The sequence below is a fragment of the Vicugna pacos genome, chromosome 18 (assembly GCF_048564905.1).
Source record: "Vicugna pacos chromosome 18, VicPac4, whole genome shotgun sequence".
NCBI classification, from domain to species: Eukaryota; Metazoa; Chordata; class Mammalia; order Artiodactyla; family Camelidae; genus Vicugna; species Vicugna pacos.
In genome coordinates, this window is record NC_133004.1 from 29,275,291 (window position 1) to 29,416,697 (window position 141,407).

The window sequence follows — 141,407 nt, forward strand, 5'->3', positions numbered from 1 at the left end:
CCATTACTTTAGAAAGAGATCCTTAGGACAGGAATGGGAAATTAGTCTCACACACTGGTGTCAGCTCATACATGGGATAATCAATAAACCAATGCAGGCACAAAATTTTTTGAGGCAAAAAGCCCTTTTATCACTAATACATTCATTCCTCATACTGAAGGTAATGGGAGACAAACTTATTTCAAGTACCCTGCTGAAAAAGTTACATTTTTGATATGCATGATACCAATGGCAAATCAGACAAATCTTTAAAAATACTAAGCAATGTCAATATAAAAGCACTTTACAGACATAATTTAAAAAACAAGACGGCAGAACTGTTGGTTTTATAGATTTATTTTCAAAGGGCAAAAACACTTAAGACAACTTAAATACAAGTCTGAACAGAACCCCTCTGTCCAAATCAGCAGTGCTGCACAAATGCGTTCTCACTTGCAGACGCTTGCCAGCATCTTCCGAGTCTTCTCTCAGGAATGAAAAGGGCTCTGGCAAAGACAAGACAAGTTCAGTGTTTCTCTCCACTGTTACTGCCTTTAACTGATGATCTCTGAGGTGCTAAGTCCAGGGTAACTAGAGTTACAGACACTAATACAACGTTTTATCTTAAAAGTCTGACCACCTACTTACTCTGCCACCTAGGGAACAGCTCCACTACATCAAGCACTGAACTGAGTGACTCTCACACACTATTCAATTTTACCTTCACAAAAGCCCCAGGCTTGTCCTCTCATCCCCATTTTACACACGAGGAAACTGAGGCTTACAGAGGCTCAGCAGCCTGCCCAAGATCACCAGGCTTGCAGAACGTGGCAGAGCCGAGAATCAACTCAGGTGTCTGGTGCCGGAGTCCATCTTCTTACCCATGAGGCCTCTCCTGCCTAATTAAGGGCCAGGCCATCTCAGCCTCCTGGACAGCAGGCGGGGCAGGCCTTGGGTGGGTAACTTGGGGAGGCAGAGGTCTCTGCGTCTGGGTTACCCTGCTCAGTTTTTGTGCAAGGAGGGCTGACAAGAGTCCTGTCCAGGAATGAACTGCTGTCAACAGCTCTGGAGGAGAAAGGTGATCACTAGGGCTGGCCCCCGTGGAGTGGCAGATACCCAGAAGGTGCCTGCATCTTATAACCAGTGAAAATCTGTCAGGTACTTCCATTTTTCAATTTCTCCCCAAGACTTTCTTTATCAAAGACAGATAAATTCTATGGGAGAACATAATTGCGTAAGTCAAATTATTTACCTGTTATTTTATTCGTATACATCTTTCTTATCTGCAATGTAATCTACAATTTCTTGTGGGCACATTAACTTCTCCGCATCTATATCAGGAATTTCAAACCCTAAAAATAAAATTTATGACAATGTGTGAGTGTAGAAAAAGCAAATCCTTTAGAACTGAAAGCATCTAACACTTTGGCAACACCTACAAGCACAGCAAAAATTTCCAGCAATCTTGACCCTCATTTAAGTCGTGAGCATGTTCCCGACAATGTATTTTTTAGATATAATTCACATAATAGAAAATTCCCCCCATTTAAAGTGCAAAATTCAGTGGTTTTTAGTATATTGACAAGGTTGTGCAACCATCATCGTGATCTAATTCTAAAGCATTTTCACTACCCCAAAAAGAAACCCTGTACCCATCCTACCCCTAATCGACACCCTCCCTCTTGTTAGCAGGGTCCCCGAGGAATTTTAACTAAATTCTGCTCTGTAGGATGGAACAGAAGTCCCTTGGCTTCCACTTAGGCAATTCATCCCCAGAATGAGCCGTGGGACCTTATAAAGGTCTCACTTACACAACTAACCGTCCCAGACAAGGGTAACTAGGAGCGTGCACGGGAGACGCTGCAGGGAACCAGGGTGTGTGTACAAGTGTGTGCAGGCGCGCATCCTGCCCTCGGCACGCCCAGCACTTCTCCAGCGCCGACATTTGGGCCTAGCTCATGGGGGCACCAAGGTGTCTTCAGCTTCGCCACAGGTGAGGCTCTGCCCGTCATCTCAGAGCCCCACCCTGAGAACCTCAGTCCACACCCTCCTAGGCCTTTCCTGGTCACTCAGCCCAGGTGCCACACCGGGTGTTCTGCCAGACCCGCAGTAAGCGCTTTCCGAGTAAGTGCCCTGTGCCTAATACTCACTTCACCTGATGGTAAGCAGGTGTGTGTGTGGGGGGTCACTACTATTTCAAACCCCAATTCAGACTCCCAGCATTTCTTTGCATTTAAATCAAGAACCACAATATGCATATCCAAGCCTCTGCCTGGGTGTGTTACCAAATTCGTCCTCCATGGCCATGATAATCTCCACTTGGTCCAAACTGTCTAAGCCCAGGTCTTTCATAAAATGGGAATTTACCGAGAGCTGCAAGGAAAGAACATTAAAGAAAATTCAGTCCATGAGAGCATTTGCTTCTCAAAATAACTGAATGGTACACTATCACTTAATAATTATATAGAAGATCTTTTTTAAATATAAAGAAGCCATATTTTATTTTATTTTATTTATTTAATTTTTTTAATTTGAAGAGTTTATTTGAGTGAAGGTCAGCTGGAATTGGGGAGAGCCAACCCAGGAGCCTAAAGAAGCCATATTTTAAACATAAAGAGCCATAACTAACATACATTTAACCTGTGCCAGGATATATTGTGGGGTGCTTCTGTGTTAACTTATTCAACCTGATTTTGAACTGGTTAACAATATACATAAAGCTAATGATGGATTCACCATATATTTCACAAAGACCTTTGATCACTGTTCTGAATGACATCTGAGAGTCTGTGCGGCTCTTCTTGCTGCCTGACCGACAGCTAGGATACCACACCTCAGAAGTGACATACCCTCCCCCAAGAATAGCGCACAGTGTCTGTTATCACTCTGGCTTTAATTCAGACCTCCAGATCACCAGGAAGAATTTTCCAAAAACCACATCAGAATCTAACCTACCAACACCACAGATTCAGGTATTAAAGGAGTTTTTTAAGGTACCACTGTGAGAAAAACTCCAAGAGTGAAGTTAAAGCAGAACAGTGTTTACAGTATGCTACCACTCGTGTTTCTTAAAAACCGTGGGAGATTGGGGGGAGGGGGTATAGCTCCGCGCTAGAGCATGTGCTTAGCATGCACGAGGTCCTGGGTTCAATCCCCAGTCCCTCCATTAAAAAAGGGATGGGGGTGGTGGGAGATACAGGTCACAGTACATATAATATACATACACTGAGAATCTCTGGAAAGATACAAAGCCAGGTCCGCTGGCACCTCCCAGAAGGGGAAATGGGAGCCTGGGACCAGGGGTGACTGTTTACTGATTTTGTACCATATGATTAAATACTCATTTAAAGAAAAAACATTTAAGCCACATCAATTACCTTTTCTGGGTCAATCTTGTCATAAAGTTTCAAGACGTAAAGAACACGGTCCTTGATTCCCTCTAGTGTCAAAGGGGGTGCGTCGCTATACTGGCGGCACAGTTGCGTCACTCCACCTGGAACCTAGAGCGAGGGCAGGAGGGAGGCATCACTGTTGAGCCCAAAATGCCTCGAAATAAAGGCACTGGCCTATAGACATCTTTTACAGAGCTTTCAGGGATTTAGCGAACCCACCTCATCTGATTCTAACTGGCCTTTAGAACGCACCGAAGCCTAATGCTGGGTAGTGTCAGAAGCCCGAGCAGTTCAACAGCATAAAAATGGACTTCCTTCCCCACTGAGCCACGAGTGGCCCCTTCTCGCCTCTAATCAGCCCTCAGGCTTTGGACATTTGTCCTGCTCAGTGAAACTGCCACTAAAATCATTGAGGGTCTGCAGGAGAGCCCAAGGCTTGTCATGGCATCTCGAGCAGCCTGCTGCCTCTCTAAGGCACTGCCACCTTTAATACCTGAATCAAAATCACCCATGCAAAGAGCCGTCAGACTAAACGAGCAACTCACATGGAGAACCATCCACCGGAAGGGTCTAATCTGGCCCCAGCAGTCATTACCCTGACTCTGGCCAGGACAAACGAAGCCAGCTACCAACCCACAGAGGATGAGGGCGCCCGATAGCCATTACATTCTGATCTACTTCCCTTCCAAGTGGGCTTGCCTTGTTGCCACCAACTAAATCTTTGCCGCAATGGAGTAATACCTCAAATCTCTCTGCTCTTAGCCCCCTGGGTATTCAACTAGGTATTAGGGTCTTGCCTAGATTCCTTCACTGAATGTGCAAGGGGCGCCGAGTCACAGTCAGCGGACTGAGCGCTGTGGAAGGCACCACGCACAAGAGGAGATAACGAGACCGCTGTCTGGCACTTCTGCTCACTGTGAAGTCCCCAGCCTGAACTGGTTTGTTCACCTTCTAAAGTTGATTTCGAGCCTGAAGTTTGGAGTTCTTAGGGCATTTCCCCATAGAAACTGGGTTTTTTTGTTGGGGTTGAGGCCCCTGAGAGTCACAATGGTTTATGAAAAATCATAGTAAGAAACACTGCCAAATGAACCACGTCAGTATACACCATGTGTAAGAAATGTTTGTCTTGCAAAAAAATTCAGGTATTGAAATCAGGTTTAACTAGCAGGCTAAAGAGATTAGATGAATATTCTAAAGAGTATGTCTGGGGACTTTCAGAGCTTGGAGCACTTGTTCTTTTTTGCCTAAACTTATGGTCTCCCTTCCCTTGTGACAACAGCATGGGTTAGGGAGACTTCTGCTCTGGGAACATCACCAGGCCTACTTATCAACAAGGACCAGGAGACGTTTCCAAGGCACAAATAAAAGTGAAGCAGCAGAAAGGACTAAAGAGATAGAGCGAGAAGACATGAGTTACCAGTGGTAACAGAAAAGAAATCTGAGGTGGGAGGATCTGACAGAGGCCACTGTGTGCGTATCAAGAAGTGGTAGGGAAGTGGAATTATTGCTGAGAACTGGGTGAGAGAAAGGGGAGGCTGCCATGTACATGGCGCCCAAGGGAGAGGAAGAGGCTGGTGAGGGCATGTCCGTAGGTAGCTATGCAAGTGGCCCACTAGGTCCCAGCACAGTCCCCTCAGCAGCACTGCAATGTGACTATAGGAGGTGGGCACGCGGTGACTGAATGAGATTAAAGGGGCTCCACCTGGAGACCACATGCCGGTCTAAATGGGAGGCTGTGGCAGGCTCAGCAGGAGGCAGGAAGGTGCAGCTGATGAGCACTCAGACCCTGGAAACAAGTACCCTGGCACTAGCTTTCTTACTAGCTGTCTGGCCTTCAGCAAGTTATTTAACCTTTTTATTTCTCAGTTTCCTCATCTGTAAAATGGGCACAAACAACAGTACTAAGCTTACAGGACTGATGTGAGGCATCAATGAGATAACATAAGGGGCTCAGAACACTGCCTGGCACAGACTCGGTAAGTGCTGTTTCGGGCTCTCTGGTAGGATCAGGATGGCAATGACCTGCGAGTTTGACAGTCTGGCAGTGGTGTAGCCCCAAAGTACTTGATCTGACTCCTCCCCTCTCATGCCTTCACTTCCGGGCTCTTTACTGGTTTCTCATTATGTCAGGCTATAATACTGCCCCAAGCACTTCACAGATGCCATCTCCTTTAGAGCTAATAAGAAGCCCATTTTACAGATAAAGAAACTGAGAACGGTTAGGTATCTCACACCAGGTCTCCCAGAATGGCTTCCTGGAAGGTCTTACTGCCTCCCTCCTACAGGATCTCAGCCATTAAAAAAAAAAAAAAAGATAAGAGTATGGACAAGCACTTGTGATAAGTACCCACAACAGCCAACATTGTTTGTTTATTGTTTTTCTTCAACATCTACACTTGACAATTATATGCAACATAAATCACCTCCCACAGATTTCAGAGAAGGCACCGTTTGCAGGACTAGTAGAAATAAACCTGACACATTTCCATCAACATCCATCTTACTTCCACTGGGGTTCACCTCTGACTAAGGGAAACTCAGAGGAGCCTAGGTGGGTTTAAAGACCATCCCTACAAACTGCTACCTGGACAGCTCCACCAGGTAGCAGACATCTCAGCCTCACTTTGGAAATAAATTCCTCCAAATCACTTGCTCCATTCCTTCTCCAGCTCTAGCTGGAAACCTCAGAGCCAGCCTCCACTCTTCCTATTCCCTCACCATCATGTTTATTGGGTCAGCCAGCCTGGCTGACTGAGAGGAAAGGTCTCAAATATTCCTTCAGCAAATCTCATTTAATGTTCACTCCCTGTGACCCAGGCAGAGAACATCCACATTCCACAGTGGGGCACAATGCACCCTTCACCATATGCCTGCCGTCTTCCCGCCTCAACTCAGATCTCTCCCTTCCAAAGGCACCCTGAGGGTCAGTCAACCCTAAGAGTCGGGCTCCTCCCAGCCTCTGCATGTACCATTACATCCAGCCACGACTGCTTGAGCAACTGCTGCCTTCAACACTGGGGGGGTTAGTTAAGTCCTCTTTTTGCTTCTGCACTGTCCACGCACCTGTCCTCACAGTGTCTTTCTCTATTACGTGCCTGTCTCAGCAGCCTTCGAACTTCACCTTCTGTACCAAGCACTGTGCAGTGGGGCTGGAACCACAAAGATAAATAAGACATGACTCTCTACCCTCAGAGAAGCCTATGGTCCAGCAGAAAAGACCAATCCAAACAGATCGTTTCAGTTGTAATAAAAATGTGGCAAAAGCCATGTCAGAGGGATTTGTAGGCTGGTTCACTAACAAAAGTTGTCATTTGATCCTTGAGAGGCAGGGAAGGTGGAGCTACCAGACTTGCATTTAGCCAGGAAAGAGACAGGGACAGATTTTTCCACGAGGGAAGGACAGGCCAAGAAAAGGGAACGAGATGTAAGTGTAGTGTGTTGTGTGGGAAGAAATCAGTCCATGGTGCAGATTAAAGGCCAAGGTGGTGGAACACCGACATGGGCTCTGAGTCTGCAGATTTGTAGATTTGTCTTACTGGGGACTGAATGATGTGGACAGATCACAGCTCCAAATCCATCACCACTATGCATGTCAGTCTGGTTCCAGTCCCAGGAACAGGTGAGCTTTCCCTGCACAAATGCTTTGTCTTCATCTGGGTGCTGTGCCCCACCGAACTCTGGGAATTCTTTTTGTGCTCTGGCTCCCAGACAGTTTATAGAGTCACGGCTGTCTGGGTCAAGTATAAGACTTCACGTCTTCATTTTAGGCCACTCCCTTGTTTTTCATACCCTCTATTTTATATTGTTATATTTTATACTCAGGAAAGCTGCCTTAGCTCTAGAGACTAGTAACCCAACTTTAAGGTTCAGACTGACGCTTAGCGAGATTACAAGACTTGTCCAAAGTTTCGCTAAGTGGCAGCCAGCATTCGAACCCAGGCATGTTTAACTGGAAGGTCTGTGCTCTTGCTCGTCATCACCAGGTCACCCAGGTCCCGGCAGGGGTCAACCGAGCACCGTTGCGCGATGGGATGGGGAGCGAGCAGGTGTCCCCGTTCACCCCTGCCCACAGTGGCCGCGACCTCGCTGCCTGGCCCCTCCCCCTCCCCCCGAGTGGGCCCGCCGCCTGACCCCTGCCAAACCCCAACAAAGTCACCGCGAGTCACCTGCGCGAACACCAAGGCCGGCTGCGGAGCCCCAGGCCTGGTCCGGGACCCCGCGGGGAACAGGCTGGTGCTGAGCGCCCGGGCGGCGGCCAGCGTAGGAAGTCTGGGCAGTGGCGCGAAGGCCGCGGGCAATCGGCGGACACAGGCGCAAAGGACACGAGCCGCCATGGCTACGCCGACCCAGGATGCACTGCGCAGAGCCCACCGGTCCAGTATCCGCTCGAGCTCGGCGCCCGCGACGCACAGAGCGGCGCTGCCAGGTGCTGCCGGCGGTGGCGGCCCCTGGCGGCTCCTGGAGGCGCTGCGTCTTCGGGGTGCGCGGTCCAGCTATCCACATCCGTAGGCAAATAGCTGCTTAGATCCAGAGCTAAAATGGCATAGATACTCTCTTTTCCTAAACACCAATCGCTGACACAAGAAAGGAACTTATTTTTATTTACTGCCTCACTGTTCAAACCCTTCAACAGCCCCTTCATGTGCAGAATGAAGTCCAGGTTTGTTAACATGCCTCACCAGCTCCCTGACTTCTGGCTTCCTGATTCCATTCCCTTTGGCATAATTATCTTGTAATACTGAGTTGACTGTAGCTCACACCATCCTGTCCCTGCGGCCTGGAATACCCCTTGCCTCTGCTCTGCCCTGTTTACCCTGCAAGACTCAGCTACGTTGCTATTTTTCAAGCAGCTTTCCCTGCACCCCGCGTTGTGCTTGTCCATGGAGCTTCCATAGCAGCACTCTGAACACACCCTTTAAGTTTAAAACGCAGTATTTAAATTGAATTAAATCAGTAACCTGTGCACTCTTGCAGGAAGGGGGCCTCCCAGCAATCATTTTCACATCTACTATGTCAAGGATGTGCTCAGTGTTTGTTCTACTGTTACTGACTTAGCTCTACTCAGTTTTCTTAACTATTAAAATCAAGACAACATGTTTCTCAGGGTTCCTGAGTAAATTAAGTCTTTATGAAAAGCTCTCTATTATCTATGATGTGCCAGCAATGTATTCTTTCACTTGAAGTTAGAGAAAGTGAGGACAGAATTAGTATAGGAGAGAAACCTTTTATGCAGACGAATCAAAGGGCAGTAATGAAGTTAGCAAAAACCACCATAGTAATATCATAAAAGGTATCTTTAAAAGAGAAGTAATAGTGCAAATAGTTATATAGATCATGAATACATACTCTCAGTATACTCAAGATAGGCCAATAAATACTTGTAAACTGGGATAAAACTTCCAATGATACCAGCAGATTAGGACTTTAAAAACTGCTGTCTCTCAAGCCACTTAGGCAAAGATGAAGATGATATACTCAGTACAGCTGTGTTGCTGACCCAACATGACTCTGGTAATAATGTTGGCACTGGTATCAAAAATGCACGTGAGAATGAAAAAGAATAACAGCATTTCTAAATTAGGATTTTTAATAGGCTTTGAATTGCTTTTAGGAGGTATGTGAAAATAAAGTATTACCAGCAACATAAAAGGTATACTGCGTATTAGTATACTAAGTCAACTGAAATCTACTCTGCAAGCGTCATGGACTAAGTATTCTAGATGTAAATTAGTTCTTGTTTCTGAAAATGATCTTTATAGGATAGGAAAAAAATATGCCAAGCAGGATGTATCAAAATAAATATTTATTAACATTTGAAGCTTTCTGTACACTTTTAAAAGCAAATGTGAGGAATTACAAAAATCAATCCCAAACCCCTTTCCCCCAAAGTAAGTATAAACATTCAAGATCAGTAGTGCCCCCACCATCGGACTTTTCAGTCTGAATGAATACAAGTAATTATTTTAAATACCTTTCAGACAGTCTTCTTTAGAGTTACAACTCCAAGAAGCACAAAGAGGCCAAAAATATCCAGAACACCGTGTTTCCACCTTACCCTATCTTATTAGTAGCGGTACACAAATATATTTCCATCTTTTTGTCCAGCTAGCAAATGAGAATCTGTACCTGACCATTTAACAAAGGACCAATTTTGGTCAGAGACAGGGGGAAGGAGAGCAGTGCAATGACCCAGAAGTAAGTCCCAAATGGCAATTGTTCCAGAAGTAAGTACTGCTGCGGCAAAATGATCTTTCACGTCACCTTCCAGGAACCTAACATCAAGCAGAGACGAGACAAATCACATATCAAAAAAAAAAAAAGGTCAAAACCATGCTCCCCAAAGCAACAAGAACAACAAAAATACTTGGAAATATCAATGCTTATATTTGCAATCCTAGGACGGCTGGCCATGATCAGTGCAGGCCCTGGCTATCTCTGATGCCCCCTGGTACCTTTGCACACCAGCTCCCAGTGGCCTTCCTTCCACTCTTCAACCAGCCAAACTTAGTTTTGCTCTTGCTCTTCCCTCTCCTTGGCAGGCTCACCCCAGATCTTAGCCTGGCTAGGTTCTGGCCATCGTTCCGGCCTGTCGCCTCCATAGAAAGGGGCCACCTAATCAGCAATCTCGAGAGTGCACACGCGCATACGCTCTGCTCCCTATCACGTCACCTCTTTTATCTTCACAGCGCTTTCCACTGTGTGAGTTTATCCTACTTCCACATTTGGTGGCTGTCTGTCCCAGAAAAATGGAAACATGATAAAGCAAAAATCTGGTTGCCTTTTTAGGACCGGGCTCTGCAGTCAGCTACCTGGGTTTGAATTCTAACAGAGTAAGACATGTGTGACCCTGGCAAGTTATTTAACTTCATCAGTAGAACAGGGATGTGATTATATGAGGACCCACTCAATAGGATTACTGTGAAGTTTAATGAAATAGGTACTGCACTGAGCTTTTTATGCAACTAACAGACAGGAAGTGCTTAGTAAAAATTAACTGTTAGTCCTCACTGCCATATTACCAGCACCTTGCAGAGAGCCTGGCACATACTCAGTCTTCAGTGAATATTTGAGTGAACTGAATGATATTTTTTATCCCTGGTTCATACCCAACTTTCGTGGAGCTGAATCCTAGCTCATCTTTTGAAACTCCATCAAGTTTTCCTTGACAGTCTCTATCCATCCTCTTCTGCCAGTTAAGGTGCCCCTCCATCCTTTGTGTTTCCAGACAGTGCCAGCCTCACGGCATTCTGTGCACTGAACAGCGGTCGCTGGTTTTCTCTTCTAACCTCCATTAGATTAGACACAGCAGTGCTTCCTACAGGACTGGCACCAAACAGGCTTTCCAGATTCGCTAAACACATGGGTTTGAAAAATGACAAAGGAAATGTCTGACCAAGCAGTTATTTGTATCCTCGATTTCTAGGCCAATGACTACGGTCCTCTCTTCGTATCCAAGAAAACAAGTTCTATGCAAGCAAATGTTACAGATGTTAGTTCCGAGGTTCTTGCTGGGCTAAGAACATTTGCAGACAAGTACACAGAGAGAGAGACTTTTAGAACACGCATCTTCCAGCAAGCTCTGCACAAGACTCACAGAAACACAGAAATACACATTGTAACTAGCAAGGTTCCTTATCCTATTAAAGCTAAACCTTGTGATCTTGATTTACTAGGTCTGTTTTCAAACATGAATAAAGGTAGGCTTTGGGAATGACAAGGTTCAGATGTTGCTTGGTTGGCCTGTAAGATGAGCACAAACTCTACATAGCTCAGAAAACTGCTGGGATGCCAATAACTGTGTCACTGATAAACAGACCTTCTCACCAGTCAGTAGATATTTATCAGCAGATATATATCAACTGCCTACACGACGGAGGCTCAGTCAGATTTCAAAGTAAAGATACCTCCCTAAGTACATTTAAAACTTCCTTCAAATTTTTGTTTGTTTGCTTGTGGAGAATATTAATTACTTTGTATTTGAAATGTTTTCGTTATGGGAAAAAAACAGGGTTTGAATACACATAACACATCTATCCAGTGCCATACTGGCGGGGCTCCGGATGTAGGGGATCTGAGGTTTGGTTCAGATCTACTAAACTTCACGCTTCCCCTTACTTCTTAACATTCTCTACCACTATCTGTAGTATTTCATCTTTCTGTTCATGTCCGTGACACAGAAAAATCTGGTTTTTTTATTTGCACAAGTGCCTTTCAAAATGTCACACTCACTGAACGGCAGCCACACACTTGCCTTCCAGCCTGCCCTTGAGGAAGACAGTAGAGCATCACGCCCACACTCAGGGTCGTCTTTGGGTTAATCACAATCAGCTGAAACACGGGGCTGCCCAACAGCTCGCTCTCTTTGGCACAAGGATGACTCAGAACAACAAACAGGAGCCCCTAATTTAGGAGAAAAATTAATAACCAGATAAATCATCAAGAGTATGCTGGGAAAAAGAAAGTGATGGCAGAGACAAAACTGAAGAATTTCAGGAATGATTAACAGGCTCTTAAGTACCCAGGATTTAATCACTGGCTCACATTTTTCCAGGCAGAACTTGGAGGCTATCACTGAGCTGGACTTCTGGCTTCTTCAGCACAGGGCTCCCAGGGACTTTTCAGCCAGTCTTTGCAGGCATGAGTCTCCTGACTTATCAGCTTCCTCCACTTTAGATACTGCTAACATCTCATGCCATCCATTTGGGGAAATGCTGGCATAAGAAAAGAGGACATAGAAACACACGTAGCGAGTCCTCAAACTAGAAATGTTCACCTGTAAGCTGGTTTTTGAAAGTTCAGAATAGATTTTCCCATAAAAACAATCTTGTAAGTGGTGACTGGATTTTCAGGCTAGTTTGCAATAGCCTATTTATTTATAGAGTAAAACAACAACAACAACAAAAAGACACCATCCCCTATAGTTGCTTCTCAGAAAATGAGTTACAGATCTCTCCCAGCTTTAAAATTACATGTTCTAATATTATTGTGTGTGAAGATGTATGTCATGCATACATGTACATATACACATGAAAGTAATTGTCTTTGGAGGTAAAATGGGAAAAATTGATTATAGGGACATCTTAGGATTAATAACATTCATTTCTAATTCATACATTTCTAGAACAACTGAATTCTTATAATGAGAATAAATTACCTTTATAATTAAAAAACAACTGAGAGTCAAAAAGAATGTTAAATACCAAACACTCAGCTAGGCGGTTGGCAAACTATGGCCCACAGGTCAAATCCGGCTCAGTGCTTATTTTTGTATGGCTTGTGAACTAAGAATAGGTTTTGCACTCTGAAATGGTTGCAAAAAAGAGGAAGAACGTTTTGTGACACGTCAAAATTAAATGAAATCCAAGTTTCAGAACGGCTCCTCGGAACATAGCCCCATGCATTTGTTTACATATCATCTCTGGCTGCCTGGGGGCTGCAGTGGCAGAGCAGAGTACCTGCAGCAGAGACCCCGTGGCCTGCAAAGCTGACGATATTTACTCTCTGGCTCTTTGCCGAAAGAGTTTGCCGATTCCTGCACCGAATTATTAACTATTATTTCTGGAGGTCGGCTTCATGAGGGACTTTTACTTTCTACTTATACATTTCTGCATTAAATGTTTTAATATCAAATAGGTATGCGGGGGGACGGCTATAGCTCAAGTGAGCAGAGCACATGCTTAGCATGCACGAGGTCCTGGGTTCAATGCCCAGTACCTACATTAAAAATAAATAAATAAATAACTAGTTACCTCCCCTCTCCCCCCAAAATCAAATAAGTATTAATGTTGTAATAACAATAATGTAAAACTACTTAAATGCCTGGTAGGTAAATTTAATCATTCCAGAGATGAATTCAACCCTCTTATTTTAGGAGGAGAAAAGTTAGTCCCAAGACAATGTGATAGATTATCTAAGACACGCAAGTTTTGAGTTCACATCCAAGGTGCTGCTAGGCTAGGGAAAGATGCATCCCCTGCACCCAGGGCCTCTGGGTGCTGGTGCCTGCAGGGCTGCCGCTGAGTCTGGGCAAGTCAGCCTCCACATGGTGCTCAACTGGCTGCGACTGCCTCTGCTCCTGGCTCCACGGTGGACGCTCCAGCAGTTAGATACCCCTGACCCCTAAACAAGTACCTCCAACCTGTGCACATGTTAAAACTGGACTGTAAGCCAAGTCTATTAACATAATGGCTAAGAAGCTGCATTTGTTTCTATACGAGAACACCAGAGCCTAAGAGGAAAACGTGTCTAGGACCATTTAGTCATCCTCCCCAAGGGTATTCATCCACATCATAAATCATTTATGGCCATGTGGTTGGGAGCCAAGTCTGATCACAGGCATACCGTTTCTAGGTACAGACTCACAGCTGGAAATAAACGTTTGCCCTTCAGTCATACAGCCAGAAATTTTACCCAATCATGTTGTACCACCACTTATTCTCCCTCATAAATCTCAAGAAAGGATAAAAACTGCTATCCAATTAAAAAAAAAAGACATCAGGGAGCATTGATTAATTACCACTTAATAAGTGATGGCTCTTATTCAGTGAGACCAACAGTAACACACAAAGCAGACACAAAGTGGTCCCAGCAGATCATTACTTACCATTTCAGAATAGGCTCTGTGACAGACTGAAGCTTGGTAGGAGTCACCAATGTGTATCTTCTTCAGGAGCTGACCAGTTCTTAAATTCCTTGGACACCAAAAATAAATAAGCTCATAATGTTCCTCCAGCAAATTGGCTTTCACATAGTATTCTCTTATTTATCACAGAATCCTTTAGGAGGTGACCAAGGGAAAAACTAAAGGACACAGTACCTTAGTTTTGTTTAGTCACAGATTTAGCTAAATCAGAATCATAGTTTAACTTTGCCAATAGCATAACTTGATAGTTTAGCCTTAGATCGAAAAATCTGCTATGCCACTAGGGATAAATCTCTCCAAACTCAGTGAGAAAAGTTTTCCATTATCTCATTTCACTTGTACTGAAATCAGGTATGTCTAAATGTAAGGCCTAAATTTTCCATGGAACACAATGGTCAGGAAACCAAATTTGGTTAGGTGAGAAACTACACCTAAAACAGATTTATAATTATGTTTATATAATATATCTTTATACTAGAGCTCAACCAAGATAATGAAGAAAGAAGGGATGACTGAGATGGGGTGACAAATGGAAGAAGGAAGAGAGGGGAGGGTGCAGATAAAGAAAAAGAAAGTTTGTTGGAACCACTCTTTAGCTTCATTGAGGATCTGTGACACTGATAACTGTTCTACCATGTGACTCTGCTGATGAGAAACTTTCCGGTGGCTCCCCACTAGCCATAAGGTAAAGCCCAAGTTTTTTTCATGGTACTTATAACCCTCATGAATTGAGTGCTGCACTATCACTCACTGCTCTCGTACTTGAAATCGTCTCACTGCCCACGCAGCGTATCATGCACAATCCTGGGTCTATACCCCTTCCAATGCACTCCCCGTTACTGACGCATTCTCATCCCTATTACTGACAATGCCCATCCATTCCTCTAAAGCCTAGATTATGTCCCACCTCCTCCCAGTTGTGTGAGCTCCGTTTACTCTATCACTCCTCCCCTTCTGCACCAGTCTACACGAATCTCCTCTCCTCCAGCTCCCAATAGTACTGTCCATATGCCTCATTTTTAATTTAATATATACTGTAATAGGGTATAATGTATTCACTCCACAAACACTACTGAACTTTCTATGGACCAGGTGCTGTGTATAACAATTAAAGAAGGAAAATGAAATTCTTATGTACACACACATGGTCTTCCTCATATAAGGGACACGAGAATAGGTTTATCCCTTACAGAAGTTAGTATACATGCTGTATTTAGTAAATGTGCTTTCCCCAAATCCCAAAGTGCTTTGTTTAAACCTCTACCACTCTGACCTTCTGTGAGTTGTCAACGAATTATATACTTTGAAATGCAGAGCAATCTTATTTCCCTACTAGATTTTAGGGGCCTTGAGACTAAGATGCATAGCTGACTCGTATCTGCATCTCTCTCAGAGGATGGTACATAAGTAAGAGACTCGGTTATCCATAAATGATTGAAAGACAGGTGCTCAGTTAATACAGCTTGATCAAGAATAAATATTTAGACCTTCAGCAATAGTTTCAAAAAGGGCCACTGACCCTTGAGTATATAACATGAATCACTTCAGACATCTAACAAATCAGGAGTTCAACAGGAAAGGTGAACAACTTCCATGTGTAAATATAAAGCTATATACAGTCCAAAAGGTAAATGATAGCTTTTGACAGACCACCTTTGAATAACTAAGCAAGGAGCTAAGACAGGCACTGAGAATGGACACAAGATACAGTACCTGCCTTCAAGGACTTTCATAACACGAAGTAGCATATGCTAAGCGAAAAGTAAGGGCAAGATGAACTTCCAGAGGGAAACATCAGTGAGGGCTGGTGTAACAGAACTTAAGGCAACTGTGGGGCTGAAGATACCCCTTAAACTAAGAACTTAAACTGACACTTAAAAGCCAAGTATAGAGGTCCCTTCCCAACCTCAAAGTCCACTGTGATCCGTTATCTATGAAATGCCAGAAGACCACAATTAGAAGAAGTGGGGAACTGAAGGGTGGAATGAAAAAAGAAAGTGAAGGAGTAGGGAAGGGCTGGAGAGGAATTTTTTTTTTAAGTGGAGGTACTGGGGATTGAACCCAGAACCTCGTGCATGCTAAGCACACACTCTACCACTGAGCTATACCCACCCCCAGTGGAGGGGAATTTCTGTAATGAAGTATTAGGGAAACGGAAGCTGAAGAAAGCAAATATGGGCCCCACTGAAGGTTTCATTTCGGGGGGGTGGGGGTGGATGGGGAGGAAGAGTATTCATAAAGTAATAGTATGAAAGATGATCTGGAGGTTTAATATTGATTGATGGCAAGGAGACCAATTAATTACTAGATTACAGTAATAGTTTAGGAGCCAAATAATGAAGGTTCAGACTGTAGAAACAGCAGAAAGAATAGAAAAGAAAATTTTGTAAAGAACATTGTCCTCAAGTAAGACCTATGTGCAGAAACCCTGAGGAAGGTGCCTGAAGTGGAAATCTGCTGTAGACAGTAGGACATCTGAAAATGGCTCTCCTGGCAGAATAGATCATGGTCAAATTCCAGAGGCTCCCTGGTGGGGAGGGGACTAAGTTTCTCTCAGGGGCCATGCTTTCCTAGTTTATCCCTAGAGGGTTAGGGGTGGACAGTGCAGAACAGGGAGGAAGCAGTGACAATAATATTGTAACTTTCTCTTACCAAGACCCATTTTGGCCCCAAGGAAAGTTAATGGAGGCGTTTGAGAAAAAAAAAAAATTAATCTATTCTCCTACTGCAAATTAACCTTGCAGGTGCCTGCGGCCAGGTGTGGTTCCCGCCATGGTCAGGAAAGAGAGGTGGCTGGGGACTTTTCAACTTCAGTGTCCCTATCACAGATCTGCTCATGTGAATCCTGTAATCAAGCATGTTTTGTATATCTAGTAATTTCGGATTGTATTCTAGCCATTATGAATGACATATCACATAAACTCTGCATTCTGTTAGGTTCCTCTGAAGAATAGTGATTTCTAGCCCCCGCCCCCACCTAGTAAACAGTTAAACTGGCTAAACTTATGTTCCAAAAGCTGAGAACCCAGTTCCGTTCCTTTTGCTTTACCTGGGCCGCCCCAAGTCCGTCCTGCATGTGTGCAGCCAGACGTTTAGGCAGAGTTTAGGGCTCCTTCTCCAGCTCTACTTTCGGGATTTCTCTCCCTCACTTTCCTGCTGCTGTGCTCACCCTGAACTCTGTCCTTCTGTCCGTTAAGCCAGCAAGACAGGAAGTTTTTCTGTCAGGCTTTAAATCACCAAGTGTGCAGACTGGGGCTGGCCCTCTGAATGGCAAACTCGCCTGGTGACACTTCCTTCTTCTAAGTACTGAATTTCCTCTAGTATACTTCTTTTTTTTTTTTTTGTCTCGCTCACTAGTGCTTTCAGACAGTTGTTTTTCATATTTTATGCAGAATTTATAGATATTTGAGGTAGGAGAATCAGTCTGAGAAAGCTACTCAGCCATTAACCAGAAGCAGTATATTTCTGACAACAATAAAATTTCATTTATTTTAAAATAGTCTGAACTTGGGCTGTTTGAATTAATAGGATGTTCTTGTCAAGACAAGTATGTAGCATCTGACAGTGAACAAACAAAAACATATTTACAGAGTCTTTCACGTAATCTTAACAGTCCTGTAAAATTAGAGGTACACCCTTCTATTACAGATGAGGAAACTGAGGCCCTTGAGGGAATGCTTACCAAATAACCATGTTGTTCATTACAGTGGTACCCAGCAGAGCTTCCTGCATCCCTTGAACCTCAGCAAAAGTCAGTATAGTCTCTTCAGGGGGCATCAAAAACTGTTTTTCTTTGCTTCTGTATTTAAAATAGTAATAAAAATCAGCATTTTGTACCAAAACAGTTTCTAAGCAGCTCTTCTCATATTATTGAACTATACATAATAAACACTGACATAATACCAGAAAAAAAATTTCATCCAGAAAATATGTGTATTCTAAGCTTTCCACAGTGACTATATATTACTTTCATATTATCTACCTGGATATATATGGCAAGCACCTCAAATTCAACATATCCAAAATTAAACTCACCAGCTCTCCCTTTAAACCATGTGTTTCTGCATTGCTATCTCAACTAACTGTAATACCACCTACCAAGGTGGCCAGCCCAGAAACCTGCACAGTATCCTTCTCTCTCTTTCCTTTCTATCTACTCAGTCACCAAGTCCTAATGATTTTATCATCTCATTTCTCTCAAATCTGTCTGCTTCTCCCCATCTCCAGGAACACTTTCCTAATTTAAGCAAACAATTACTTATCTCCTGCCCAGATTACTGCAACAGGTCATGAATAAATAAGACAAATGAGGTCCATGCCCTCTGTTAGGAAAGACAGATAAATAATCACAATAAAGTGTAACGAGCATACGACAGACACAGAGGATGCTCGGAGCTCCTTTTCCAGCATGTTGAATTTGAGGTATCCACAAGATGTCTAATAAATAGGCATGCAGGTCTAGAGGTTGAGAAAGAGCCGAATCAGAAATACATGTTTGCATGTAGCCAGCATTCAGACGGTAAGTGAAGCGATGGAAACCACGTATGTGGAATCAGAAAAGGGTATAGGATCTTGAGATATTTGTGATACTCAAGGGACACACTGAGATGTCAAAGAAGACTGAACAAAGCACCCTTGCTGAGCCTCTCTACTCCACTGCGTCCTTCCCTGCCATGTCCCCACCTCTCTAAGCTGCTTCTATGTTATAGCCCAGTGTCGAGGCAGAACCTTCCATACTACACCTATAGCGTAGAAAAACAAGATGTTAATGATCTGACTTTCTCTGAAACCCTGTGTCAAAAACCATCCTTTATCTAACAGTTAAAATCAACCAATGCTTTTCTTACCCTCCATCTTCTGCAAACGTCATGATTTCTACCTGCTGATCACAAAGGGTCCCACTGCTACTGACTAGCCTCCTTTTTGTCAGGCCAAGCACAGTTTTTATATTTCCAGAGCTCAGTAGTACTTGCTTTCCACTTTTACCATCTGAGGAACAAAGTAATGCCCTAAACCAAACATAAGACAAATGCAGAGAAGTCAGGAGTAAGCTTTTAATATTAAAGAACTAGGTTCAAACTTTAAAAGAAAACTTTAGTAAGGGATGTCATTCTATTGATGCACATTTTTTTAAACAAATCTCTTTGGAGCTAAATTTAGATTCTTTCAAGACTCAAGCCTTGGTTATAACTTGCACTCAAAACAAAATGGCAGAGAGGTGATCACGTACCCTGCAACCCTCCTCCCTTACCTGGCCTTTAAATATGCTTTGCTGAAACTCTTCGGGGAGTTTGGGGTTTTCTTGGGCATAAGCCACCCCATCCTCCTTGCTCAGCCTTGCAATAAACCTTTCTCTGCTCCAAAAAAAAAAAAAAAAAAAAAAGACAGAGACAAAGATGGAGGGAAATAAAACTACTCCTTGAGAATTACATACCTGATTTCTCTGATTTCCAAATTTCCCAAAGCCACACACACAAGATTACAAACATCAGGCATTAGAATTATCTGCAGTACTGGAACCTAAATAAAACAAAGCAGCCAAAAATTACATTTGGTTGTTTCATCTTTAATTAATCTAAAATTTCCAAAATTTGTCACATTCCTTTCCTATTCTCACTGTACCAGGACAGTTTCTAACATCTGAATAAATGTGAAAAGATTCAGCAAACATCCTCTTTTATAAGCTGTAAATCCAAATAAGCTATATGCATAACAGTGTTTACTGCGGCATTTAACACAACCTATGCTTCTAGCAATGGGAGAATAATTAAATAGACTCTGGCGTGTGGACGAATGCAACAGTACACAGCCATTCAAAACAAGTTAATTCCCTCAGAAATATTTCTTGAGCACCACTCCACAAAACAGAGTGTGAGAAGATGTAGGTACAGTGGAGAACAAGAACGAGATCTGCTAAGATGGTAGATCTTAAGTATTCTCGCCAAGAGAACAAAAAAAAGGAAACTGAGGTGATGGATGTGTTGATTAATTTGAACTCTTTCACAATGTGTATGGACATCAAACCATCACACTGCACACTTTAAATATGTTATAATTTCATTTATCAATTATACCTCAGTAAAGCTGGGAAAAATAAAATTCAAAATAAGCAAGTAAGTATGGAAAATATGTAAAACCATGAAACATGTTTATATGGTAAGAACAGGCAGGCTTAACAACTTTAGGCACACTAAGATTGCAACTGTATAAGATATGTATGGAGGTGGACAAGGACAGAAGAAAGGCCACACAGAAAAAAAGCAGAATATCTGAGCATGAAATTCCAAGCTCCTCCAGCAGGTCTCTTATAAAAATCCATCTCTGGATAAGCATATGACACAGCAAATAAAAATGTTAACTGTACAGTCTGGCTGGTGGGTATATGGGCGGTCCCTGTACCACTTTTCTGTATGTTTGAAATTTTCCATAATAAAATGTTGGGGAAAAAACCCTTCTCTGCTGTCTTGCATAGTCACAGAGCCCACATTTTTGGTAAGCTGCCCATCTGTATTACCATGCAAATGATTGCAAAGATCTCCAGCTATGAGATTCTGACTTACCTCTACAAAGTGCCAGGAATAAATTTTTTCCCACTGCCAAGCATCCAGAGGTTTCCAAAGAGAAACTACATATTCACAGGCGGTTATGATACATGGCTCTTTGAAACCAGCTGTGTCCCACCACATGGCACTCACGTCCACAGAGCAGGAACCTGAAGGATCCTGACACAGAACGGCAACAACAGCTATGTTAAAGGGGTATTGGGGGGGGTGTGTCACAAAAAGAAGAAAGATGAAAAGTGATGGATTACAAGGATTAGGTAAAATAAAAGTAAATGTAATTAAAATTTTATGCAGGTCAAAAGAAAGAGCTTTGTGGGCCTTATGTAACTGTAAAAATTGCCCAAACACACTTATGATAGGTTTAAAAACATGTTGCTCCAGACTAGAATAGATTCAGATTTAACCACAAAAAATAGCCCATAAGAACGAATTGGAACCTTAGTTCCATTAAGACCCTTTGGAAATGAAACATTCTGACAAAGCACACATGGGCTGAAAAGGGAATAAAACTGAAACAACATACTATTTCTAAATGAACAACAAAGACAGCCCTGTGAGTCTAAACATGCCAAAAGTGGTGGCCAAAGTAGGATTTCAAAAAAAAAAAAATTATAATTATAAAGGTACTCATCAAAAATTAAGAAAGATAATAATGTAAGCAAACAGCTCAAGAAGTTAGTAAAAGAACAATGAAATAAGCACAATGAAAGAACAGAAGGGAGGAACTGTTAAGGATACAAACAGAAAAAAATTAAACAGGAAACCAAAAAACTCAAATTAACAATCAACACAACCAAAAACTAGTTTTTTTTTAGAAGACCTACAGAATGGCCAAATCTCGTAAGTCTGATGTAGGGAAAAAATACTTTTAAAATGGGGAGTGAGGAGAGAGAGGCTTAACTGCATATTCATGGACCAAAAAAACTATACGAATAATAAGTAACCTTTTACCTACAAATTTAAAAATACAAATGAAATGACTGATTCCTTAAGAAATTAAGTTACTAAAATTGATTCAAGAATAGCTTTGAAACATAGATATTTCCATGTCTCTTTTATAGAAAAAGAATCTGGGGCTCAGAGGCTAAATGATTTGCCCCAGGTCACGGTCAGTGACTGGCAGAAACAGTTTCTGTGGATTTAAAGCTCTTTCTTCTCCAGTTGTTTTCAACTGGGGGAGATTCTGCAACCCTCTGCAGGGAACACTTAGCAATATATGGAGACGTTGTTGTTATCACAACTGGGGACGGGGGTGCTACTGGAAAAGATCAGAGCTATTGCTAAATACTGTACAGGGCACAGGCCACTCCCCTACAGCAGAGAATGATCTCACCCCAAATGTCAACAGTACTGAGATTGAAAACCCCTGCTCGACACCAGGCTACTTCAAGTATAAAAAGTTAACCAGGACATGGGCCCTATCCACTTCTCAAGATTTACTAAAATATCATTAACAGTATTTTATAATTTATATTTCTCAGAACCATGTATAGCATATGAAAATTAACCATTCACTATATCATAATCTAGAACAGCTACCCATTTTCTTATTTACCATAAGTGATTCTTCTAGAAATATCACACCAGTTGGGTAGGAGAGTCATGAATGACTCCTCTGTGTGTGTGTCAAAATGCCTGATTCAAATTTAGATACAAAGCTGAGTTACTTAGCTTAAGTTGCTCTTGGCAATAGCTTGACATATAAATTTCTTCAGATCTCAAAATATATAGGCAGGTAAATACTGCGAAAAACAAAGAATTTAAATCTGTTTTTCTGAGTCTCTTTTATCAAATTTTTTTAATGATCAAATTCTTCCGAATTTTCCTATCAATTCATTACATTTTTCACATGTAAGATACAAAACAAATTGTTAAGTTAACAGTCTTCTGACCTTTAACTTTGAAACCAATTGTAGAGTGCCTGGGTTTAAGTTGTCACAAGCAGGGATGTCTGCTATTTCAATCTGTGGAAATAAAAGTCACACTATTAATTTATACTCTATGTATGATACCTGCCTCCATTACTCACTCAACAAAATGCCTACTTTCTGTATTTTATTTTCTATGGTAGCAGGGACAAAGCTCCACATGCAGCTGCTTTATTGCATTTGGAGAACAAAGAGAAGAGGATCCCTGATATTTTTTAAAAAAATATTTTAATTAACTGTAATTTTCTCAGAATGAACTTAGTGTTTACAGTGAAGTCATATCAAAGAAACATGCTAAAAAAATTTTTTAAACACTGAAGAACTGATGTGTGAGGAAGTCACGTTGTCCATATTCACTAAGATATTTCATTCTTTTGGAGAAAATTTCACAAAGGAAGCGGACTGTACCTGTTCGATGGAATGTTTCCAGGTTTCCTGACACGAATTTTCACTTGGCTGATTTTCTTTGTAGGTGAGTGACGGAGTGGGTAGAGGTGTTGCTTGGGGACCAGAATCCTGGTCGCAGGAAGGCCATCCTTTCCTTCCGGCCACATGCAGGCTGCTGTCTAATTTTGGTGGGCTGGTCCAACTGCTGCATTGCTTATGATCGCTAGAGAGGCTGACTGTGGCTTTTAAGTGAGAAAGCTGGGGTGCTGAGCAAGTGTGTCCAACCACCTCTGCAGACATCTTTTCACATCGGGCTGGAGAGCCAAAAGCTGGAGTAGTGCCCAAGATGGGGAAAGCAGGTGAACACACATCTGCCGTTGCTCTGTCATTATCATCAGATTCAACAGTATTTAAAGGAGTGAAAAGTAAAATGGATGAAGAAAGGCCCTTCTCCTGAGGCTGGCTTTTTACTGGCATTTTAGGATGTGCTTTTCCTGGTAGAAAAATCAGTTCCTCTTCCAAGTCTTCCTTTTCTATATTGGTTGGTTTAGGAGCCAGTTCCTCCACAGCAATACAACATCTCTCTTTAAGATGCCCCTCTCCACATATTTTCGACCCAAAAGGCTCAATCGGCTTTTCGGAGCCGGACTTCAGTTTTTCAAGCTTAAGAGGGCCAAAGTCTTCATCAGGTAATTGAAAGTCTATGGTTTTGAGAAAAGGTGACAGGTGCTTTAAACTGAGCATGTCATTCTTATGAAATGGAGCACTGAAAGCAACATCATCCAAAGATAAATAAGCATAATTATTGTAAAAAAGCGAGTCCTCTTTTTGACAGTGACCTTCCTTCCCTAAAACAGAAAGCAACAACAATAACAAATACCCAACATTAATGCCCAACAAAGACTGAGCTTCTGAACTCCAACACGGTGCGGTGCTCACTACTTTTCCCACCCGTGACTCTGAAATCTCAGTGAACAGTTCATCAGACACAGGTTAGTGGCTAACTAGCAGCTCCCCTTCTGCAGTACCAAAAACAGCACAGTACTGATAGCGCTAGCTGGGTAAGGGAGACAGGGATCTAGTCCCAATTCTGTCACTGATCTGCTGTGTTACTTTGGGCAAGTCAATTCACTTCATTTTCCCTTGTCCCTCATAAGGGAACTGGCTAAGAATCTCTGAAGTCCTTTCTTTTCCAAAACTGTGATTCCAACAGGCTAGCAGAGCACACACTACAAAATGCCGGCTCTCCTCACAGAACACTTAGTCCCCTTTTCAAGCAAAGAGTAATTTACTAGACTTAAAGCGACAGGAATGCTGTACCGTTCAAAATGTAGCCACATCCAACACCTAATTAATGGATATGCAAACTGTATTACATATACACAATGGAATATTATTCAACTATAAAAAAGAGTGAAGCACTGAGGCATGCTACAGTGTGGACGTATCTTGAAAACTAACTAAGGAAAGCAGCCAGACATAAAAGGTCACATATTATATAATTCCACTAATATGTAATACCCATAGGAAGTAAATCCATAGAGACAGAATACAGATTGGTGGTTGCCAGGGGCTAGAGGGGGAGGAAATGGGGAGCAACTGCTTAAAGGGTATGGGGTTTCTTTTTAGGGTGATGGAAATATTTTGGAGCTAGAGAGGGGTCATGGTGACACAACACAGTGAATGTACTAAATGCCACTGACTTGTTCACTTAATTTAAACAGGTTAATTTTATGTTATGTGAAGATCACCTCAAGAAAAAAAAATGTTTTAACATACCTGCAGGTTACTGAAATCACAGCGGATTATTTCAAAGTATACAAAAGAATGGTTCAAGTTTCTTACTAGATAGCCCTACTTTCTGATTTCTTTGTTTTCTTTTTGGCCTAAAAGATGTTTAAAAAAGTCATAATGACATAGAATAGAAACTTGCAGTTGCCAAGGGGGTGGGGGTGGGAAGGGACAGGATGGGATTTCAAAATTTGTAGATACAGACTGGCATATGTAGAATAGATAAACAAGATCATACTGTATAATACAGGGAAATATATACAAGATCTTGTGGTAGCTCACAGCGAAAAAAAATGTGACAATGAATATGTGTATGTTCATGTATAACTGAAAAATTGTGCTCTACGCTGGAATTTGACACAACATTGTAAAATGACTGTAACTCAAAAAAAAAAGTTAGTAAATAAATAAACAAAAAAGTCATGATGATTATTATTTTTAAAATAATTAATGAATTGTAGCTCATAGACCAAAGTGTGCATCCAATGGTAGAGTAGCTGGCTGCCTGCTTTTGTAAATAAAGTTTTATTGGCACAGTCACATGCACATATTGTCTATGGTTACTTTCACACTATACTTGAGTGGCGGTGACAGAGCACAGAGACTGTATTTCCTATCTGGCTTCTTACAGAAAGTTTGCTGATCTCCCACACGGAACGAGAGTGAATTATCTAGTTTGTATACTCAAGTCAGCAGATATTAAGTCCTGAGTAAATGAACACAAAAGTTTAAATTAGAACATGTCACTTGCTATCCTCCAAAATCTTGTGTCCCTTACACCTCAGCGAGACTGTATTAGATATTTTATCCAAAAAGAGTGGCTCAGACCTATTACATTCCATTACATGATTATTCCTAAGAGAGTTTGTCACTAGACTGTTACTCTGACACAGATTTCATTTTACTTTAGAAACACTTTCTATATTAGTTACATCTCACCATGGGTAAATACTATATTGTACGTAAATAAATATTAATTTTAGGTAAACATCCAATGTATTTTCCTTCTCAGTGTCCACTTTTCCAACCATATTTGTGAACTCTGGCACCACACAGCCAGGTTTGAATCCTGGCTCTATCACTTTAAAGACACTTTGATCTTCTTGCCTTAGTTTCCTTATCTGTTAAGTGAGGATAAGAACAGATTCTACCTCATGTAGGGTTGTTGGGATGACTCAGTGAGTGAGTATCTGTACATTTAGAGTGCCAGGTGCACAGTGTTAGCCGCCGCCGCCGCCGCCACCGCCGCCACCGCCACCACCACCACCACCACCCACACCTCGATTTACCTTTGACTCTCTTCTCAAGAAAAATTGCTTTTTCATTCTGATCTTTGTGCAAGGCAACTTCTTCCTGGGACCTATTAACACCTGATGTGAAAGAAGTTGGCAAAGGTAGCTCATGATGATCTAACACAGGGGTGCAGACTGACTTTCTTTTTCCTCTGCGTTTTCTACCAGATGTCTGGGTAACCGTCTTAGTGGGGCCAGTGGGACAGCTGACTTTAGTTAATGAGAGAAGTTTCTGAGGACTTCTTGAACTTGGTTGTTCTGTGTATGTGTTGGACATCTTAATTTCACATTGGTTAGTTTCTTCATTGGCGAGGTTTAACTTTTTAGCAGATTGCTTATTTTTAAAACCTTTTTTTCTGACACCCAAATGACTGTGAATTACCGCCTCCAGTGCTACTTTCCTCTGGCAGCTGGACATGCGTCGTGTTGTTCTGACATAATATTCTGCTGGAAAGAGAAGGCCTTCAAGCATCGTGCAAGACTGTGTTTGATTTTCAGTAGAAACAGAAGAAATTACTTCTAGGCTAAGACGCTTTGATTGACCTAGAACTTCATTTTCCAGAAGACTTTGATTTCTACCATCAAGAACATTATTAGGAGATTTAAAAGACATCTCTGGGTGATCTTGTTCTTTTAAGTTTTGGTTTTCATTCACCAATAAGTTATCGTACGTGAGTTCATTTACAGAGTATGAGTTATCTGCCTCTGAGTCAGGACTCCTGGGCAGCTGACCACTTGCACTTACAGTTTTGTTCACCTCTGGGTTATCTGTAAACACAATCATATTTTTGCTTTGTGCCTCTAAGCTTGAAGCAAGGCTGATGTTTTTTAAACCATGAGTAGTCAGTTCACGGTTACTTTTAGGAGGCTTATCTTCGAGGTGCTGACCCCTACCGCTGTCTGATGGACTATGCAAAGGAAGTGTAGTCGCCCCGGGGAAATTATCTCCACTTAAGAGTGTATCCGCATCTTTCTGCAGTTTGGCATTCGGCAAAAGTAACACACTCCCTACATTAGTTTCTGAAACTGGTGCTGGAGAATCAGGAATGTCAGACTTAGGACTTGAAAGGTAAGTTCTTATTTCAGCGACAGGTGTCCTAGGGTTTTCTCTATTGATTTCTTCCTGCTCCTTTAGTCTTTTTCTAGAGAGTATGAGCGAATCAGTGTCAAAGAAAGATTCTCTCTCCAGTGAAATAAATGTTCTCTCCTGTGTCTTTCTTCTACCAAGCAGTTTACTCTGACTTTTCTTACCATCGGGGCCATCAACCCTGCAGGGCAAATGTTCTTGGGTATCATCTGATCTTTGTATGCATAATCCTTCCACTGGGCTACGTCCAGGGCTGCAGGACTCAGTCTCAAAGTCAAGTGTGATAGATGTCTTTTCTCCAGTTTCTTCATCAACATTAGTGTTGCTTTGTAATGAGTCACAAGGAGATACATTATTTTTAGGTTCTGAGGAGAAAAAAATTATATAGTTAATATTTTCCTTTTAAGATGAACCAAAAAATATTCCATATTTGTTTTTAAATATTTTATATAAATACCACCAAACATTTATTTTAAAAGGAGTCAATGGTATTTCACTCAGGCAGATCAAAATTCAAGTTTTTAATAATCTAATAAATTATAATAATATTAAGTAAATGTAAAACAATGGAATCGTGCTAGAAAAACGATTTTTAAACTAAAAGATTATCTATTTTTATTGTAATCATCTTTTCTCTTAGTTTTTTTTCCCCTAGTTTTATTGAGGTACAGTTGACAAAGAAAAATTGTATATATTTAATGTGATGTTTTGATGTATGTATATATTATGAGACTACAATCAAGTAACTAACACATCCATTATTTCACATAGGATCAGTGCTCTTAGCAAATTTCAAGTATACAGTTCAGTATTATTAACTATTGTCACCGTGCTCTACATTAGATCTCCAAAATTTATTCATTCTGTGTAACTGAAACTCTATATACTCTGATCAACACCTTCCCATTTCCCTGTATCTCACCTAATTTTTTATTTCACATCTTTTTTGGGGCTCAACTGATTTTTATACTTTTCTATTTCATTAGCCTCCAATTTTATTTATAAATTACATGACTTCTAACATAAGAAATGACCATTGTTTTTTAGATTGTTCCCAGCCAGACTTTTTCATCTTTGCGTATAATTTAAAAAAATCATCTTTCCAATATTTAAACAATAAATATATTTTCTCAAAGTTGAAAGAGGAAAAGAGAAACTAAATAAACAATCCAACTGAAGCAGAATTTATCGCTTCACATCTACCAGAGTGGCTTTAATTTAATAAATGGAAAATTGCAAATATTAGCAAGGATGTGGAGAAACTGGAACCCTTGTGCACTGTGGTGGGAATATAAAATGGTACAGCCACTATAGAAAAGTTTGGCAGTTCCTCAAAAAGTTAAACACAGAATCACCATATCACTCAGAAATTCCACTTTTAAGTATATACCCAAAAGAAATGAAAATGTAAGTCCACACAAACACTTGTAAATGAGCGTTCCTAGCAGCATAATGGCCAAAATTCATTAATAGCCAAAAAGTAGGAACAACCTAAATGTCCATTAACTAGTGAATGGATATACAAATTATGGTACATCTATACAATGGAATATTACTCAGCTGTAAAAAGGAATGAAGTACTGATGCATGCTTAGATTTATGTGCAATGGATGACTGTTGAAAACATTATGCTAAGTGAAAGGAGCCAGTCACAGAAAGCCACTTATTATATGGTTCCATTTATCTGAAATGTCCAGAACAGGAAAATCCACAGGGACAAAAAGTAGATTAGTAGTCACCCAGGGGTTAAGGTTTCTTTCTGGAGTGGTGAAAATTCTGGAATTAGATAGTAATGATGGTTATACAATCTTGTGAATAGACAAAGAACCACTGAATTGTACACTTAAAAAAGTCTACTGCTAGTCCTTATCTTCCAACTGTGAGAAAAAGAATCACAGCCAAGTTTACCTGGGAAATGAATAAAAAAGCAAACACAGGTGAATGGGCTAACTTTACCTGAGTGGTTTAGCTGTGTTGAAACTTCCTGCTGGATGAAGGAATCGTGTTCTTCCACTGTTCTCTTAACAAAATTCTTAATCTTCTCAGCTCTTTGAGCACGCTAGAGGAAACAGAAGCAGCTCAAGAAACAACTTTATGAAAAAGAAGGAAGTTTTTGTTAAAAGCCTTATTAACTGAAGAGCTGTTTTTATATAGTTTGTACCACACACCAACTTGAGAGAATAAGATTCACTTACCTGAAGGCGGGCCAGGGTCTTGCTGTATTCTCTTTTCAAGAATGCTAATTTTTCCTTCAACTGGAAGAAGAAAAAATACCAAACAATACTGAGCAGGTAGAACGGAGTCAGAGAGAAGGGGTACAGTGCCTATGAGACATGAGTGTGCAGCACTCAGCAGATCCCTGAGCTAGAGGCGGAGGAGGAAGTGGCATGGGCTCACACTACTCTCAGTTCTCACAAACACCAACCTAAAATCTCAGCATCTTTGCATAGATTGTTCCTATCACCTGGAGCATCTCCTCCCCAACTCACTTTGCTAATTCCTACTGATTCCTCAAGGCTCAGCTTAGATTTCTTTCCCTGGGGTAAACTTCTAGGTCCTTCTCCAAATCCAAGTTAGGCGTTCCACCTCTCCTCTGTGCTTCCTTTATCACAGTTCTTATTATACATGTTGTCTGTTTACTTTTCTGTTTCCCCCCATCTCACTGTGAGATCCTTGAAGGCAGCAGGAGACGTTCATTCAACTAGTGGATCAGTTATTGGTCTAGGTATCTCTAGCCCCTAGAACAGTAATTGATACCCTCTGTGTGTTAGTTATTGTTCCAAGTGCTAGATATGCAGAATAGTCAAGGCCCCTGCTCTTTGGAAAGCTTACAAATAGTGAGAGATACAGATAACAAACAAGAAAACAAATAAACAGATAAGATGATTTCACATGGTAATCAATACCTAGACAAACAGAGTGACCACGTGACAGTGTCTGGGCTACAGGAGAATGGACTACTTTAGAGAAGGTGGCCAGGGAGACATTTCTGAGCACGACCATTTGAGCTTAGACCGGAAGAAAAGAGCTAGCTCTGGGAAGCTCAGAGGGAAAGCAATTTGTCCGAGATCACACAATTTATAAACGTTATGACTGAAACCCAGGCAGTCCACCTCTAGAGTCTGTGTAGTCTTAGCCTCTTTGCTAGACTGCTTCTCACAGAGGCCTATTTATCACCATCCTTATCAACACCTGGGAATTATCTTGTTGACTTGTAGATGACCTTTCTCACCCCCACTAGAAGGTAGGTTGGAATAAGAGGAATGATGAGTTATTGTGAATGAAGAGTTTAGCACAAAGCTTGGAAGAGCCGGCACAAGATGCGTTCAAGTTAACAGCATCGGCACAAGCACAAGGTGGCGTGTATAAGAATATTTAGAGCAGCACTGTTGTAAAAACAAAAACGGCAAACAACTTATAAGTCTCCCAGCAGAGGAATATGTAAGGAAAAGATGACACTTCCATACTGCGGGATACTATATAGAACTTAAAAAAGTAAGTAAGTAAACATGGATTAATGTGGGTGTTAAACAAGAAGGAAAACGAAAGTTGCAGCACCATCCGGGTCATACCATTTATGAACCTTTTCCAAAAATGCCTATTACTTTTTGGTGGTTGGAGAATAAAACCGCACCCCACCACCCCCGCCCAGCACACACGCGCGCACGCACACACACAGACACAAAAAGATCTAAACCCAGGATGTTAACAGATTTACTTAAGGAGGTGGGGAGGGAGAAGCCAAGATTGAGAGTGTGCAGGTTGGGGTGGGAAGTGTCAAAGGGAACTTCAGTTATGCATTTTGTATTTCTAAATTTTCTGCTGTAATGAAACTTTGCTCTTTAAGTGCCACCACGGGAGCACAGCGCTCTCCCACACTTTCACTCCCCGTGCCCCTAGTCCAGAGAAGACTGTAGGTTAGAGGTCACTGCCGCTCTCGGACGACCAAGGAAACAAAGACAAGCCTAAAATCCTAGGAAAGGGGGTCAGAGTTCTGAGTCAACCCTTCCCGCATCCCCAGCACCTTTTCTTTCTCCTCACAGCTGAGGGGCTTCCCGGGAGGCTCTTCCATCTAGCCGGTGGCCAACGAAAAGAGCAGCCGTCGCTGGCCCCGGGCCTGCGGACGCGAGAAGCCCGGCTGTCCCTGGGCGCCAAGGCGCCGGGGGAAGCTTTGGGGCGCCCGGGACCACCTCAGCACGCGACCAGCCGGCCCACGAGCGCCAGACGCGCCAACAACCGCAGCCAATTATATCCACCGCTCGGCCTGCGCACGCGCAGCCGGAGACTGCAGAGCAATGGAGCCAGGCCACCTAGCGGAGAGCCGAGCTATAGATGAGACCGCGGGCCGCCCTGAGCGGAAGTGGTGGCGCAGCCGGAAGTAGCCTTAGTCCGGGGTAGGCAGACCGGCGGGCCGACTTTGACAGGAGCCGGAGCTGTGCAGAGGAGTTGCTGGCCATGGAGTTGGGCGAGCTGCTTTACAACAAATCCGAGTACATCGAGACGGTGCGCGTGTCCAAACATCTGCCCTCCCCTTTCCAAGCCCTCGTCCCCTGAGGCCGCCGTCCCCATCCTGTCCCTGCCCCACCCCGAGTCCCTTTGGCATTTAGTCCGAGATTACCCAGGGAAAGTTCGTGTATGTTCTAGCTTTATTTATTCCTTGCATGGCCAGTTTAGGCTTTGTTATTTGTTTCTGATTTCCTCATAGAGATAAAATGCCTTCCAGAAAGCAGGACAAGTTTCAGCCATCCTGGTATTTATTACGACTCCAGGCTTCAGGCCTTTTAAAAGCTTTTTTTTTTTAACCTAACATGTGGTAATTTATTACTATGTGTTAAAGACTGTTAAGTTCTTTACAGTCAATACATGATGTGTGTAAATTGCTTGAAACAGGGTTAGTACTCAGTCAGCATTACTATGATTGTTTTTTCATTGAATTCTCTCAACTCAGTGATATTGGTAGAAACATTATCCTGGTTTTAGGGCTGTAAAACCGAAGTATAGAAATGAGACTTGAATACGTGTCTTTGCTGCCGCTAAGCTATAGACCTCCCACATCCAAATTCTGGATCTGTTGCTTGAATCCCTAGTTTCCTAATCCATCTTTGCTTTTTTGATATCTTGGACTCATTCCATTGCAGACTATATCCCATATCAAGTCCTTTTCTCTGCAATATGAGCTTTCTTGGTGGAAACCTGTAGCCCAGAACCCACTCAGTTTGTTCACCTCCGTTTTCTGCTGCTTCCTTTCAGGCATCTGGGAACAAAGTTAGTCGCCAGTCTGTGTTGTGTGGAAGTCAGAACATCGTTCTCAATGGCAAGGTAAGGGACACAGCCAGCTCCAGGATACATGTTTTTGCTTTCTTTCCACTAATTGTCACGTTAGCATGCAGATGAAATGTTACTGTGTCTCCCATTTATTGCTGTACATTCTAAAATTCTCTTTTTTTCATCTTCCATATTGGATTTATTGAATACAAGAAAGATGCAGTAAAAGGAGACAACAGAAAGCCTTTTTCCTTTTATTTCAGGAACGAAATACAATGGCACCCAGAACTGAAATTATTATACAATGTTGTAGTGTGTCCTAAACTATGGGGCACAAAACATAAATAGGCAACATAGTATTTTAGTGTAGAATCTAGTGTGATACTGATACAATTAATAGTTAATGATTCAGTGCTAATTGAAACTACTAAAATTAATGTGAGAATTGGGAAAGATACTAAAATATGAAACGCATTTGTGAGATGTACTGTCAAAGGCTTAGTATTTTGTAGTCTGAATAAACTGAAATTTTATATAGCAGAGAGATGAGTATAAACCTGAGAGGAATAACATTTCACAACCAGAGAAAATATTAAGACATATTTGAGCTTGACAAACTCTGAAGTCCATAGTTTTTTTCTGCCATTAGGAACACTTAATTTTCCTTGAAATATTAAATCCCTAACTTCCAGAGGTAAAATAATCTCACTGTAGTTAAGAGATCACAGATATTTTCAGTAGAGACACAATTATTGTCTCCATTATCCCATCATACCATAATTTAATGGAAAAGAAATATAGTTTGATAATTACATATAATTAGTAATTATAGACACACTGTTTCTACACAGAATTAGAAAATTCAGCAGAATTCAGAAAATTCCATTTGACTCATTAACAAATACGTGGAGGTTTTTTGAAATCCCTCAGCTAATTCCAAAACATTTTCTGTGATTTTGTAGGGAAGATTTGTGTGTGTGTGTGTGTATGTGTGTGTGTGTGTGTATGGTAAAGTATTTATGATAAAATGTGCCATTTTAACCATCTTAAAATATACAATACATTGGCATTAATTACATTCGCAGTATTGTGCAATCATTATCCCTATTTCTATTTCGAAAATTTTTTCATTACCCAAACAGAAATTCTGTACCTATTAAGGAATAATTCCCCATTCCCTTCTTCCTCCAGACCCTGGTAACCTCAGTCTACTTTCTGTCTCTGTGAATGTGCATATTCTAGATATGTCACTTAAGTGGAATCATATAAGACTTGCCCTTCTTTGGTCTGGCTTATTTCACTTATCATAATGCTTTCAAGGTTCATCCCTGTTGTAGCAGGTATCAGAATTTTACTCCTTTTCATGACTGAATAATATTCCATTGTATGTATGAACATTTTGTTTATCCATTCATCTGTTGATGGAAACTTGGGTTGTTTCCACCTTTTGGCTATTGTAAGTAATGCTGCAGTGAACATTGACATACAGGTATCTATTTGAGTCGCTATTTTCAATTGTTTTGGGGATGTGCCTACAGGTGGGATTGCTGGGTCGTATGGTAATTCTATTTTCTAGCTTTGTAAAGAATTGTCAAACTGCACAATTGTACAAATATTTTCTACCATTCTGTAGATTGTCTTTCCATTTTCTTGATAATGTTCTTTGATGCACAAGAGTTTTTAATTTTGATGAAGTCCAGTTTATCTGTTTTTTGTTTTGTCGCTCAAGTTTTTGGAGTTATATCTAAGAATCCTTGCCAAACCCAAGATCATGAAGTTTTACTCCAGTGTTTTCTTCTAAGAGTTTTATGGTTTTAGCACTTGTATTTAGGTCGTTGATCCATTTTAAGTTAATTTTTGCATATGATATGAGGTTGGGGTCCTAATTAATTCTTTTGGGTGTGGAAAATTACTTGTCCCAGCACCACTGGTTGAAGAGATTATTCTTTCCTCATTGAGTGGTCTTGGCATCCTTATAGTAAATCTTCTGGCCATAGATGTATGAGTTACTTTCTGGACTCTCAGTTCTGTTCCATAGTTTATATGTCTGTCCTTATGCCAGTACTAAACTGTTTTGGTTACTGTAGCTCTGCAGTAAATTTTATAATTAGGAAATATGAGTCTTCCAACTGCTTCCTCTTTTTCAAGATTGTTTTGGTAATTTGGGGCCCTCTGTTTCTCTTTCAAAAGGTGTTTTGGCCATATTTGGTTTACACGGAAGACTGGGTGATATATATGTCATGAAGCATAAAAATTAAATCAACACCATGAACCCACCACCCATCTGAAGAACTGGAACATAATCAATGCATGATAATACAGTTCCTTTCCCTTAAGTTCCTTTCCCACTTCTTTCTTCTGCCTCCTTCCAAGAGGACACCACTATTCTGAATTTTTTGTCTTATAAATCCTTTATTTTTGAAAAAAAATTTTTTACCACATACATATGTATTTCTAAGTAATATGTATTATTTAACTTTACTTGGTTTTCTATGACTTACTATTTTTACACTCAATTATTGTAATAATGACAATAGGAAACACATATTATGCTTACAAAGTAACATCGTTCTCGACTCCATTTCTAAGATTCATTGCAGTATATGCATTTTCACTGCTGTGTACCATTGCATTTATTCCCTCTCCGATGAGTGAATAGTTATTTTGTTTCCAGCTTTTTGTTATTATAAACAGTTCAGTTCTGTTTCCAGCCCTTGTCCCTTTCAGACCTTTGACACTTCTGTTTTGCTGATGCCTTATATCAGATGTCACCGTGCCTGCAGGTAGAGATGGGGGTCCAATGAGTAAATCAGACTGAGCGTAAATAAGGGAGACTGCTGGGGTCTGGTGCATTGGAGAATACAGGACCTGGCTAAGCTCAGGCTGATTGTCGTCACAGGGGAATACAGGCCTGTAGTTCCAGAGCGTCTAATTTTCTAAAAAGAAACTGGAAATCTGGATTTTTTTAAAATGTGAAGTGGCCCGCTATTAATGTCCCACTATTCAAATAATAGCATATAATTTAAATGATAAAAAAGGCTGCCTGGGCCAGAGAAAACAGGGTTCTAGGTGCAGCCCTTAGACCTCCAACTTGCTACCTCTGCCTTATCCCTCGTTGAGTTCAACGAACTCTGCTTTAGTGCTGTTTTCTTCCCTGTAAGGTCTTTGGGGGCATTTCCTTTCATTTTAACACCCTGTTGCCTGTATCTTTCATCTGACGTTTCTTCGGCTCTGTTCCTGATGAGATAGGAAACCAGGGTTTGAATTCCTCTTGCTAACTTTCTTTGACCACTTGTGCTATCGTTTACTTGTTCTGTTTTTTGTGTGTGTGTTTGCTTCTTCAGTGGGAGTGTAATTTAGGCTGACTGAGAGACTTATGTAGATTTTCTTTATTTCCAGAGTAAGATTGTTATCTGTATTTAAAACACAGTAAAACAGTAACAGCCATTACCAAATACTTAGAACTCTTGGTATTCCGTTTTCTTCCAAAAGAAAAGGAAGTCATTTTCTCTGATTGTAGGTGGAAACACAAGCTGAAAACAATGATTAAAGTAAAAGGATCTCAGATGAAAGAATTACATGCTAGGAATAGATATCTCTTTTAGCTTGAGGAAGATTGCTATTAAAAACCAAGAGAACTGTAATACTTTACAAGCAGCAGCAGATGTGAAAGTTTCTTTTTACTGATAGAGGTCTTTTATATATATATATATATATGTATGTATTTTATTGAAGTATAGTCAGTTTACAATGTTGTGTCAGTTTCTGGTGTACAGCACAATGCTTCAGTCACACATGAACATACATTCATTCATTTTTATGTTCTTTTTCACCATAAGTTACTACAAGATATTGAATATAGTTCCTTGTGCTCTACAGTATGAACTTGTTTTAATAGAGGTTTTATAGACTCAATACATGCAGGTCAGATTGGTAAACTTCCAGGTATGAGTCCATTTCTTTTTTAATACTCTCTCAGAGCCTGCTGTTCAGGCTAGTGATTTACTTAATTCGCTTATATTTGAGGTGGTGCCTGACCTTCCTCCTGGGCCCAGACCTTGATTTACAACTGCCTTTTGGTCATCCCCCAGATACCTCCAACTCAGCATTTCGAAATTGAATTCATCATCTAATCCCCAGAATTGCTCACCCCATACTAGATTCTCTTTCTCTTATCCAACATCAAAACAATGACTGAATCATATAGATTCTCTTCCTTTTTTTTTTCTTTTTGAATATTTTATAATGGAACATTTGAAAAATCATTCTTATTGAGGTGTAATTTCCATACAATAAAATGAACCCATTTTAAGTTTGCAGTTTGACAAGTTTTAGCTGATGTGGACATTTGTGCAACTAGTACCACAATCAAGATAGAAAATATTTCCATCACCCTAGTTTCCTTGTGCCCCTCTGCAGTCAAGCCTCCTTCTAGCTTTGCCCCAGGAAACCGCTGATGTAAAACTAATACAGGTTAGTTTTGCATTTTCTAGAATTGGAATCATGGACTCTTTCTTGGTTAGGCTTCTTTAATTTACCATAATGCTTTTAAAATTTATCCATATTGTTGGATACATTCATGGATTTGTATGTAGTTCATTACTTGTTATAGACAAGCAGTATTATTATAGAACTTTGAAGACATATAAAAGTAGAGAGAACATATAATGAGTCCATATATATTCACTCACCAGCTTCTACAATTAGCAATATTCTGCCTTTCTTGTTTCATCTTTATACCACCTGCCAGATCCAGACCAATTTTGGAGTGGAATGTTTTCAAGCAAATTGCAAGCAAAATATTATTTCACCCATAACTACTTCCATATATATCACTAACATTTAAAGGCTTTAGAAAATGAATAGAGTACCCTTACTATAATATATTTTTTAAAAAGCCAATCATTGCCCAGTATCATGTAATCCTCAGTCCATGTTCAGTCTTTCCAGGATCTTAAGATGTCCTTTTACAGTTGTCTTGCTCAAACTGGGACCCAAACAAGGTCAAGTACGCATTGCATCGATTGATATGCCTAAGTCTCTTTTAATCTGTAACAGTTCTCTTTTCCCACCCTGTTTTTCTCCCCACTGTCCTGCAGAATTTTCAAATGTCTGAATTTGGCTGATTCTTTTTACACAGGGTTGTTTAATGTGGTCTTTGTCCCTTTGTCCTTCCTCTACACTGGTAATCAGATCTAAGGGCTTGATTGATTCCTCTACTTCCTATTTATTTCTCTTTTCCTGTTGCTCAGCCATTGCCGTAGGTAAGGCCCACTACCTCTTCTTACCTTGATCCATCTGAAGGGTCACTTCCCCTCCAGCCTTACCTGCCTCCGTTCAGACTCCAGACTGCTTCCAGAGTAACATTTCTAAAATGAAGATTCAGTTGTATTAATCCTCTGCTTAAAGTCTTTCAAGTCACTCCTTATATCCTTGAGGGAAAAGAGTCTAAGCTTCTGTACTCAGCATACATAATTCCTCGTGATCTGGTCCCCTGCTTACTTTTCTAGCTGCAACTCCAGCCACATGCACTCCCCCTCCCCACCATCTATTCAACAGACATGTCAAGAATGCCTGCTCTTTACCAAGTATGGGGTATTAATTCCCCCAAATTTCTGGGTTGTGTTGATGATCCCTGCCGGGCAACCTCTGGGGAAGCCACACCCCACAGTGTAGCACTTAGTCTGAGTCCAGAAATTGGGAGAGGAAGCAGAACCTCGGTGGGTCCACCTCTGGGAGCATGAAGTTGGGGATGGTCAGTAGTGGCAGGAGATTAGACAAAGGTGGGGGCAGCCAGGACTCTCACTGAGCAAGCAGCCAAGGCCTGGGGGTGGGTAGAACAGCATGCATCTGAGGAGGCGCATAAACTAGCTCTCCTGCAGGTATTCTCAATAAACGTTTGTCCAGTCAATGATCCTATGCATGTGATAATAAGGGCAAAGCTTGCGAGGTCCTAGGAACATCTTCAGCTGCAGTTGACATTATGAGGGCAATTCTCTTTACCTTAAAAATATCCCTCTTGATAGAACATGTAACTCAGTAGAGCATAACATAACTCTCAATGTGTCTTGTTTTTACTCTTTTTTCTTACATTTTAGGCTATGTTGGTAGTTTTTTAAAATGTGCTTTGTTTTACAGACCATTGTGATGAATGACTGTATCATCCGAGGGGATCTGGCAAATGTAAGAGTTGGACGGCATTGCGTGGTGAAAAGTCGGAGTGTCATAAGGCCACCATTCAAGAAATTCAGCAAAGGGTATGTAATTTAATGACCTGTCTCAGTCTTGGGCAAGATGCTGCTGCTGGTGGTGGTATCCAGGTGTTGAGTTGTAGGGTAAGGAGCAGGTCTATGCTATTGTTTGGGACACTAAGTGAGAATTCACCATAATGAACACAACTCTGGTGGTTGTTGTCTTAGTCTAGTTGGCAGGTGTTTGCCAGAAACAATCCACTTAAGCTGGCAAAAGCAAAGGGGGTTCTGATTAAACAGACACAGACATAGTTGTTGGAATCGAAGGGTAGAAAAGGGGGCCAGGCTTCACAAGAGACTAGAACCTGGAACTGGACAGCTCACCATCATCAAGACACCTGTTCTGCCTGACTACCGCTCTGTCACCAAGATTATACTGTTTTCATCTGTCCTTCTCTCTGTACTTCTGCTTCCTTCCTTTTTTTTTTTTTTTCCAGCGGTGTCCTCCTGCTTTCCTCATGGAGCCAACCTTGCTGCCTCAGCCCTTTAATTATATCACTTCTCCATTCGACTTCCATCAGATACCAACCAGAGATTTTAGATCCTGGTAACAGATTATTGGGAGTGGGAATCTGACTGGCTCAGTTTGAGTTAAGTGCCTACCCCTGGTCTAAACGGCTTTGACCCAGAAGGTAGGGTCAAGTTAGGCTCACTGATCCCTCAGTAGGAATAAGGACTGGCCAGAAAGGACATGGACAGGGCAGGAAGACCAACCACTGTACCCAGTATTTGCCTCTCTCCCCCTTTGCCCTCCTGGTTCCTGCGTGTGGCACCATCTGCTTTTCATCTAGTAATGCAACAAGCACTTATTGAGTGCTTTCTTTGTGTCCGTCACTAGGTTATAAGCTGTTCATATAAAGATGGATAAATAGGGTCTCAAAACCTAGTGGTAGAAATGAAACAAATTGGTGAATTTAACAGAAGAGAAACAGACTCACAAATAGAACAAACTAGTGGTTACCAGTGGAGAAAGGTGCAAACTACCGCATATAAAATAAACAAGCTACAAGAATATATTGTACAGCACAGGGAATATAGCCAATGTTTTATAATAAGTATAAATGGGGTATAACCTTTAAAAGTCAAGAATCACTGTGTTACATACCTTAAACTTGCATAACACTATAAGTCAGCTATTCCTCAATTTTTTAAAAAAACCAACAATCTAGTGGTAGAAACAATTACATAAACAGATAGCTACTACAGAGTGTGATACTAAAATGTGGTAGCCACTGTATAATGGGATACTCCTGTCCTTGGGATGTGAATATGGTTAGGGAGGAACAGAGAAGAGAGCAGCTAACTCAGGCTGTAATATCTAGGTGTATCTCCTGCATTGGTAAACCTGCATTTCTCATAACCACGTTGGCTTCCAGACTGCATTATGTATGGGAATTGGAGCAGGGAGTCATTGTAAATCACATGAAATTCATAGGGAAACATTCACTTGTTAGCTCAGAAGGCTATCTGGGGGAAAACCAAAAAAAGTTGTGGCTTTCATGGTTTCGTGCAGTGACTGATGCTGTGCTAGAGTTGTTGACTCCATCTCCTGGTAAAGGCATTACTGGGCTGGAAGTGGGCCAGGAATAGGACCGAGAATGAACAAGGGGCTTATTGGTGAAGGGAGGGATGTGTAAGTAAGAATAGTCCATACAAGACACACAGAAATACGAAAGTGTAAACAGTAACACATGAATAGAAGGTGAATGGCAAATCCTCCCCTGCACATCCCAAAACCAGAACCAGATAACAATATAAAGCTTGGAATTTTTAATTTAAAGTTAAAGAGTTGACAGTAGTCCTGTAGATTATGATAGGATCAGGGAATCCATTGCCACACAAGAGGTCCAGACTGAAAATGCAAGTGGATTAAGAAAGGTTTAAATAAATTATAGGTCCATGGAGGACAGGCATCATCTCTGACAAAACAGAACACAGGCCTGGAAAGAGCTGCTTTATATTAGTTCCAGTCCAAATATTTTACATCCCAACGTACTGAAATTACTTGTAAGTGTGATCACAGACCAATGTCAACGACATTTGAAGACTCCTGGAGAGTGGGAACCATATCAAAATTCTGGAGAAAGCCTACTAACTCCTCAGGTGTTGGCTTAAATGTCACTTTTTTTTTTTTTTTTTGGTGGTGGGGAAGGTGAAGGTAATTAGCTTTCTTCCTTTCTTTCTTTATTTTAGAGGAGGTCCTGGGGATTGAACCCAGTACCTTTCTGCCCTTAAATGTCACTTTGATTAAGCTTTTACCAAACCTCCAATCTGAGTAAAATCTCTGTGTTGTGTACTCTCATGACGTGGCATTTTTCCTCGGTAGCACTGATCACAGTTGTAACTAATTACTTATATAATTGTTTATTTACTCTCTCTTTTTTTCTCTTGATTGTAAGCTCCTCGAGGGTGGGATTGTGTTCCTTTTGCTGCCCATTGTATTCCCCAACTCCTAGCATAGAGCCTGGCATATATTAGACACTCAATAAAAGTGTCACCATATAAAATTCCAGCACGTTGGGAATTATATCCCATGAACCTTATGTCAGTCCCTTGAGCATTATAGGGCAGATTAATGAAAATGTGATCCATGAGCATTTTCAAAGGAGGCTGGAGTGAGCAAAACATCCATTCATTTTTATTTGGTGCTAGCTTTTTTAGCTCTGAAGGTCTTGCCCTTGCTGTTTTGCAGTTTCCTTGCACGTTTGCTTGATCTAATATTTCTAATTTCTATCTTCAACTATAGAATCCCTCTGGCCTGAGGATTCTCTCCTTGCTAGGAACAGTCTCAAGACAAGAAGATGAAGTTGAGATTATGATCTTTAATTCCAAATACATCACCTTGACTTTTCTTTGTTCCTCTTTTTCTTTTATAGCGTTGCATTCTTTCCTTTACATATCGGGGACCATGTCTTTATTGAGGAAGATTGTGTGGTCAACGCAGCTCAGATTGGCTCTTATGTTCACGTTGGCAAGAACTGTGTGATTGTGAGTATGGTGTCATGGCTGGCTGTCACTCGCCCTCTGCCTCCTGTCCCTCACATCAGTGGGCCTCTGCTTCTGTCACCCAGCAGGGTAGAAGTTGTTTCTAGTCTACTGGTCTACCAGAATTATTACTGGACTTGGAATTTTTCCTCAGCATTAATAATCACAGCTAACCCTTTTGGAACCTCTTCCATATGATGTTAAACTCTTTCCTTTGATTATTTCATCTAATCCTCATAACCATCCAGGGGCAGTAGGTACCGTTATTATCCTTATTTGCAGGTGAGAACATCGAAGACTTTCAATATTAGGGGATTTGACAAGGCTAGTAAGTGGTAGAGCTGGGATTTGAACCCTAGTGGTATGACTAGCCATGCTGCTATGTGGCCTACCTATTGCCTCACATCAAGGATCTTACAGTCTAGTTGGGGTGAGGGGGTCTTGAAGGAGGAGTTGAAATTGGCTCATAGGCAAGAGGGGAATGGGTGTTTTAGGAAAGAGATTGGCATGTGTAAGGGTCAGAGTCACCGAAGGGCATGACATTGAGGGAACTGCACATAGTTCAGGGTGAGGGGCGTATCACGTGCAAGTGGGCCCCTCGCTCAGCAGAACCTGTAGCGCCCTGGTCCCCAGAAGCCTCAGCATCGCTTTGTTTAACCCAACCAAGGCTTTCCAAGGCCGAATTTCTTGGTATTTCATAGATGAGGAGGTTGATTTCAGTTAGGATTTCTGAGACCATCCTGGGTGAGAATGTTAATGATCAGAGTCAAACTGCCTAAATTTTCAGGGAAAATGTTTCTTACATTTTAAATTTCTACCTCAGATTCTGGGAAAAGCCAAGACCCTTTTCATGTTTTTAAATGGCTGCTCCCATTAACACAGAGTCAGCTCTCTGCTCTGGATAAAACTCAGCCTCTAAAGTATCAAAACTTACAGAAACCGTGCAGTCATGTTTCAGGAGCCGTGAGGGCACAGCGAAGGTGTGCAGTGCAATGGAGAACCCCATTGCCGAGAAAAACATTCCAGTCTGATTTGTCACTCAGAATTAAGGGAAGTCGTTTTGCCAAATATTGTCCTCCAGGGGAGTTCTGCAGTATGTATTAGAGACAGAAAGACTTTGGTTTGGCCTGATGTTGAGGGAACGGGGAAGACAGTGAAATTCATCCTCTCCCCTCACTCAGACTGTGTGTCTAAAGCTGGCTTTCCAAGCCACAGCTGGCTTTGTCTGATACTTTCCTTGGCAATGTGAAGACATCACCATAGCAACCTAATCCTTTAGCCCTGTCCTTTAGCCCCAGAGCCAGATGTCTGCAAGGTTAAAATCCAGATGCTCTTCCCAGTGCTTAGGAGATTCTGGTCCTATTGTTAGGTGCTCTCTTTTTGTGTCACTTTTCAATCCATCAATTCCTGATACTGTCATTGTTCAGTACTGGCGGTACTTAATCACTGAGCCTTTACGAATTATCAGGTAATCTCAGGAAAAGGATCCTTTGAGAATTCTAGAATCTCAGAGCTAGCAGGAACTCTTTAAGAGTCCAGCTGTCCCCATGACACTCAGCTTGTTCTTACAACATCTCACGTGGTAGTCTCACTTCTGTTTGGATGTGTGAAGATGTGGCTGTTAGTCAGAATTGCCCAGATGCCTGCAGGAAAAGCCTAATAGGCAGTATTAATAAGCACTTGTTCCCTGACAACACTCCTGCAGGCTTGGTTTTAAATCCTGTTTCCCAGGATGTAAGTAACTTGCTATATCACTTGCATAAAGAGATAGGAGGAGCTGTAATACTAGCAATGTGCAGTTCTTGACTCCTTCTTGGAAAGTTCTCCAGGAAAGAATAAAGAAGTAGTTTCAGCTTTTTACCACCTCAGCTATTGCCAACCCATTCATGCCTAAGAAGTACCTGCGTTTTTAATTTTACTGCTATGTAATTGATCAGTTTACCCAGAATTCTCTGAAACCCAGTTTGCCACACTTCTCTGAGTGGGCAGCATGGCCAACTCGTAGACAAAGCAGGTGCCTACATGCTGTGTGGTGGCTGGTGGTACCCAGGGAGGAGGTTCCTTTCCACTGTTCTTTTCCAGGCCATTTGTCTGCAGATCCCTGTCTGTGACTGTATCATGCCTTATGTGGCACATTGTTTCCTTTTACTCAGTGCCCCAGGTGCTCAGTGTGAGTTATAGGGAGCTTAGGCATCATAGGACATCTTTGAGTTAATTTGGGAGTTGCCAGGCAAGCTGGCCAGCTGCCTGATTTTTGATATTGCCAATAACAGATAATCCATGGAAGAGAACTTTCCAAGGAGAAATGAAGAGCTACATACATAACTTGCTTCTGACCTAGAGTGGTTGCCCAACTTGACTCTTATCCACCCAGCTGGAGACAGCTTAGTTAGCCACTGAACAAATTCAGACCCTAGAGGTATAAGGTTTTTAAAAAATTCATTTGGCACAGACATAGAAAACAAACTTGTGGTTACTAGGGGAGAAGGGATAAATTGGGAGTCTGGGATTTACAGATACTAACTATTATATATAAAATAAACTAGATAAACAACAGAGACCTACTGTATAGCACAGGGAACTATATTCAATATCTTGCAGTAACCTATAATGAAAAAATATATATATGTGTGTGTGTTTGTGTATGTGTAACTGAATCACTATGCCTTACACCAGAGACTAACACAACATTGTAAATCAACTATACTTCAGTTAAAAAAATTTCATTTGGCAATGTACCTGAAAGTTCCTGGAAAGATGTAAGATTTGAGTGTGTAGAATTTGAGCACAACCAAATAAAAGTATTTTTCATCTTCTTTGGTAAAATCTAAGATCTAGGCAGGTTTGCATTATTCTAGTGTTTGTTAAGAGTTTCACATCCTCAGCCAGGTGTGTTTTATCAGGTTATCCGACCAGAACACAAGTGAACTTCCAGACCTTGGTGATGTAAATGCAAACAATAAAGACCAAAACTTTCCTTTACTCAGCAAATTGTCTGAAGCACAACTTTAAACTGTATACAGAAGCCTCTCCTCTCCCTTAAGCCATGAAACAGATGAATCTCTCAGACCTTATCTCTTGCCCCCAAAATGCCATGGGTGATGGCAGAGTTGAAAAGTGATGACAGTGGAGTCAAGTATAACATTCAGCCTAAACCTAATAATTACCACTTACCTGTGAGAAAAAATGAACTAATAACTTCATATCCAAATGAATTTGCTGAGACTTTTCCAGTTGGAATTGATAAAAGAACAAACAGACCTTAAACTGGTAGGTGCAAAACGAATGTATTGGCTAATATGTACCAAAAGTACAGAAGTAGATCCTTATTTCATATACAGATGGTTCCAGTTCTGTTGATGTCGTGAAAATTAGTCTCCTTCTGTTTTTTGTTTTCCTCTGGGAGGCTCTCAGGCAGGCCTTTTCCTCATGGAAACCAATGGCTGGTCGAGGCTCTGTCCTGTCCTTCAGAAACCCCATTGAAAAGAGCCTCTTTTCCCAGTGGTCCCAGCAGAAGCCCCAAGGTTGAGATTCATCAGACAGATTTGGGTCATATGCCGACTCCCTAGACCAGTGGCTGTGGCCAGGCTTGGGGTTTAGAGTTTGGGATGGGAGGTGAAGCACATGGACTGAGATGGGGATGGGGCGATACCCAAGGAAGATACAGGTTCTGTTACCAGAAGAAAGGGGAGCAGATGTTGGACAAACAAAACAACAGATGTCCACTAAATTTAAAGAAAACAAGAAAATTAAACAGAATTCTTGAAGACCAAATTTCATATAGTCTGAAATGCCTAAGAAAACCTGAACTGTCCCTAGCATACAGTCCCCACGCCATATTTACACACACACGCGCACACACACACACACACACACACTCTCACATCCTTACCTCCGGCTTGTCAGGTGCCACCTGGAGTAAGGAATTGTGGCCAAGCCTCTTGTAACTGTCCAGGACTATTACGTGATATCATGAATGGAGAAAATACAAGTATATTCCACACAGCAGACTAGACAGCTTTTACTGTCACTTCCTGGCCTATTTCCTATTAACAGGATTTTAATTTCAGGGGCGCCGGTGTGTGTTGAAAGATTGCTGCAAAATTCTTGACAACACAGTGTTACCCCCAGAAACTGTAGTTCCACCGTTCACCGTCTTCTCAGGCTGCCCAGGTAACCTTGGGGTTCCTTTACAAAAGTAATGCATGCAATTTCTGTCTCGAATGGTACATTGGTCTAGCTAACCTAAAAATTCTCCTGGTACAAAGTACCTAGAAATGCTATGTAAAATATAACTAGTGTTTTTTTTATATATATGCACTATTGAGTTCACAAGGAAATTATTAAGGATCAGAAGCAAAGAGAAAACTAAACCCACACTTTTAAACTTACTTTGGTTGATGCTGTCTTCATGATAGAGTGGTTTAGGGTATGGTGCTCCGGTAGGGATGAGAGATAAATGGCAGAGAGATCCTCTCAAAGGGCTATCCCTCAATAAAAAGTTGACGTAGGGCAGACCTGCCACCAGCAGAGGAAGAGTACAACGAAGCATGTCTGTCTTGGCCTGGGCTCTGGTAGGAAAAGAAGTCTCTCCAGAGACTTCTATGGCCTTACCCTCATACTGGTTGGGGATTTGAACTTGTACTTCCCACCCTGTCCAGGAATGCCCTAACTGAAAAGTTACTATAAAACATGGTCTAAGACCAGTGGGAGTCTGGGACACCTGAGAGAAGTAAATACATTATCTCTTGACCTCGGCCGACAGGATGCCCACAGGCAAAGGCCTTATGAGCTCAGAGTTCCAGGTTACAAACCTGTGAGGTAACAAAAGCAATCCCTGCTCATCCCAGAAAGCTTGGAAAACACCAAAAAGAAAAAGGAAGAAGAAAACCTCACTTTCTCCCACCCCTACCCTAAGACAGTCTCTTCTCTTCTGTATGTTGTTTGCACAGTGGAAGTCATGTTGCACACACAGGCACATCACAGATTCACAGATGGGAGATGATGGGAGGAGAGAGATTTGACGATATATGACATCTACTGCTGGGTGGTTTCATTGTTTTTCCAATTAAAAAAAATCTCATTACTCAGATCATTGAATATGAATTTCAAAGATGTACAAAATCATTCAGATTCTTTGGGGAGGAGATTGGCCATTCTGCTGTTTCATGCATGTCTGCGTTTGCAGGCAGAAGAGGAAGAGTCTTTTGTTCCGTAATTCTCTCCATATTGGGTTCCCAGTGTGAAAAAGTTTAACAGTTCTTAGCAAGTGCTTGGTCAGAGCAGTCTCGGCAATTATTGTAAGTGGTTGTCAGACAAGCATCTGGTCTGAGGTGGGAAGTGTACTGCTGGAGAAATATCTTAATCTCTTTTAACTTACTCAGTGTCCTTAGAAGCAGCCTATGGTCTCTGAGCACTGATGGCAGATAGCAGCGAGGCACTGTGTGGAGGTTCAGCCTCGGACCTTAGAGATTGTTGTATAGATGAGGGAACTGAGGCCTAGAGAGGCTGAGTTGTCCAGTGCATCGGAGCTGGTTAGTGGGAAAGTGTTGACAATCACTTAAGACTCCTTATTTAGAGTCCAGCACTTTTTGCACTACGATACTTCCCATGTTTATTTTACGTAGTTTTGCAGACAGGTGCTAACCATCTAGACACCGTTGTTGGCAATCTCCCTCTTTAATAAAGGGGCATAGGGTTGCAGGAACACTAGCATGTTTTCAGAGGGCTCCACAGCATGAAACCAAGTTAAAATGAAAGGTAAACCATCCAGAGAGGATCTGGGTTAGGAACCAAAAACTCAGATGCCCACAGGAGCCAGGCAGATCATGGAAATGACTGAAGGAATAGCCTATCATAGCTGTTTAAGAATACAGGCTTAATATTATGAGAACTTCTGATGTTTCACAGGAGGCTAAAAATCTGAATTTTTATGTGATATTTCTGAATTTTTAATTGTTGACTACAAATTTTAAAAAAAGAGTAAATACTGTGCAGACTAAACATGTAAAAAAAGATTAAATACTGTGCAGACTGAACATGGGCTGCTAATTTGTAAAAGGTGCCTGTGAGGATTGTGTATCTTTTAAGACCATATTTTGTGTCCTACCTGTTACTTTCTCTCTGTATATATACAAGTCCACATGTGTGTGGTTTTGTATGTATATGAACATATAGATATGTGTGTATATGTGTGTGTATATTGCTGTATGTAATGTGAAAATGTTTTTAACATATATGAACAGAATCACACTCTCTACTCTGTTAGGAAGCTTGCTTCCTCAACAGTATATCTTGGGCATCTTTTCTTGTCAGTGTGGAGAGATTCATCTCATTCTTTTTAACGATTACATGGTTTTCATTGCATCAATGTCCCACAGTGTGACTAATCATCCCCTGGTATAATGGATCAAAAGAAGTTGTACTTGGCTTTTCATTATTAGAAACTTGGCTGCATTGATGCTTTTGTACATGTATTGTTGCAATTGGGCAAGATTATCTGTGGAATAAATTCTCAGAAGTTGGATTTTAAGAGTACAGGGTATGAACTTTTAAAAGTTTTGCGAGATATTCCTAAATTGCTCTTCAAGTGGAGTTTATACTTACACCTGTAGTGTATGGAGGTGCCTCTATCCCAGAAATTCTTAAATAGGATTCCCCATCTTCTCTCTTTCTATAGGACATTTCTGCTCTACTCTCATCCATGAGTTGTCTGTGTCTAGTTTCATTGTTATGAATAGCAGGGCAGTGTCTTTTCTCAGGAGCGCTCACCTTGGCTTGACCAGCAGGTGTCACACCAAAATCCAGGAGGTGGACAAAATCCATTCAGAGATGCTTTAACTCTTCAGATCATGCAATAATACACTAACCTCTTCTACTTGGAATATATTTCTGCATTTTGGGAACAGTGTTACTTGTTTCCCACACACACACAAATTCACATCACCTTGAAGGTATGGTCAGTAGAAATATTCTGTTAGCACCAAAGATGGAAAACCTAGTATTTAGACATTCATGACTTCAGAAAGGGGGCTTCTAGGGGTTTCAGCAGAAATCAGAGCTCCTCTGGCTCCTCGTGGTTGATCAGGTCTTTCTTTCCCCAGGACTCTTCTCAGGGGAGCTCCCAGAATGTACCCAGGAGCTGATGATTGACGTCACCAAGAGCTACTACCAGAAGTTTTTGCCCTTGACACAGGTCTAATGTCTCTGCCTCACGTCTTGAATTCACTTGAGCTCTAAGATGAACTTGGGGACAAAGTGAGCCAGTTTGCATTGACAGAGAGCTCTTGTGTCTTTGACACTTCTCACCCTCCTTTTTTTTTTTCTTTCTGTTTTTTGGTTTTTGTTTTGTTTAACCCCTTATAATTTCTCAGTCCTCCCAGGCTCTAAGCTCTTAAGACTTTAATAACAGAATGTCTGGAGGAGTTGTCTCCACATGCTGTGCTTAAACCATATCTATTAACAGTCAATTCATACCATTATCTGTGGAACACAGAATCATCTGTTCCCAACACTCCCACCCCTTGGTCCTGTGGACGGCAGCTCGGAGCAGTGCACCCTGTCCCAGCGTGGAGGCTGTGATGCACGTGTGCTGCTTGTGGCCATGAGGTACCCACAGTGAGCTCCACTCATGTGGATCACTCTCAGCTTCCCTGCTGCTCACACGTTTGGCCATTTGCCACAATTGCTTATAATCTTGAGGGGAAAAAGAGAAAGTGTTCTCAGCCTTTCAGAACCTAGACCCCTGTTGGCTACTAAAACTTGAGGGGAGGGTGATTAGTATTCCTCCTCTTTGCAAAATGACCTTAAGTGTCATTTTAATCAGGGGGACTGATAAATGACTTTCTGGCATTCTATTCTAGGGCCGTCGGCTTTCACTAAAAAGCGGGCCCTCAGCAGCCAGATTTTATTTTGCAGAGTCCAGGTTTGAGTCTCCCACGTGCCTAGTCTGGGCAGCCACTCCTTCCCTACCGGTATTTGGGGGCAGCAGTATATGCCTTATTTCCCTGGAGACGTAGCATTTGTGACACTTGCTCCCTGGCCTAGAACCATTCAACCCACCCTGTATTTGCCATAAACCTCACAGTTCAGACCAAAACATCTGTACTTGGGCCCAATCTCATACATATATAGGGGCCTCTTAAAACCGTTCTGTGGGCACAGAGCCCCGAGGAGTAAATGAAGTTGCCAGGGCTGTTCTTACCAACTTCTGGGTAACAGCACAGCCCTTCCTGCTGTGCTCTGGCCTCCTGGTTTGGAAGGAGGATTTAGAAGTAAAGGCCTAAGAAGGTTGGTCTTGCTTAATGCTCTGGTGCTGCTGTGTGAATGGGGCAGGACAGTCCAGCCTCGAAGGTGAGGATCTAGCAGGAGCTGTCTTGACTTAATATCTGGTTGTGTGGTTTGCAAAAATAGCTGTGTGTAGTCTTCTCTGCTAGTTCAATGTCAATCTGCTTTCTGGTTTGTCATTTTTTTATGTTTGTGCATTAAAAGATCGACACATGAAACAAGTCACTTGAAGGTAATTACTCTCCACCTCCAGCGATGGCGACCTCTCTTCCATGGGCCATTCCACTGCGTGCCTGGTGCGCTCCTGCGGGCTTTATGTTCACCTGCTTCCTTATGGCTCACATCAACCCTGTAAGGTGGATGTTATCCCCATTTTACAGATGAGGGAAAAACTGGAAGATGTTAGATCACTCGGTCCAAACCACATGGTGAAGAAGTGACTGCCCCGGGAGTCACATGCTTGACTGTCTGGCTCCACAACCCACTCTCTTCAGCCCTGCCGTGGTAAGATGGGACAGTCTGATGCGTCCTGTCTGATACCAGCAGTCTGTGATGGTTGCAGCTTTTTGGGGAGCCATACGCTTCAGCTCCCTTTTCCATTTGTGCCACTGAAGGTGGATCTTGGAGATGGCAGAGCTTGGGTGCACCCTAGGCTAACTTCTTTCTCACTAGAGAGATCTTCCAGGGTGTATCTGACAGATCCCGCTCCAGCCTGGGTTCGAATACCTCCAAAAGGGGGCTTGCCACCACTGTCCATTTTCTTTTTAACTTATTTTTTCCCCAGCTGTTTTGAGATATAACTGACATATAATTTTTTTGACTGTCCATTTTGTTGGTGAACAACTAAAATTAAGAGAAAGTGGGATGTGCGGTTTTTTTTGAATCTTTTAAAAATTTTTAAGTAATTCAAATACATGATTCCAATCCAGTTAGTAAAGAAGGGGCATACAATGAAGTAAATTTTCCGAATCCAGAATCCAGCCCCATGTTCTACTTCCCAGAGGCAACCACTCAGGACAGTTTTTGCTCTCTCCTACCAGTGACTCGTCTGCACTTGGCACAAGCAGTTACACACGTACACACCAGCCTCTCTGCATTCAGACAGATGCGAGCTCACATAAGATGTGCTGTTCTGCACCTCACTGCTTTGACTTAACAACGTATTTTCCAGATTGTTCCATTTCGGCACATACAGGTGGTAAAAACAGCAGTGGTTAACCTTTATGGTGTTACCATGGACCAAGTACTCTTCTGAGTCCTTTAGCTTTATTAATTCCTTTAATCCTTACAATAGCTACAGGGTAGGTCTAGTTTTTCTTCCCAAGAAACAGGGGGTAAAGTAAATGGCCCAGATTTATTCAGCTAATGTGGTGGTGGATCCGGGCGTCCTGGCCCTAGAGCCTGGACCTTTAGTCACTGTGCAGGAGTCCCCCCATGTTGTAATAACTGTCATTGTCCCAAAATCGGATCATCTGGCTGGCTCTTGCTAGACAGAAAGCTTTTTCAGGCAGGCAAGGAAAAGGGGTTTGGAAATGAGTATTGGCTGAACCATCTGACAAAGTCTGCCGCAGGCAGGAGGAGGCCTAGTGCCCCCTCCGAGAAGCCTGCCCCCTTGCCATGTGCCCTGTTGTCTTGTCGCTGCAGTCGTGATCTGACTAGTTAAATGGGAGCGGGTCCCTTGGGAGAACTGTCTTGCTTGCAGCCATTGAATGGTGTCTTACAATTCTGTACCACATGGCTGGCATCCTGTAAAGGAATAAACAAACTAGATTAGACAAAAATCCAATTAGAATGCTTTGTTGCAAGCGACAGAAATCCAGCTTGAACCAATTTAATCATAAAAGGGGTTTTATTGGCTTACACAACAAATCATGGAGAAGACTAGTTTGAGAAGCCGTGTAACATGAACCTTGGGCAGGTTACTTCGTCTCTCTGTGCCCTCGCATCTAAGCTGTATGGTGGGAGGGACAATAGCATCCCGGAGAGTTTATTAAATGAGATACTACGTGTAGATATTAAGGAATTCCTGGCACTTAGAAGCATTCTGTAAGTAATAACCTATTATCAGTGCAGGGACAACCATACCTAGAGATTTCAACCCCATCAGGGCTCTTTGTTTTTATCTTTTTCATCTTTAGTAAAAGTATAGACCAGGCTGCTGTAATAAAGAGACCATCAAAATATAGTGGCAAAAGTCGATTTCAGTACAAGGTAGAAGGTTATTTCTCTCACCTGTGCAGCAATAGGCATGGGGTCCAGGGCAGGAAGGTGGCTGGGCTCCATGATGTCATCTGGCACCCAGGTTCCCATCTTGTCACATGGCCACGCTGAGCTGCAAGGGAGGCTGTAAATTTAGTGTCTAGTTGGGCAGCCAAGAGTCTGAGGAAGGAGATTCTGGGAGTAAAGAGGAGAGGGAGAGAATGGATGCAGGGAGACAGCCAGCAGACTCGCCCAGGCCTGGGTGTTGGCTTCCTTTTCTGCTGCTGCCACTGGGCTTTCTCCATGCACTGGGGCACGTGGCAGCTGACAGCTCCAGACTTGCATCCTCCCAGCTTGGGGGCCCTGAAAGAAAGATTTCTTCCCTCCAGTTCTAATTTGGAAAAATCTCAGAGAAAGGTTCTCACTGGTTTGTCGGGAATCCCGTGCCCTCTTGGATCAGTCGCTGTGGCCAAGGACGTGTGGCCCTGTGATTAACCCGATCCAGGTCATGGCCTTTCCTCCATCCCCCCACGGTGGAGAAACAGCAGAGCCCATTTCCAAAACAGAGTGTTGGGAAGACAAAAACAATACCTATTACAAATAGTAAACAAGTCTATCATTGTGGACTGATACGGTTTGAAAGCGTATTGACAGTCGTGTGTGTCCTGGGAGAAGCCAGCTGGACTCTGTCTCCATGGTGGCTCTCACCCCAGGGACAGTCTATCACCAGACGGTTACTTTTATTACCACAGAGAAGAAAATCTCTTTGTCCTCATAATACTCCCAGAAGAGCAGGCAGATGGAAGAGACCTTGGTTGGTTAGGGCAGAGGGGCTAGTTGGCTCATGTAGCTGATAGGGCCAAGTCTAGATGTGGCTTCAGGCTGGATTCTAGGACTGACCACAGCATCAGCAGGCAGCTGTCTCTCTTCAGCTCTTGACTCTGCTTTCTTGTGAACTGGCTTCATTCTCAAGGCTTTACAATGTGACCCTGTAGCTTCAGTTGTTGATAGAAAGAGCTCCTCTTCCCTGATAAAACCCCTGGACCTGTCTCTCATTGGTCCAAATCGAGGAGGTATCCAGACTCAAGTAACCACTGTGGCCAGGAAGATGGGATACACTGATGGGCTGGGCCTGGGACGTGAACCCACATGGACTGAGACTTGGTAGTTGAGGGTGATTTTACCAGAAGAGGAGAAGAATGGGTGCTGGGCAGGAAGAATCATCAGGTGTCAAGTTCAGAACTTTCCCTTTCTCTGGACATCTTCACTTTTCTCCGTCTCCCTTCCCAGCCTTAGCCCCTCAATCCCTCATTACTCTTGGTCTTGGGGAGTACCTTCTGAGGGGTACCTGGGCCTGGATTAGCAGCACAGAGAGGATGTTGCTTAGCCAAAGTAGGGTGTTCAATAAAGAGCCATCTGAAGGTGCTCTTCTTCCTGAAACTGCTTCCTCGTGGACCCCATAGCACCTTATTGCCGGTGTGTATGTGTGTGTGTGTGTTGGGGGATCCTTGTCAACGTCTAGGTGGAATTGTAGTTGTGTCCCTGTGTTCCTATCTGAGCCCATGCTAGCTGTGAGCTCCTAAGAGGGCAGACATGAGCCTGTGGTATCCAGCACATACTTAATGGGGTGATTACCTGGATGTGGGTCCCTCTCCCCCTAGTTTCCACCCTACCCTAGATAAGTCTCATGTTGCAGGATCCTGGGTGCTGGGAACAAGGCTGAATGGTTGACTTGTGAGCCTCCTGTTGACCGATTCTGTTCCATGTAGCTGCACAGGGACCTTGTGGTTGATTGGGATCTGTGGTGGCTTCTGAATTAGTCACTTCTGCATGAGCCAGTTCACTCAGAGCCCAGGCCGCAGCCCCATTCTTAGTCACTCTGGCCCATCTGGGTGATGGCAGACTTGGAATGAATCAGACAAACATTGCTCCTGTTAACACATCCTTGGCAGTTTCTCAGCTATAAAGCAGGGATCTTGCTGGCTAGGGAGGCCTTTCTTGGTATCTTGATCTGGCTGGTGAGAGCCCTCAGGGTGTCCAGAACGCAGAGCTCAGCCGTGTTCTGACTTGCCCTCAGCTGTTCTCCAGGACAGACTGCATCTAACAAAACTGGGTGGTTGCTGTGCGTGGTCAGATCTAGCTGGCTGATCTCCTAGGGGTAGCTTCTATGGAGCTGTGAGACTCCTGAAATGGCAGGGCTGAAACAGTGTGTTCAGTGGTCTGGTAGTTTCAAAACAGGTGTCAGCAAAATGTCCTGCCAGCATGGACCAGTTCCCATAGGTCCATGATCACTGAAACCCTGCTAAAGTCCCAGTGATGGGGTTGTGCTTTTGTAGAACATATACTTGCTGCTCTTTAGGGATAGGAAGTGGGGGCCCTGACCACATGCTATGTCACTCGTATATTCATTTGACAAGTACTTACTGTGCCACTACTGAGTGCCAGGCACTGCCCTCGTGGAGCGTAAGACAGAACCAGTCCCTGCCTGCAGGGATCTTACAGCTTAGCCAAGGGAACAAAGTAGACTTCTCTGATGGAGGCCTGAGGGGCCCTTCTTGAGGGTGACCCTAGCAGCGAAGGGTGTGGGTGCTGGGGGCAGCAGATCAAGTCCCAGCACTGCTTGTGCCTTTCAGGGAGTTATCTCGCCTTGTGGAACCTCAGATTTCTCATCCTTAAAATGGGGAAGATGTGTCAGGGTTGTTACGATGATTAAATGCATTCATACATGAGAATCATGAGTACAGGCTCATGGTGAGCGCTCGGTAAGCGGTACAACTACTGTTACTAGGACGGCGGCACCTATAGCATACTAGGTGTGTTATACTATTATGTAGACCTTCCACTATTATTAGGAAGTGAAACCCTACAAGGTGCAGCATTCCTAGATTTTTTAAAAATTTAAAATGAAATTAAGACCACCTTTCCCTTTATAACTGGTTCACTATAAAGAGGAGATGGGGAAAAGAAATCACCCGTCCTTGCTTTGCATCTAGGGGGTGCGAGGCACTTCTTAGAAAACGTTTACTCCTCCCAACCGTCAAAAAAGTAGGGGTTTTTACAACCCATTATATAGACAAGGAAACCAATCTTCAGAGAGGTTAAGTAAATTTGCCCAATGTCACATAGCTAATTAATGGCTGAGCGGGAATCAAAGCCAAGTCTTCCCTGGCTGCAAAGTCCATGTTTTATGCAGCAAAGCACTTGGCCCTGAGGACTACACTTGCTGCTCTGTCAAGTTAGTCCTTTGCTTTCCTGCAGTTTCTGCCGGTGGGTCAGCCACACCTGCTTTTATTATGCACTCTGACCCTTACCCTGAAGTGAGAAGAGATAGCACAGACGTCCAGCTTCCCTGAGGAGGCTAAATAGCCTTTTCTGTATCTTCAAGTCCAGTGGGCGTCAGGCAGACGGTTGGTGCATATGATAATCAGTCAAGAAAGAGACACGGGAACGGAGTCCACACCTCTCTGGCCTTCAGACCTTAGCTCTGAAGCCCATGGGTGTTCTTGGTCCTACCAACTTGTCTCTTCAGCTGCATTCATCTCAGCCTTTGCTGTCTGCTGGGTGCACTTTGTGACTTCCGATGGAAGTAGCAAAAGCCTGAGGAAGCAATGTGGCCAGAGGAGAGGGGAGAAAAAGGAAATGTGAGAAGCCCAGGAACTGAAAAGGCCTGTTGATGACTTTAAGCAACTTGGGAATAGGCACAAGTTCTTTTTATTTCAATAATAATAACCACCACCACCACCACCACCATCACCATCACCATCACCATCACCACCACCATGTACTTGGTCCTACTTGAAGTACTGTGCTCATAGAATCTCTTCACAAGAACCTTAGGAGATAGGCACATAACCTCCTAGATAGAATCCTAGGAGATGAGTGCTATAATTACCCTCATTTATAGACCTGGAAATTGAGGCACAGAGAGGTTAAGTCACTTGCCTGAGGTCACACAGCTAGTCAGGGGTGGGGCTGGTGTTTGAGATCAGGATTTTTTTAGTCCATGAGTTTAACCAACACATCACATTGCTTTTTGGTAGGAGGGAGGGAGTGAGGGAGTGAGCAAGTGAACCAAATGAGTCTGGGATTTGGTTCTTGCCAGACAGACAAGGCCCTGAGAGGCCATGTGCAGACAGGTGTGCTTTGGAGTCAGCAGAGTTGGGTCGAAATTCAGACTCTGCTACCACTTCTTGACTGCCTGACCTTGGGCAAGTAACGGAATACAGAAGTACTTATTTCCTCATCTTCAAATGGGAATAGTAGTCCTTTTCTCCTGGTGTCTTTGGGTGGATTCGAGGTAATTTCTGTAAAGCTCTTGGCCTCATGCCTGGTGTGTAGTGGGTCCGTAAGGGCTTGTTGTTAGCATTGTTATTGCTGGTCCTGTGCAGATGGACTGGCTTTGAATGGCCCAGCTGCAGCCGTACAAAACTGAAACTCGACGTTGACAAGGACTAGGAGGGACTGTGAAAGCAGCTGTTAAAGGATGAAAGGGAATTACAGTTTCTTCAATGCTTCATCATTTTTAAAGTAAATATTCCTAATGGAATAAATAAAACACACTTGAAGTTGCAGTAGGTGCTCAACAAGCCTTTGAATGAAATGAAAAACACTCTAAATTTTTTTTAATTTAATTCGATTTAATTGCTTAAAATATGATAGTGGATACCCTTGGCTGGTTGTTACTGAAAGGGGGCCTGTGCAAAAAGAATGAACACTGCAGGCCTGTAATGATAACCCTGTAGGTGCTGAATTTACTGCCAGGGGGTTGAATAAATTTGTAATGAAAAAAAATGGGAAGTTTTTTTTTTTAAATGCCTTTGTCTTTTGTGGCTATTGTATCTGAGTATATGATAAAATTGATTTAAAATGTTACATGCTTGTAATTTCATAAATGCTAGAGGAACCATCTCAAACTAACATGCAAGAATACAATAAAATTAAGAAGGTGTTGGTGGGATACAGCTTCCTTGCTTTTGCCATTGGTGGATGGGTTGGAATTTAAATTCTTTGGATATTGGAACCAGAACATGTCTCCATAACCAATGATTTTCTCTGTGACTTGTGTCTGTTGGAGCCTCTGGAAAGAGGGTGATGACATGAAAAGAGAGGCAATCTCTGGATGGAAATATACATTTGTATTCGAAAAAGCAGTTAAATTGCTAATGAGCCTCTGTTGAAATCAAATATCTGACCCTTAGAAGCTGATGACTGTCCAGTCTGATGTACATATTTTTGAGTGGGTCAGTTTGGGCTCCAAGACTGACAAGATAAAAAGGAACCTTGCTGCTGCTTGGACGTGGACCATGGCTGTCTGGCATTGCAGCATACCTTTGCTGCTGCCGAAGAAAAGCACCTGGCTTGTTTGGAACCCCAAATTCACTGATCCTAGTTGCCTGGACCCAACTCTAAGCTGACCCCTGATACTGGCTGTCATGCACTGTTTCAGCCTCAGCAGAAGCTATGCTCAACTGAAAGCAGACTCGGGCTCCGTGAATAGGACACAGATGCTGGGACCACTGGAGATTTAGGACTCCTCCAGTAGGGCTCTAAATGATGAAAACATACATCATGGATGCTGGCTGTACCACCTGAGTCACGTACAGATGCCCATGGGAAAGCGTCTGTTCTCTGATGAGACCATCTGAAACCAAGCTGCTGATCAGCTCTTTATATCTGATGCCGAGGCGAATTGCATCCTGACTTGTGATCCCTGCCAAAAGCTGCAAGTGAGAGGAGGGCACATCACAGGGGCTCTGACTCTTCCACCCGCTTTTGACAGATCAGGCTCTGGGCCTTCTCTGGGGGATGGCTCGCTGCTGCTGACCGGTGTGTTCGGCATTCTGGATTAGTTGCAGTTTGCTACAGATAGCCTGTGACTTTGATTCTGCCTCCTCACCTCTCCCTCAGTATACACACCTTAGTAAGGTAGGTTGATTATTCAGTGTAGCTGTCTCCAGAAAGGGACTGATCTTTTCTAGGCTGTCCCTGGTTAACAGGGGTGGGAGGTTATGTAAACCCACTTCGAAATTTTTTAAATTCAGGATTTCATCCTCTTATTGGTTTGTTAGGGCTGCTATAACAAAATAGCACAGACGTGGTGGCTTGCTGGTGTTTAAGCCACCAATAGAAATGTGTTTTCCCACAGTTCTAGAAGCTAAAAGTCCAAGATCAAGGTGTCGGCACGTTTCTCCTAAGGCTTCTCTCCTTGGCTTGCAGATGGCAGCCTTCTCAACTCTGTGTTCCACGTGGTTGTCTCTCTGTGTTGTCTGTCTCCTAATCTCTTCTTAGAAGAACACCAGTCATATTGGATTAGGGCCCACCCAGATGGCCTCATTTTTCTTTAATCATCTCTTTAAAGGCTGTATCTCCAAGTACAGTCACATTCTGAGGTACTGACCATTAGGACTTCAACATGTAAATTTGGAAAAAACACAATTCAGCCCATAGCCTATCCGAATCAATTCCTGAATCTGTCTTTCTGGTTCAATTGTATTAAAATGTTTATCTGCAAAAATACTTCTGTGCCTCTTGCATATAGCCCTTCTGGATGAAAGTCCTGGATGAGAATAATAGGTGATGGAAAAAATATAAAGTTAGGATCGCTGATCTCTGGGGCATGTTGATTTTGTAACAATGAGAAAAAACAGAAACCTGGCACCTAGAGAGCTTTGGGGAGCTTGGGGGAACGTTTATGATCTTGGTCAGAACTGATCTGGAAGCTTTCTCCTCTTTATGAAGGAAAACTCCTGGCACTGCCTTTCCATGCTTGAGAATGCTTTCGGTTCAGATGGCTGAGCCTGTGATCATCCCTGTGCTGAGAATGTGACAACAGAAGGGGCCTGGCTCCTGTACTTTCCATACAGAACACCTTTCAGTGTCTCCCACACTCACGAGATCATGAGCTGAGTAACCTGGTTTCCTGGACAAACAAGATTGTTTGGAACTGACTGTCTTCAGGCACTCTCTCAGAAGCTAAGGACTGGATGAATTTCTCAGACTGGACTGGAGACTTGTGCAGGAGGCCCCAAGGCAGGAGGCTGCAGTAGAGGGGGTTCCTGATAACCTGTACGGCCTGCCTAGCGTACGCTCTAGTTGAGGTATTCTAACATGAACTCGTTTTCAGTGATCACATGTACCCTTTGGAATTGCACCTCGTCTCTGCACTATCACCACGCTGCCTCAGCCCTGGAAGGCTTCGGGTCAGCTTGAATTTACCGGCCACAGCTGTGCCTGAGTCAATGCCGTGCGCCAGGTAAAAACGAGTCATGCAGAAACTGAGGAGGAGGCCGCCTGGCTTTCTAAGATAAACTTTTATGGTTAGTGGGATTTACATTAATTGGCATAACTGAGACCATATTGCAGGTTGGTCTCATCCTTGTGTTTGGGGTCCTACCGATGATAATTTTGCTCTAAAGAAGACTTGGCCGGAGACCAAGGGGGTGGACTGTGCAGAAAAGAGCCAAGAAAGCAGGCCTGAGACTGCCCTCCTTCGGAAGACCGCTTGCAAGTTGGCCCTCGGCTGGCATCTGGGTGCTTGGATTTCAGGAGGGTTCTCACCATTCCCTAAATGATCAGCGTTGATCACTGGGCCTAAACTGTGCAAACGGTGTGGCTTATGTGGCGCACCTGCTTTCCTTCCAGGAACCTGGAATTTTGGCGTGTGCTAGGCAGAGGGTGCCTGCGTGACCAGCCTCTAGTAAAAGCCCTGGTGCCGGGTCTCTAACGAGCATCCCTGGTAGACCGCACTTCACACGTCATGCTCATTGCTGGAGGAATTACATGTGGCCTGTGTGACTGTACTGGGAGAGGACTCGGGGAAGCTTGGGCTGGTTTCCTCTGGATTTTGCCCTATGCACCTTTTCCCTTTGCTGATTTTGGTTTGTAGCCTTTCGCTGTGATAAATGATAGCCTTCTCTAAGTAGGTCTCTATGCTGAGTCCTGTGGGTCTCCTAGCGAATCATCAAATTGGGGCGTGGTCTTGGGGCCCCCAACACAGGGCACAAGGGGGACTTCTGGGATGTTGGTAGTGTTCCCTTTCTCAGTCTGGGTGCTGTTTACATGGGGTGTCTTTGGTTTGTGAGAATTCACTGAGCTGTACAACCAAGACAGGTATGCTTTTTTGGTATATAGATTCAACTTTATAAAAAGATAAAACAGAATATTACACACCACAGGGATTAAAAAATAATAATTAAAAAACACTTCTTTTTATTTAGCAAACATTTTTATCACTCCTTTTTACCAGGCATTGTGCTGGGGCCTTGGGACATGGGATAGAAAAGATGTCATCACTGCCTTTCAGTTTATTGGGAGTCAGATAAAGAGATGTATCTCTTTGATTTCTGTTGAGTTCTAGCAAAGATATGACAGACACTAAAGGGTTTCTAACTTGGATAATTTGCTATTGCAGTGTTGCCACTCGAGTATCTACAGAAGCCAGACAGGCAAATGGGCAAAGAATGGTAGCTGGGAACTCTGGCAGACTGGGAAGGTATGTAGGAAAGAGTTGCCACAGCTAATAGTTGTTTTTTGGGGTTTTGTTTTTTAAGGAAAAGCCACAGATCTGAATTTTTATGTGAGCTCTCTTGATTTTTGAGTGCTGTAAATTAATCTAAATTTTATAAAGTGGGTGGCCAAACAAAATACCCCTGCAGGCCAAATTTGGCCTTGGCCTACCAGTTTGCCAGGCATTCTGTCAACCAGCCTTCTCTCTTACCAAACCATCAAGGGTCCACTATTTTAGGCACTGGGAAATAGATCAGTGGCCCAGCCAGACAACTTTCTTGCAGAATGGGGATTTCTGGACTGTGCTTCTCAAACTTCAGTATACGTAGGAATCACTGGGTAGATTCTGAGTTGGAGATCTGCGGTGCGCCCTGAAGCTTGGCCTTCCTAACAGGCTCCCAGGTGATGGTGATGCTGGTGGTCCCTGAACCATACTTTGAGTAGCGTTGCTCTGTAATCCGGAGAGGCTCAGGAGCAGCTGTTTGAAGGAGAGGAGTAGAGGGGTTGTCATGAAGGTGCATTTGCCTGGAAAGCATCCTTTTTTTACTTAGATTTTAGTTTATTGGGGTGACTTTGGAAGAAGTTGATGACTTCGGAGGCGGGTGCTCTGGCTCTCCCAAGCTATCTCTTGGCGCTGCCAGGTCACTGTTCTGTTTATAAAGTAGAAGGTGGGGTGGGGGTGGAGGAAGCAGCTAGGAAAAGCTTCCTGCAGGAGGTGCACGTGAACTGCCGGAGTTTCCCCGGCTGCACTGCAGAGAAAGGGAGAAACCCTGAACTCCCCATCTCCTGGGGCTGGGTCTCCGCCTCCCCACGCTGCGTATGGTTTCCCAGGCATCCCACGTGTCTTCCGTCCTCAAGTACCTGTCAATCAACTTTCCCCCACGGGCTGGATAGGAGTTTAAAGGCGGCTGCGGTGCAGAGCGCTCCCATAGTGCCGCGCGGCGGGCGGGTTTGGATTTTAAATCCCCGCGGCCAATCAGTAGCGCGTAGGCTTTTGTAACGTTCCCGGCGCCGCGTTTGAATTCGAGGAGGGGCAGAGCGGTGCCAATCCTCTGCCCAGACCCTGCTAGGTCTGCTGAGCAACTCTGGGAACATGAGTGCGGCGGCAACTGCAGGAAAGCTGGCGCGGGCACCAGCCGACCCAGGGAAAGCCGGGGTCCCCGGAGTTGCAGCTCCCGGGGCACCGGCGGCTGCCCCGCAGGCGAAGGAGATCCCGGAGGTCCTAGTGGACCCGCGCAGTCGGCGGCGCTATCTGCGGGGTCGCTTTCTGGGGAAGGGCGGCTTTGCCAAGTGCTTCGAGATCTCGGACGCGGATACTAAGGAGGTGTTTGCGGGCAAGATCGTGCCTAAGTCGCTGTTGCTCAAGCCGCATCAGAAGGAGAAGATGTCCATGGAGATATCCATTCACCGCAGCCTCGCCCACCAGCACGTAGTCGGCTTCCATGGCTTTTTCGAGGACAACGACTTCGTGTTCGTGGTGTTGGAGCTCTGCCGCCGGAGAGTGAGTGTCACTGCTGGGGGACTGGAGCTGCCTGGGGGTTGGGGTTGGGGCGCCCGGACCCGGAGCTGCTGGGGAAGGGGCGCCCCCGGGTCTCGGAGCTGCTGGAGAGGAAGTGCTGGGAACCTCGAGGTAGGGATGGAGAGGGTCTCGGATAGAGAGAGGGTGCTTGGCACTCGGGGCCGCGGTTGGGTGGGGGGGGTAGTTCCGGTTAGGTGGAGCCCGGGTCATGTTGCCTCTAGGGAAGGCAGCTTCTGGACGCCGGGAGTTGGGCAGAGTGGGGGAGGCGAGGGTCATGGGAGAACCCTGCTGATGAACCCTAGGGCTTCCGGAGTTGCTAAGGAAGGAGTCCCAGGAAAGGGGTACTGTGAACCGGAACCTTCCGGAGTAGGGTTGGGTCAGGCAAAGGGTGGTTGGAGCCAGACTTGGGAGCTTCCGGGGAGGAGGGGGGTCAGGAAAGGGATCTGCTGCTGCGACGAGGCCCGGGGCGGGGATACTGGGGTCCCTGAGCTTCCGGAGTGGGGCTGGGAGAGAGGTCCCAGATACGGGACTTGGTGGTAGAAGAGGTGCTGCCAACGGCTGTGGCCTGGCTTAGGGGAGAGCCTAGATCGTTGTTATCCTGGAGAAAGAATGGGGGCCCTGGGCTGCCTTTACCTAATGACACCCCCTCCCCACCTTGGGCCTGAGTACCGACTACCCATTCCTCCTTCTTTCCCCACGCCCAGTCTCTCCTGGAGCTGCACAAGCGGAGGAAAGCACTCACTGAGCCCGAGGCCCGCTACTATCTGCGGCAGATCGTCCTTGGCTGCCAGTACTTGCACAGAAACCGCGTTATTCACAGAGACCTCAAGCTGGGCAACCTCTTCCTGAACGAGGATCTGGAGGTGAAAATAGGTGAGGTGCTGGGCCTCCAGGGCACTTGACACTACAAGTGGGAGAGGGGACATGGGAAGGAGACAAGGAAGGGAGGAAGAGGATGGTAGGACATCTGGGCTGTTGATTGCCTCTAGAATCCTCTCTAGCAGAGAAATTTAAAACAAAGCCACAAGCGAGTATCTTGCCTACAGATGCATTTGTGTGTTTGTGTGTATGCTCCTACACAGTATGTTGTTTTTTGAAGAATTTGAATTTGTTTTCATTTTTTAAATTCGGAAACTTGATGTAAAATTTTGGATTTGGAGCACCTTTTAAACAGCATGTACAGGGAATATACAGGGACAGCATTCCCTCAGGGCAGCTCTTTGCAGGACTGAAAAGCAGCTGTTCCCTTTAGATGCCTTCTGGTTTGGCACAGTCCCCACTCTTCCCTATCACTTCCTCACAAACTTGCCAAGTAGCAGTTTTGAAATTTACTTGCTTGATCCCTGAAGGCATTTGAGTTTTGTTATCCCTATCAAATCCCTTTTAGGAGCAAAGCCCTCCTTTCTAAGGGGAGGGGTGAGGAGGGTTCTTGGGAAGGCCCCTCCTTGGGGCCAGCAGGGTGGGAGGATTCCTGGGCACGGCTTGCTGCACACCAGGACTAGAGGCTCGAGGGATCAAATGACCCTGGTTCTTGTTGGTTACACCTGAACCAGCTGTCTGCATTGACATGACAGAGGCTAGCGTCTGAGTACCCCCTCTTCCTCCCTCTGTCCCAGGGGATTTTGGACTGGCAACCAAAGTCGAGTATGACGGGGAACGGAAGAAGACCCTGTGCGGGACACCTAATTACATAGCTCCTGAGGTGCTGAGCAAGAAAGGGCACAGTTTCGAGGTGGACGTGTGGTCCATTGGGTGCATCATGTAAGTTGGAAGTTGTCTCAGGACCCACCGAGCCTCAGCAGGGGCCTTTTCGGACATCTCACCTGGCAGCTCTTATCCTGTAGACCTTTCTGCCTATGGAAAGGCTGCTCCAGAGGCTAGAATGCCCCAAAATGAAGCCTCATTTCCATATCTTTTCTTGTCACTGGTGTACCCTGTAGGACTCCTGCAGCCGGGGCTGTGAGACTGGGGAAGAAGGGGAGGGAGAATCTTCGCAAACTCACTCTAGCCCCTTGATATTCAAAGTGTGGTGCATAGACCAGCAGCAGCACCATCTAGGAACTTGTTAGAAAAGCAGGATCTCAGGACGGAGGCTGGATCAGGATCCGGATTTTAACACCGTCCCTTGGTGATTTCCATACACAGGAAATTATTAGAACCCTGAGCTAGCAAGCAGCATTGGGCAGGAGGAATTAGGCCAGGACTTACAGCTGGCAGGAGGGGGTCCTGTGGTCTGTCTGAATCAGGGTCATCGGGGTGGGTGAGTGGTGGGCAGAAGTTGGGCCTGTTCAGGTGTTATCTTTTTTTGTTGTGGCCTGGGTCCTGGAAAGTTAGAAATGAGTCATAGCAACAGCTTTCCCACTTCTTTGCAGTGGAGCTTTTTCAAATGAAAACTTGCAGCCTTGAGTACAGAACTATTAACTGTGGAGCTGTCTCTGTAGGAACAGGTGGCCTACCCAATTTGACCTGTTTTGTGTTGGCTGGCAGCCTCTGGGGCCCTGGATTACTGCAGGCTAGAGCTGAAAAGTCACTGTTCCATGAGAATCCCATCTCATCACCTGTATCCTACTGAGGGTTCCTCCTGCCAGTGTCCGGGCTCCTGGGGCTGCTCAGGGGACTTGGAGCTGTCCTCAGAGGCTCCAGAGTCAGAGTGAGTGTCCAGAGGATGCCTGGCCTCTGTTCTGGCCCTGAGATGATTCCTCCTGCATCTGGATTTTGGCTGGGAGCCCTGAGCCAAACCCCTCCTTGTGCTTACAGGTATACCTTGTTAGTGGGCAAACCACCTTTTGAGACCTCTTGCCTAAAAGAAACCTACCTCCGGATCAAGAAGAATGAGTACAGTATCCCCAAGGTGACTAAAAACATTTTAAGTTTAAATATATTTTAAATTTATTTTTCTTCCAAAGCTATTTACTGAGTTCAGCCATATCCTGGGGACAGAGGTAGGTCAACCCAACCTCTGGGGCAGTCACAGAGCTTTAGAGGGTCCATGTCTGAAATTGGATACAGAAGCTGACATATGTGCACAAAAGCATTTTATCCTGCGGAGAGAGTTTATAGATCCTCAAAGGTTGGGTAGATATCCCAAAAGATGTGTTAGAAAAAAAAAAGAGAGGAGGTGGGATGGGAAGGGAGTAGGAGGAAGATGCAGAGGTGCTGCTCACGCCTGGGAAGTGGACTGTCTTGATTCAGATGGGCTCTGCCACTTAGCAGACAGATCACAACAGACAAACAGCCTGGTTCTTCTGAACTACAGTTTCCCATCTGTAAAATGGAGTCACTGCCCCAAAGCACTGTGCATACAGTAAGTGCTCACAGAATCATGAACCACTGTGAGCGCAAAGTGGTGTGCTTTCACAACCACCAACGTAAGTGCGTTGAAAGGGGTGGCCTGCAACAGCCTGGCACACGGCTGCTTTCCAGTTTGGTGTCCTTGCCTTGTGTGAAGCCCAGAGCCCGATCTCTATAAGGACAGATGGAGAATGTCACAAAGAGTCAGTTCCGAGTGTGGGTGCTGCAGCCGACTACCTCGGTGGGTGCTGGCTTCACCACTTTCTAGCTGTGTATTCTTAGGCACTTAACCTCCCTGTGCCTTAGCTTCCTCATCTGTAAGGGTGTTCTTGTAAGGGCTAAATGACTTGATATACAGGAAATGCTTAGGATCCTTTGCTGGCACATAGTAAGTGCACACTTGGTGCCAGGCTGTTACTGTGTTTCCGACCTGCACGAGGCTGAATCTCCTGTGCACACAGGCCTGGTGCTGTGTGCCCATTTTATAGATAAAGACAGAGAGGCACAGAAAGTCGGCTTAGTTGTCACAGCTAGCATTATGGGGCAGGACCAGGACTGAAACCCAGTCTTTATGACCTCTGAGCCTGTGTTCTCAGGTGCTGCTCTAGTAGTGAGCCACTTTAATTATGCAGGAGCGAATTCTGGGGGAAAATGACCTCAAATTAATCTTGAGTTTCAAGAGGAAGGAGAAACGATCATTTTTGCACCTTTGGCTGACACTTGGTGACTCAGGAAGGCTGACCGTGGGAACTTGACCTGTTTACAGCCACTGAACGTGGCGTAGTCGAAACCAGGGCAGTGGGGCTGCAGTTTCTTTGTGGCAGTGCGGTACTCGGGTCCCCCATCACGTCCTGCTTATGGCTCTCCCACTCCACTCCAGCACATCAACCCCGTGGCCGCCTCCCTCATCCAGAAGATGCTTCAGACAGATCCCACTGCCCGGCCGACCATTCATGAGCTGCTCAATGACGAGTTTTTCACTTCTGGCTATATCCCTGCGCGCCTCCCTGTCACTTGCCTCACCATTCCACCGAGGTTTTCAATTGCTCCCAGCAGCCTGGATCCCAGCACCCGGAAGCCTCTCACAGTCCTCAATAAAGGTAAGCCAGGGTCTGGGGGGACAGGGGACCCCAGGAGAGCCTAGGCTTCAGGTGTGTAAATGGATGGCCTCAAAGCTCAGGTGGCCACTATGACAGGCCCCAGTCCTTGAATCCATGGTCCCCATCCTCATGTGGCAAAGTGCCCTTCTTCCCTGGGGCTCTGGCAGGAAGGACAGACCTTACCATGCCCTAGAAGATGAGAGTGACTGAATGCCATGCCTGAAAAATTCTTATCACCTTGAGTGGTTCGTTGGGAAAAAATATGAAAAATTTCAAGTACAAGGCAGTGGACCCCCCTCCATCCCCAGCAGACTCAGCATTATCAAGATTTGCCATGTTTGTGTCATCACTCCTTTTTTGTTCCTTTGAAATATTTTTGAAGTTAATCCCAGATATTTTATCATTTTACCCCCATAAACTTCAGTAGGCATCTCTTTAAAAGAATGGACATTTTCTTACAAAATCACATCCCATTGCATGGATTGTCATTGTTTCGAGGTGTCTTCAGAAGACAGAATTAGGAAATACATAATTGGGAGGGAGGGAACCTTGAGTTTATGCTGCTATTTCTGACTCACATTTTTTTTAACATTTTATTTTGATATTTGAAATTATCAAAAAGTGTAAGAATAGACAGAAACTTCCTGTATCTTATATCCCCTTTTCTCCACCAATTAACATTACTTACATTTGCTTTCCCTATCTGTCTATATAAATTTTTTTTCTGAACCATTTGATAGTAAATTGTATACATCCTGGTCTTTACCACTTAGCACTTCAGTGTGTATTTCCTAAAACAGAGCTTCTTTTACATACCACAGCACACGACACAGTTACCGAGTTCAGGAAATAAAACACTGATGTAATCCTGTCTTACAGCAATCTTTTTCTCCATTCTGGCGTTAATACTTTTCTTTTGGTAATCTGTAAGTGTCTGATTTAAATATACTATTATAGGATTTTTTTACTTCTTTAATTTTATACTTGTATTTCTTTTCTCTTACACTGAAAGCTTTGTTTCCTTACATTATATACATAAATTTTCAACATAAAAAGTAGTTACTGTTATGAAATGATATTTTATTTTCTTGCAGTTTTATTTGCCTATAAAATATATTTCAAAAAAAACCCCAAAACACTCGAAATACTTTATTTTTCTGTGGATATAGCACCAATGTAATACATCAGTTCATTTGCTTGGGTTATAATACTGCTGTTTTAAGGATTACTTTTTTCTTTCAGCTTTGATTTTTGACATTTTCATTGGTTATGTTAATATTTCCTTTGACTGTGGTGTGACCACTTGTTTAAGGTGGTGCCTCCACTGCAGAGTTGCTGTTTTCCCCTTTGTGATTAATTAATACCTTGTTGAGAGCTACATCGAGGCAATCCTATTTCTCCTCAAACTTTACACCCACTGATCTTAGCATCCAGGGTGGACCTTGCCTGCAGCAATTATTAACTGCGGTGTTCTATTGGTGACTTTTCTCTTTCTTGCTCCTTCCACATCTATTACTTATAATCCTTCCGTAAGGAAGACCTGTCACTTCTCTCCCGTTGATTTGTTTATATATTTATGTATGTATGGACTCAGGGATATTTATTCTTAGAGCTATCATATAATATTGTTATTTTAATGATTGCCTTTTTTTCTTTTGGTTTTAATTTTTGAACATAAAACATATTTTAAAAACTTACCCAAAAGTAGAACTTTTTTGGGAATACAAGAATCCCCACGTATTCAGCATCCATTTTCGATAATCATTTGCCCATACTTCTTTTATCCTTTCCAACTCCTCCCCCCCTTTTTTGCTAGAGTTTTTAAAGCAAATCTTAAACATCTTATCATTTCACACTTAAGTCCTTATCACAGCATAGTTGTTTTTTAGTTGAAAATTCAGATCTTTTAAAAATTTTAAGAATTTCATATTATACAAGAACTAGCACATGTTGGTGGGGAAGGAATTAAACATTTAAGCGTAAAGACAATAAAAATCATCCATGCTTCTGCCACCCAAATACAATCAATGTTAAAATTTCAGTGTGTATCTTTTCAGACTTTGGTTACAGATAAGTACATAAAGCAAATTTTAGGGGGGAAATCTCTTACATTTTCATCAAATGCCTGCTTAATCCATCTTGCTGATGAGTTGCAATTTACTGAGCCCTCCCATTTTCCTGGCTGCTGAAGATGCTTTTAATTCTTAGATTAAAGCCGGGCAGCTCCAAGCTGCTTGTGCCTTCAAGCTGTTTCCCTGAGTGAGCAGAGGTGTCCTGCCGGGCCCTGCATTGGGTCAGAGGTCTGAGCATCTGAAGCTCTATGGCTGTGTGTGGCCGGGAAGCCTTCCTACAGGGCTTGGCCTGGCCCTGGAGGTACCAGTGAGTGAGCACCTGGCACTGTCACATGATAACTTGGCACTGACTCCATTTACCCAAAGCAGTGGCAGCAGAGTTTTCTCTGGGGACAGTACCAGCTGCGGCAGGGGGTCCCGTGCCCTCCCAGCCTGCAGCCTCTGTGCCCAGCTAACGACCATGTCTGATCTTCTTCCCAGGCATGGAGAACCCCGTGGCTGAGCGTCCCCGGGAAAAAGAGGAGCCAGTGGTGCGGGAGACCAGTGAGGCGGTTGACTGCCACCTCAGCGACATGCTGCAGCAGCTCCACAGCGTCAACGCCTCCAAGCCCTCGGAGCGGGGGCTGGTGAGGCAAGGTGGGCACCACGGTCCAGGGACATCTGGAGAGGGCAGGGAGGTCTCAGCCCCAGCGTGCCCATGGCTTGTCCAGGCCCCCATCTCCATGACACCTTTACGCCCCCCATTTCCTGTGCAGTACAATCCAGATGAGTGAGCCAAGTGGCCCAGGCCCTCCAAGGCCCCCTCCTCCTTTTTTATGAGTCATCTGTTCTGTCTCCACAAGTGCCCCATCTTCCAGCACCGCCATATGCTACGTGTATACATTGCACCTGTCAGTTCTTCTGCTCAGGGAATTGCTTACAGAGGAATACAAGACAAGGGAAATAACAGCCCCAGACATGCTCCAACCTCAGGGCTTTTGCTCACACTGTTCCCTTGTCCTGGCATGCACTTCCTCCAGATGTCTGCATGACTCCCTCTCTCCCCTCCTTCATGTGTCTGCTCCAGTGTCACCTCCATGAGCATTTCCCTGCCCCTCATCGTAGCACCTCTCCCCCTTACCTGCCTTATATTTCTCCATAACACTTCTCAGCAACATATTCTATAGTCTCCATATTTATTGTATTTAAAAGAAGGGATTGTTGCATGCATGGAGTATATATAACATTTTCATGTATCTCGAACTGTCTATCTTCTTACAATTTTTTAATCACTCAAAGCTCACTGATTCTCACCGTGATAGAAGTAACTTAAATGTTTTGTCCATATTTTGATTGGTCTGTGTCCCTAGAGCCAGAATGCAAGCTCGGTGAGGGCTGGGCTTCTGTCATTGCTCAGTGTGCCCATGACAGTGCCTGGCTCACAACAGGCCTGATAAATGGGTCAGCTGAACGCAGGAGTGGACTTGCTGCTTTAATGCCGCCTGTCTGAGCTTGTTGCTGGCAGAGGCCCTTCTTTCCTCTTCTCTGGGGCCCCAGAGGGCAAGAGGCTGATCCTGACCAATTGTCTTGTCTGTTTCTGCCCCAGAGGAGGCTGAGGATCCCGCCTGCATCCCCATCTTCTGGGTCAGCAAGTGGGTGGACTATTCGGACAAGTATGGCCTCGGTACGTTTCTCCCGGGGTGGGTGGGTGGCTCAGGAATGGCCTAGCGCCCCTTCGAGTTATTACCGGCGCTCCCAGTCCTCTTCTCTCAACACTCTCCTGTCTCCATCCCAGGCCTCCCAGTTCCAGCTCCCAATGCCCCCCTGCTCCCCACTCCCCCTTTCTGAGGTCTCCCTCCACCTACTGCTAGGGTATCAGCTGTGTGACAACAGCGTGGGGGTGCTCTTCAATGACTCGACGCGCCTTATCCTCTACAATGACGGGGACAGCCTGCAGTACATCGAGCGTGATGGCACAGAGTCTTACCTCACCGTGAGCTCCCATCCCAACTCCTTGATAAAGAAGGTGAGCGCCGGCTGGCCCAGGTGGCCTGGTGTGGCCAGCAGTGAGGGATGTGCCAGGGGACGGCCTCTAACTGTGGGCTCCCTCCCTCGCTTTCCACCCAGATCACCCTCCTTAAGTATTTCCGAAACTACATGAGCGAACACTTGCTGAAGGCGGGTGCCAATATCACGCCCCGCGAAGGCGATGAGCTAGCCCGGCTGCCCTACCTGCGCACCTGGTTCCGCACCCGCAGCGCCATCATCCTGCACCTCAGTAATGGCTGCGTGCAGATCAACTTCTTCCAGGTGAGCCGCAGGTGAACGGGGCCGTGGGGAGTTGGGGCGGGGTATCTGTGCCTCTCAGCGGGCCCACGGAGTTGGGTGGGCAGTGGGGGGCATGGGACATGTCTTTGGTGGCAGGCAGTAGAAGGGAGTGAAGTGGGGTGGGACCCCCCAGTCAGCCGGGGTCCTTTCCCTCCCCCCCACACACACACACTAGCAGCTGGATCTTCAGTCACTGATAACCCCCTGTCTGTCCATTGCCCTCCTCTCCTCCTCTCACAGGACCACACCAAACTCATCTTGTGCCCACTGATGGCAGCCGTGACCTACATCGACGAGAAGCGGGACTTCCGCACGTACCGCCTGAGCCTCCTGGAGGAGTATGGCTGCTCCAAGGAGCTGGCCAGCCGGCTGCGCTACGCGCGCACCATGGTGGACAAGCTGCTGAGCTCGCGGTCCGCCACCAACCGCCTCAAGGCCTCCTCGTAGCCCCCGACCCCCACCAAGGACTGGCACCTTCCTCTCCCCAACCAGCACCTGGCCCCACGCTGGTCAGCTCCCGTGGTGCTGCTGTATAACGTGCCCCCCAGCCCTGGGGGCTGGGGTGAGAGCCGGCATCCCTGCGGGTGGGGGCTCTGTGTAAGTTATTTTTGTACATGTTCCGGTGTGGGTTCTGTGTCCTCCTCCCCGTCCCTCTCAACCCCACCATATGAATTGTACAGAATATTGCTATTGGATTCGGGACTGTCCTTTCCTTGCCTTTATACATTAAACACGTGTGAATCGTCCTTTTCTTCTTGTGTTCCCTGCGGGGCGCGCGCACCTGGGCCCTGCCCGCACCGTGGCTCCGCCATCCCCGGCCGCCAAGCCTCCGCTGGTGTTCCGCCCGCGGTGGGGGTTCAGCTCCCGGCAGCCCCTGGGCATGCCCCCCTGGCCCCCGAGGCCGGCGGGTAGTAGGGCAGGAAGAGGCTCTCGGAGGCGCAGCTCCTCATGGCCTGGTACGTGTGGAGCAGCAGCCGCGGGAAGCGGGCTGTGAAGTACTGGAGGAAGCCGTCGGGGACGGGGCCCAGCACCTGCCGTACCTCATCCGGGAGCTCCCTGTAGTGGTGCTTCTGAGGTTGGAGCAGAGGGCCCGGGCTCAGCTGGACCAGCCTCCCCACCGTCCAGGCCCCACCCGAGCCCCGGGACGCACCTTGTTCCTCACAGCGCGGAGCAGGTCTCGCACTGAAGTCCCCTTATACGACCGGAACCTTCTCAGATCTGTGGGCAGGGAAACCACTGACACAGCTGTCCCCGCTGAGCTCCCCTTGGCCTCCTGGCCACCTGGTTCTGGCCCCTACCTGTCTGCAGCGGCACTGAGATGTGCTTGTGCCAGTCTCTCCGGACCACTTCAGAACCTCCCGCCTCCAGCGCAGTCACCAGGGGTCCCTGCTCAGGCTCCTTCTCCAGCCAGTCGCTGACGTCCTAGGACCCACAGAGCTCCTGAGCCTCCTGACCAGTGTCGGAGGCCACAGGCCAGGGGTGTCCTATGGCTGGGGGAGTGGAGCAGCCAAAGCTGCTCAGGTTTAGGATAAGGATTGTTGCTGCCCGTGGAGTGCAGTTTCTCTTGCACTGTGCCAGGTCTAATCCAACCTGTGATGGAGGTGCTGTTCCCATTTTGCAGATAAGCAAACTGAGGCTCAAGGTCACACAAGTGCAATGGGCCGTGGGGGCAGGAATAGTGTGAGTGACAACTAGGGCTGAAAGGAATGGGGAGTATTCTCACGCCAGGGGCAGTTGGGCTGGGAAAGTGGTAATAAGTAGACTGCAGTGCCCAGGTGGCAACATTTAGTTTGGGCTCTGTCTTGGTTTAGATAAGGAGCCGGGCTGTCTGGAGCAGGTAGACAAATCTCTTTTCCTCCAGCCACTCTGGATTCCCCTTTCCTGCTGCTCAGGGCCCAAACCTGGGGCTTTCTGGGGCCGTTCCCAGGATTTCCCCCTGACCTGGAAAAACTGCAGCTGCTTGGCTCTGCTCCAAAAGAAGGGGTGGGCCAGCACCTGGTGAGCGGAGGGGCGGGCCTGCGATGGCTGGCTTAGCATGGCCTCCACCAGGTTCCGGGCGATGACCTTGTCTGTTGGTGCAAGAGGGAGGGATGGCTTCAGGCCCACCCAGCCCCTGCCCAGCCTCCTCCCTCCTCCACCAGCCCAGGCCCCCCCTCACCCACCATGGGCCTCTTCCTCCAGATGAGACAGGCAGGGAGCCCCAGCGAGGATGTTTGCCTGGCGGTAAAGACTCTCCCCAAAGGGGTGGCTGCCCCCGGAAAGCACATAGTAGAACAGGCAGCCTGCAGAGAAGATGTCCACCGCGCTAGTCTGGGGGCCAGAGGGGTGGGCATAAGGAGGCGGCCTCTGCTCCAGGAAGCCTGCCTGGCTGGGATCTCTCACAGCTGATGCAGATCTGGTTCAGACTAGGATTCAAAAAGGCTTCCCAAGAGGCAGCTTCTTCACCCTCTGCACCATTGAAAGGGGCCCGTGGTTTTCACCCCAAATCTTTGTCCCACTGAGCCTCTAGTTTGGGTTTCCAAGCGTCATACCTCCAGGGCTGGTGGGTGACAGAACTGACTGAAGCTGGCCAGCTTTGAGGCAGTGAGGACTAGGATCTGGCCCTGTCCACACGTGGCTGCTGACACTTAGCTCCAGCTGGTTGCCTCCAGGGGACCCTCTCGGGTGGCAGAGCTTTGATTTTCTGAGAAAGTCCGGAAATGCAGACTTCCAAGTGGAATTTCCCGAAAGGTAAAATACTGGCCACTCATTAAAAAAAAATCAAAACCTGAACAGGCTCAGAACACCAGTGCTTTGGTCCTTGGGCCGCCAGGTTGCTACCTCTAGCTCGACTTCAGGGTCAGGGTGGCTTTGCCTAATGACTGTCCTTGAGTGTTACTCTCATTCATGCCCGTGACCTCTACCACACACTGACTCAAAAATCTATAATCCTGGGGTCTCGGACTCAAGTGTCTCTGGGGGCCAGATACTACTCTGTGCTTCAGCTCATCTAGTGCTCCCCAAACCCTCCACATCTGGGATTTCTCCAAGCTGGCTATGCGTTAAAATCCCCAGAGGTCGGACTTACTGGGTGTGGGCCTGGGCACCTGAATGTTTTCAAGTTCCCCAGTGATCCTGCAGCACAGTAGAGATGAAAAGTATTTTCTAGCTAAGGGTCTCTCCACCTCAGGACTATTGACATTTTGGACCAGATAACTCTTCGTCCTGGGGGACCGTCCTGTGCACTGTGGGATGTTTAGCAGCATCCCTGGCCTCTCCCCACTAGATGGCAGTAGCAAGCCTCCCTTTCCCCTGCCAAATGCGACAACCAAAAATATCTCGACGTCGCCCAAGGCCCCCTGGGTGGCAAAATCATCCCAGGTTGAGAACCACAGCTCTAGGTAAGAAGGGAAGAATTATCCCCAGTTTACAGGTGAAGAAACAGGAGTGACTATAGATCACACTGTGGGTGAAACGGAGCGCGGACAGAAGAGGCGCTAGGCAGGGAGGGAATCCTGCAGCCGAGGGTGGCAGGATGACTCACGGGGCTGTCTGGGGGCAGGAGCTGCAGGAGCTCGGGCGCCATCCAGCCTTCTGTGCCAGGGATGCCCGAGCGGAGGCTGAAGCTGTAGCGCCCGGCAGACAGCTTCTTGCACAGGCCGAAGTCTGAGAGGACGACTCTGCTTCTGCCCTGGCTGTCGGGCCCCGCAATGAGGACATTGCCTGGCTTCAGGTCCCGGTGCACTGTGAGAGCAGAGCAGAGCAGACCTGAGAGCTGAGCCGGACAGGCAGGGGCTGGGATGGAGGGCGGGAGGCGGCTGGTACCTATGTGTAAGGAATGCAGATGGGCCAGGCCCAACATCAGCTGCTGCAGCGCCATCTCTCGCTCCAGGCCCCAGCTGTCCAGCTCTGGGTTTTCCACGTACTGAGGAACAGCAAGGGGCAGAGTGTCACTCTGTGGCCCGGGACCCCTGCCCCCCCGCCGTCCCCGAGCGAGCGCTGGCCTCACCTCCCGCAGCGAGGCCCGGCAGAGCTCCAGGGCAAGGTAGTGGAACTGGGGCCCGCGCTCGGTGCAGAAGTAGCGGAGCACGTTGGGGTGCCTGTCGGATTCCTGCAGCAGCTGCACCTCCCGCCGGACCAGGCCGAAGCATTCACGGAGGAGCCGCTTGACAGCCACCGCCCGCCCTTCGAACTGTCCCCTGGGAGGTGGCAGGCGGAGGTTCAGAGGGCAGATGAAGGAGAAAGTTAGGAACTGCACCCACCTTGGGGATTCTCTGAAAGAATGGCTCTCCAAGGGACAGGGGCCATCTCCAGCCCGGCGCCCGGCTGCCACTCACCGGTATACAAACGTTCCGCCTGCCCCGCGGCCCAGCACATCCTTGGGATTGAAGGAAATCTTCCCCACCACGGTGAGCTCAGCTGAGGGGACAGGCATGGGGGGAGGTCTCAGGGAGCCTCTGCTCACTGCCCACAGCCATCACCCTGCCCAGTCCAGACCCTCCCTGCCGCTGTGACCTTTCTGTGGCCTCCACCTTCCACGCCCAGCCTGCTGCCAGGCTGCCTGGGCCCAGTGCCTGGAGCTCCCCCTTGCTCTGTGTGTACTTGGGCAAGCGGCTTAGCCGCTGTACCCTGGTTTTCTCATCTGTGAAGTGGGACTAACACTAAGGAGCCTGCGTAGCAGGATTATGAGGATTAATAAAGAAAGGGGAGGGCAGAGGTTTGCTGTGCGGGCTTCTTTTGTCATTGTCCCTCTTTGGCATTTTTCTGTCTAGGTTTCTTTCCTTTCCTTCCTCTGTCACCCTCCCCACCTCCACCAGTTACAATGAACCCTTTGAATGGAGGCATTGGCTTCAAACAGGAAGGTGAGTTTTGGCAGCTGGAAACATGGTGAGAGTGAGCGCTGTCTCAGAAAAGACTGTCCTGGACAGGACGGGGTTGTCCTGGACAGGAGGGGCCGGGCGGGAAGTGGGCATTTGGACGCTGAGCTGCCCCAGGGTTAGTTCTAGGGAGGCCTCGGTTTCCTGCCAAGAAGGGTGGGGTTGGCTAGGGCAGGCAGTGGACTCGCGTAGTTACTGCTGTTCCTTTTCGGTAGCTTTCGAGAGACCCCCTCCCAGTGGCCCAGGCACGTCGGTCCAGGCAGGCTGAGCCCTGCCCAGCTCCAAGGGGCCCCATGCATACAGCCAAGTGTGTCTGGCACCCGCTGAGTTATACCCCCCTCAGTGGCCCTGAGAACACTCTCCTTAGGAAGAGCTGCCAGCTTTGGTCTCTCTAATCAGCTCTAGGAAAAGTCAATGAAAATTAGCATCAGAGATCAGTATCGAGCTGTCCCTCAGCACTGCTCTGAATTATCTACTTAAACAGTCACTCCCATCTGTCGATGAAATGCAAGCAATAACCTGATCCGTGTGCGATGGACCCTCCGGAGTGTGGGCTCGGGGCTGGAAGCACATCACCCACAGGTGAGATGTGCCTGCCTCTCCGGCAGCTCAGAAAGCAGGGATAGAGGGGCTCAAAAGCCTATTTGAACAAGCGCAGCTCAGCCGGCTCCAGGTGCGGGTCCCTGAGCACTTCCGGCCCCTCTTGGGTACCACTCACTTGGTTCTGCTTGGTTCTTGGTCCCGTCTCTGGCACGCCTGCCTTCCCTGCTCTGGATGCCCTTGGCGTGAGGTAAACACTCTCTGCACGCTTTCTGGGTTAAATATTCACATGCACCCTTGACGCCGGGATGGAGGCCACACTTCAGGCCACAAAGGCCTTGAGTGCAGAAATAACAAGGGGGGAGGCTCTGTCTGCACACACGTACTCGCCATCACTTGCTCAGCCTTCCCTATCGTGATGATGGGGAAGCAGCAAAGGCCGGAGAGAAGTTCTAAAGCAGAGTCAACAGCTGTCACGTGAGGGGGAAATGGTGTCGAGGCAGAACTCCCCCTGGAAACCCTGAGAACACGTGATGCCTTGCGTTGCTCCTTTACACGGGTTGGGAAGCCCCTGAAAGTCGGTCACGCGCTTTCATGGGCATCACCACCAAAGTGCAAACAGAACTACTGTCCCACAGCTGACCTGCCTTGGAGTCCCTGAGCTGCCACTTACTGGCTTTGTGTGTCTGCGGTGGGGGTGCCATGGACCTTCCTGCCTTCATTTCCTCTTCCTTAAAAATAAAATAAATGTTACAACAGCAAGCCACCTCCGGGAATGTTGTGAATATCTCACGAGTTCATGCCTGCACCGTGCTTACAACAGTGCCTGGTACACAGGAAGTGCCATACAGTGTCAGCTCTGTGGTAGCTCTGGTTCAGGCTTGACTGCATCCACTTACTGTTGAATACACCACGTAGCCTGAAGGATGCCCAACCAAGCCTGGGGAGATGAATTGGTGGAAGTTAAATGAGAGTAGGATGTGACTCCAGTGTAGATTTTGTGAACCAATAAAAGGCCTTGAGGAACGCCCCTCTCCCCGCATCAAGGGGAGGACCAAGATTTCCAAGGTCAGTGTTCTTGACATAGACATTCTAACCAGAGGTTAGAGGCTGCCACGAGGTGCTGGCGCTGGAGGGCTTTTCGGAGAGTGGTTCTCGAAGATTTTCTGTCATCGGCCACATTCGTTTATTTGACTCTCCCTGCACTAAACCAAGATTTTGATGCACTGGACTCCAAATAGCTGTATATCACATGGGCACGTCCCAGACTATTAACTGTAACTCTCTCTGTTCCTCACACCTGCCCAGCACACATTCACTCCATCTATATTTACTGAGTTGAGAATGGCTGTTTAAGACTCTCCAGGGCCCATTGTCAGCCACTGATTTCCCCTGAGCTATGCTCTGTGTTGATACTGTAGCAGTAAACAAGGCAGGCTTTACCACAGCAGTTCAGATCAGGCGTGTGTTTTCCAGTTTGCCACAGTCCCCACCACTCCCTATTCTCTCTCCCACGTGGCTGCTTTGCTTGTTTACTTTATCCAGTTGGCCCACCCGTGAGCCAATAACATCACCAGGTATGATTTAATAATAATGGGGATGGGAACCTCTCATCACAAGGTGATGTAACAGGGTAGGTGTTATTAGTCCCATTTGACAGATGAGAAAACAGAAGCTCAGACGAGTTAAGCAATTCATCAAAGTTAACAGAACTGGGTAAGGATCTAACTCCTCTATTTGCATCTAGGGTTCTCGAAAAGGACAGCAGTAAAAATGATGGCAAGCCATTTCTAGCGGGCTCAACTACACAGCAGGCACTATTCGAAGTGCTTTCCAATTAACTCATTTAGGCTTCGCTACCCCACCATAACGGCTTCTAACAAACCGACTTTGAAGCTAAACCTCCCCTCTTTTCTGTCCCCGACTCTCCCCTTTCCTGTTCACACAAGCTCACCTTCAGGGTCTTCGAGGGGCTGGTCTTGCTCTGAGGGGTTTGGAAGCCTCTTCTGGCTCTGTGGGGTGGCCCCCGAGGGCTGGCACTGAGCTTCCGGTGAGATGTGAGAAGGGCCTGCAGGTGCCAGGGGGGCCTGCTGCTGCTGCTTCTCCACCACCAGCTGCTGCTGCTGAAACATGAGGGCCTGAGCCAGCCTGGCCCTGGAGCGTTAACACACAGAGCACAGGATCGGGGGCTCGGGGAGCTGCTAAAAGGAAGACAGTGGGCCGAATCGGATCTGGGTCGGGGAGAAAGTTGCTAAGTGGCCTTGGAGAGCAGGAGCAGAGTTGCCCCTAGGAAGACTGTGAGATGGACCTGAGGTCGCGGGCAATGGGCTTACCTGCCTCATCAGGAAGAGAATCCACCCTCCCAGGAGGAGGGCAGTGAGGCTGGTTGCCAGCAGGTCTTGAGTTCCCAGTCCGGGGTACAGGCCTGGGGTTTTCTCTTCCGGATGCAGCTGTAGGTTCGAAGGTTCCTCTTGGGTCAGGCTCAGGAGCTGGGGACAAAGAGACTTTCACTCTTAGCAGCCCCTCCCACTGTGGACCCCCTAAGTAACCCTTCTGCATCACCCAGCACAGGGCTGGGCTTAGCTGAAGGGGTGGTAAGTGAGTGGTCTGGTGGGAAACGTGGCACTTTCCACGGTGAAACATCACGGCGCCCCAGACGATCGTCTTTCAAACCTAGCTGAGGGCCAGCGTCTCCTGTAGTGTCGCTAAAAAATACAGATACTCCTGTGGCATCACCAAAAAGTGCAAGTATCCACCTCCAGAGATTCTGGATTCAGTGGGGCTGAAGTCAGTGGCTTCCAGGTGATTCTGATGAGCAACAAGATTTGAGAGTCATTTCTCCAGCTCATGCCTGTTCTTTCTAACCTTGAACTACTGGCAACTCTTGTCCAGTCCTCTCCCAGGAAGGCATGCTTTTACGATTTTTTCTGTTTTCATTTTCTCACTTGTTAAATATTTTGTAACCTTTCAGTTGAAGAAGAATAAAGAAAACTGTGACCCACGTTTCACAATTTAGGTAGCCAGTAACTTTTTGACACTTCTAGCACGTCTCTGACAATAACCAAAGTTAAGTTTTCCTTCCAAGAAGTTGTGTGAGGACAATTGACTCTCTCTTAAGTGTTATTCCTAGAAACCCGAGGAAATGATCCAAGGGCTGCCTAGCCGCTTGCTGCCTCTCCCCGCTTTCCTCTGCCCTTTTAGCACTGACCTCCAAGAAGACAGCTGGGGCCTGAATGCTCTCTGAGGGTCTGGTCCCAGAAGTCCCACTCTCTGGGGTGGGATGGACCCTCAGCATGGTGGTGTGCAGGACTGGAGGTGGCTCATGGTGTCCTGAGGGGCAGAAGAAACAAGTCAGTGGGCTGAAGGCAACCTCAGCCTTCCAGCTCAGAACCTGGGCTCACAGGTCCCTTACTCCAAATTTGGGCTAGGAGTCTCACCAATGAGCAGCCACTGGCTGGGGAGGGCCACGCTGCCTGAGGGGTACCTGACAGCAGTGCTAGGTGAGCCCTCTCTCTCTCCTGAGACTTGGAGTGTCACCTCATCTGTGGTGGGGCCATCTGTGGGGGCCAGGGTCAGTCCACGAGGCTATGGCAGAAGATGGAGAGTCATGAGTCGGGGGAGGGCTCCTCTCCTGCTCTCATCCCCTCTTTCCAGCCCCTCAGAGACCTCCTTCTCACCACTAGGGCCACCCCTGTGTGAACCAGTGCTTTAGAGACATAGAAGCCAGCTTCATCCTTACCCACATACAGCGTCATCCTAGTGGGGGAGAGGAAAAGTGGAAAAGAATGAGTGATGGTTGTGGATGGTTTCAGTTCCCACAGTATCCATGTCTGTGCCCCCTCCCACACTGACTCTGGACTTGGCCATGTCACTTGCTTTGGCCAATAAGGCAATAGATAATGTAAGACATAACTAGAGGCTTGAGAACTGCTTGTTCTTCGGGGCTTGACCTCTCACGTTGTTCTTTGGAACTCTGAGACCACCATGAAAGGAAACCCAGGCTAGTGTGTGTGGGCATGAGAGATCTTATTTGACATCTGAGGGCTAAATAATCCACCAATCATGGCACAGGATGAGTAAAGCCATTCTAGATGGTCCAGGCTGAGCCAAGCCACCAGCTGATTCACAAAATCTTGAAAAATTATAAATTTTGAAGCTCTAAATTTGGGGGGGGGGATTGTTTGTTATGCAGCAAAAGCTAACTGATACAAACTCTAGAGTCACTGTTTCTAGCCCAGACCACTTTCAAGAGCTCAGTTTTTTAAATCTGAACTCATCACCTCATTCCTTGCCTGCTCCTCCCCTCTTCCTCCTCTAATGTTCCCTGCCTCTGAAATGACAGCAGTCATGTGCTTCTGCATAACTGTTGACTCCGCTCACAATCACCAAAACTCTCTAGTCACCAAATTCTTACTGGTTTTCCCTCTTAGTATCTGTTGCCCTCCACGTGTTTCCATCTCTGGTGTTTCTGCCCTGGTTCAAAGTGTCTTCATCTCTTGCCTGAACTAATGCGATATTCTATGTGTTCACTTCCTCCCTTGTGACTCTAAGGTGTTCTTCACCCTGCAGCCTGGTCGATATGATCAAATAACTTCTCTGCCTAAAACCCTCCAGGGACTTCTCTTTAGCCTTGTCCCAAACGCTTTAAATGATCCTACAAGATTCCTGCTTAACAGCCTCAGACCTTATTCCCTGCTCAGAGATATTCTCCAGCCTTATTCAATTTGTTAATTCAACCTGTTCCCTGGTTGTCACGATCCCCCTCTTTCTCCCTCTCCCTTTCATTTCCTATTCATCCTTTAGGTTTCAACTTATATGTCCCTTCCTCTAGGGAGCTTTCTATGACTGCCTCCTGCCCCCAGGCTCAACTTAGGTGCCCCCCATATACATTCCCATGACACTGTATACTTCTCTTATCTCCTCTTTTATTATATCATATTATGGTTGCCTCTTGACACAGCTCTCTGCCCCACTGGACCCTGAGATTTCTGTAGGTGGGAACACTGGTTATATCATTGCATTCCCAGAGTGCAGACTGCTCCATAGCAAGGGCTCAGCTCATGTCTGTGGAATGAACTGAGCGAATGGATAATCCCTGATTTTCCCAGTCTGTCTCCTGGTGCCCCAAGATGGGGACACTACGGTATTTGGTGCTGTAAGGAAGGGTCATATTTAAACTTTTTAACGACCAATAAACATACAGTACCTACCAAGGAGAACAGGTGCCAGCTATAGCACTGGGGTGGAGACACGGAGGCCCCTCCTAGGCCAGATCTTACCCTATCAGTTGCTGAACAATGGGTTTATCCGGGGGATCCTGGGAGCACATGGTGGGTGGTGCAGGGCACTGATTATTCACCAAACTGTTTGTAAGGTTTTGACCCCTGCTTCAGCTGAACTGGTGTGTCATGGTGGAACTTCACGCCTGCGCACTGCACCTGGGCTGCACCACGGCCAGAGGCCCCGGCCCCCAGGCATGCGCACTTACAGCAGCTGAGTGTCCAAGGCAGAGAAGTGGGTGGCTGTGTCCTGGGGGCCTGAGGCAGGCAGTCGGATGTAGCCCCAGCGGAGGGCGAGGAAGTGCAAGGTGTCGCGAGCCAGTGTGAGATGAGGCAACTGGCGCAGGCTGTCCTGGTGCCAGGTGTAGATGCCCGTCACGGGTACGCCCAAGTCCTGGGTCCACAGCACTGCTCCGCTCCCCGGGTCCACAGTCAGCAGCAGGCCGATCCCACAGGACGCCAGGTGGCTCATGTCTGCCAAGAAAGGTGGCTGGGGAGATGCGGTCAGGGAGCTTGACCTGCGGCATCTCAGAGCATCTTGAGCGGGAAGGCTGCTCTGAGGGTGGGCCATCGGGAGGGCCACTCAGGTGTGTGGAGGTCAGGTGAGATCACTTGGAGGGTGATCAGGACATGGGAAGTTCACTGGGTCACTTCGATCAGTTGGGGTCAACTGGGCAGCAGTATGAGGTAGAGGGGTCTGGCAGGGTCAACCAAAGGTGACTGAGGTGTGTGACTCGGCCCTTGTTACTTCAGAGAGATGTGGGGTAGTCAGTCATGCGCTGGCTGCTGGTCAACAAGGGTGGTCTGGAGACATGCGGGTCACCTGGGAGCCATTCAGGACCTGAAGGGGGTCAGTCAGGGGCCCTGTGGGTGTCACCTGTGATGTGTCAGGGTCACCTGCATGAGTTCTCATGTGGAATGATGAAGTCAGGGTATGAGCGGTGGCTTAGAGGCACCTGTGGGGTCACTCAGGCGTTTGAGTAGGGCAGTCATAATACCAAGGGGGTGGTCAGTCTGTGGGAGGTCACTAAAGGTCATCTGTCAGGGGTCATTCAACATTGGGGGTCAGTTAGAACACGTACGGACTGCTCAGGGGGTGCAGGGGTTGCTTGGAGTCCCTCAGGACGTGCAGTGTCGCCCAGCGTGACCTGGGTGGGCTCGCCTGGACTGTGAAGGAGTTAGGGTGCTAAGGCTGCTCAGGGTGCAGGAGGGTCGGGCTGAGGGGGGTCACTTAGGGCTGCCCATCAGGGGTGTGCCGTTCAGTACACGGGGTCCCTCGGAGGTCAGATGGGTCTGAATGTGGTGGGGCTTGGTCGTGGATGCCACTCAGGGTTCCCCGAGCTGGGGAACTTGCTCCCAGGTGGGGCCAAAGAAAGGAGGAACTCACATTTCCCAGGCGAGCCATCCATGGGGGGCGCTGAGTAGCGGCGGTAGGTGGTGTTCCAGCGCAGGGCCGGGGCTCTGGGGTTGTGCATGGTGACCGTGTACTCTGGGGATGCCCGAAAGCAGGGTTACCAGGAGCGCCCATGTGACACTCCCCCACCCCGACCCAGGGGACGTCATCTTATGGGGTTTGGGGCTTCCTGAGCACCCGGCCTGGAGGCCAGAGTCTGAGCATCACATGGCGGAAGCTGGGTCTGTTTTGGTTACTGCTGTGTCCCTAGCTCCTTGTTCAGTGCTCAGTGAAGTGTTTGTTGACTGACAGATTGATTGGCCCAGACTCAGGCCAGTTGGATAGCAATTGCCAGGTCTGGGCAGAGCAAAAGCGGGGCTGCCCGGAGCTTGGGGAGCAGCTGGGGCCTGACTCACGTGTCCGGCCGATGTAGAGGCGAGGGGTAGAGGGTTGCTCTGTGGTTAGCGTCATCTGTGTCTTCCCTGACTCAGGGTCCACCACAAACCAGGCATCCTGCTTCCGGCCTGTGGAGGTGGAAAGTGTGCCCGCTCTCAAGATGGCCTGGAGAGGGGGTGCAGCCTGTCCGTCCTGACCTAGGTCCCATCCCTGCTAGACCTGGACTCAGAGGCTGGAGAGATGCTTACCCGTATAGAAGACACCATCAGAGCTGCGACACGGGGAGGCATGAACCAGCTCGGGGACGGTGAACGGCAGTCTCTGAGGAGCAGGAAGAGCAGAGAAACACATACAACCTGTTCATTAGGTACAATTATTATAATACCCATTTCCAGAAAGGCTAAGTAACTTGGCTAATGTCACACAGCTGGAACATAGCAGAGCCAGAGACAGTCTGGGCCCCAGCCAGGCAGCTTCCAGAACCCGCACACTTAACCACTCTGCTACATGACCCCTTACGGAGCTGCAGCAAATCCCACACCCAGTGCCAAGATGCCACCTGATGTCTTGATCCCGGCCTGACAACTTCCTCAGAAACACTTGCCAAGACTTTAAAACTTCAATGGCTGTGACAGCTTCAGGGAGGCTGCTCCAGGTTAAAGGATACCCAAGAAACATTAGGACCAAACTCAAGGGGCCATCCTGGTTTTGGACTGGAAACAATAAAGGGCACCACTGGGACACTTGACAAAATTAATATGGACTGTGGATTAGATAGCACTATTGCATCAACATTAAATCTCCTAATTTTGATAATTTACACTCAGGCTATTGTGTGTTCCAGGAATATACAGCGACACTTTAGGAATAAAGGAGAATAGTGTCTGCAACTCATTCTCAAATAGTTCAGAAAAAGAAATTTTATATACACAAGTATATTATTTATCTACCTATTAAGAGAGAATGGTAAACTGAAAGTGATAAGATGTTAAAAAATGGATGAATTTGGGTATAGGGAATAAAGAATTTCTCTGTACTATTCCTGCATTTTTTTTCCCTTATGTTTGAAATCATATCAAAGTAAAAAAAAAAAAAATCCCAAACTCCACATACTGCGCTTTAGCCAGACAGCATCCCAAGCGCAAGGAAGTACCTACCGAGAGGAAGAGAATTGGGGCTTCCCGGGGCAGAGTCAGGATCCACAACAAGAGTCAACACAACCTGTAGTTGATGTGTGAGCTTACACTGTGCTTGGGGAGCACGTGAAGTTGAGGGTGCCTGATGCAGATGCGGGGACTGAAGAAGGGCTGACAGGCAAAGTTCAGTTGTTCATTCATTCATTCATTCAACTGCTGTTTGATGAGCAGCTATCACTAGCCAGGTGCTGGGACCCAGTGATAACTAAGTACCTTTCTGCACAGAATTACATTTCTGGTGTGTGTGTATGAGGGAAAGATAGTAAATAAAAACACATGAACCATAATGCCAGGTGGTGGTAAATGCTATTAAAACAAACAAACTCAGAGAACTAGGAGAGGGGGTGATTTGACATAGGGCAGCCAGGGAGTAAGACCCCAAGCCAAGTGAGGCGTGAGCCTTAGGAAACGTGGAGGGAGAGCCCTCTGGGCAGAGGGACAGATTGCAGAGATCGCCGGCAGGAGCAGCAAGAGGGAGAGGGGATGGGGGGAGAAAAGTGGCCAGAAGTCAGGTCAGCTGGGGGCAAGGTCATAGGTGGGGATGGAGTTTGGATTTTAAACTGGGACACAGGGGATGAGCAGGAAACGGCTGGGGGAAGGGGCGCACTTCTCACAAATACTCTGGTTCTTATTCTGGGCTCTGGGTGGGAACATACTGCTCTGACTGCCTAAAGTGGGCACAGCCATGAGATGTGCTTTAGCCAAAGGGAGGGAGCGGAAGAGACACGTCACTTCCACACGGACACGCCAAGAGCAAGTGTGTGGTTCATCACCACGTTCCCCTTTGCTGTTTCGGTGACGAAGAAGCTCAGGTTCTAGCAGCTTGGGTCTCCAGGAGACCACAGGGCACAGAAGCTCGAGGACCGACGCGGGTCACAGGGTGTAAGCAAGGGCGCAAGCTCCGGGGAGCCGCGGAGATTTCAGTGTGCTGTTACTGCAGCGTGCTCTGGCCGATCCTGACTGAGTCCGGGAAGCAACGGCAGAGTGAAAGAGGGTTCCAGACGGTGGGGACAATTCAGGTGAAGCCCCAGAGCTGGCATATTCAGCAAACTGAACGGTGTGCGTGCGTGCAGGTGTGTGTGCACACGTGCCTGTAAGTGAGCGATGAGGCTGCAGAGTGAGGTGGCCCAGATCCCAGATGGCCTGACGTGCTTTGTCAGGGAGACTGGACTTTATCCCAGGCGCAGCGGGAGTGATGGGACAGACAACCACACCTGTCCCACTGAGGCCCGATGACAACCCCCGGCGGTGGACAGGACTGGAGGCCCACTCGCTGCCCCACTCACTCCCCAGGAGACATACTCGTTTGGATTCAGTCAGCGGGCACCCTACGCTCTGGCTTCCAGGCGGGCTGTGAAAATGGGGAGGAGGCAGGACCAGGGTATGTGTTCCCCGGTCTCCTCTCCCCAATCATGGTGGGCTGGCTGCGTCCCTCCCTCAAAGACCTCAGCCCCTGCCAGGTGGCCCTCTAAGCCTGCCCCCTCTGGTTCCAGGTTGTGGTAACTGCTTTCCCTCCCTATGAGCTTAGGGCTGATAATGGCACCCCACGTTCATGGGCCACAGAACATGGCACCCTGCCTTGAGGTTTCCCATACTCAGCCCACACCTTTGTAAATAATCCCGTAATAAAACCTCCTCAAGCTCCCCTTTTGCAGCGTGCCATCCATTTGCTGGGACGATGCCTGTCTACACATGGACATTTCTCACCAATTCAGTTTCCTAAATCACATACCTAGACCTTCCTGGCAGGGAAACCTGGCGCAGTCAGAATCCTGACCATGCCCGATTCTGCGCTTGGCCACTTGACAAGCTTTGGCTGATGAGACATTAGTGAAAGTGATACACTTGGCCCTCCCTATCCGTGGGTTTTGCATCCGCAGATTCAACCAATTGTACATCGAAAATATTTGGGGGAAAAAAGTTCCAGAAAGTTCCAAAAAGCAAAACTTGAATTTGCCCCTCCAGACAGCCTTCCCCTAGTGCTCTCAGACTTACTCCTCTGCAGGACACTCAGATTCTGACCATAAAGCCCCCTCTGCCCCCTCGGTGCTCTGGCTAACAGAAGCCCTGGCCCTCGCCCACCCCAAGCACTGAGGGAAACACACCATTAATCCCTGTTGTTTCTGGGTCCCCAAGATGTACAGGCTGCCATCAGCTGGGTCTGAGAGAAAGGCTGTCCTGTGGGGCAGAGAGGAATGGGATAAAGTTGGATACACGCACCCTGGAGGCAAGAGGCCCCCTTTCCCTTCAACTTCCCTGCAGGTAGGTGCCCACCCTTGCAGGAGGTACCACAGGGCTCCAGACCCAAATGTCTTCCCTTACCTCCAGCATACCCACCCCTCCCAGCAACTATGGCTTCCCCATCTCCCAGCTGCCTGCTCCTTAAAAGACTGAAGGTCCACTTACTCTGTGACGTACATTGGCCCTTGGATGATAGGATCTGCAGGAACAGGGACACAGGCATGTGCAGCTCCCTCCAGACTCCCCGTTAAAAGACATACCCCATATTGGGTGCTTGCTGTGTGCCAGACGCCAAACCAAGCGTTTGACATGAGTGTGATGTTATCCTCCCAAGAACTCTGTGAGGTAGGGTCGTTATCCTTAGTCCCATTTTACAGGTGAGGACACTGAGGCTCAGAGAGGTGAAGTGACTTTCCCAAGGCCACACAGCTGGTAAGCAGCGAAGGTGCCTGCAGACACCTGCTGGTTGGATTCTAGGCCCCATGTTCTTGCCCTCTACACTGACCTCCCTCCGCCCCGACTCGGGGCCAAGGTGGGAGGAATGACTGCCCTGCTTACCACCCTTCAGCGTCCACTTCAAGTCCCCCGTCTGCCTGTTCAGTGCGTGGAGACTTCCATCCAGGGTGGACACGAACAGGAGGCTCTCTGACCTGAAGGTCTGGACCTGCAGTGGAAGCAAAGTCACCTCTTCTGAGAGGCCTGGGACCACCTTAGCCCTTGCTCCAGGCAGGGCTGGCTGTGACTCCCTGTCCCCCAGAGGGAAACAGGAAGAATGACTGGGGAAGCTGCTGGCTCTAGCCACTGATCTCCAAGACCCTAGAGAGGAGTTACGGTGGAAGCTGGGGGACCTTGGCTCCTTTACAAAAGGACTTCAGTGACGCTTACAGCCTCCCTAAGAGATCAGTGCTATTATTCACACCACTGTGCAGGGGAGGGAGGCTCATTCTCCGGAAGGTGGGGTGAACAGCCGAAAGCCACGCAGGTAACAGACAGCAGAGCTGGGGCTTGAACCACCATCTCTCTGGGTCCAGCGCTGATCACCTTCTCCTTTGCCTCACTGTCTGCTTCTCTGGGGAAGACCCATTCTGCCTCCCCAGACCAGTCCGGCTGCTTTTGGTGCCAGGCCCCAGCGGGCCCCTTGAACCAAGGCTGGTGGGGGAGGGGGGTGCACAAGGGAGGGAGGGAGGGCTGGTGCTGCCCTTACATTTGGCCCCTGCTGGGCTCCCTCACCTGCTGCAGCCCCTCCTTGAACAAACAGGGTGGGGCTGAGCTCCTAGTAGGAACCCTAACATCCGGGTGGCCCAGCCGCGCCCTTGCAAAGGCCACGTCCTGCTCTGGGACCCTCAGGTTTGGGGTGGAGCAGCGGTTCAGGAGCAGTCAGGAAACTGCCTTGTATCCCTCTCTTTCCTGGGCCTGATTTGTGATCTGCAACGTGGCAGCCAGGAGAGGGGTCTGGAGAAGACACTGCAGACTGGTTGGCCACGGTTGACCACTATCGTGTTTTTAAAATGTGGTTTTAATTAGCTACCAATTAAAAAATTGGAACGACTTCACTTTTTAAAAAATGAAGATTTCTAATTTTTCTCATTTCTGGTCTTTATTTTTTTTCTCCTCATTTTTTCCTAGAAACACCCAATCTGGCCACACCGTGTTCACATTCACAGCTGGCAACCATGAGGTGAGTCCAGAGAAGTGACAGTGAGCATGGAGTGGCATGAACAGTTAGCTCTCCGATTTCATTAAGTGTTTGGGGGTTCTGAGGCTGGCGGAGTCGGCTCCAGTCCCGCCTTGGCCTTCTGGCTGCTGAAGACTGGGCTTTTCCGCTCCCAGCAGGGCTGCAGCGGATTCCCATCCCTCGAGCTTATTTATCCCAGAGCTTGTGAATCCCAGGTCCAGTCACAGGTAAGGGGGGAGCCTTGCCATCCTCCTGAATTTGTCTGTAAAACTGAGTGTGGGCACATTTTTCGACAGAGGACCTTTAAGATGATCATAAGTTCTAAGGAAGCCAGGATTCCAGAAATTTTAGGAGGCCTGGCTGGAAAGCCAGGGTCCCCTCGGGAGGGCTGTTCCTTCCACCCACACCCCCAGTGCTGCAGGAGGGGTGGGGTGTTGGGTCTACCTGGCATGTCTCTCCAGCTAGTGGGGTACCTGGGAACTCCCCAGAGCTAGGGGGCTTTCGCTGGCCAGGGGCCGACTTGGGGCATCCCGGATGCCTGGGAAGGCGGGGCGCCCCCTGTGGCCCCGCAGCGCCCCAGCCGCCTGCGTCCCGGAACCCGACCTTGCAGGCTCCCCGTCCGCCCGCTTCTCACCTGTGGCCCGAGCGTCCCCAGCAGCGCCACGAGCTGGAGCAGGAGCGGTGGCCACGGGCCAGCCCCCTGGGCCATCCTCGCCGTAGGCCGCATAGACGGCAGCCACACGGCTGGCCCGGTTCCTCGGTGCCTCCAGGGCACAACACGGCTTCCCGGGACGGAGGTGACTCCGCCCCGTGCTGGGCCGGCTGGGTGCGCAGAGGCCGGGCGCGACCTCAGCCCGCGGGCCGCCCCTTCCCCCGCCCTTCCCAACACACACCCGCATCCCGCTCCCCGTCACCCCGCGAGGGATGGCTCTGAGCTTTCCCGGAAAAGGGATTGTACCAACTGAGGTCCTTCATGGGGAAGTTACCACCCGCCAAGTGTTGTGCCAAATGTGTACGTCCACCATTCACTCATTTAATCTTCACGGCATTTCCGATGTTAAAGCTCCGGGTCAGAACCCGAATTCAGATTCAGACTTCTGACCTCAAAGCTTGTGCTCTTTGTTATTAGGGTGGTGGCCTCGACTGAGAGGTGATGAAATACAGATTAATTGGTTGACTCAGTTATTCATTCAATAAATATTTATTTATTATCCCAGCCTGGTACGCAGGAGAGACAAGGTCCTTGTTTTCGTAGAACTTACAGACTCCTAAGTGTTAGGCGTCAGACCTGCACATCAAAGTGTGCCTTGCTACGGTCTTAGCTGCAGGCAGACCTCCCGGACTGCAGGGGTCCAGTTAGTTTTCAAGCTTTGACTCAGTCATTTCTCCTTCTTCTTTGTGTAAAAAATCCCTGCTGATTTGACGATCTTGCAACCTGACTCTGCCACCATCTCCCTCTCCCCTCTTTGTCATCCTTGGCCCTCTTGGTCACACCCCCACAAGTCACTGAAGATTTTGCCAGCTGGCCCATAGCTTTCCTTTCCACCCGAGATCTTCCCACCATCATTGGTGTCTTCGGTGTCACCTGCTCCTGCATGCTGACCCTGACCCATGCTGTAATCAGCTTGTAATCACCCAAGCTTGCTCAAGTAACCCCAAGTAAATCTTGCCTGGCTGGCATCCTCATTCCTCAGCTGTCCCGAGGGCAGGCTGCTAAGGGCTCACATGTGCCCACTTCCCTACAGAATTGCCCCTGGCAACTGGAGCAGCCCAGTGCCCCTGCCCATGATGGGCTGACATGGGGGTACAAAAGACTGGCCCCTTTGCTTCAAGGTGGAGCCAACTCTGTGCGGTGCAATTTATGTTCCAGAGGTCCCCGTGGGATCAGGCTGAAGCTGGTCTCCAGCTGAGACCCCTCCTTACCGTGGCTCTTCCTCTGCCCATCCTGCTTCTCTCACCCCCATTAGAGAGTTCTTTCCAACATATCACTTGAGCAAGAACCCCTGTCTCAGGCTCTGTTTTTAAGAACATCCCAAATCTAAGGCTTTCTTTAACCATATGGTCATCAAAAGCCTTGGAAAACCCAATTGGCTCATGGCAGAAAAACCTCCTTTAGAAATATGTACATCGTGGGGTCTTTGGTTCGCTTGGTTACTCCTTCGTGCTGAGCTGTTCCATTGCACTCAAATTAGCATGGAAATCCTAACTTGATAACAAAAAAATGATCGCTTGCCACTCTAGAAACCAACCCATGCTACCAAGAATGTGAATGAGCCCTCCTTTACACTTTCTGTTTTGTACACTGTACATTTATTTGTTTTGGAATGTACATTGTGTTTGTTAAGTATGCTTGGATCCACAGGAATGTCTCATGTGATAAACTTGATTTGAATAGAATACAAACTACAAGTGAACTGGAACAGATAATTGTGTGTGTGTATGTGTGTGTGTGTGTGTGTGTGTGTGTGTGTTGATATAAGTAATATACATTCTAGAAACTTTGCAAAACTAAAAAAAAGAAAAGAAAATTCATTCATGTTTCCACCTTCTGGAAATGGAGTATCTCTGTTAACATTCTGTCGTATTTCCTCCAGTGTTGTTTTTCCAGTGCCTATAGGTCTGGTGGATACTGTGTTGAAATATTAACAACATTTTCCCCTCCAGAGCTTTTTTTCCCCCTGACAGCCCTTCTCCTAATCCAGCAAGGCTGCTCTGAATTTATTATCTCAGAGAAGGGATGAGGAAGCAGAAAGAGAGAAAATGAAGCTTTTTTTTTTTAACCTTTTGAGTTTTTGTATAACTCATAGCATGAACCGAGACCTAAGAGAATAAATAATGAGAGTAGAAGATTCCCCAGACACAGAGAGGAAGGAGAATAAGGAGGAGCAAGGAGTGAGAAGATGCTGCAGGTTCCTGAGAAAGGGGGACCATTCTGCAGCCCCCTTACCCCAGGACGGGACCCCACATAGACTTGTGGGATCCGAGAGAAGGGGGATTTGTGTCTCGCTTTCTGGGTAGGCGTGCTGCGTGCTGTGTCTGGGCAGAGAGGGGACATTAGGCAGGTTCCCACTGTCCAGTGTGAGATGGAGGTGGGGGGATGTTTCCTACATGCCCGAGGGAGGGGAGAGGGAGGGAGTGAGCAGGAGGGAAAGACAATTCAGAAAGAAAAGCGGGACAAAGCAGCAGAGACCAGTAAGGACAAGAGGCAGGACACAATGAGACCATGGGCATCTCAGGGGATGCTGGCTGGCAGAAATGATGACAAGGACTCAGCGCCCCTTGCTTCCTGGTACTATGTTAACGCCATGGAATTTAAACCCACCCTGGAGAAAAGCTGGGAGAAGCCAGATGGGAGTGAATTTCTTCCACCTGGCACAAAGGGAGCTTAAAATAAAAAGTTATATTGAGTTATAAAGACATAAAGTTGTATTTATTCACCACACCTCGGTTTGTGCTCTGCTTCTAGACACATACATAATCCAAAAGCTTTTCTCCATTCTAGCAAACGAATGGAGAAAACAGAAATAGTAATGGGAAAAATATTCCAATCATGATAATAATAAAAAGGAAATCCTTAGGAATAAATTTAACCAGAAAGGCATAGAACCAGGGGGGTGTGGGAGGAGTATAGCTCAGTGGTAGAATGTGTGCTTGGCGTGCACAAGATCCTGGGTTCATTCCCCAGTGCCTCTGTTATGGAAAAAAGCAAGGCACGGGACCTATATGAAAACTACAAAACCCTATGAAAGCTATAAAACTAAAACAAAATATGAATACATAAAGAGATATGACCCTGTGTGGGAAGACTTAATATGATTAAAATATCAATTCCCTCTAAATAAGACAGAGGAAGACAAATACTGTAAGGTATCACTTACATGTGGAATCTAAAAAAACACAACAAACTAGTGAATATAACAGAAAAGAAACAGACTCACAGATGTAGAGAAGGAACTTGTGGTTACCAGTGGGGAGAGGGAGGAGGGAGGGGCAAGATGGAGGTGGAGGATTAAGAGGTACAAACTATCGGGTATAAAATAAGTTACAAGTATATACTGTACAACATGGGGGAAATAGCCAATATTCTGTAGTAACTATGAATGGAGTATAACCTTTAAAAATCTCTGAATCACTATACTGTATACCTGTAACATATAATATTGTACATCAATTTACTTCAATTTAAAAAACATGATATTGTAAAATAAATGCATAACTAAATGAAAATGGTTAAATATGAATTCTCAGTGGGGGAAGGTGTAGCTCAAGTGGTAGAGTGCATGCTCAGCATGCCCGAGGTCCTGGGTTCAATCCCTGGCACCTCCCCTAAAAACAAACAAACCAACCTAATTACCTACCCCATCAAAAAAAAAAAAAAAAAACACAACCAGACAAACAAACAAAAGATAAGCTAACGAGCAATCTTAATCTTCCTTGCCATGGACCCTAACATATTCACAAATTCTGGGGATAAGGATGTGGACATTACTGGGGAGATCTTTATTCTATGTAGCAATAATCACTTCGTAAATATAAAAATGTCTCCTTTACAAACCCTGAAAAATGCTCATCTTCACGTTAATATCTGAAAAAAAATTTTTTTAAATCAATTCTCTCTAAATTAAATCATAAGCATAATGAAATTCTGTTATTCCTATAATATTAAACTTATTCTATGATTTTTAAAACTTGGCTAAAATAGAGATTTGTATATAAGAATAATGCTTGAGAATAGTCAAGAAAAGTGTGAAAATGAAGAATAATGAGAAGGGGGTGTGTCTTATCCAGATATGTGAAACTACAATATCAATATAATTTCAGCATAAGAACTGACAAATAGAAAAATATGTCAGTTAGATCAAATAGAGAATACAGAAATATACACCAGCATATGTGAGAATTTAATAAATGACAAAGAGAATATTTAAATTTGTGGGAAAATTTAATAAATGCCTTGGCATAAATTATCCATCAGGAAGAAAGTAAATATTTCTCATTCTTTTTAAAAAAATAGATTCTATTTCTTAGAGCAGTTTTAGGTTCACAGCAAAATTGAATGGAGGATCCAGAGATATCCCATACACCTCTTGCCCCTGAATTGCACAGTCACCTCCATTACTAACATCTCCCACCAAAGTACTACGTTTGTTAAAATCCGTGAGCCTACATTGACCTGACATTATCACCCAAAGTCCGTAGTTGACTCTAGGGATCACACTTGGGTTGTACATTCTATGGGTTTGGACAAATGTATAATGACATGTGTCCACCATTATGGTGTAGTACAGGGTATTTTCACTGCCCTCAAAATCCTGTTCTCTGCCTATTCATCCCTCTCTCCCCTCCAACCCCTGCAAACACTGATATTTTTTACTGCCTCTCTAGTTTTGCCTTTTCCAGAATGTCATATTTGGAAACACACAGGATGTAGCCTTTTCAGCTGTGCTTCTCTCATTTAATATGCATTTAAGTTTCCTTAAGTCTTTCCATGGCTTGAAAGCTCATTTCTTTTTAGCACTGAATAATAATTTCTTTGTGTGGATGTACCACAGTTTACTAGTCCATTCACCTACTGAAGGACATCTTGGTTGCTTCCAAGTCTTCGCAGTTATGAATAAAGCTGCTGTAAACATCTGTGTGCAGGGTTTTTGAGTAGATCTTGTCAACTTTTTAAAAAAAATCATACTTACAGAAAAGTGTACAAATCATAGGCCATACAGTGAACATATCTGTTTAACCTGTAGACAGATCAAGAAACAAAATATGATCATCTCCAGAAGAAACTCTAATTTAAAAAGATAAATGCACGCCAACGTTCATAGCAGCACTATAAACAATAGCACAACATGGAAGCAACTTAGATGCCCATCAACAGATGACTAGATAAAGAAGTTTTGATACACACTCACACACACACACACACACACACACACACACACACAATGGAATACTACTGAGCCATAAAAAAGAATAAAATGCCATTTGCAGCAACATGGATGGACCTGGAGATCATCATTCTAAGTGAAGTAAGCCAGAAAGAGAAAGAAAAATACCATATGATACCACTTACATGTGGAATCTAAAAAAAAAAAGACAAAAATGAAATTATTTACAAAACAGACATAGACCTATAGACATAGAAAACAAACTTATGGTTACCAGGGAAGAAAGGGCATTGGAAGGGATAAATTGAGAGTTTAGGATTTGTAGGTAATAACTACTCTATATAAAATAGATAAACAACAAGGTCCTGTTGTATAGCACAGGGAACTATATTCAATACCTTGTAATGGTCTATAATAAGAAAGAATATGAAAAGAAATATATATATATGTATAAATGAATCACTATGCTGTACTCTAGAAATTAACACAGCATTGTAAATCGACTCTTCTTCAATTAAAAAAAAAAGAATATGACCAGTAACCCAGAAGGTCCCTTGTGCCCCATTCTAAGAATAACCTCTACCCTGACTTTGAACTCCATAAGTTAGTTTTACTTATTTTTGATATTTATATAAATGGAATCATACCACATATTCTTTTCTAGGTCTGGTTTCTTTTTCAATATTATTTTTGTGAGATTGCCCATGTCATCAAGTGTAGTTCACTCTCATTGCTGTATAATATTACACTGTATGAATATGCCAAAATTTATTTGTCCATCCCAATGTTGATAGGCAGTACTATTTTTCCCCTTACCAGTTCTTGGCTACTATGGAGTGCTATGAATATTCTTGCACATGTCTGGGGAGGACCACATCTATGCATTTCTGTTGGGCATATACTTAGGAGTAGAACTTTTAGGCCATAGGATATGTATTTGTTCAGCTTCAGTAGATTTTGCCAAACAATTTTCCAAAGTGGTTTTACCAGCTTACATTTGGTGGTGGAGGTGGTGGGTAGTTTCTTTTGTGATACAGAAAATATAGAAGCTGTAAAAGAAAAAAAATTATTTAAAATACATTAAAAATTTTTAGAAGGGCAAAAGGTACCATAAAGAAGCATAAAAAAGATTGGCAACACAGAAGATAAAGATTAATATCTGTGGTATAAACTGCTCCTATAAATTGACAAGAAAAAGACAACCAAAAAATATACAAAGGCTATGAATAGGCACTTACGTAAGATGAACCAAAACGTATGAAAATGTGCTCAGAATCACTAGCAGTCAGAGAAATGCAAAAACAAGATTTTTAAAAAAGTAACCAGCATATCACTTTATGTCCATAAATTTGCAAAAATTAAAAAGAAGGCTATAGTAATGGCAGAATGTCGATAATTGCGGAAGCTGAGTTGTGAGTATTTTGGGGCTCATTATACTATACTATTTTGTTTCAAGATGCTTGAAGATGTCCATCATAAGAAGAAAAAACTCAAACAAACAAAAATAAGGAACCAAAGCCTATTGCTGCCAGGGATTTGGGGAAGAGCATGCTCTCATATGGGGCTGGTGGAAATGTAAATTGTTAGGCTTTTTGGAATGCAGTCTGGAAACAATTGTTCAAAGTAAAAATTGCATAATCCCTTTGACCTGGAAAATCCACTCATGGGGATCTTTTCAATAAAAATAAAAGATCTTTATATAAAAATTATTTTTAAAAGTTTATAAAGGTAGAGGTATAAGGGTGCTTATTGGAGCATTGTTCTTAGCACAAACAAGTAGAAACAAAGCAAGTATCCTTCAACTGAGATATAGCTGACCTAATTACAGAACACCTGCACTTTGGAGTATTACACAGCCACTAAAAATAATAGAGTGTATTAATTAACTTGGAAAGATTTTTATTAGTTAGAGTAAGAATAGCAAGATGCAGAAAGAGCATTATAGGAACCTACTTTCATAAAACCAGGTATATGTATATATACATGTAAATTATTTTAGGTGAGTAAGGATGAAAATACAGAATACAATATATTGGTTTGTTAACAAGGATTCTGCGGTATGCTAGAGGTGGTGTGTTATACTAAGAAGGGGGTAAAACCAGCAAAAAAGGAAAAAAATTAAAGCTACTCAAAAAAAATCATATATCTAACCCATGTATGTAAAAGATGTATATATGTGGGGTATGTGTATGCATTAATGTGCATATAATTCCTTGCCCAAATGAAATACCTGTTTATATACTATACAGAGCAATTTTAATCTCCATGTTTCCACTCCTTGTTAGTTCTGTGCATAACTGAGCACTAGAATGCCTTCTCAAACAAAATAGGAGTCTCCTCTTTATCCCGACCATAACAGTAGTACTGTTGAAAAAATGTATGAGCCTCTCCTTGCTTCACATACAGGATCTTACCTAATCTGTTAACTAACTTGCGAGGAAGGTTTTATTGTGCCCATTCTACAGATGAGCAAACTAAGTTTTAGAGAGGTTAAGTTTGCCCAAGCTTACAAAGCTAGAATGCGAAGAGGCAGTGATTGAAACCTAAGTCTGCTTGAATCTGTGAACGTAAGCTCCGTTATACTTCGTTTACCCTATTCTTCTTTTGACTTGCTTTTCCATGGGTTCACCTGGTCTGAATAAAGGAGCCACCAAGGCAGCCGGGCCTGTAACGACCAGGGCAGAAGCAGTCCTCGTTCACTGGCCGACTAGCCCACTGGCGGACCACACTAGGGTTGGAGGTCAGAGCCCCCGCTGGGACTCCTCTGCCAACACTTTGTCCCCATATCTCCCTTGGGGAACTTGTGGTCCCAGATCTCCTCCAGGGACTCACCCACCCCCATATTCAGCACTTAGTTATTTCTCTATTTCCTCCCACCCGGGGTAGTGAGTAGTCCGACGTCCCCTTATAGCGAAGAGAGGTTAGTGAGCACCCAGGCCTGGGTTTGGAACGAGCATTCTAAGTCCTGTAGGCGGAGCCTTCTGTCTGTGCCTCACGAGAGGCCTCTAGTGGTAACACTTCAAACTTCAGGCTTACGATTCCATTTTTGAAACCTGCAAAGCAGGTCAACTGATCCCCGTTGTTGGAAGTCCGCGTATTGGTTACCCGCCCTAAGTTCGGGGGAGAAGGAGGCTAGTGATCGCGAGGAGGCTCGACGGAGTCTTCCGGGCATCTGGTCATGTTCCTTCTTTTCTTCTTACGGGTGCTGGTAGCAAACTTTGTGTATATCTCACTGGTGTGCTGGAGTCGATTCATGAGAGCTGATTTTTACCTTCCCCAGAATTTTGTGAGCTGTCAGTTAATCATAGCCATTGTAAAAAGTTAAATTATGTAAACTTAAACTAAATATATTGCATTTAAAACAAACGTAGTAAATATTCAAAACTCATCACTTCCTAATTATTTTTCTGTTCACTCTGCTCTTGAGATTATTTACATTCATGGTATCTGTTTGCTGGAAATATTGCATAATGGTTGCTGTACATATGGCATCCCACTTCCATGCTCAGCGACATCACATTAACGGCTTGAAATCAGCCATAGTGGGAGTATTTACACCATGGAAATCGGCCGATGATACAAATCAGTGCTTGAGTTATTGTTTTGTTGATTGCCTAGACTTAAGAAAGTGAGGAAGACAATGTCAATACAGGCTGGATTTAAAAGTGTTCTGCCTCTGTGGATGGCATAAAAGAAATCAAGGAGGGGGAAGGATATAGCTCAAGTGGTAGACTGCATGCTTAGCATACAGAAGGTCTGGGGTTCAATCCCCAGTACCTCCTCTAAAATTAAAAAAGTAATCCTAACTACCTCTCCCACCAAAAAAAAAAAAAAGGAATCAAGAAAATATTCTTCATATTTGAAACCTATTATCTGATTCAGCAAAGAAGCTGTTCACATCATTGAAGAAGGAGTGGTTTCAAAATACGTCTTCACTGTTACATTTTCCTCTTCCTTGTTGTTAATGTAAGCAAGAATATCAACAAGGGCACACATCAGAACGACATTTAGAGCCAGTTGTTAAAATTTTACCAGCCCACTACTGGTTACACGGCAATAAAAGGTTAAAAACAAACAGAGAAACAGGATCTATGTTCTTATGGGCGAAGTATGATGGGTCCCAAACATAGTAGCTTTGTTTTATTTCCTTAATAAAAATCTAAGAACATTGTAAAAGAAAACTCTATCCTCCCCAAAAAACAAAACCTTGCAGTTTCAGCTCCAGGCTTGCTGAGCGCTATGCTGTTGAGTAGCATTTACTTGTGGGGTCAGGGGGAAGTTCCCTTGTGCAGTAGACACTGTGTCCCACCACTGCGTCCCAGCTGCAGTGAGTGGTGGCTGCTCACAGCTCACAACTGTCTCCTTCTCCGGAGCATCGCTCTGTGCTGATGGGAGCTGTCTCCTGAAAAGTCACCTGGCTGCTCCCTTCTCTGTTGTCCTCCTGATCTCAACGAGGGACCACTCTGCAGTATCATTTATCCTCCACCCCGCACCCAGACCATGTCTTTGCTTCGTCTGTCCCCCTGCCTTATCCTGTTTCTCACTTGCTTCATTACAGGTTTCCCCTGAAGAGATTCCCTCAAAACCACCCTGCCCTCTAGTCCCTGTCTCAGGCTCTGCTCTGGAGGACCCAACCTCAGATTCCCTGGATGTTCGGACTGTGGAAGCAGGAGCACTTTTTGAGAGTAAGCTCCCACCTCAAGTGGGCTAAACTCTTGCAAATTGATATCTCTTTTAGGGCTTGTTTCTAGTGCAGAATCTGGGAATGTGTTACAATGACAACTTCTTGGCCCCACCCCAGCCCTACTGAGTCAGAAATTCTGAGGATGGGGCCCAGCAATTTGTGTTTCAGCAAACCCTTGAGATGATGCTCATGCACCCTAGGGTTCAAGAACCCCTGGTCTGAGTGTGTAAGATGCCACTTGCTCAGAGAGGAGACACACCCCACCGATAGGAGACTTATCTCTCCACCTCTCCCCCGGGAATAAGAGGGGAGGAACCCCTCGATGGGGGATTTCTCCCATGAATTCTAAGATCAGAGGTGGGGAAATTGGGACATTGGGCATCTTGGCAAAGCTAAGAAAGCAAGAAAGCTTTTCATCTCTTTTCTTTCTTCTGTCTTCTTTGCTACACGCTTTCCCTTTGGCTGGCAATAACATGAGCTGAGTTTGGATCTGGGGCCTTGCTTTTGGGTTGGAAAATGCTACTTTGGGAAACAGTCAGTGATTTGATTTCAAGCTTCTGCTGTATTCATTTTTGGTTCTGCCATTTTCTTGTATTTTCTAAATTTGGGTGTGTAATGCTGGTCCTAAGATATCCTTCTGGGTCCTATTGACTTCTAGAACTTGGGAAAAGTGAGACAGGTGAGACTCTAGTTGAAATAAACCACCTGATTCTGGAGGTGTTGATGGACCAACAGGATCCAAGCCAGCTCCTGAAGAGGAAGCCAACCCACCTTTGTGAGTCCTTCCAGTCCATCAAGACTGGGACTGGGAGGAAGGAGAATGGAAAGGCAGAGAACAATCACAACAAGAGAGAAGATCTGGAGAGTCTGCCAGGCGCCAGGCACCGTGCCAAGAGCCTTGCATGTTAAGTCTCATATATTTTTTGTAACAATCCTACCAAATAGGTCCCACCATTACCCACATTTTATAGATGACAAAACTAAGTTACAGAGAAGTTTTTAGAGAAATTTAGAGCTCACTCTCCTTGGACACACAACTTAAAAACAAAATTAAAGAGCCAGGATTTGAACGTTGATGTATCTGATACCAAATCCCAAGTTCTTTTTTGTTTGTTTGTTTTTGTTTTCATATTCTTTTTCATTAAAGTTTATTATAAGATATTGATTATAGTTCTCTGTGTTATACAGAAGAAATTTATTCTTTTACCTATTTTTATATGTAATAGTTAACATTTGCAAATATCAAACCCCCAAATTTATCCCTTCCCACTCCCTTTCCCCTGATAACCATAGATTGTTTACTATGTCTGCGAGTCTGTTTCTATTTTGTAGCTAAGTTCATTAGTGTCCTCTTATTTCTTTCCTTTCTTTTCTTTTTTTTTTTTTTTGAACTTGCAGTTAAAAATTTTTAATTGTGGTAAAATGCACAACATAAAATTTATCATCTTCATGATTTTTAAGTTACAGTTCAGTAGTGTTAAGTATGTTTGCATTACTGTGTAACCAATCTCCAGAACTCTTTTTATCTTGCAAAACTGAAACTCTATACTCATTAACCCCTCCACCCTGTCCCCCCCACTTTAGTCCCTGGCAACCATCATTCTGCTTTCTGTCTCTATGAATCTGATTACTCTAGGTGCCACATTTAAATGGACTCATACAGTATTCATCTCTTGTGATTGACTTACTTCACTTAGCATAATGTTCTTTTTTTTTTTTTTTTACATTTTTATTGATTCATAATCATTTTACAGTGTTGTGTCAAATTCCAGTGTTCAGTACAATTTTTCAGTCATACATGGACATATACACACTCATTGTCACATTTTTTTCTCTGTGATTTATCATAACATTTTGTGTATATTTCCCTGTGCTATACAGTGTAATCTTGTTTATCTATTCTACAATTTTGAAATCCCAGTCTATCCCTTCCCACCCTCTACCCCGCCCCCCCCCCCCCCCGGTAACCACAAGTCTGTATTCTCTGTCCATGAGTCCATTTCTGTCCTGTATTTATGCTTTGTTTTTGTTTGTTTGTTTGTTTGTTTCTTTTCTTTTCTCTTCTTTTCTTTTCTTTTCCTTTTCTTTTCTTTTTAGATTCCACATATGAGTGGTATCATATGGTATTCTTCTTTCTTTTTCTGGTTTGCTTCACTTAGAATGATGATCTCCAGGTCCATCCATGTTGCTGCAAATGGCACCATTTTGTTATTTTTTATGGCTGAGTAGTATTCCATTGTATAAATATACCACAGCTTCTTTATCCAGTCATCTGTCGATGGACATTTAGGTTGCTTCCATGTCTTGGCTATTGTAAATAGTGCTGCTGTGAACAATGGTGTGCTTGTATCTTTTCAAATTAGACTTCCCTCCGGATATATGCCCAGGCATAAATCTCAAGTTCTTAACCTCTGTTCTATATGGCTTCTCAAAGAGAATGTTGTCTGGTCACATTTTGGTTCCTTCATTTCTCTAGGATGAAATAATACTGATGTGAGTTTTATGTTCCTGTGCAAGCAGTGGTGGCATTTATAGGGTGGTGGTTTATTTGGGGCATTCTAGAATCGTTATCATTAAGGGCTGAGGTTACCTTGGGCACATCACCTCATCCTGTAGGATGAATCTTAGCTGGATCCCATCACTAGATGGAATTTGAGATGGGAACTGGATTGGAAGTGAGTTTTTGGGCATGTGTCATTGTGTGACGTGGTTTGAAGCAATGAGCTCACCTATGTTATTTTATTTTATTTATTTTATTTTATTTTATTTCTTCTTCTTTTTTAAATGACGATACTGGAGAATGAACCCAGGACCTTGTGCATGCTAAGCATGCGCTCTGTCACTGAGCTATACCCACTCCCCTAGATTACCCATTTTAGGCATCCTTGGGAGCAACAGTTAAGAAGCACCTGTGAGATTCTTACCTGACTGTGGGCTTCTCTCTGAGATTACTGGGAGCAGCTCTCAGACTATGGCCAGAATGATTTTTTTTGTTAATAGTATTTTTTTCTTTCAATTGTGGAAGCTACAACTTTAAAAAAATCTTCATATTCTTTGAGTTTTATTGAGTTGTAACTGACATCCAGCACTGTATAAGTTTACGATGTACAGCATAATGATTTGATTTACATGCCTCATGAAATGATTATCACAATGAGCTTAGCAAACATCCATCATCTTGTATAAATACAGAATTAAAGAAATAGAAAAACATTTTTGTTGTAAGAACTCAGAATTTCTTAACAACATTCATATATAACATACAGCAGAGTTACTTATATTTACCATGTTGTAAATTGCATCCTTAGTACTTATTTATCTTATAACGGGAAGTGTGTACCTTTTGACTGCCTTCATCCAATTCCTCTCTTCAGCTCCCCTCCCCCTCTGATAATCAAAAATCTGATCTCTTTTTCTATGAGCTTGTTTTTGAAGTATAACTGACCTACAACACGATGTTAGTTCCTGTTACATAACACAGTGATTCTGTGCTTCTATACATTTCAAAATGATCACCACAGTACATCGAGTTACGATACGTCACCACACAAAGGTAGCGCATATTTACTGGCTGTGTTCCCCGCACTGTACATTTCATACCCATGACTCTTTATTTTGCAACTGGGAGTTGGTACCTCTTCATCCCCTTCATCTGTTTCTTTCCTCCCCTCACCCCAGTTCCTTCTTGCAACCATCTGTAAGAATAATTTTTACAGTTACATTTTCTGGCATCCCCTGCCTGATAGGAGGCTTGGTTTTAAGTCTTTGAGTTACCCTGGGAAAGGAGGAAGGGGACTGCTGGCCTCTAGGGGAGTCCAAGACTCCTCTCCATCCCTGTCCTCCAAGTGGAAAGCTTTTGCAGTTCGGACTTTGGCCAGATTATTTCGTTTTTTTTTTCCTTCATTCATAGCTTTGAATGATTCCTCCTTATCTCCCTTGAGGCTGGTGTGGTAGAGAGATCTGGAGCTGCTTCCTGCTGGGTGTGTGTGTGTACAGATATGTGTGAGTGTGTGTACATATGTGTGTGCATGTGTGTGTATGCGTATACATGAGTGTGTATGCATGTGTATATGTGTATAAGTGTATGTGTGTGTTGGTATGAGTGTGTATGTATGCATGGGTGTGTGTGTTGTATGTGTGTTTGAATAGTGTGTGTATATGTGTATGTGTGTGAGTGTGTATATGTGTGTGCATGTGTGAGTGTATGTGAATACGTGTGTGTATGCATATGTGTGTGCGCATGTCTGTATTTGTGTGTAGGAGTGTGTATGAATGCATGGGTGCATGTTGTATGTTTGTATAGTGTGTGTATGTATGTATTGTGTGAATGTAAATGTGTGAGTGTACATGTATGTATATATGTATGCATGGTATATGTGTGTATGTGTGTATGCATCTGTATATGTGTATGCGTGTGAGTGTGTGTGTGTGTGTTTGGTTTAGAAGAGTTTTGTTCTAAGAAATAGACCCACGGACATAGAAAATGAACTGGTTGCCGAGGGGAAGCTGGGGGAGGGATAGATTATGAAGTGGATAAGCAGCAAGGACCTACTGTACAGCACAGGGAACTATAATCAATTCCTTGTAATGAGCCATAATGGAAATGAAATGGAAAAAAAATGTATGTATGTATGTGTACATACAACGGAATCGCTTTGCTGTACACCTGAAACGAACATTGTAAATCTACTGCACTTCAATAAAAAATAAGAATAATTTTCAAAAGGTGAAAAAGAGAAGAGTTTGGTTCTAGGTAGATCTTTGATAAACATCCTTGGCCCCTGGATTTGTCTTTCCTCGTCATTAGAGCGGTGAGAGCTGGTCTAGAGGTTAAGGGTGGCTACAAAACCTACGTACAGCAGGGGGCAGTAGAGTGTAGCGGTTACAAGTGTGGGCTTTGCCGCTCTGATTGGGTTTGACCCCTGGCTTCACCCCGTGGTTCCCATGCGTTTGTGATCACACACCTCTCGCAATGAGAAAGTTTTCGAATACGCACCCTCAAACATATGTAGCATAATTGCTAAATTATATACACAATTCCTGTCCTAATATTACAGATGAATATACTATAAAACATAACAAAATTGAAATTAAATATAGAGAAAATGCTGAGAATAACTTCTTTGGGGAGAGGTAATTAGGTTTATTTATTTATTACCAGAGGTACGGGGGGTTGAAGTCTGGACATCGTGCATGTTAAGCAAGCACTCTGCCACTAAGCTGTACCCTCCACTCGAGAATACCTTTTAAGAATGCTTTTTTGAGATGTAGTTGACCATCAACTGCACATATTAGAAGTGCACAACTCTGTGTAAGTCTGGCCATATGTATACACCCATGAAACCATTACACAATCAAGAAAGTAAATAGAACCATGACACCCCAAAGTTTCCTCGTGTCCCTTTGTTTTGTTTTTTTTTAAATTTAATTTGGAGGGAGTAGGTAATTCGGTTTATCTACTTATTTTTGGTGGAGGTACTGGGGATTGAACCCAAGACCTCATGCGTACGAGGCGTGTGCTCTACCACTGAGCTACAACCCCAACCCAGTGTCTCTTTGTAATGCTCCTTCCCACCCTTTCTGCTCTCCTATCCCTCCAATCTGCCTTCTGTCCCTGTACATTAGTTCGCAGTTTGTGGCGTTTAACATAAATGACATACATCTTTTGGAGGGAGTCTGACTTCTTTCACTCGGTATAATTATACTGAGTTTCAAGAGAATTACGGATGAAAGCATTAAGGATGAAATACACTTTTAAAATAAAATGTTGTTTGTTTCATGGTACAAAATATTTTGCTCTCAGGTTATTTTCATGTTCTGGTTGCTAGATTTTTTTTCCTTTTTACAGTTGAATTTAAATTTTTTTCTCTTTTTCATTTTTCAGTTTTATCAGGCAAAATCGATACCATTTGACTGCACATATATAATATATTGCATGTAAATACATATATACAACATAATGCACTTATTTTTTTAAATTTACATATATGTACTGTTCATTGTTTCTAAGAACTGTTTAGAGCTTTAGCTTTTTAAAAATTTGTTTATTTTACAATATCATATTTTTTTAACTGAAGTATAGTTGATGTACAATGTTATATGTTACATGTATACAATATAATGATTCACAATTTTTAAAGGTTATAGTTATAGTTATAGTTACTATAAAATATTGGCTACTTTCCTCATGTTGTCCAATACATCCTGGTAGCTTATTTTATACCTGAGAGTTTGTACCTCTTAATCCTCCACCTCCATCTTGCCCCTCCCTCCTCCCTCTCCCCACTGGTAACCACAAGTTCCTTCTCTACATCTGTGAGTCTGTTTCTTTTCTGTTATACTCACTAGTTTGCTGTATTTTTTTAGATTCCACATGTAAGTGGTATCTTACAGTATTTGTCTTTCTCTGTCTGACTTATTTCTGTTAGCATAATGCCCTCCAAGTCCATCCATGCTGTGCACTGGAAACTAATACAACATTTTAAATCAACTCTACTTCAATTAAAAAGCAAACAAACAATCAATTTAAAATATGGGCAGAAGAACTGGACAGACATTTTTCCAAAAGAGGAAATGCAGATGGCCAACAGGAACATGAAAAGTTGCTCAACATCACTAATATCAGGGAAATGCAAATCAAAATTACAACATCATCTCACAGAAATTTTTTTTCTGATTTTAATTTTTGAATAGGGAATACGGTCTAACCAGATGAAAAGGTATAAAATGAAAAGTCCCCCTTCAACTGCTAGCTCCCATCCACCTAAGTTGCACTGTGTCTTCTCACCTCCCAGGTCACCACTTTGATTAGTTTCTTAAGTATCTTCAAGATTTTCTTAAGCAAAGATAAGGGGGAGGGTAAATAAAGCTGAGTGGTAGTGTGTGGTTAGCACACAGGAGGTCCTGGGTTCAGTCCCCTGTACCTCCATCAAAAAGAAAAAGTATTCTGAAACATTGTGCTGTACACCAGAAATTGACACATTGTAACTGACTATACTTCAATAAAAAAAAGATTTGCTTAAGCAAATATGAATATATATGTACATATATATATTTTTGTATTCTCTCATCTTTTCACAGAAAAGATAGCTTATTTATTTAGAGTGATACACCCTGTTCTGCAATTCGCTTTTTAAACTCAATCTATCTTGACAATCTCTTCATACCAGTTTGTCAGAAGTTTTTTGTTTGTTTTTGTTTTGTTTTGTTTAGTTTTTACAGTTTCGTGGTCCTGTACTTTATTTAGCCTGATGACACGTGGGTGGTTTCCAGTTTTTTTTTTCTCCTGGAAAAAACAATGCTGCATGAAGTAATCTTGTGTATATGCCATTTTACAAGTGTGCAAATGTATTCGTAGGGTGAATTTTTAGATGTTGAATGCTGGCTCAGGAGTGTATAAATGAATAACTTTGATTAACAGCGCTCACATGACCTTCACAGAAGTTACACCAATCAACGCACCCACTTGTATTGGACAAGAGTGTTTATTTTCCCTATAGGCACACCAGTAGTGTTTATCCAACGTTTGGATTTTTTTTTCCAGTATCAAAAATCAAAAATGATATCTCAGGGTACTTTTAATTTGCATTTGTCTTCATGAGACTACAGTTCAATTGGATGCTTGGTTTTTTAAATATCTTGCTAATTGTGATGGTTTTGTAACATTATTACCTAACATCTCAAGGCATGAAAAGTACCAAGTGCTAGATTATGTGGTTTTCTTGAGTTTCCCATGAGAATAAAGATGCTTGTTAAGTGTTTAGATTCTGATTCACTGGAGTTGCATCAAATGCATGTTTATTTGACTTATTTGAATCCAATTATGCAGAAAAGAGGAAAAATAATAGTTTAAGTGGTGTTGGCATGAGCTGAGGAAGAGCATTCATCAGAGAGTGCACAGCGCTCTGATTATCTCATCATAAGACATGTATCATTCAATTAGATGTAGGGGTTATGGTACAAGGTGGTAGATAAACACAAACCCACAGACTGAGTTTCATGGTAGTTTGCAATTTTGCCTGCACTTGCCTTTTAAATTACATGTGGATTTTGGAACTGAATTTCCTGCCTAAGGGCAGTCTCTTGTGTTGGACTGAGAGAGTCTGTTTCCCTGAATTCTTAGCATGGAAGAATTACATGGTAAGATGAGATAGTATGTGAAATTCTTTGCCTCATGCCTTCTGATGCTGAGGGAGGAATTACTAGTGTATTTGCGTGAGGCTAACTGGCAATGTGTATGCGGCGTGACTCTTGTGGTTTAGGGAGAGCAAAGGTCAACATGGAAACACATTCACGGTGCATGTCGCACCTGTAATTCTTTTTTTGGCATTTCCTTCACAGTCCCTGCAAAAAGTGTGGACCTAGGGAGTCATGTTTGCCTTAAAGTGACCAAGACTCTTCGGCCACAGCTGAGTGGACCAGGCATGGATACCTGACCCCAACTAAGCCTTAAAATCTGAATTAGTGAAAGGAAAATTTGGGGCCATTGGAGTTCTGATCTACTGAAGGATGTGGGCCAGAGCTGATGCCATGCAACCCAAAGTCAAGGGCAAGTCTAAATTATGGAAGAGACAGAACACAGGAGCCTTTCAGAGGATGCTGACCTGCAGAGGGAAGGGAGGATGCCCAGAAGAGGAAAAGCAGAGATGGGAGATGATTTGCTCCCAGAGAGAGAGGGCCAGGTTACTGGGGAGCTGACTCCTGCTCTAGGTTTCCATGGGATTCCTTGGACCCTGACACTAAAACTCCTTTTCTCTAATCATTTAATTTGCTTTCAACAAGTCTTGAGCATTTGGATTATAAATGTGTAGAATGCTTAGACAATGCTGATGGTAGTATAAAATTATATCCAATATTTTGGAGAAGAGTTTGGTTTTAACCCCTCAAGTTGAATATTCACAAATTCAACTTCACCAAGAAAAACTTCATCAGGAAGAACTGCTGCCTGTGCACAACTGGGAATGTTGACAAGGATGTTTGTACCAGCATTGCTCAGAAGAATTAAAATCTGGATGTTCATCGATGGGAGAGTGGATGAACAACCTGCAGGATAGTCACACCATGAATATTAGCAGCCAAAACAATGAATTACAGGGACTGCATCAATATGGCTGAATATAAGCCATATAATATTAAATGAAAAAAGCACACAGCCAGGACCGTGTCTGTTTTATTCCCAGCTCAACCCCCCTCATCCAGCACATGCCTGCTCAGTAAATATTTCTCAAATGAATAAATAGGAGGAGTCGTTTCCTGGGGAGAACTGTCGTTCAAGTCCACCAGAGGATGGGGCATATTTACTGCTACTTCTCTCCCAGCCTCTCATTCCTCACTTTTCCCACCCATTTTGTCCTTCACTTCTGCTCTCTTTCCTGTATCTTTTCCTGATTGGCCTAAGTTGGGGACCAGGCATCTGGTATTAAAAAAAAAAAAAAAGCCAGGTGGTTCTAATGTGCGGCCAGAAGGGCACATTTCCTTTGCTGGTGTTTTTGTTTAGGATGAGCACGTGATGTCATCTCAGCCAGTGAGCTGTGTGGGGAGATCCACTGGGGGAGGCTCCTGGAACAGATTCCTTTCTCTCAGGAGGAACTCCGACGTATACACACATCCTTTCTTGTGTGTGCATTAGCATCTCTGGAAGAGTCCCAGGAAAGAGTAATGCCGCAGCATTACCACTAGGAATGAGGACTGGGGGATGGGAGCCATCAGGAGAAGCCTCACTGTTGTCCAGGAATGCCAGTGACCAAGCCTTGGGTGCTATCCCAGATGTGTCCTTGGGGTGCCTGAAGGATGCGGGGTTCAATGGAGAGATGGGGAGAATGGCCTCAGTCTTAATTAACTCTTTTTAATTGAAGTACAGTCATTTTACAATGTTGTGTTAATTTCTGGTGCACAGCATAGTGATTCAGTTATGTGTATATATATATTCCTTTTCATTATAGGCTATTATAAGACATTGAATATAGTTCCCTCTGCTGTACAGTAGGACCTTGTTGTTTATCTATTTTTAAAAATTTTTATTTATTCCTTAATTACTCTTTTTTGGGGGGAGGTAAGTAAGTTTTTATTTATTTTATTTATTTATTTTAATGGAGGTACTGGGCATTGAACCCAGGACCTTGTGCATGTTAAGCACATGCTGTACCACTGAGCTATGCCTTTTCCCTGTATTGTTGATCTATTTTATATATAGTAGTTACTACCGACAAATTCCAAGCTCCCAATTTATCCCTCCCCACCCTCTTTCCCTGCTGGTAACCAGAAGTTTGTTTTCTGTCTGTGAGTCTGTATCTATTTTATAAATAATTTCATTTGTGTTCTTTTTTGAGATTCCACATATAAGTGATATCCCATGGTATTTTTCTTTCTATTTCTGGCTTACTTCATTTAGGATGACGATCTCCAGGTCCATCTATGCCGCTGCAAATGGCATTATTTTATTCTTTTTTATTGCTGAACAGTATTCCATTGTATAACTATACCACATCTTCTTTATCCAGTCATCTGTTGATGGACATTTAGTTTGTTTCCATGCCTTGGCTATTGCAAATAGTGCTGCTATGAATATTGGGGTGCATGTATCTTTTCAAATTAGAGTTCCCTCTGGATATATGACCAGGAGTGGAGTTGCTGGATCATAGGGTAAGTCTATTTTCAATTTTTTAAGGAAACCGCACCCTCTCCTTTGTCTTCCTCTCTCTCCTTATACCCGCTCCCTGTCCAGTCTCGCTTTTCTGTTCTAGAAGTTACTGTGTGAGGCCAAGTTCCCTGGAAGCAGGACCACAGGCAGGGACTCTTGCTCAACTGATTTATTGAGGAAGCGAGGGAAGCAGGATTGGGCAGAGAATCCAAACTCTGCAAGACTGCGGCTGAAGGAAGGCAGCTTCCTTCTGAGCCTTCAGAGAAGCTGGGAGCACGGATTTACCGCAGAGCCAGTCCCATCTGGAGGCAAAGGGACTGGCCAGCGTGCCCCTGGCTAAGCTCAGCTCGGGATTGCGTGTGTGTGTTACCTCTCAGAAGGGGTGGCTCCTTTCCGACCAAGGGCAGTTTTCAAGAAAAGGGGGCATCACTCTACCCGACAAGCACAGAATACACATTCTTCTCAAGTGCACGTGGAACATTCTCCAGGATAAATCGTATGTTAGTCCACAAAACAAGTCTCAGTACATTAAAAAATATTGAAATCATACAAAGTATCCCTTCTGACTACAGCAGAATGAAACTAGAAATCAGCAAGAGGAGGAAAACAGGAAAATTAGCAGATATGTAGAAACTGAACAACACCCTCAAACAATCGATAGGTCAACTAAATCACAGAGGAAACTAGGAAATGCTTTGAGATGAGTGAAAATAAAAACACAAGATAGCAATTGCATGACCTTTGTCCCAACTGCTCTCTTGAAATCCAAACTCTCATATCCAGTGAGCTATTTATAATATCTTTATTAGGATGTATGACAAGCAGCTTAAGAACTTTTAAATGTTCTCCCTTTGAAATGTTCCCCTTTCTCTCTATTTACCATGTCAGCTAACGGCGCCTTCCAGTTTTTGGCACCAAAACCTTGGAATTATCCTTGACTCCTCTGTCTCTCACACCTTACATCCAATACATGAGCAAATCTTGCGGACTCTTCTTTCAAAATAGGACCCAGATTTGGCCCTTTCTCACCACTTCCACTTCTAACACCCTGATCCACCGTCATCTTTCACCTGCATTGCTGCAGTAGTCTCCCAGCTTCCGCTTTGCCCCAGTTACGTCTACATAACAGCCAGAGAGATTCTTGTGATGTTATTAAAACAGAAACTGGGTTATCGCATTCTCCAGCTTAAAGCAGTACCATGATGTCCTATCACACTTCAGCTTAAACTTGTGGCCTAAAATGCTCTGCAAAACCCTGCAAGATATGAGCCTTGCCTCCTTGATGTTCATGACCTGTATCCTGGTCGTCTGGACCACATCAAAGACACAAATAGTCTCTTGTTTTAATGTGTACTTTTAAACTTTGTGAGATTGGGCATCTTTTTATGCTTTTTGCCATTTCTATTTCACATCTTATCTCATTTTTTTCTAATGAGAAAATTGTAGGGTTTTTTTGGTTTTCCTTTTTGTTGTTATGTTTTCCTTTTGATTTTTAAGATATCTTTGTATTCTAAGGAAATTATCTTTTATCTTTATATAGACTGTGAATATTTTTCCTGTTTTTCTTTTTGGCTTTGAGGGCTGTATTAATATCTATATCTCATCTCTACAGAGATTCTAATTTTCACATAGACAAACTTGCCAATTTTTTTTTTCCTCTGTGGCTTCTGTGCATTGTTTCATGTTTAGAAAGGCCTACTCCAGTTCAAGATTGTAACAAAATCTAAGATTTCTTCCGTATTGTATTGTTTCATTTTGCATTTAAACCTTTATTTTATCTGGAGTTAATTTTCGTATAAGAAGGCAGGGGTACAGCTTTATTTTTCCCCCCAAAGACAGATGTTCCAAATGACATTTGTTGAGTAATCCACATTTCCCCCACTATTTGAAATGCCACTTTTATCACAGGCCAAATTCCCATATATATTTGGATCTATTTCTGACTTTCTTGTCTGTTTCTTGTCTGTCTAGTCAGGACTATTACCACACAGATTATTGTAACTTTATAGTACATTTAAAAACCTGTTAGAACTAGTTTGCCCTCATTACTTTTTACTTTCCAGAGCTTTCCTGGATATTCTTGGGTTTTTGTTTTTCTTTTTTAAATGGCTTTATTGAGATATAACTCACATAGCATACAATTCACCATTTAAAGTGTACAATTCAGCAGATTTCGTGTATTCACAGATATGTGTAACCATCACCACGGTCAATTATAGAACGTTTTCATCACCTCAAAAATAAACCTTGTGCCCTTTATCTATAACTCCCCTGGCTCCTCTAGCTCTAAGCAACCACTAATTTACTTCCTGTCTCTATAGATTTTCCTATTCTTGACATTTCATGTTATAATGGAATCATGTTATATGCGGTCTTTTGTGACTGGTTTATTTTACTTTCAAGGTTCATCTGTGTTGTGGCCTGTATCAGCACTCCATTCCTTTTTGTGGCTGAATAGTATTCCACTGTATGGCTATATCACATTTTGTTTATCCATTCAGCTGTGGACATTTTGGATTGGATACTAGCTACTGTGAATAATGCTATGAACATTCACGCACAAGTTTTTGTTTGAACACCCGTTTTCAATTCTTTTGGATGCATACCTAGGAGTGGAGTTGCTCATATGGTAATTCTGTTTAACTTACTGGGAAATCTCCAAACGGTTCCACAGCAGCTGCACCATTTTACATTTCTACCAGCAATGCATGAGGCTTCCAATTTCTCCACATCCTGGCCACGACTTGTTATTTTCCCCTTGTTTTGTTTTTGTTTTTTTAATTCTAGCCAGTCTAGTGGGTGTGAAGTGAAATCTCATTGTGGTTTTATTTGTATTTCCCTGGTGACTAATGATGTTGAGCATATTTTTATGTGCTTTTTGGCCACTTGCATATCTTCTTTGGAGAAATGTCAACTTAAGATTTTTTTTTTGCTCATTTAAAAATTGAGTTATTTGGCACCCCCAAATTTTAGCTGGGCACAGGGCACCCAAGGCTACAGAAGTGCCCAGCCTCCTCTGCAGCTAGACTGGTTGTGGGACTAAGCTCTTTCTCCAGGATAGAATGGGAAGCAACTTGTATGACTCCTAGGATATTTCCTAGGAGGGAGAGACAGGCCCTTTTTTTCTGCTTCTCCCTCTGTCCTGCTGCTGGAAACGTGAGTTCTGAGGCTGGAGGTCCATCCTCACCCGTATCCATCCTGGATGAGGGCAACTTCCCTGGAATGACAGAGCATCAAAGGAGAGGAGTTCCCTAGAAGCCTTGCCAGACCAGCCCTGGATTGTCTGCCTCCAGACCCAAATGTGAGAGAGATGTAGACTTCTATTTGCCATTTGTTACAGCAGCTGAACCTTATCCTAACCAGGAAAGCAGTCTTGGAGAGGACTTCTCTTTTATTGAAGTATAGTTAGTTACAATGTGTCAATTTCTGGTGTACAGCATAATGTTTCAGTCATACATATACATGCATGTATTCATTTTCATATTCTTTTTCATTATAGGTTACTACAAGATATTAAACATAATTCCCTGTGCTATACAGAAGAAACTTTTTAAAAATCTATTTTATGTATAGTAGTTAATATCTGCAAAGCTCAAACTCTCAATTTATCCTTTCCCACCCTTTTCCCCCCAGTAACCTTAAGTTTGTTTATTAGGTTTGTGAGTATTTCTGTTTTGTAGATAAGTTCATTAGTATCTTCTTTTTTCTTTTTTAGATTCCACATATAAATGATATCATATGATATTTTTCTTTCTCTTTCTGGCTTACTTCACTTAGAATGACAATCTCCAGATCCATCCATGTCACTTCAAAGGGCATTATTTTATTCTTTTTATGGCTGAGTACTATTCCATTATATGTATGTATGTATGTATGTATATGTGTGTGTGTGTGTGTGTGTGTGTGTGTACACCACATCTTCTTTATCCAGTCCTCTGTGGATGGACATTTACATTGTTTCCATGTCTTGGTTATTGTATATCGTTCTGCTGTGAACATTGGGGTGCATGTTTGTTTTTGAATTAAACTTCTTGGAGGGGACTTTTCTGTGTATTTCCCTTGCATCAGGCTGCTCCAAGACCCACAGCTGTCTGAAATTCTCAACTGTCCCTTGGTGACAATCAAGTTCAGCTGTAATCCACTCTCCTCTCCAGGCACACCTCTGAAAGTCTAGTGCATGAAGATCATTGCTCCCAACTACACAAGTCTGGAGCTAGTATCTTCCAGGGGCATCGTCTTGCTCTTTCCACCCACACTTGTACACCCCAGCCCTACTCTTTCCCAAAGGTGCAGCCTGTTTTGACATATGCTGTGCTGACTCTTTCCCTGCAAATATCTGTAGATTCTAATGAAATAACTCAGGAAACAGGCCACCTTGTGTGGAGTGTAACTTGATTATTGCTAGAAAGACAAGTTTGGAACTGACAAGCTCCCTGCTAAGCTGACAAACTGAAAAGCTTAATTTGAAAAACTAACCAAATTTCACTTGCAGGACGAAGGCAGTGGAACTTGGTCAAGACTTGGCCTGAGTTTTCAGCATGAGAAGACAGATATTTGGACTTCTCAGATGTCTGGCCTTGTTCATATGTCTTATATGCCCTCAACCCTTAGGGAGCCTGCAATTTTATGGGGGAAAAAGAACTCTAATATATATTAAGATATTAAACTCATTGAGAACATTGCAAAAAATTGGATTATTTGTCATTGTTATTGAATTGTGCTATATTTTCCCTACTATTCTTGCATCTGCGTTTTCTCAGTTGAACCTCAGTATTGCTTCATCATGAAAGTCTAGCAACTTTTCTGTACCTTAAAAGCAACAAACAAATGTTCAGCCTGAATCCAATTCAACAGAGTCTGCAAATGAAAGCATTTCCCCTTTAAATGCCCTGGAAAGATGTGCACGTATATCGTGAAGTTGATTTAAAAGCCACTTGTGCGCATAAAGCAGGGATGGGTTCTAGCATAGCGTTTTCCTGTTGGCTTGTGATACTGCGTGCATGCAAGTTGTTAATTACTCTCTGGCCTGATTCACTTGAGTATAGTGCTGACTCAGAGATGAACTCTTTCCAAGATCAGCATCCCACGTTGGCCCCGGGTGATTATTGCAGCATCTCAAGGACTCTCATCCCCTCCTAGGTTCAGAACCTAACCCGAACTACACTCCCAGTGAGGCACTGGAGTGGCTGCTGGGCTCCATTAGGGAACAGCATGGTTTCCCGCGTGCTCTAGTCCTTGGGGGGCATATGAAAGGAAATCAAGCATTCTTTATGCCAGTTGTCTAATCCTTGGGGTATCTCAAAGTGAAGCAAGCACTTCTCAGATCAATATTTTCAAGACTTATCTGATGTGAGACTCTGCCTGGGGCTGGAGGATTGATTGTTTCTCCAGTTTCTCTCTCTCCAGGGTGAGCATGAACTTGAACCCTTGTAATGAATGGCTTGCATTTCTGCCCCTCACCCCCTGGGAAACTTGTGTCTATGTGTGACTATTATGGGGGGAGACGGGGTAATGAGAGATGCAAAACTTGCTTGTTCCCTTACAACTGAGTTTCTCAACATTTTTTTCATCATCACCTCAACTTAAGGAGTGTTGTTAGACTTTTTCCCCTAATCATTCTTCTCCCATGAAATTTTAATACTACAGATCTGCTATGTATCTCTATATTTGTGCTTCATATATAAAAAGAGTAAGATATTCTGTTCCCTTGGGGAGATGTGGCCCCCTTTGAGGATACATCCTTTAAAATAGTTCACGATTATTTTATGTGATGGCAGCCTCCTTCACAGAAAGTGGGAAGACGGTAGTCTAGCAAGCATGGGAGCTAATACACTTCAAGTGCTCAGCAACGTGCAGGGCCCATGGTGAGGGCTCAAAAAAATGAGACCTCTTATGGTTGTTCTCATTATTATTACATTAAGTTTGGTCACAGTGAGGTTTGTCACCCTCCCTCAGGCTGCGTGTGGATTCCCATGGTGCTTGAGGGCTGATCAGAGGTCTAAGTCAGTCCCCGTCTGGAACTTCTACCAAAGCCGACAGGGTTTATAAGAGAGCAACTGAGCTGGGTGGGGACTGTGGCAAGTGGACCGACCTGGATGCCCCACCTAAACACGGCGGCTGTTCCCCAGCTGCAGCTCAGTGATGCAGGCAGGAACACTGGCCGAGTGGTGTCAGACCTTCTGATTTCTCAGAAGCCAGGAATTTGGGATTTTGGGGTCAATCTCCTGATTTTGGAGCATTCACTCAATTAAACAACAACAGCTATTTGGACCAAACAAAAGAGATGAAATAAAGATCCGCTGACTTGTCCAGAGTCAGTAGCATAGCTGGGATTCCAACCCAAGTGCTCCAAACCCAGTGCTTCCTCCACGTAAAACAGCCCTCACTCGGCGCCTCACGACTCTGCCCGCTCCCGCTCCCGCTCTTTCGGTGAGTCCCTCAGCGCCTCTACCTCCCCGCCGTCCTGCCTGGGGAGGGGGCTCCACGCTGGGGCCATCAGGGATTAGGACGCATGCATCTAGCTCCCCTCCCCACCTGCCACCCCTTCCCAGAAGGGCTTGGATTCTGTCTCCAGACAAAGAAGGTCGGGACCTCCGAGCCTGCTCAGCGGGACCCGGGAGGGCCAGGGGCTGGGAGGCCGGGCCCGGCCGGAGGAGGTGGGTCGGGGCCCGGGCGCGCGTGGGAACGCGGACCCGGCCCTGCGCAGCCCCTCCCGGCCCGGCCTCGGAGTCTCGGGATGAAGCCGCCCGTTGTTCGCGCCCGCCCCGCTGACCCCGCCGCCCTGGGCACGGTTTTCTATTCGCCCGGGTCGCGGGTGGGAGGCGAGGAACGCCGGGGTTCACGAGCCTGGCTCCCCGCCAGGGCTGTGGCCTTCGGCCCCGGGGCCCCGGGGCGGAGGCGCCCGGGAGGCGGACGAGGAGGACGCCGGCCGCGCCGCAGCTCCGCCATGGGCTCCCGCAGCTCCCACGCCGCCAGGATCCCCGACGTGGACAGCATCCGGCGGGAGACCGGCTGTGAGAGCGGCGCGCGGCGTCCGGGGACCCGGCGGGGCGCGGGGCGCGCCGGTGGGGGCCTCGGGGTCGGGAGGGTCTAGAAGATTCGCGCATCCGGGGGCGCGGGCGGGCGCGCTTTCATCCAGGGGCCCGGCTCCGGGCTTAGGGGCACCCGGGTGGCCTCGGGCTGGGATCGAGGCAGACGGCAGAGCCGCAGGCGGATGGAGGGGGTCCTTGGTCCCTCTGTCTCCTGGATCGCGCTGGTCTCATCCCGCCCGTCCCCACCCGGCCCGTTTGGCCCGGGGACCCGGGTGGAGCCCCAGTTCCAGCCAGCCCTCCGCGCCCCCGCCCCCTCCCGCGGCCGCCTTCTGGATGGAGGGCGCTCGGGGGTCCGGGCGCACACCCAGCGTCCTCGGGGCCTCACCGTCCGCCTTCCCTCCGCAGTCTCGCAGGCCAGTCTGATCCGCCTCTACCACCGGTTTCAGGCGCTGGACAGGAACGAGAAGGGCTACCTGAGGTGAGCGGGGGCTGCCACCTTTGACCTCCCGCCTGTCTCTCTGATCCCTTCCTCACCTTGACCACCTTCCGTCTTTGCCCCACCCCCTTTGAACTCCGACTTTACAGCCGCGTGGATCTGCAGCAGATTGGGGCGCTGGCAGTGAACCCCCTGGGAGACCGCATTATAGACAGTTTCTTCCCTGACGGGTGAGCATCGTCGGGGATGGGGAGATGGGAGTGAAAGCTTGTTGGGGGGAAGTTAGGGACGGAGGCAGAGGGAAAGCTGAGGTGACCACCTCTCCTCCATTGTTCGCCTCCATCCCCCACCCCACCCCCTTCCCCAGGAGTCTGCGAGTGGATTTCCCAGGCTTTGTCAGAGTCCTGGCTCATTTTCGACCTGTAGATGATGAGGACAACGGAAACCGGGACCCTAAGGAACCTGAACCCCTCAACAGCAGAATGAACAAACTTCGCTGTGAGTTTGTAGCAACCCCCTACCCAAGAGAGACCCCAGATTTACCACACCAGTGAGAGGCCCCAGGCACCACCCACTCCCTTTGTGAGCCCACTGGTGACTCCCTCAGCCCCCATTCTTACAAGGTGAACGTTTGCGGGAAGAGAGCCAGGGAAGACCCACCTTCATCTTCCCCTCCACTCTCTTTCCAGTTGCATTTCAGCTCTACGACCTGGACCGAGATGGAAAGATCTCCAGGCATGAGATGCTCCAGGTTGGAAGAACATAGGGCAAGAGATGTGATCTGTGCGGGCTGGGGTGGTTGAATGGAATGGCTGTGAGGGATGGGAGGGACGGTTGGTGGGTGAGAGATGCAGATGACTGGGATATTGGGTGGGAAATGGGAATGGGTGGGGTTGGAATGTGGATTGGTTGGGAGATGGGGAGGGGGACATTTGGGTATGAGGCTGGAAATAGACCATTTTGTTCTCCATTGGGGGTGATTTTACCCCTTGAATGACACTGGCAATATCTAGAGACATTTTTGGTTGTTACGATCGAAGAGGTGGCTGGTGCTATTAGCACCTGGTGGGCTGAGGTCAGGAACGCTGCTAAGACGTCTTACGATACACAGGACACCCCCATGACAAGGAGTTATCCGGTTCCAAATGTCGATAGTGGTAGACTGAGAAACTCTGGGATAGATGTGATGAAGTGGGGGATGGACTGGGGAATAGTTGGAGGATGAGGTGGGGAATGGGGTGGAAAGTAGATGGATGTTGGGTTCTCAGGTTGGGGATGAGTAAATGAGCTTGGGCAGATTGTTGAGACGCGTGTGGGCTAGTGAAGGACAAATGGGGGTTTGGATCCAGAAGCAATGGGGGAATTTACGGGGGGGGGGATATGGTGGGAAGTGATTGGAATGGGGTGAAAAGGGAATGAGGAATGGATTATGACATTAGTAGCAACTTCTGTGGTGATGTGGCTAAGGTTTGGGAGATGGTGCTCGTAGTCCCTGTGCCTCCTTTTTAGGGCTGTCTCTGTCTCTTCCTCTACCTCCCAGGTACTCCGGCTGATGGTCGGGGTACAGGTAACTGAAGAGCAGCTGGAGAGCATCGCTGACCGCACGGTGCAGGAAGCTGACGAAGATGGGGATGGAGCTGTGTCCTTCCTGGAGTTCGCCAAGGTCAGGATGCCCCCAGGCCAGGGAAGCTGAGATCAGGAGTCCCTAGGACAGATGGATATGGGAGATGAAGTTGGAGGGAGGAGGGCAGGAAGAGAGTGGTTCCCAGGAAATGATGGGACCTTGGGGTTGGGAGAGGAGTTGGAAGCATAGAGGTTTGGAATTAAAGCCTCTTGACCATCACTCATCTTCCCCCAGTCCTTAGAGAAGATGAACATTGAGCAGAAAATGAGCATCCGGATTCTGAAGTGACCCCCTTTGTGCCTTTGGACTGCTTACACAGACGGGTTTCGCTTGGTTTTCATCCTCACGGAGCACAGCTCCAGTAAACCATATTCCTCCTTCGACACTGAGCTCTATTTAGGGCCAAGAAGAGAAAGCTGCAGGGATGTGTACTAACTCATTTGATCTCAGATCTGTGAATCAGCTAGAAACCTTTTGGTTGCAAGTAACTGAAACCCCAAATCAAAGGGACTTCATTTAAAAAGTGATTTTATGGGCTCATGTAATGAAAAGTGTAGAAGTGTCTTCAGAAAACTGGAGAAGTCTGGAAGTGTCTCAGGCACAGCTGGATCCAAGGGTTCAAATGATGCTCTCAGGACTCAGTTATTCTGTCTCTCAACTTGGCTCTCTTTTGTGTTGGTTTCATTCTCAGGAGGGCTCTTTCCTCATGGTGGAGGATGGCTACCAGCTGCTCCAGGCTTCCACCCTACTAGCTTAGTAATCCAGCGGGAAGAGATTTTCTTTTCCAATAATTCTAAGCAAAGAGTGTCATCAGCGCCTCTGGGGCCTTGTCCCTTCTCCAGGTCTATTTGGCCAGGACTATGCCATGTGCTAGCTGCTAGGGCCAAGAAATAAGGTCTGAGGACTCAAGGTGGGGTAGGGGATGGGTGCTTAAAGGAAAATGAAGGGCTGTTATCAGAAGGGGGAGTGATGCCAGTCGGGTAAAACAAGAATATCCATTACTGTTAGGTTGACCAAACAGAGGGAGTCTTGAAGTCTGGCTTCTTAAATGGGTTTTCGCTGATCTTATGGGTGCTTGCCAGTATGATGGTGACGGGTTGTGGCGGGGAGAGGTGATGTAAAAGTAATAAACAAGACATACCTTCCTAGAGTGTGAAATAATGAAAAAGTTTGGAGAGTAATTTCATTTTTTTTTTTGTGGTAAGATGTTCAGACATTGACATATCACAGAGGAGAGTGGAGAAGTCTCATAAAATCATGAGACTCTATGTCTGTAGCAAAGCACGCTGGCTGTACGTATAGGACATGCTGTTGGTGCCCTGCCCAGATCCCTTCCCAGGTCGGTCTGTGCTGGAGTTGTCTTGTACCAACACGTGGGGGCCAATGGTGTTTCTATCTTCCTAGCTCTGCTTTCAGTGGTGTCAGATTGGTAGCTTGAAATTGCTGTGGTGGTTAGATTTACACGACAGGCATTGGCAAATGCAATAGTCCAGGACTTTTCTGCTTGGGAGAGAGAGCCTGTAGTTAAACATCTCTCAGCACATCAGCTGCCTGGCATTCACCATTATGGTATAAGCCAATGACTTCCTTTCCAGCTTTATTGAAGTATAATTGGTATACAAAAAACTGCACATAATTAATGTATGCAATTTGATGAGTTTGGACACATGTGTACACTCATATTACCATTACCACAATCAAGGTAATAAACATATCCATCATCTCCAAAAATGTCCTTGTGTCCCTTTGTTTTTTAGTTTTTTTTAACGTGTGTGGTAAGAACGCTTAACATGAGATCTACCTGCATAACACTTTTAAGTGTACAATAGCTTATCGTTAACTGTAGGCACTATGTCTGCAGCAGAGCTCTGGAACTTGCTCATCTTGTGTAACTGTAACATTATACTCATTGAATGACAGCTTCCCACATCCTCCTCCCTCCACCCCCTGGTAACCACCATTCCATCATCTACTTCTATACATTTGGCTATTTTAGATGCCTCATCTGAGAGGAATCATGCGGTACTTGTCTTCCTGTGACTAATTTCATGTAGAATGATGTCCATCCATGTTGTCACAAATGGCAGGATTTCCTTCTTTTTAAAGACTGAGTAATATTCCATTGTATGCATAGGCCACGTTTTCCTTCTTCTGTTTATCTGTTGATGGACATTTGGGTTGTTTCCTTAACTTGTTTGTGAATAAAGCTGCAAAGAACGAGGAGTGCAGGTAGCTCATCAAGACGGTGATTTCATTTCCTTTGGATGTATGCCCAGAAGTGGGATTGCTGGATTATATGGTAATTCTACTTTTAATTTCTCAAGGAACCCCAATGGCTTCTTCCTACAAGCATGGGTGATACTCTGCCCGAGGGCTTTTCCTGCTGTAGGCATGTGTTCAGCTTGTGTGAAGGGCGAGTGGAAATGCCAGGGAGTCAATGCCTGTCAGAGCATCTCTTAAGCAATGACAGATGGAAACTGGAGGATAACTCCCGTGCTTCCTCATCCCTCAGGGGGGATGACAGAGGCAGGTTCTCTTCATTCTTGGAAATCTCCAACAGGTTTTAGCCCCAGTTGCCCACAGCGTTAACCTGCTTGTTAAGGTACTCTGTCTGGTTCCTTTTGCTCTGTTTCAGTCTCCCACTCCCCTGGGTCACTTCACAATTAAACAACTTGCTCCCAAATCCTTGTCTCAAGGTGCTCTGGAGAAACTCAACCTAAGATGTGCTAGACCTTCCAGAACACAAGCTCACATTCCTCTGTGGTTGAGAGTGCTCAGTGGAACTCTTAGAAGAAGCACTGTGTTAGATGGTTGGACCACTCCTGGGGTCTTCTGAGTCCAGGGAGTTTGAGGTCACATAAAGACTACGCATCTTTGGGTCTCTAGGGACGTGAAATTGTCTGGGGAGATTAACCCCATTTCAGCTTTTGCATTTTGATTGCATTTGATTCTGACAGAATTGTCTCATGGTTGAGAGGAGGGGGCAAAGAGGATATTTGATTTCTTATGGAATTTTGTGGTTTTTGTCAGAGGATTGCTACATGAACAAAGACTTTTTGATTGAGGGATGTTTGTTTAGTGTTTGGCTCTAATTAAAGGTTGGGGGAGGGTAGAAAACTCACTGAGTGGCTATTTTTTCCAGGCACTGTGGGGGAAGATCTGTGTATAGAGAGAAATAGAGGAGCGAGACAGAGACAGAGAGAGATATGTTTCTTTATAGCTAGTCTTGTTTTCATTACGGTGTTTCTCAAATTTTCCTGGCAGTAAATATCTTTGGCCCCATTTGAGAGCCCCTGAGTCTCCTGGGAGATCTGAATTTTTAATATGTGATTCTGATGTTGGAGGTCCAAGGCCTGACCTGAAACTTCCAACCAGGCTCAATGAGAGGTTCTCCAACAACCACAAAGCACCAGGCATAACCCAGGCCCAGAGGCTGTGTGCCCACACCTGCTCTGTGCTAGTGACTAGAGCTCCTGACCTAGGAAGGGTCCCTAGAGCGCCTGGGGATCCCCAAGATTCCACCCGCTGTTTTGGTGCAGGCCCCACACTTTTTCTCAGTGTGAAAGTTCCAGGGTCCCACCCACGCTCAGGAGGGGAGACCTTGGTCAGGCAGGAGGGCGGGGCATCCATCTGGCTGCTGCAGTGTCAGCTCTCGGAACCTCACCCTCTTGATATGGACCCTGACAGAGATGCCTGTGGATTTGCCCCAGGGGCGGGGGCGGGGGTGGTATTGAAGACACCAGTGGGGAGCCCTGTGCTGCGAGCAGCAGTTGCCAAATGTCAGCGATTTGTTTACCACCCTCATCATTGTTCCCCTGCGGTCCCTGCAAACTGTGCAATTATCGACTTACTATTTGTCTGTGAATCAGCTCGTTTAAAATCTTTGTATTTCGGCTTATGATGGAAACTGAGTATCACTCCTGTAAATTAAAACTGCCGTAAACAAAATAACTATACAAATACAGTACATACAAAGAAACCAAAAAAAAAAAAAAGGAGATTAGCAAGCATTACAGAGTTGTAAAAGACAAACCTCCCCGAAACACAGCTCCTCTGTGGTGATCTGAAGGATGGAGAAAGGGAACACCGTTTTTACTGTGGGATTTGGGGTTATTTAAAGCAGTGGGGCTACCCCTGAAAATGATCTTGGGTACATAAGCGGTGTGCTTCCTACACGTCGGGATCCACTGGCTGGGAGAACCAGGAGGCAGTAGTCCCGGGTCCAGGGACCACTTTGGAGGCAGCTGTCAGTGAGCTGGGCATCCGGTTTCTCGGGCTGGCCGCTGCTCAGATTGGGTTTGACAGAGGTTGGCCATGGAAACGGAGTCCACTCACCAGGTCTGGTCCAGGGACAAGTAGTAGGGCACTATGACAGATGACTTCTTACAGAGCTGGAAATGTCAAAAGCAACAGCCCTGCGCTGACATTTGTCTCCAGGCCTGGTAAGACTGTGAGCTTGGAAATGGAGCCTGTGAACTTGCCCACCTGCTGGGCACAGATGGCAGAGTCCCCGACGGATGGGCTGGGGGCCTCGTGTTTGGGATCCTCACTTGACAGGGGCTTCCCAGCGAGGTGTCGGACAGACACTGGAGCCGTCCCCGCTTTTTCCACTGGGGATGCTGGAAAGGGCTTTTGCTGACCTGGAATTTCCTGGAAGAACCCATCTACATATCCTGAAAATACGAGGAGAATTCCCGAGGAAGCCCCTTTCCTTGACAAGGTGACGGGACGTGAAACTGTGTCGGGAGCCCTGAGGGGAGAAGCAAGTAGGACTTAAGTCATCATGCTGTGTAAACCTCATTCTGGCTGCAATGCCTCTTCTGAATTCATCAGGACATAGGTAAGAATTCTGGACTTGGCTCTCAAGTAGAATGAAACTCTGGGTTGTCCTTGGCCCCACCTAGCCAACACCAATAAAATGCTCTTGGTGTTTAAGGGGCAATATATAGATTTGATTCTTGGTTATAGACCTTCCCTGAGAATCATTGTGGTTCAGTAAAAACAACTTGAGTTTTGGAGTTTTATTAAGCCAGAGATTGAATCTGGACCCTTTAAATTACTCACTGAACAACCTTGGGTAAGTGAGTTCATCCTTCAGTGACTCAGCCTCTAATACCTGTGAAAGAGAGAGTTAATACCAGGATCTCGTAGAGTCATTGTGTCTTGTCCTTCCCCTACCTCACTGCCACCACCACGCCTGGTCTACTTCAGCTGAGGCCCCTTGGCCCCACCCATAAGCCAGGATTCTGGTTACTATCTGTCAGGAATCTTTCTGTTGTTAACCAGCTTATGAAGGAACAGAGGTTTATTGGTTCATATAACTGAAAGGAAAGTCCAAAGGTAGACCTGGCAAAGAAAAGTCCCAAAGTCATCAGAAATTGGCCGTTTCACTCTCAAGTCTGCTCTCCTCTGTGTTGGTTTCATCCCTAAGCAACAATCCCAATGAAAAGAGAGCCTCTCTTTCTCAACAGTTCTGCCAAAATTCCCAGAAATGAACCTCAGCCTACTCACTGTAGCTGGTGAGCATATTCCACGCTGATTGGCCAGGCTGGTCACATGCTCACCCCAGGAGATTGCAGTCTTTCTTCGTGTGTGTGTGTGTCTGTGTGTGTGTGTCTGTGTGTGTCTATCTGTGTAGTGTGTCGCTTCCTTAAAGGAAAATCAGAATGCTGTTGCCAGAAAAAGATGGCTGCATGTTGGGCAGGCATAATTGACAGGTAACCATACATTAGTGTTTTTGGCTACGAATAGCAGAATTATCAACTAACAGTGGCTTAAACAATCAAGACAATTATCTCACATTATAAGATGTTTTTGGTGGTAGGCAGTCCTAGAGTCGTTGAGTGGCTCAACAATTTTATTAAAGATCCAAGATCTACTTAACCTTCCATTCTTCAGTACGCTGGCTTTTAATTCTCATGGTTACAAGATGGCTGCTGTGGCGCTAGCCTTCACATCCTCACAGGAACAGTATCTAGAACAGGTGGATAACCAGGGCAGCTAGATAACTCCTTTCATGTCTGTCTATTTTGATCGCAGAGGAAACTATTTCCCAAAGGTATATCCCCCTTATAGATCACCATTTACTTGTCATTGGTCAGAACAAGATATCTCTAGCTGCAGGGAGACTAGAAAAGTGAATAGCTGACTTTTCCAGACTTTATTATGGGAAATGGGCTTTATCAATAATAATGAAAAGGGAGAGAAAGAACAGTCGTGTAGTGTATTATTCTAAGTGTGACTGTGGTAGTGCACAACCCCTAATCTCAATGGCTTGATACAGCAAGCTGCATGCTGTCACCCTGCATGCTGTTAGCTGTGGGTCAGCTGCAGCTCTGCTCCACATGACTTTATGCTGCAGGACCCAGGGACATGCCATTTTCATGGTAGAGGGAAAGCAAAAGAGCTCCAGGAAACCTGGCTAAGTTTCCGTGTGGACCTGGCACACTCCTTGTCTACTTGGATACCTCTGGTCAAAGCAAGTCACAGTCTAACCCGAGGTCAGCAGGGCAGGAAAGTCTGCTCCTCCCTCAGGGAGTCACGATCTATCACATGATGTTCTATTGCTGTGTAACAAGCCACCCTAACACTTAGCACTCTAAAACAACCACCGTTTTGTTACACCTGATGATTCTATGGATCAGGGATTTAGCCGGGGCTCCGCCCGGCCATTCTTCTGCTGCACATGGTGTTGACTGAGGCCGCGCTCTGTGGTATTCAGCCAGCACACAGGCTGATTTGGAGGGTACAGCTTGGCTTTACTCACAGGTCTGACACTTGGCAGGGATGCCTTGAAGGCTGGGCTCCCCAGCATGGCAGTGTGAAGGTTGTGGACTTCCTCCACGGCAGCTCGGGGCTCCCAGAGACACTGTCTGAGAGACAGAAAATGGAAAAGAGACTGGAAACTGGCCCAGCATCACTTCTGCCATGAAGTATTGGGGGATAAACCAGTCACAGAGCCCACAAGAGGAGGAGATAGAGACTCCCTCTCCGGAAGGAGACTTTACCACCATCTTTAACCTGCCACTCATGGCTACAGGGGCAGATGCCTAATCTTACAGGGAAGGGAAGTAGACATTTAAAAAAATGAATTTTAAAACAGGCTTTAAGCGGGGGAGGGTATAGCTCAAATGGTAGAGCACGTGCCTAGCATGCATGAAGTCCTGGGTTCAATCCCCAGTCCCTCCATTTAAAAACATATATAATAAAAATAAGTAAATAAATAGACCTAAAATGGGCTTTAACTTACCAGTTAATATTAATCATGAAAGGAAAATTATTAAAACATTGTTATATTAAACAGTTACATGTTACACGATAAATAGTTAATATTTATCATGAAACCCAAATAATTAAAACATAGTTATGTTAAATAGTTAATACATGTTATGCTTTATATATATATATGCTTAACATATATGTTGAATAGTTAATATTTATCATGAAGCCAAAGTAATTAAAATAATTGGGATACTGCTTAGAAACATTAAAGGGACAAAAAAAGGAAGAACATTTACACACACATACACACATAGTTTATACAGTATGATAAAACATTCTATGTTTATATATTAGACCCCGAAATTACATCACAAAATAAAACGACAAGTACTTTAGAAAGCAATATAATTGAATATTAATGTAATCTTGAGGTGGTCAAGCCTTATCTAAGAATAATCACCAAGGAAAATATATAAATATTATGTTAAATATATTAAAAAATTCTGTATATCCAAAATTCTTTTTAAACTTAAAAGACAAACTGGAGGATTATTTGCATTATGTATATCAGACAAGGGGTTAAAATCTTTTACACGTAAATAGCTTTAAATCCTCTAAAAAAAAAAGATGAACATGACATAGGCAAATGTCCAAAAGCACATAAAAATGTTCAGTCTCAATGCTGATGAAATTCTCATTAAAACCATGATTCTTCCGAGGATCAATCTGGTTTTATAAATCAAAAACCTCAAAAATGGCCACACTCTTTGACCCAGACCTCTCATTCCTAGGAATTTACCCTAAGTAAACAATTATGGGTGTGCAGGAACATTGCCCTACCAGATTATTCACCTAAGTGTTGTTTATAACACGGTGTAAAACCGGAGTCAGCTATGTGACGGGAGCAGGGTATCTCTGGAGTGCCCTGCTGGGGCCTCCCTTTAAGAAGGAACTTGTCCTTCGCTACACCATGAGCGTAATATAGATTTTAAGATTTATTTTTTAGTGATTACCAAAGTTTTCTGGTGGCTACCTCACTCTAAACTATACTTTTTGAAATGTTACCTTTCTACTAAATTGTAACCATAAAAGCATAATAATAATAGAAATGGCTACTTCTTATTGAGTTAAGCCTTCCTTACCTTCCTTACTTCCTTACAAGGATTACCTCATTTAATTCTCACAATAAACCTGCGAGTTCGGTATTTTTATTAAGTCCACATTATGGATGTGAAGCAATATTCTCAAAGTCATAGAGCTATTCAGTGGTGAAGTCCATGGTGCTGGCTCTTAATCATTAAGCTATCCTGTCTGATGAGAAATTGCTGGCTTCCAATCACATAAGTGTTTCTTTCCATTAAATGTTCTCCCTGATTTGCCCTCAGTTTTAGATATGAATTCTCATAATTATACTTCAGTGGATACTAATTTGACATTCAAGAGGTCTGCTTGTCACTGCCCAGCACAAATGTAGTTCACAAAATTATTTAATTTAACGCTCAGATCATTAACGTCTCCTTGAAACCCCATCAATCTCTTTCCGAACTCTGAGCGATATTTTCAGACTCAGTTTGTCTCTTGTCTCTTCCTCTTCTTCTGCCTACATAGAGCGTGGGTCCCACAGCCATTGCCTGAACGTGAGCAATCTTGACCTTGAGACTTGAACTTACACACCAAGAATCAGAGAAGCCTGAATCCCAAATAACTCTGCGGAGCTGCCATGCTGGCTCTAGCTTTTTACATCAGAGAATAAACCCTACAATTGTTTAATCCACAGTAACTGGATCTCTGTTACTAGTAGCTGAATACAATTCCTATCTGATACTGTGCCGATTCTAGAAAAATGCATTTCCCTATCATTTCCAACGGTTCCATCTTAATTCCCATTCTCCTCCAAGCAGCATACTAAACAAGTTGCCAAAATAGTTTATTCTTAACATGTCAATTCAGTGCATTAAAAAATACAACAACGTAATTGGCCCAATTATCCCTAACTAACATGTGTCAGAAATATAAAACAAGCATTTGTATTTTCAATGTGTCGTTTTTGTGCAGTCTCCTAAATTTTGATGTTGTAAGCATCATGCCTTTGACATCAGCTAAGGACGATAAATTGAAGAGGTTGATTGCAGTTCTCTGGGTGCCAAGAATTATGCTGGTTTCTGTCCCACAGTCGAGAACATAAATCCTTCAGTGCAGGTGGAAACATTGTTGAGTTCTCTAGAGATATTTCTCACACCCATAACAGAGAGTCTGGTAGGGATTGGACATTGAGTTATATGTATATTTTTTGAAGCTCTAAAAATGGCCATTTAAAACATTGCAAGGAATACATGTTGATACTTTCATGGAGAACACCCAAGAAACTGCTAACACTGGTTCCTTCTGAGCAGTGGGAATGGAAATCTGGGGAGGGGAGGGGAGACTTTTACTTTGTAAATTCCATCTTAGTAAGTTTGTTTTATCATCACGGGTTTCAGAGTGAGTGATCAAGAGAGACAGTTCCAGAGCCCAGACTGTGAGGTTTCAAATCCCATTTCATCACTAACTGGCGCAGTGTCCCTGGGAAAGTTGATTTATGTATCAAACACATGTATCAAACACACGTGCCAGGCACTGTCTTGAGCATTTTTAAAAAGACTAACTCATTTAAGTCTCAGAAAAACCCTACGGAATAGGAACTATTATTATCCCCTTTTCACAGACGGGGAAGCTGAGGGACAGGCACATACCTAAAGATACGTAGCTGGTGAAAGTGGCTGGGACAGGATTCCTCGCAACCATGAGCACCAGAGCCTTTATTTCTAAGGATGATGCTGTGTTGCCACCTTGAAGTGTTGAATCTGTGTCTCATTTCTCTTAAAAATGAGAATAATAATAATAATAATAATAATAATAATAGCAACATTATCAACAATAGTAATGCCTGCCTCGTATCCTCATTACACTCGTTACCAAGAGTAAATGAACGAATTAACGTAGGGGTTAGAGCGGTGCCTGAGACATGGGAAGCACCGAATAAGTGACAGACATCATCATTATGACCTGGGTACAGTTACAAAGCTGAGTACAAGCAGTTTCTGCCATTTGAGGGGGAGACTCGAGCGTGGGCTTGGGTGTAGACAGTTCCTTTCCTCTGGGAAGGACCATCAAGGTGAGCGCTTTGACTTTCGGCGGGTACAGGACAAGGGCGAATCCAGGGTTTGTAGGGCACTCTCCTTTTCTCTTTCCGAAACCGGGGAAGAAAGGCATTACGGGTCTGGTGGGAGAGGTAAGCCAACCCCTGGCAGGTGGCCTTTGAGTCTGAGTTTGGGCGTGTGTCCCTCAGAGAACCTGAGCTGGGTGATGCGTCTCATGATTTGAGGGTTCTGCAGAGGCCGTGTTGGAGGGCCCAGCAGAGGGTGACCCGGAGTCCTGAAGGTCACAGGCCTCAGCGAGGTGACTAGGTCAGGAATGGGATATGAAAGCCCAGTTATGCACGAAGTTCAAGGCAGAGACTGGTGGTGTCCTCCGCCACCCACCCAGTCCCAGTTCAGAGAGGCATGGTTCTTCAATTCTTTGGCCATTTCTTCTCTGATTTACCTCCATATATACTATAAATATAAATATAAATACTGTTTATTATCTTTTCAACTATAGACGTTACTACTATGATCTGTTTCTACCCACAGAACACTCCTGACACCACATGTGCGCTTTCCCCCCCAACACCAACCAATTCTCTGACAGCAGCTCCTTGTTCTACAATTCAGTCAACTCTGACACCCGGAGCAAGCGGCAGAACCCACAAATTAAGGGCTCAGCCCCACAAGACGGCTTCCATTTCAGATGCCAGTCCCAGTCTCAGGCCTCCTATACTTCTGACCAGCCAGCTGTAAATCAGGGGTTCCCACGACCCCAACTTTGGGTTCAGTCATTTGCTAGAATGGCTCACAGAACTACGGAAAAGTTGACGTGCTGGTTTCAGTGTATTGTAAAGGACAGAACTCAGACAAATGGAAGAGGTGCACAGTAGGGCCAGGCAGCTCCGGGCACGCCCCGCTCCCGGCACCTCGGTGTGTTCACCAGCCTGGAGGCTCTCCAAACCCCATTGTCTAGGGTTTCTGTGGAGGCTCCATTATGCAGGCAAAATCGATTAAATTATTGGCCACTGGCGATGAATTCAGTCCCCAGCTCCTCCCTCTTGCCCGGAGGTCAGAGGGTGGAGCTGAAATTTCCAACCTTTTAATCCCGTGGTTGATTCCTTCAGCAACCAGCCCTCATCTGGAAGCCATTTAGGGGCCACCAAGAGTCACCTTATTTGCACAAACTCAGGTCTGGTTAAAGCGGCTTATTATGAACAACAAAAGAAATCTCCCTTTATCCCACCACTTAGGAAATTCCAAGGGTTTTAGGAAAACTGTGCCAGGAACTGGGGACAAAGACCAAACATATATTTCTTATTGTATCACCAAATCACAACATTGTTTACTGATTTCCTAATAGGAAGGATTTAACTCTTTCACACACTGTCTGTACCCCATCCCCATCAGTTCCTCTCCCACCTTTAACCTCATTACAGCAGGCGGTTTCGTTAAATCAATATTTAGTGCTTACGCTATTATGACAGTTGAAACACTGTATTAGCTGAGCCATATCTTGTACTATGATTACCTTTGTGTAAGTTTTTGTTTTCCCTGGAATGAATAATTCCTTTATTTTACTTTATTAGTGTTCAGTACGCTCATCAGCAGGTCAGTCTGCAGCAACGCACAGCTACTCAGTAAGCTCTTCTCATTCAAGCACAGCAGGTAATTTATCACCCATCACCCCGCTTCCCAAGACCTCTGCAGTCAACTGCCCATGGCAATATTTCCACTCCTGCATGCTCTTCCAGAATCTTGTCACGCTACATCAAAGGCAGAATCTATTTGCCTTCCCTTGAACCTGGGTGGGACTCCGTGATTGCTTTGACAAATAGATTGTGGTGGAAGTGACAGTGTGTGGTTTTTGAGGCCAGGATGTAAAAGATAGCTTGTTTTCTGCCTGGCCGTCTCTCTTAAGGCTCTTCCCCTTAGAACCAAGTCACTGCTGATAGAAAGCCCAAACTAGCCAAATAGTGAGCACATAGTGAGGGCTGAGGCCCTCCGCTGACAGCCAGCATCAACCGCTAGACACAGAAGTAAACTATCCCTCAGATGAATCCAGCCTTTGAGTCTTCCAGCTGAAGCCCCAGGCATTGCGTAGCGGTGACCAGCCATCCCCTCTGTGCCCTGTCTCAATTCTAGACCCAAAAAATCCACGTGCATAATAAGTGGATGTTTTCCCCCACTGAGTTTTGTGACACTGCCACAGTGACTGGAATACCTCTGTGGTCGCCTGCCTCCAAGATGGCCCCAGTGATCCCCGTCTCCTGGTAGTCACACCTGGTGTGGTCCTCCCCTACATTATCTTCAGGGTCGGTCTCTGGTGACTGATAGAATACTGCAGAAGTGATGGTATGTTAGTTCCAAGATGAGGGTATAAGAGCTAATTTGGCTTCTGTCTTGATCTCTGTCCCCTTCTCTGTGGGATCATCCACTGTGGGGGAAGCTGGCTCCCATGTGCTGAACAGCCCTACAGGGAGGCCCACAGGACAAGTGACTCAGGGTTCTTGCCAGCTGCCGTGGGAGTGGGCAGATCCTTCAGCTCCTGTGAAGCCTTCAGATGACTGCAGCCTTGGCTGGATTACAACCTCATGAAAGACCCTGAACCAGAGACAGAGTTTTGGCCCCTTAGAAACTGTATGAGATAATAACTGTTTGTTGTTTTAAGCTGCTAACTTTTGGGGTTACTTGTTACACAGCAATAATTAACTAATATAAACTCCCACCTGGGACTCTCCCTGTTTTCTTGCTTCAGTCTGAACAGACTCTCCCTACACCTGTTGTACACTGTGGATTTCCTTTCCCTCTCATCCTGGGAATTCCCTTTCCTTTTCCCTGGACCTCTGGTTTCCTCTTTGTAGTTTTAATTTATCATTTTTGGTACAGCACACTGTCTGGTAGCATCTTCAGAAAGAGTGCATTGGGGAAAAATATTTTGAGGCCTCACATGATTGACATCTTTATTCTGCCCTTATATTTGATTGTAAGATATCAGGGTCCAGAATCTTAGGCTGAAATTATTTTTTTACTCAAAAATTTGAAAGCATTGTTTCATTTCCTTCCTAGCTTTCTAAGTTGCTTTTGCAGAGTATGAATCTTCGTTTGTTTGTTTTGTTTGTTTTTTCAGTGGTGAGGTAATTAAGTTTATTTATTTTTAATGGATGTACCGGGGATTGAACCCAGGACCCTGTACATGCTAAGCATGTACTCTACCACTAAGCTATACCCTCCCCCGGAAGAATATGAATTTTTGTATGTGGCTGGTTTTTGGTTTTGTTTTCCCTCTCTGAAAACTTTTAGGAAGAATTGTGGGTGGCGGTCAAGCAGGCAGATTCTAAGATCAGACCATCTGGGTTCAAATCTTAGTTCCAACAGTTGTTGGCTGTGAGACTCTGGGAAATTTGATTATCCTCTCTGTGCCTCAGTTTTTCTATCTGCAAAGTGGGGATAATAATAGTACCTACTTCACAGAGTTGTTGTGATGCTGCCCTACACCCATTGATGTAGTTCTTTCTCAGATGGTAAGTGTCATAGACCTTTCCTGGGGGAGGATCTACAACAGGGTCAGCAAGCTTTATCTGTAAAGGAACAGACAGCAAATATTTTTGGCATAGTAGGCTATCAGGTCTCTATCAACTATTCAACTCTGCCATTATGCTGTGGAAGTCACCATAGACAAACCTAAGTGAATGAGCATGCCTGTGTTCCAATAAAACTTTATTTACACAGTGGCAGACAGCTTTGGCCCATGGACCACAGGTTGCTGACCAGGATGGAGAAGGTACTATCCTCTCCCTTTTGTACTCATTCCATTAGACCCCCTTTCAGAGATCTAGCCACGCCCCCTGGTGGAAGCATCTCAGACTAGAAAGTCTGACTACCTCTTCACAGCGCTCTGAGTCCAACAATTCAATTGTATAAAAAAGCAAGGTTGTGTATTGCAATGTTTAATGAAACAAACTGAGTGAATCTTTTGCAATGATGGGAGTCAATTACCAATTATATTATACTCGAATCTGCATTATTGTGAGCCACCCTTCACAGTTTGATTGTCCTTAAACCAATGGGAAAAATCCTTCCTCCGACCTAAGCCCTCATGTCGCAGTGCACCTTCTCCAGAGAGGAGAGATGAGCTCACTTAACCAGCCTCTCCCAAGGGGCCCCTCCATCACAGGGCCTGGCCCTTGCCTGTGTAGCCAGCTGGGCAGAGCAGCCTCTGCAGCTCTGAAGAAAAGAATCTTCATAAATCTAACAGTTCAGCTCTCACACTGGATTCTGTGCCCTGGGGTTATTAATCTTGGGAGGTTACGTACAAGATGGCAGCAGAAATGGACCATTACGCTGCGCATAACTGTATTAGCTCAACGGGGAGTCGTTAAGCACCCACTGTGTCTGAACGTGATCCTGGTTGTTCAGGAGAAGTGCAGGCAGGGGAACGGTTATTCTCTGAAGCACTATTTTCAACAATGTGTGTTAACATGTTGACATGATGGTATTAAATAAATACAAGAGTCTTCAAATGAAATTCTTTATGCTAAGTCCTGTATCACCAAACCAAGACTTAATTAGAGTTTCTGCTCTCCCAGAAATGGAATCTTAAACGAGTCAATCAGAAATTGCCTAGTCAGCATGAGTTAGGTAACTTGTCTGATAGACCCCCATAAGGAAATGACCTTGCAATAATCAGTCCACTTCTTGCCTAGTACAACTTCCTGTTCCTGCTCCCTTCTGCCTGTAGAGTCTCCCATTTTGTGCAGCTCTTTGGAGCTCCTTTCTGTCTGCTAGATTGGATGCTGCTTGATTCTTGATTAATTGAGTTGAATTTTGTTTTTTAACAATGGATATTAAGACTAAGATGAAAGGCTCTTGGACTTGAAAACTACAAGTTAGTAAGACCTTGAGTTTCAAGAGAGGTGGGAAAAGCAGGGTGTCTTTTCATAATACTGCCAGTGCTGACAGTACTCCCTCTTATTAGGTTGTTAAAACCTGTACCAACTTCTATCCAGATTTGAGCCCACTATCTCTAAATTTAAATTCTACTCCAAAAGAACATTTCTGGATGACTCTGGGAAAATGGGGTGAGCAGGCAGATTCGGGGTAGGAATTGAAGGAATAAAATCTCCAAACCCCATTTTAGATTTGCAATCAAGCTGAAACTCTCAGTCTCCCCAGGCTTACTTTTGAAAGAAAAAGAAAAATTTTTTTGTAAGAAACAAAGACCCAGATTTGCATTTGAATGTAGTGCCAATCAACGTTCATTAGTAGGAATACAATGAGATACCATTAGCGGGAAGGTAGCTTTGGCAATCGCTCATTAGTTTTGTAGATTCAAATAAGTATTCTAAGGGATGCTCCTGTGTTTGAGGAGATCCGGTGGATCAATGGTGTACCACGATTCTCCCTGGAGAAAGGCAATGTTCTGCAGGAATAATGGTTTTCTCCTTACCCTTCCTTTTTCACTCACACATGCCTCAAGGCGCTTCCGTTCTCCTGGGGCCATTGGACATCAAAGTGTGGAAGGACTGTAGGAATTTCTCGGTCAGGACAATACTTATGAGGATACTGTAGCCCCAAGAGGGTGGAATTTAAGAAGGTTAAATTAGTTAGTAACCAGAAGTCCCAGGTATTACCTAGCCCACAGTAAGTAGTACATTAGTATTAATTATGAGATGAGTAGTATTTAACAACCAGTTTTGTTTTTTCCTTTATATGTTGTAATTCCCTTTCATAAAAAATTTACACTTTTCATTTTGAGATCATTATAGATTTATATGCAATTGTAAGAAAAAAAAATAGAGAGAGATCCCACTACCATTTACCCTGTTTCTCCCAATGGTAACATTTTGCAACACTCATGCACACCATCACAAGCAGAATATTGACACAGCTACAGCAAAGATACAGAGCATTCCATCACCACAAGGATGTCTCCTGTTGCCTTTTTATAGCCACAGCCACCTCCCCACCCCCACTTCCACCCCTTCCTTAATCCCTAGCAACCACTAATCTGTTCTCCACTTCTATAATTTTGTCTTTTCAAGAATGTTATATAAATGGAATCACATAGCATGTAACCTTTCGGGATTCGCTTTTTTCACTCAGCCTAGTTCTCTGGAGATTTATACAGGTTGTTGGGTGTGTCGATAATTTGTTCCTTTTTTTGGCTGAATGATGTTTCATGGTGTGGATAGTCTACAGTTTGTTTAGCCATTTATCCAGTGAAGGACATTTGGGTTGTTTCCAGTTTGGAGCTATTACGAAAAAAGCTGCTGCAAACGCTCGTGTAGAGAAGTTTGTGTGAACATAAATTTTCATTTCTCTGGGATGAGTGCCCAAGACCACAATCTGAGGTCGTATAGCAGTCACATATTTAGCTTTTTAAAAGAAACTGCCAAATTGTTTTCCAGAGTGCCCGTAACATTTTACATTCTCACTAGTGATGGGTATTTCTTTGCATCCTTGCCAACATTTGGTGTTGTCATTATTTTTTATTTTAGTCATTTTGATAGGTGTGAGATGATAGCCTTCTATGGTTTTTATTTGCATTTCCCTCATAGCTAATGACATTAAACATCTTTTCATGTGTTTATTTGCCATCTGTATCTCCTCTTCAGTAAAATGTCTCTTCATATCTTTTCCCTCTTTCTTTTTCTTTCTTTCTTTCTTTCTTTCTTTCTTTCTTTCTTTCTTTCTTTCTTTCTTTCTTTCTTTCTTTCTTTCTTTCTTTCTTTCTTTCTTTCTTTCTTTCTCTCTCTCTCTCTCTCTTTCTTTCCTTCCTTCCTTCCTTCCTTCTTTCTTTCTATCTTTCCTTCTTTCTTTCCTTCTTAGTTGAACTATAGTCAGTTTACAATGTTGTATCAATTTCTGGTGTACAGCATAAAGTTTCAGTCATATATGTACATACACATATTCTTTCTCATATTCTTTTTCATAATAGGTTACTACAAGATAATGAATATAGTTTCCTGTGCTGTACAGTAAGACCTTGTTGTTTATCTATTTTATATATAGTAGTTAGTATCTACGAATCTCAAACTCCCAATTTATCCCGTCCCACCCCCTTTCTCCTTGGTAACCATAAGTTTATTTTCTATAAACTGTGTATAAAGTCTGTGAGTTTGTTTCTGTTTTATAAATAAGTTCATTTGTGTCTTTTTTCCCCTCCAGATTCTACATATAAGTGATACGATATGGTATTTTTCTTACCTCACTTAGAATGATGATCTCCAGGTCCATCCATGTTGCTGCAAATGTCTTTTCCCCATTTTCTAATGAATTGTTTGTGGGTTTTGCTGCTGTTGAGCTTGTGACTTTTTTATGTATTTTAGATACTAACCTCTGTTGGATATGTGGCTTGCAAATATTTTCTCTCAGTCTGTAGTCTGTCTTTTCATCTTTTTAATAAGGTCTTAAGATCTTCCTCAAATATTTCAGAGGAATATGATTCTTGAAGGAGAGGAGGGGAATATGGTGGAACTTAGGTTTTGGCTAATAAGCACTTAATAAATAATATTTTCATAATTATAAACAAGAGCCTGGAATGCAGGGTGGAAAGGGAGAATAGAGTGAAAGAAGGCATTTGAGTTCCCCCCGGCCTTCATGACACAGAATGGGGAATTATCCATAGTGAAAGCTCCCATTTGAGAGGAATAAGAGGAACAACCCTTAGGAGAACCATCTCCTGGCAGTAGCCGAGAAGATGGAAAACAGTAGCCAGGGGCCGAAGCAGGACATGAAGTCTGCAAGAATAGGAAAACCACCAAGAGGAGAGCAAGATGTTCCCCATGTCACTCAGCAATAGGACATTTAAGACCTCACATAAAAAGAATTCCAGAAGTAGACAGCTCTGGGTCTGTTCAGAGAAGACTGACCATTGGGACCACCAAGACTGCTCAGCCAGTTGCCTGCTAGCAAGGTGAAGAATGAGCTTGGGAAAATGGACCTTGTCTGCCCAAAGAAAGGCAGAAGAGACTCTGGAACATTTGGAAAGGAAAATTTTTGGTGGAACTAGAGGGAAGAGGGAAATGTTGGGAAAGATCTAGCAACCTGAAGGATTATTGTTGCAAACTAGAAAAAGTAGCATCTCAGTGGTGATGTCGGGTCTCTCTCTCTCTCTCTCTCTTTCTCTGGAAAATGAGGGTTTCCATAAAGTGAGAGAGTGATCATTCCCCCTGGATATGAAATCCTTCTAAAGGGGAAATGATGTCACATTTAATCTCTCTCTCTCTCATTTTTACTTCCAATGATTTCCTTCTTGTTGTAAAAATAGGTCATGTTCCTTTAAAAAATATGAAACTATAAAAAAAAAGGAAGGATGGAAAAAATCACTCATAATCCTGCTACACTGGCAAAGCTACTCTTTTATATTCGTTGCATAATTTTACATTTTTTTTAAAAATGCTACCAGGTTTGAACTTTGTATCCTGTTTTTGATTTTTCCCTTTCCATTATGTTGTGAATGGTTTTCCTTCGTATTATGGACTTCTGGTCAATGTAATTTTTAATGCTGCTTAATAATAAATCAGGTGGCTGTCCTGTAATTTCCTGAATAAATCTTTCCTATTAGTTGGACAGTTTAGCTTGTTTCCAGGTTTTGTCTGTTAAATGAATGTTTTGGTGAAAACTGCAATAAGAATACAGTCACCATTCAGTGAGCAGTTACCTGGCCGAGTGCCTTGCAAGCTACATTTGTTTGACCCTCACAACTTCCAAGAGGAATTGACTGTGACTTATTCCACCTTTTTATTATTAAATTATAAAAATAAAATAAAGCATTTCAAGCAGAGCTAAAGGGATCTAATGAGAAGGCCCAACACTTCCTCCCCCTGGCCTCCAAGCTCACCAGTGCCCCTCCCCAGAGATAACACTGGTCCATTTCCTGGTCCATTTCCCATGCATGCTTTCAGAAATTTTCTGTTCACATCCAAACACGCATACCGTAGCATATCTTTTACTTAGAAACTTCCTATCTGTCTGAGCAACACATACCCAGCATCTTACTGTATCAGGGTATATTGATCTACGAGCCAGAGATGGTTATTTTCATTTTCCACTTGAGGAAATTGAGGCCTAGGAGGTGAAGAAACATGCTTTTATGGGTTGATTGGTGTAACCTTCCCAAAAGGGATGCTGAAGTCCTACCCCTGAATAAGGTCTTATTTGGAATTAGGGTCATTGCTGTTGTAATTAGCTAAGATGAGATCATATAGGAGTAGGGTGGGCCCTAACCCAATATGACTAGTGTCCTTATTAAAAGGGGACATGTGGACATAGACACGGACATTTGCAGAGGGAAAATGATACAAAGAGACACGGGGAGGACACTGTGTGGAGACAGAGAATTGCGCTGATGCATCTACAAACCAAGGGGCAGCAAAGATTGCTGGAAAACCACTACAAACTAGCAAGAGGCAAGTGAGGATGCGGAGAGGTTTCAGGGGGAGCACGGGCCTGCCAGCACTTTGATCGCAGACTTCCAGCCTCGAGAACTGTGAGACAACACGTGTAGGTATGTATGTATGTGTGTATGTATATATGTATGTATGTGTGTGTTTTTATAGAGCCTTCCAGTCTGTGGGATTCTGTTACAGCAATCCTGGGAAACGAATCCACAGCCCAAAGCTTCAAAACTAACATGAGATAAGTCTGGAATCTCAACTCAGGGAGGTGTCACCCCAAGACTAATGCTCTTAAGCAAACAGGATTTTTGGATTTTTAAAGCAAACGCCTATATAGTACTTAGCCGGTGCCAGGGTCTGTTCTAAGCATTGTGCCTGTGTTTCTCCGCAACTCTCCCCGGAGTGGTTCAGTCGTCATCCCTCCTTGAGGTTATCAGATGGCTTCCACCAGGGGGCAGGCCTGTACCTTTGTGTACAGAGAGAAAAAGCACCTAGAATTCAGGTCCTTCAGCACAAATTGCCTACAGCTTCAGTCCAACAAAGCAAGGACCACATCAGAAGAAGGGAAGTGATTGGCCTAGAAGAGTGGGTGCAAAGTAACTTGGGGATGCTCTGAGGGAGAGAGAACCAGGTCCCTGGTGGGGAGCATGGGCAGCCTGGTCTCCAGGGAGCTCTGTCATGTGGGATATAGGGGACATGTTACCCAGTTTTCCTCCAAAAAGATCCTGAGTCCATTCTCATTCAACAGTCTTCTTCTTCTTCTAAACATCTTCATGTTTATTCTTTTGCAGCTCATTGTAATTATCACATTTCCAGTTATGGTTTTCTCATTTCTATAGCTCCCGGCTTCTTTTCTATTGAGAGTAGACTTTCAGTATTTCTTTTAGGATAGGTTTAGTATTGTTGAATTCTTTTAGTTTTTGCTCATCTGTGAAATTCTTTCTCTCCTTCTACTCTAAAGGATAGTCTTGCCGGATAGAGTATCCTAGGTTGCAGATTTTTCTCATTCAGGACTTTGAATATACCTTGCCCTCCCTGCTGGCCAGCAGTGTTTGTGTAGAGAAATCAACAGAAAGCCTAATGGGGAGTTCCCTTATAACTAACTCTTTGTTTTTCTCTTGCTGCCTTTAGAATCATTTCTTTAACTTTGGCCTTCTTGATTATAATATGTCTTGGTGTAAATCTGTTTGGGTTCATCTTGTTTGGGATCAACAACCTTCTGATGCACAGAAAGGTTAATGTTTGTGTGTGGGGTGCCAGTTCTGGGAATGGCGGTCCAACAGATCCTCTTTCTCTGCAATTGTCTCGGTAGGCGTGTCTATCTCACATGACCCTAAACTCTCTGGACCTGAGTGAAGCTGGAAGATTTGCCAGAAAGGCTGTCAGGGCTACACGTGGGGAGAAGTTCTGCCCATTCCTGCCGCTGCTGTGCCTCCAAGCTGTCCTGGCTGCAGACGCAGCTGAGCCCCTTCGGATTCTGTAAAACACCTCAGTATCCAGCCAGTGCATTTTTTCTCTTTGCAACTCCCCACTCCTTTTGAAGCTCTACTCAGAGCTATGCTATCGTTTGCAAAAGCACAAAAGCAAAAAAAAATCTGAATTCAAATGAATTAGGATGGCTTCTATGGATAGAAAAATTAAAAATTAAATATTATTTAAAATTATAAAGGCAAGAAAAAGGATAAAAATAATAAAGCGCTTGTGTTCTTATAAACAACCAAGCACCTAGAAAAAAACATACTGTGTGTAGATCCTTAATACATATTTATTGACTGGCTGCAGGAATTCACTAAAAATACTATCGCACAAAACTGGGGAAATGGGAAAGGAGAGTGGAGCTGAGCTAAATTTCCCCTCTTTCTTAGCAAGGGAGACAAGATAGCTTTAAGTTGATATGTCAAGGCAGAAAGGTATGTTATTTCGAATTAAAATATTAACATCATAGTTAAAACAAGAAAAGATTATCTCAGGAGTGTTGACTTTTCAACATCTTTCGAAACGCTGTGCATTCTCCACCTTCTTTATGTTTTGCAGAGGGGGCCCAAGTCTGTTTGCAAAAAGTTCCAGGCGGAGAACAAGTGGCACTGAAATCCGGGCTGTGCCCAGTCTCCCGTCACCAGGAGCGTCTGCCCAGAAGGGGGCGCCGTTTTCTAAGTGGCACAGAGGCGCTGACCGGCCGGCCATCTGCCGTGTCTTTGCCAGTCCGACAGGGGAAAATGGTATCTCATTATTGTTTTAAATCGCATTCCCTTAATTGTGTGCGAGGCTGAATGCGTTCTCCTCTGCGTACCAGCCGTTTGAATTTCCTTTTCTGTGAAGTGCTTCTTCCTGTCCTTCACACTAGTGGAAATTCTCTCTCCTCTGTGCAGTACTTTCTCTTTCTTATCTGATCGCATTATTACTCAGCTGCCTCCTCTAGTTTATTTTTGGCACTCTAGAGCTGCTCTAAGTTCTCCTTTCCTCACTCCCCTCTTCCTCCTGTTTGAATGTGTAAATGGCTCCCAGTGCTGGTTCTTTGTTCTCTGCGCCTCCGGGGCGAGTCTTCCACACCCGCGAAAGCAACCACCTTTCACCTGTGTAAGATGTAAAAGCACCATCTTTGTCTTCTCCAGTCCCCTTTATTCCTGAAAACTCTTCTCTCCCTTCTAGATCTTCTGCAAACCCTCTACACCCTCCTATGGGCTTGGAGTTTTGGAGCAAAAGCCAAGAAGTCTTGGCAGTGTTCTGCTTTGTGGACCTGCCACGAATCTTCTCTGGGGAAGGGACTCCCAAAGCTGGCTCTCTGCCTGCTTGGGTGGAGGAAAGACAGTGGGGAGAAGGGAGGTATATAAAATTATCCATGAAGGAAAGCCGAAGTAGCATTCAGCCACGTTTGTATCAGCGCAGAAACAGTTCAGCAAGAACCTGAACCCAGTACTTGGTGGTAGTTAACTTGGGGGAAGAGATT

At 44.7% G+C, this 141,407-nt stretch overlaps 6 protein-coding genes, 1 long non-coding RNA gene and 1 other non-coding gene across 13 annotated transcripts; 3 read left to right on the top strand and 5 right to left on the bottom strand.

The window, feature by feature from the left end:
* Nucleotides 1-318: 318 nt before the first annotated feature.
* NDUFAB1 (NADH:ubiquinone oxidoreductase subunit AB1) lies at nucleotides 319-7,943 on the bottom strand. The gene is made up of 5 exons (XM_072942788.1): nucleotides 7,538-7,943; nucleotides 3,357-3,479; nucleotides 2,265-2,352; nucleotides 1,232-1,331; nucleotides 319-485 (listed from the first exon to the last, which is right to left on the bottom strand). The coding sequence occupies exons 1-4, from the start codon at nucleotides 7,703-7,705 to the stop codon at nucleotides 1,240-1,242; spliced, it is 471 nt and encodes a 156-aa protein (XP_072798889.1). The 5' UTR covers nucleotides 7,706-7,943; the 3' UTR covers nucleotides 319-485; nucleotides 1,232-1,239.
* Nucleotides 7,944-9,159: 1,216 nt separating this feature from the next.
* On the bottom strand, nucleotides 9,160-31,312 carry PALB2 (partner and localizer of BRCA2). Of its 6 annotated transcripts, none has more exons than XM_072942792.1 (13): nucleotides 31,086-31,312; nucleotides 29,257-29,316; nucleotides 29,018-29,120; nucleotides 27,226-27,426; nucleotides 22,913-23,592; nucleotides 22,469-22,540; nucleotides 20,574-20,735; nucleotides 19,448-19,533; nucleotides 18,861-19,022; nucleotides 17,696-17,812; nucleotides 13,975-14,062; nucleotides 11,623-11,771; nucleotides 9,160-9,643 (listed from the first exon to the last, which is right to left on the bottom strand). In XM_072942792.1, exons 1-13 carry the CDS (start codon nucleotides 31,131-31,133, stop codon nucleotides 9,436-9,438), a joined length of 2,136 nt encoding a protein of 711 aa, XP_072798893.1. In that variant the 5' UTR covers nucleotides 31,134-31,312; the 3' UTR covers nucleotides 9,160-9,435. The 6 variants fall into 6 exon arrangements, with proteins under 6 accessions (XP_072798893.1, XP_072798891.1, XP_072798890.1 ...); XM_072942790.1 differs by having other exon boundaries at nucleotides 25,972-27,426; XM_072942789.1 differs by having other exon boundaries at nucleotides 22,913-23,739; nucleotides 25,972-27,426.
* Nucleotides 31,313-31,407: 95 nt separating this feature from the next.
* DCTN5 (dynactin subunit 5) lies at nucleotides 31,408-50,073 on the top strand. The gene is made up of 6 exons (XM_006201206.4): nucleotides 31,408-31,564; nucleotides 32,312-32,380; nucleotides 38,465-38,583; nucleotides 41,454-41,565; nucleotides 45,633-45,735; nucleotides 48,666-50,073. Exons 1-6 carry the CDS (start codon nucleotides 31,517-31,519, stop codon nucleotides 48,761-48,763), a joined length of 549 nt encoding a protein of 182 aa, XP_006201268.1. The 5' UTR covers nucleotides 31,408-31,516; the 3' UTR covers nucleotides 48,764-50,073.
* Nucleotides 44,834-46,392, bottom strand: LOC140687092 (uncharacterized). Its single transcript, XR_012061171.1, has 2 exons — nucleotides 45,955-46,392; nucleotides 44,834-45,232 (listed from the first exon to the last, which is right to left on the bottom strand). It is a non-coding gene; the product is annotated as an uncharacterized lncRNA (long non-coding RNA).
* Nucleotides 50,074-51,526: 1,453 nt separating the features above from the next.
* PLK1 (polo like kinase 1) lies at nucleotides 51,527-71,587 on the top strand. The gene is made up of 10 exons (XM_006201208.4): nucleotides 51,527-62,053; nucleotides 62,776-62,944; nucleotides 63,688-63,832; nucleotides 64,829-64,922; nucleotides 66,243-66,462; nucleotides 69,015-69,170; nucleotides 70,120-70,197; nucleotides 70,385-70,539; nucleotides 70,641-70,823; nucleotides 71,082-71,587. The coding sequence occupies exons 1-10, from the start codon at nucleotides 61,646-61,648 to the stop codon at nucleotides 71,286-71,288; spliced, it is 1,815 nt and encodes a 604-aa protein (XP_006201270.1). The 5' UTR covers nucleotides 51,527-61,645; the 3' UTR covers nucleotides 71,289-71,587.
* Nucleotides 71,536-89,126, bottom strand: ERN2 (endoplasmic reticulum to nucleus signaling 2). The gene is made up of 22 exons (XM_072942147.1): nucleotides 89,052-89,126; nucleotides 87,301-87,406; nucleotides 86,908-86,941; nucleotides 86,607-86,679; nucleotides 83,554-83,626; nucleotides 83,326-83,433; nucleotides 82,904-83,005; nucleotides 81,726-81,990; nucleotides 79,915-79,993; nucleotides 79,675-79,822; nucleotides 79,446-79,567; nucleotides 78,571-78,726; nucleotides 78,184-78,360; nucleotides 75,158-75,234; nucleotides 74,830-75,019; nucleotides 74,646-74,745; nucleotides 74,365-74,564; nucleotides 73,004-73,151; nucleotides 72,783-72,910; nucleotides 72,140-72,263; nucleotides 71,992-72,059; nucleotides 71,536-71,911 (listed from the first exon to the last, which is right to left on the bottom strand). The coding sequence occupies exons 1-22, from the start codon at nucleotides 89,124-89,126 to the stop codon at nucleotides 71,699-71,701; spliced, it is 2,766 nt and encodes a 921-aa protein (XP_072798248.1). The 3' UTR covers nucleotides 71,536-71,698.
* Nucleotides 89,127-104,456: 15,330 nt separating this feature from the next.
* On the bottom strand, nucleotides 104,457-104,528 carry TRNAT-CGU (transfer RNA threonine (anticodon CGU)). The gene has a single exon. It is a non-coding gene; the product is annotated as a tRNA-Thr (tRNA).
* Nucleotides 104,529-116,522: 11,994 nt separating this feature from the next.
* On the top strand, nucleotides 116,523-119,101 carry CHP2 (calcineurin like EF-hand protein 2). Its single transcript, XM_072942097.1, has 7 exons — nucleotides 116,523-116,638; nucleotides 117,062-117,134; nucleotides 117,242-117,322; nucleotides 117,460-117,590; nucleotides 117,782-117,843; nucleotides 118,633-118,755; nucleotides 118,951-119,101. Exons 1-7 carry the CDS (start codon nucleotides 116,572-116,574, stop codon nucleotides 119,002-119,004), a joined length of 591 nt encoding a protein of 196 aa, XP_072798198.1. The 5' UTR covers nucleotides 116,523-116,571; the 3' UTR covers nucleotides 119,005-119,101.
* The last annotated feature ends 22,306 nt before the right edge of the window (nucleotides 119,102-141,407 follow it).

Bases quoted from the DNA above. Each gene is read 5' to 3' on its own strand.
- NDUFAB1 (XM_072942788.1), bottom strand. From the start codon at position 7,705: ATGGCGGCTCGTGTCCTTTGCGCCTGTGTCCGCCGATTGCCCGCGGCC. The intron at 2,353-3,356 runs GTAATTGATGTG...CTTTCCTTGCAG, and splicing joins ACAAGATTGACCCAGAAAAG to CTCTCGGTAAATTCCCATTT. The intron at 1,332-2,264 runs GTAACACACCCA...TTTTATTTTTAG, and splicing joins GGCCATGGAGGACGAATTTG to GGTTTGAAATTCCTGATATA.
- ERN2 (XM_072942147.1), bottom strand. From the start codon at position 89,126: ATGGCCCAGGGGGCTGGCCCGTGGCCACCGCTCCTGCTCCAGCTCGTG. The intron at 86,942-87,300 runs GTAAGCAGGGCA...CTGTTCCTGCAG, and splicing joins GAAGTGGACGCTGAAGGGTG to ATCCTATCATCCAAGGGCCA. The intron at 73,152-74,364 runs GTGAGTCATCCT...TCTGGCCCCCAG, and splicing joins TCCTGCCCCCAGACAGCCCC to ACTAGCGCGGTGGACATCTT.
- CHP2 (XM_072942097.1), top strand. From the start codon at position 116,572: ATGGGCTCCCGCAGCTCCCACGCCGCCAGGATCCCCGACGTGGACAGC. The intron at 117,323-117,459 runs GTGAGCATCGTC...CCCCTTCCCCAG, and splicing joins GACAGTTTCTTCCCTGACGG to GAGTCTGCGAGTGGATTTCC. The intron at 118,756-118,950 runs GTCAGGATGCCC...ATCTTCCCCCAG, and splicing joins CCTTCCTGGAGTTCGCCAAG to TCCTTAGAGAAGATGAACAT.
- DCTN5 (XM_006201206.4), top strand. From the start codon at position 31,517: ATGGAGTTGGGCGAGCTGCTTTACAACAAATCCGAGTACATCGAGACG. The intron at 32,381-38,464 runs GTAAGGGACACA...TTTGTTTTACAG, and splicing joins ACATCGTTCTCAATGGCAAG to ACCATTGTGATGAATGACTG. The intron at 38,584-41,453 runs GTATGTAATTTA...TTTCTTTTATAG, and splicing joins TTCAAGAAATTCAGCAAAGG to CGTTGCATTCTTTCCTTTAC.
- PLK1 (XM_006201208.4), top strand. From the start codon at position 61,646: ATGAGTGCGGCGGCAACTGCAGGAAAGCTGGCGCGGGCACCAGCCGAC. The intron at 62,054-62,775 runs GTGAGTGTCACT...CCCCACGCCCAG, and splicing joins TGGAGCTCTGCCGCCGGAGA to TCTCTCCTGGAGCTGCACAA. The intron at 64,923-66,242 runs GTGACTAAAAAC...ACTCCACTCCAG, and splicing joins ATGAGTACAGTATCCCCAAG to CACATCAACCCCGTGGCCGC.
- PALB2 (XM_072942789.1), bottom strand. From the start codon at position 31,133: ATGGAAGAGCCTCCCGGGAAGCCCCTCAGCTGTGAGGAGAAAGAAAAG. The intron at 29,121-29,256 runs GTAAGTGAATCT...TGTTTCCTCTAG, and splicing joins AGACCCTGGCCCGCCTTCAG to CGTGCTCAAAGAGCTGAGAA. The intron at 23,740-25,971 runs GTAAATCGAGGT...TTTCTGTTTTAG, and splicing joins TCTTGAGAAGAGAGTCAAAG to GGAAGGAAGGTCACTGTCAA.